The following is a 117,853-nucleotide window of genomic DNA, read 5'->3' on the forward strand; positions in this document are numbered from 1 at the left end:
CTTCAGGGTCAGGAGGGTGGAGAGTTGCCTGCAGGTTGCAGTAATTTACCTGCTGAAAATAATTTGCATGCCACTCACCTACTGGTGCAAAACGTCTTTTGATTTAAATGCTGATTAAACTAATTACATTACATACTTTCACTGATTATTTTCCAAGACCTCATTCAATTTTTGTGTTATAATCCCAAAACATCCCGATAGCTTTGATGTGTAGACCTTGAGTTTGGAACAACATTTTTATGCACTCTGGTGGCCATTGCTTAATATTCAAACTGGAGTATAAAGTTATTTGACCTTAGATCACCCCCATTTTGTCACCCAGAGCTGTTATGGTTGTTCCAAAGTCCTGGGTGGAAACCAAAGTAGGCCAGCTCTTTTCCATTGACCTCTGAACTTCAAACTGTTCCAAACTGTGGACTTAATACTGTTTTGTATCTCAGCTCTTAAACTCCATTGTGAGGTTCAGTTTTCTCCAAACAAATCCATCGGACACAGAGGTGGTGTTGGTTTGTCTGGCAAGAGCTCAAACATGCTCTGTAACTTAAAGGTGTCAAAAACCTGTGGTATTCCAATTAAACAAGGTGATGACTATGACTTAAAAATGTGTTTTTGACTTGCAAATGTGTACATCTGCAGCCACATTCACTGGGAGGATTTAAAACACCTCTCTCAGCAAACATACATTGTTTTTTTTAGTCTTAGCAACTCATCTCTACAGCCTTTATTCTGCCCTGAGGCAATAACAGGAGTCTTGGCACGACTCCACAAGATCTGTCTCCTTATGAAGGAGGAGGGAGCATCTCTGGTTCTTTCACTCTCTTCTCTCAGAGTGTCTGCTGCCGTCGCAGGGCACAGTTGGCCAACAATCTGTGCTGACCCTCTGCTTCATCTCTCAAGTTCGCAATTTGACAGGAAGCAGAAGAACTGGAAAATTGAACACCTTTGAAAGAGTGAGTTGTTGTGCAGATTATTGTTATACTTTTTTCAGGGTGCAATTTGCTGTTTCTTACCAATATGTTTTGATGTACCTGGATTTGTAAAGCTGTTTGGTTTCAGATCAGGTGTCCCTCTCACCTCAGGGGCCAGGATGCTGCCCTATTTCACATCAGTGCTGCTGGTCACATCAATCTCCAGCGTTTGGGCTCAAGGCTTTTCCGAGGACAGAAAAACATACAAGAAATCCAGAGCCAGGCCGATAGCTGCAAGCATCCATGATGGACAGGGTGAGAAATTTGATGAAAATCAGAAAAAGGCTTCAGACAGCTGCTACAGGACAACATCAATATCATTTATCTATGTTGTAGGCCTCAGAAACACCTCAGATTTGACCTTTTATTATTTAGTATTTAAAATGTCCCATCTAAACATTTAGGTCAGTATAATAGTTTCATTTTTCAGATGTTCGAATGTATGTAAAAATCTGAGAAAGTTCCTATTATATGGAAGAAATTGTGCTAATTCAGAAATTCAAAGGACTTTAATAATCTATAATTAGTCATTAACTCTTTGTTGAATAATAATGTGTTACACCTTAAATGTCATGAACCTGTCTGTTTACTTATAGAGATTATTATAGTGGAAAACAATTCAGTCACTTGAAAAAATTTAACTAATCCATTATTTTATATACTCTCTAAGATGACGTATCTCCAGTTTCCACCTGTCTTTGATTAAGCAGCCTCTAATAACAACGTCTCCCATGGAGCTGTAAAGGCTGAAACTAAAGTCCTGCACCACCCAGTCAGACTGGACCATCATTTTCCAGTAGCATCAAATGGTTTTGTTTGCATCATATATTATGTTTATTTATTTTTTACATGAAGTCATTTGACTATTTGATATCCCCTCTATTCACTTGGCAGCCTTCTTGAGAAGGGTTTTTCTTTGTATGCAACTAGACTCTGAATCCACAGCTCAATCTAGAAATCCAAAAAGATCTTAGCTGAAAACCAACAGCTAGTAAGTGGATATTCTAGCCAAAACAAAAGCTGCCATTTCTCAAACTAAAAAAGTTCATGTGCAGTCCAATCAGTCAGTGAGGCAATCCATTGTTGGTCTGGTGTTGAAAGCTATTTCTAAGACCTTGAATTCAACTTTTCATTTTCTTTCTTCTGTCAAATTAGGCCCTAAATTAAGTGTAAAACCACTTCCCTCAGGCTTCTTATAGATCAGCAAACTCTTAATATATGTTAAAATGAATAAACTTTAGTTACTATTTCGAATTAAGTTGTGGTGTATATTGTCTTTTATTTGTGTACATCAGATTGTTTTATGTCTGTCTTTACTTAACTCAGATACATCAACAGCAAATTGTTAATAGAATTTATAAAATGTGAATCTTAACATGTTAAATAGGGTGAAATTTTCTATCTTTTATTGTGCAATAAAATGGCCAAGAAACCATTCTGATGACAGTTTTATTAAAAGATTATCAAACAAATTGGTTTGTTATCCTAAAATATTTTAAAGTCATAATCACCTTAAGGTTTTCCCATACTGGATATTTTGAAACACTATAGTATCTACTCGGCTGTATAACTCTATGTTTATCTAGGCCTCTGCTACATTAAGTGGTGGATTTGCCAGTCATGTTTAGTTAATCTGCAAAAACCTTAAGTTATTACTGCAAATTTGTTTTGTTTTTTTCCTCATAGCCATCCTGGATGAAGACTGCAGCCTGGAGCTTTCCTTCTTGTTGGACAGTTCTGAGAGCGCGAAAGACAATCATGAGCAGGAAAAGCGTTTTGCAATGGACATGGTGGACAGACTCCAAGGAGCACGGCTGCCAAGCGGCCGCAGCTTGAGTTCCAGGGTGGCCTTGCTGCAGTACAGCAGTCATGTTATCATGGAGCAAACCTTTAAAGACTGGAAGGGACCCGAAAACTTCAAGAACCGGATCAGGCCTATAGTTTACATTGGACATGGCACCTACACCACCTATGCAATCACCAATATGACAAAGATGTACCAGGAGGAATCCAGAGTTGGAAGCATCAAAGTGGTGGTGTTGCTCACAGACGGCGTTTCACACCCAAGAAACCCGGATATTTTTTCTGCCATTGCTGATGCCAAGAACCAGGGCATCAAGTTCTTTGCTCTGGGCATCACTGGGACGGCCAAGGAGCCGACCAACATAGCTGAACTCCGCCTGCTGGCCAGCTCCCCAGCCTCGCGCTTCCTCCACAATCTGCAAGACGAAGACATACTGCAAACAATCTTCACTGAAGTAGTGAGTACGAGTTCTTGCCAGTCACCTGACAACACACACAAAGAAAAAAGGTTGTATTGAGTTTAAACCAGCGTCTCTCCAGAATGTACACATGGACAGGCATGTTCAGGTATTTGACAATGCTCAGGAGAAACAAATGAAAGAATGTGCCACCCAGAACAAGATTTATGTTGATCTCGACAGCTACACAAAATCTGTTTGACTTATCTGACCAAACACTTGGGAGACAGATTTCATATGCTCTGCAACTGCTTTGTATGAACAAGTAGAATTTACATCACTTTTTTTCTTTTATGATTGCATGGCTTGTACAAACTTGTGCCTTCAATTTTAAAATTATCTCTGACAAATTCCTCCTTTTGTGACCAACATCATCTAGATGAGTGGAGTAAATATAACTTTCTACCTGAAAACGTTGCATTTTACTTGATTACTTTTTCATTTCAGACTGGCCTTGCTGATGAAGGAGTAAGTACATTCCCAATTTAAATTGAGGAAAAATGTACATTTGATGCAGTGTCGATAGATTTGACTAAAATGTGTTTTGTTTTGTTTTTCCAAGTGTCCCTTGGCTCAGAGATGTGCTTGTGAGAAAGGAGAACGAGGGCCCAGCGGGCCTGCGGTGAGCATTTATCTTTACAAAAGCCACATTTTTCCAAATATTATTTTCTTTATGATCCTAAACCTTGTGTTTTTTATTATGAATGTATGTACTAAAAATGTAGTGCATATTTATCAAATGTGTACTCATAACTCTAAAAAGTGTGTTGTGCTTTTCTCTTCAACTCCTTACAGACAATGGTTTTTAGAAATGACTTTTGCTGCAATTCCAGTCCCAATACTGTTTACAGAAAGTCTGCAAAACAGTCAAGTTCGGTCTGATTAGATGTCACAAATGTCATAAATACCGTTTACATACTAACTAGCTACATTTACTCTGTTACATTTTCTTCAAGAAGTTTAAAAAAAACAAAAACTTTTTGGAATAGCTTTGCTACACTTTGCTAATTATTTTTGTTTGAATTATATTATTATGAAATATTGCTACGCTTACTGAAAATTTCTGGATACTAAACCTACTGTTTGAAACTTCAATGAATAAAGAATAAGCATGTTTTAACTAAAAATGCATTGACACACAAGGTTTATGTTGACGTGAGCAATCTTGTTAACACACAAGCTTTGGTATTGTAACGTTATTTTCTATCTGCTAAGCCTGTTGTGCCATTTGGGGATGATAAAGACACAGTAATCTAATTATTGGGAATGCTTATTTTCACTGTTAACTAGACTCGAATTCAGTCCCATCCCCTCCTTAAATAAACAGCTCAGTTATGGCTAAGCTCTGAGGTTAACTGACAGCTGAGTGTCCAGGTGCCCTCACCTCAGAGAAATTCTTCAGATTCCTCCACCCAGACAATAGAGGCTCTCATAATTGCTCTCGTTAGTTTAATGACCACCAGGAAGCAATGTCTGGTTGATAGAAACAGATGCATTTGTGGGCCAGGTGCAGCTCAGACCAGAAACCGCTCAGTGTTTGGATAAGATAGCTCGTGTCTTGTTACAGTCACAGAGTGCTGTCAACAATACCTGTCTAGAGTGAGTCGAACTTCCACTTTGCAAATCCTCTTCATGACTTAATTTATGGGTCTTAGGATCAAGCCATCAATTGTTAAAGCCATTTGAGCTCTTATCAACAAACGAACAGAATGTCAAACACAGAAAATCGCTGAATTTTGACCCCCGATTTTGTTCCTTTCCTCAGGGTAAGAAAGGTCGCCCCGGTGATGATGGAGCTCCAGGGCAGAAAGGGCAAAAGGTGTGTTGCTTTGAGTTGGGAAATTCCCCAACTGGCAGTGAAAACAAGCTCATATAGAATCTGTCAAAGGCTTGTTAACAAGATGTGATAATTAGAATTATACACCTGAAAGATGTTCCATGGAAGAAAAATTACTATGTATGATGTCAATCAAAAAAATTGTTTTACTTGCCAGTCAAAGGAAGTGTTGGGGTTGATGGATGGATGAACGGATGGATCTTAAATAAACTAAATATAATTTTTTTTATGAGTTTTTGTGAAAAGGTAATTGATAGCAAATGTTTTACTTGTACATATTCCCTGGATTTATATTTTATTTATCATAGATCCAAAATAGTTGGCTTACATTATGCCAACAGGGCCCAATACCACAGCAGACCTCTACTCTCTTTTCTAAACTAAACCTCATGTTGTTGTGGTTTAGCCAATTGCCTTTTAGAATTAGGCCTTTACTAATAAGCCAATCATTATATCCACCCCCAATGGAGGGAGGTGGTGGTGCAACCCACTCCAACTCCTCCAAGTTATCTTATCTCCCATTTGTAGATAAGATAACTGACATCAAAATAAAGCAGTGCAAAAATCAATGTTGCACCTGTTTGAATGCATATTTTATTCTCCATTCATTTAATTTTCTATTTGTACTTGTTACTTTGAGTGGAAACCTGTTCGGTTCTCTTTAAATGTTTCTCTGGAAGATCTTTGTTGGCGCACCAACAAATATTGGTGCGCCAACAACTAATATTTCTTATGTAAATAACTACATGAAAATGACAATGTGGAAAGGCTTTAAGGGTTCAAAAAATTTCAATGATTTAATTATAGGGCTGCTTTTGATAAAATTACCAAAATAAATTCGTAATATTACAAAAATAAAGTAATCATTAAAATAAAGTTGTAATAATATGGGATTAGCTAATATCTTCGAACTACTGGCAGTTTTTGGTTAAACAAATAAAGATCTTTTTGAAGATTCGTTCGTAAGCCTTTAACAAAACTTCACTTACACAACTATCCATTAAAGACACGTACAAAACTCATTTTCAAAACTTGTTTTTTACAAGAGACAGAAAAGTATTTACAAATCTATATTACATCTCATGACTCAGAGATTCCTTCATAACCACTTCAAAAATATGTGAACATTTAAGTTAGTATGACTTAAGTTTCAGCACTTCAAAGTCAAATCAAAAATTACATTTAGAGTTTAAAATTTGAAACTCCTGAAGTCGCCCTCTGTTGGTCATTATAAAGAATGCAGGTTTAAGGTACTTAAAAATTCCCTCGCCAATCTGTTGATGCAATTTAAAGTTAAGTGGATTTTTTTTTTTTGTTTTGTTTTATCATATTTTGATGAACATCTTCTGTTCTGTTTCTATCTATTTTTGGATATGCTCTGTATTATATGTTATGTACATTATCACTCAGAAATTTAAAAAATAAAGGTTGAACATCACAAACGATGCATACTTGAAGGAAAAAGAAAACCTGGATGTTAAATTATGAAATGCAGTGGGAGATGTGCATTTAAAAAAAAAGAAGCAGTTATTACCAAAGGTAATGTCTCTCTTTCATCAGGGAGAAGCAGGATTAAGTGGAATACCTGGGCGAGAAGGAACTGAGGTAAATTCTGTAACTCATGAACAAAATGGATTATTTTCCTGACACTCAACATCCTGTCATTAAAATCAATGATTATTTTTATCTGTAGGGTAAGCCTGGTTACAAAGGAGATAAGGTATTCAGATTAATCAAAAAAAATGTGAGAAAAGTCGTTTCCATATATGCATATACATACATGTTTAATATTTGTAATTTGTGCACAGGGTGAGAGGGGTGAGTGCGGCACTCCAGGAATCAAAGGAGATAGGGTATGAGAGTGTTGTTGATACTTGCTAAATGTACAGTTTGCTGATTGTTTTTCTTCTCTCCTTGCACTTTGATTGAGTTAACTCTTTTGTCTGTATGATGTGCTTCAGGGCCCAGAAGGCTCAATTGGAACAAGAGGGCCAAGAGGTTTGCAGGTGTGCACTTCATACGACACTAATACTTTTTCTATGTCCTTTACTTCTTATATTTGTTGTTGAAAAAATATGATAATAAAATGTATATGGTATAAATGTATCCCTTCGAACTATAAAATGAAATATTATGGACCAAAATAAATTACTCACTGTATTTTTACTTGGTATTAGTAATGGAAAAAAAATTACATGTGAAATGAAAACACTTTGACCGTTCTATAAATTCTTGTTTGATTTTCTGCCCAGGGATTACCAGGACCACAAGGAGACATTGGACCTCAGGGGCCTCAGGGAAAGCAGGTTAGTCTCTTATTTGACTAATTTTACTCTGCTCATCCCACATATATGTTGCAACCTCTGCTCCGCATTTCCTTTTTATGATATGTTTGAACAAGAGTTTTGAAGCTGTAATACTTTGGTATTAACCCCAAAGCAAAACACTTGTAAACCCTCCTTACCCCCATCCTGACTCACTACTACAATCATCACATTGAATGCAGGATCTCTTTTGGCCTGTTCCTGAAACTAAATACAGAGCAAAAAAAAAGTCCCTGCAGCAATGTCAGTCTCTCAAACATGGCTTACTTTTACGGCCTTGGATGGGAAGTCTGTGTGGTCTGTCTGGCCATAAAAATATCTGTATTAGGATTAGGATTAACTGGAGTCTTAGAAGTTTTCTTGTATGATTTTTGTTCCTCCCCATTGAATGAGCTATTGTATGATTGAATATACCTCATAAATACTTATCATTATACTATAAAAGCCTATTGATAATATGCATAATGACATATAATTTTATAGCATAAAAGGTTGAAATCATTACACTACTCACAGTCACATTTACATTTTTAATAAATGGGGAAAATACAGAAAATAAGTTTCTGCTGTATTGAATATCCCCCAATCTCATTTATCTGAGAGTATTTCATAAACTTGTCAATCATAATCACATTTACATGAAGCAGTGATGTACAGAAAAACAGGTAATCATATGCCCAGAAACAGGAGGTCAGAGGTGGCGTGTCATCAATAATCCTCTTGTGTGAAACGCATATTGAGGACAAAGTAAAAGTTAACATGCACAGTACTTCATACCTATTGTGTCTATGTAAATAATCCTCCATTTCTATGTATTTACCGCCTGTAAAACGTGTTGATATTTCAGTCATTCATAAATTAGTGCTTGCATTTTGCGTTTCTAAATTGGTGAACTTCTAAAATGGTGCAAATCTGTTATTAACAGCTCGCTACTGACTGATATGTTTTTTTTCTAAATGAAAACACCCTTACTGTTATCGACTCCAGTCAACAGGTTAACTGCTTATTTTGTGTTACCTATTAATGAATCTAAAGCCAAGCATTTAGACTCAAAGATATTTTTAAAACTTGTTAAACTGTTTCGTTTTTTTAATTCCAGGGAGAACGAGGCCTACTGGGTCCTCCTGGAATCCAAGGAGAAACTGGTATTGGTCTACCTGGTCCAAAAGTAAGTCATCATATGTAGTCTATATGAACATTTTGTGGCAAATATGTGGCAAATATTTGTGATCAGTTATTGTCATTGAGAGTCAATTGATATGTTTTTATTAATCCGTAGGGTGACATGGGGTTCCAGGGCCGACCAGGTCCTCCTGGTCCTCATGGTGTGGGAGAGCCTGGTCCTCCTGTAAGTTACAACGCACAATTTGCAACTCTGCTTGAGACTAATATTGTACATTTTATTGTTACTGTGTGGGTGACATGTACATTTTTACTTTCTTTACAGGGACCCCAAGGACAACAAGGCGTGCAAGGGGAAAAAGGACCCCAAGGAGAAGGACTTCCTGGGCCCAAGGTTATTTTGAAATGCTGCGTATTAGATAGAAAAATAGTAAAACTCGTTGTTTTTAGGGATGACAGAAAAATGCAGTGACTTTCACATGTTGTACTGATAAAAATATGTTTTCAGTTGAGGTTAGCTAACTAAGGCACAAAGAAAAACTGTTGTTATCAACCATTGAAGTAAACTCTAGACTGAACATCATATAGGACATAAAGATATTAAAAAGCTTCAACTGTGAAAGATGGAATTTAATTGAGAGAGAACCATTCTCCAGTCTGTCATGATTAGCCGTTGTTCCAGCTCACTCATTGATTGATTGACTCATTCACAGCTCAAATGCTGAGTCTCTTGGTAATGTTTCTGTTTCTAACTGATCCAAGCAAGCCACAGCATGCTGCCTCCTGAAACACAAAGAAGACAATCCATTCAACATTTAGGACAGAAATGCACACCTGGTAGCAAAGCACTTACTTCAACTTTAAAAGATATATATATATATATATATATATATATATATATATATAAAAAAATTCCCTTCTCACCCACCGCGGGTGGTTCTTATCCTCTGAGCTCGGGTCCTCTACCAGAGGCCTGGGAGCTTGAGGGTTCTGCGCAGTATCTTGGCTGTGCCAAGGACTGCACATTTCTGGACTGAGATGTCTGATGTTGTTCCTGGGATCTGTTGTAGCCACTGCTCCAGTTTGGGGGTTACTGCCCCGAGGGCCCCGATGACCACAGGCACCACTGTGGTCTTCACCTTCCAGGCCCTCTCCAGTTCTTCCCTGAGGCCCTGGTATTTCTCCAGTTTCTCGTGCTCCTTTTTCCTGATGTTGCAATCACTTGGTATTGCTACATCTACCACAACGGCTTTCCTCTGTTGTTTATCCACTACGACAATGTCTGGTTGGTTCGCCATTACCATTTTGTCTGTCTGGATCTGGAAGTCCCACAGGATCTTAGCTCTGGCGTTCTCCACCACCTTTGGGGGTGTTTCCCACTTTGATCTCGGGGTTTCCAGTCCATATTCTGCACAGATGTTTCTGTACACTATGCCTGCCACTTGGTTATGTCGCTCCATGTACGCTTTCCCTGCCAGTATCTTGCACCCTGCTGTGATGTGCTGGACTGTCTCAGGGGCCTCCTTGCACAACCTACACCTTGGGTCTTGTCTGGTGTGGTAGATCTGGGCCTCTATTGCTCTGGTGTTTAGGGCCTGTTCCTGGGCTGCCAGGATGAGGGCCTCTGTGCTGTCCTTGAGTCCAGCTTTTTCCAGCCATTGGTAGGATTTACTGATATCAGCCACTTGGGTTATTTGCTGGTGGTACATCCCATGTAGGGGCTTGTCCTCCCATGATGGTATCTCTGGCACCTCAACCTCTGTTCCCTGTTGTCTGAGACATTCACTGAGCACATTGTCTGTTGAGGCTTTGTCCCTGATGTATTTATGGATCTTAGTTGTTTCGTCCTGGACAGTGGTTCTCACACTCACTAGTCCTCTGCCTCCTTCCTTGCGGCTCGTGTACAGTCTCAGGGTGCTGGATTTGGGATGGAACCCTCCATGCATGGTTAGTAGCTTTCTAGTCTTAATATCTGTGGCTTTTATCTCCTCCTTTGGCCAGCTGATTATTCCAGCAGGGTATCTGATTACTGGCAGGGCATAGCTGTTTATCGCACGGATTTTGTTCTTGCCATTGAGCTGGCTTCTCAGGACTTGCCTTATTCGTTGGAGGTATTTAGCTGTGGCTCCTTTCCTGGTGGCCTCATCGAGGTTGCCATTTGCTTGTAGTATACCTAGGTACTTGTAACTGTCCTCTATGTCTGCTATTGTTCCTTGTGGGAGTGAGACTCCTTCTGTGTGGATCACCTTCCCCCTCTTTGTGATCAGCCGACCACACTTCTCTGGTCCGAATGACATCCCAATGTCAGTGCTGTAGATCCTGGTGGTGTGGATCAGTGAGTCGATGTCTCGCTCACTCTTGGCGTACAGCTTGATGTCATCCATGTAGAGAAGGTGACTGATGTTGGCCCCATTTTTGAGTCGGTATCCATAGCCAGTCTTGTTGATAATTTGGCTGAGGGGGTTCAGGCCTATGCAGAACAGTATTCATGAAAATTTAGCAGGAACTTTCATAAAACTTTTGAAGAACACAACTTATAAGTTCAGCCGAAGATCCATGAAAGTGTCTTTCATAATTGAACCCAGTTCCTGAAGGTACCCAGCAAGTTTCACCAAAGTTTCATGATAACGCCTGGTATGTTCCAGAAACCTGTAAGTTAGGTGAATGTAGCTGCTAGATTTTGTGAAAGGTTCAATAAGGTTCTGTCAAGTTTTCAGAATGTACATTTTAAGTTCTGGAAAACATCTGGTGAGCGTCGTAAAAATTATTTGTCAGTTCCAAGACAGAATCTGATAATTCACTGAAAATTACATTGAAGGTTCCACAAAATACCTGGTAAAGTCATAGAAAGGAACTGAGATGACTTAGAAAGTTTCTACAAATTAGGGGAAGTATTGTGCATTGTTATAAAATAATGCTACCATCTTACTGTTGCGATTTGTGGGTTAATTAACAGTAGTATATGTGTGTGATTGTTGAACATTTTCCATTAAGAAATGTAAAAGTTTTATTTAATTGTAAATAATCAAATGTTCCCACAATGTCTGTGTGTGGATTTCACACAGATTGCCTAGGTTGGATTGGATATTAGTAAATTTAGCTTCAGAACAGGCTAATGATATGAGACCCAGTAGGATTTAGCTTGGTCTCAAAATTGTTTTAAGAAAATCTGTTTTCCATGCTGGTCCCACTTTTTATCCAGACTGTTCTTAAATCAGAAGGATTCAAGAACAGGCAATTAACACGGAGTCATTAAGTTACCCCACCAGGACAAACTTTTAGCTCATTTGCTTCCACATGGCCATATTTATAAATGCTGTGATGTAAATTGATGGGATTCACCTGGTTTATTTTTCTGCAGGGGGATCGAGGGCTCTCAGGACCGAGGGGGCTGAGGGGCCAGCAGGGTGTAAGCATCAAAGGAGACAAGGTGGGTTGTAAATGCTTTTAATGAGTGGAGTTAACTGTAACAGTACACTTTCTGAAAATTAAGGGGAATCCCTAAAGATCCCACAGGCTACAGGATATTCTACTATAACATTAAAGCAAAGCTGGATGGTTGTTTACCACCTTTAACATCTGGTTGCTGTGGGAAAGTTGCAGCAAGTACAACTTGTTGCAAACTGCACTGTAAGACTTAGTAATTTTAAACAACTATAGTAATTCACATAAAAGAACCTTTGTCATTAAAGTTAGTCACATTTTAAATGTGCAATACATTTAAAATATTACAATTGTATTTTTCTGTGCTTGGCAACCTTTCTGACTTATTATTATCCAATAAAGGAAATGGGTCCGTTTATCTGCATGTTTTAGTTTCAAAGTCTTACATGCACTAACATTTTTCTGAGACATGATTCTGAAACCAAGTATAGAATTTGGCTTCTTAACTTTTCAATCTATTAGTACATTCCAGCTGATTGGCTGTTTGATACAGTTTCAGACTATAATATGTTTTATAATAAATCAGAAAGGACACTCCATTTCAACATGAAGTAAAGAGTATCAACAACGAGACTGATGAAAAGGTAAAAAGTCCATGTGAACTTAGGGAAAAGAGTTAAAATGCTAATAGAATCAATTTATGCCACAACTTATCAAAAAAAATAATTCTCAACTTTTATTTTACCATTTTCTTATTCCATTTGGCAGTATAGTTACTATTTTATTGACTATTTAATCAAGGCAAGATTGCACCTCCACTGATGTCACAATTTGAGAATAAAATAGAGTACACTTAAGAGGCTAAACATTTCATTCTGAAATATTTACGATGTTCATTATGTTAAAAAGAGAGTTCTAGCAAAGTTGATTTTTGAGGGTGGAAAAGTGTCTTATTTTAAAATGAAAACTGTCTAGGAGGCATGCTCTGAGTGCCATCGTCCAACCTTTGAATTTCAGCAATGATGGGCCTTTTGTCAGACTTCTTCTTTGAACTGTGGTAATAAGTTCCAGCTGAGAACTGCAGACTGGTCCAAAACCATAAACTTTGGAGAGGAGAACCTTCAGTTTTCCGAGGCAGGACATCCCATGGTGTATGCGCCTTAGGACAGAAATGTACATAAAAACTAGTAAGTCATCCACCGCTGATAAGAATTGTCTTAATCATGGTGCTTTACCTCCAGGGTGAACTGGGACCTCCAGGTTTTCCCGGGCCAGCTGGAGAGACAGGGGTGGGCATTCAGGGAGAAAAGGTAAGCTCAATTCAATTTGATTAAATGTTGCTAAGGCTACCTTATAACTAAAAGAAACACACCCATTTTAGCGAATGATGTTTTGAGAATTAAATCAATGTTATTATGCAGGGAGTCGAGGGACCAAGGGGCCCACCAGGAGTCAGAGGAGTTCCAGGAGAAGGATTATCTGGAGCTAAGGTTTGTTCAAATGTACTTTTTAATGATGTTGGCAGGACAAATGTTTCTTCACACATACATAATTCAATCAGAGTTCTCTTGCCAATTCTCTTCTTCAGGGTGTTGCTTTGTGCAACAAAAAAAGAAAGAGTTGTTAAAAAAAAAAGTTTGAAAAACATTCATATTGTGCTGTCAGTATTTTGTTTGCTTCTGTTATGTAAAGCTAAACAGCAAAAACCTATCACAGATATATATTTATAATGTAAATAAAGAAAATATGGAACACATTGTGAATCTTCCCAGCACTGGCCAATCTAGAAAAATTAGTCAAAGAGTATATCTACAGCAGTTTAGCAAACTGTTCCACAAAATGAGACCGTAATTATTTTTAATTGGCCTACAGCTCGCTGGCAATGCAGCAGAAAACATATTACAGACACAGCAGTTATTATGAGTTGAGTTTAAGCAGGGACATCCCATATCAGCCATTTTATATTGCACTGATTTGGACATTTCTGATTTTGATTCCTGAACTAAATCAACTAATACGTTTTGTTAAAACTAGAAAAATGTTGCCGCCACATGGATAAACTCTACCCCACTCTACACATTGAGCTTTCAAGAGGGTGTCTATTCTACTTAATGGGGGTGCAAACCTCCGATTGATCCCATATCCACTGTGTATTTATAACATTTTCCTTTCAGGGTGACCAAGGCTTACCAGGAGAGCAGGGAGCTCCTGGAGAAAGAGGCATTGGTGAACCTGGTCCAAAGGTATTTAAATCACTACTCGTGACTAAAGTTTTCATCACCATGAAAAGTCTGCTCATATTTCCCAACGTATTTGGAAAATAAAATCTGAAATGTATCTGACTGAAATCGTAGGGAGAACCTGGAGCCCCAGGACCAGGAGGTCTGCCTGGTCTTCCAGGAGAAGATGGAGCTCCAGGACAGAAGGTAAAGCAAGTTGCACAGTGGGTCACTACATTTGTTTTGGCCACTATTAAAAGAGCTCATTGTTCACTCAATTAAGGGGGAACCTGGATTATCTGGTTCAAGAGGTCCCGAGGGAGCTCAAGGCATTGGCATTCAAGGAGAGAAGGTATGTTTCGTTATTAATTCTTGTGTAGGATTAAAAATGATTTCACTTCGATCATGCCTGGTGTTCTCTGTTTTAGGGCGACCAGGGTCTGAGAGGGATTCGGGGACTACATGGTCCTCCTGGGATTCCAGGACCTTCTGGACCAAAAGTGAGAGACATATCGCAAGACTACAAATATATTGTTGTATTTGGATAGAAACATTTGACAACTTTGAATTTCTTTGCTTGTCATCCCTGATAAAATATCATGAATTTGCAGTTGGTGAAGATTTATGCTATACAATCAAGCAGAGCCAAAAATGTAGTTTTTAATGATGTTGGCAGGACAAATGTTTCTTCACACATACATAATTAAATCAGAGTTCTCTTGCCAATTCTCTTCTTTCAGGGTGAACGTGGAATTCCAGGTCCACAGGGCATGTCGGGGCAGCCGGGACGGTCCATATCAGGTCCAAAGGTAGAATAGGGATCTGAACATGGATTTTGGCAGCAAAGAACGAAACTGTCAAATAAAACCCGATGGCAAAGATGGAATGAAAAAGCTAGTTTAAGTAATCAGTTTGGCTTTTGTGTTTCATTGTGTTCAGGGTGAAGTTGGTCCTGCTGGTCCTCCTGGTCCTATTGGGGAAACGGGTCTGGGTCTACCTGGTCCCAAGGTAAATGCCATCACTTAATATATGATATGCTTTTCCACAGAGCTGTCTACAAAATGATGTCAATTTTCATCAGTGTTTTTTTTCTGTTATCAGGGTGATCGAGGTCTTACAGGTGTAATGGGTCCAGTTGGGCCAAAGGGTGAAGGCATCCCAGGCCCTGTGGTATTGTCATTTACCAAAACATAAAACTGTGCAATGTCTGCAAACAGAACTTTTAGAAAAACCCTCATTTTGTGTGTCCAGGGTGCTCCAGGTGTGCCAGGGTTACCAGGTGAGCCTGGACCAGAGGGAGTGGGAATTCCTGGTCCAAAGGTTTGTCACCATGACGTTTTGTGATCTGAACAGTTCCTCCCCTGATTTGTGTTTCTGCCGTCCTCATGGGAATCCTCATCTCTGTTTCAGGGTGATGTTGGCTTTAGAGGCCTACCAGGTTTGCCCGGTCAACCAGGCGAGGGCTTACTGGGACCACCAGTAAGGAACATCTCATTCCTTACAGCTGCATCAACAACTAACTCAAAACTAGCTTCACAAAGTAGAAAATTAACAAAAGGATCTAGTTATCTTTACTTTGACTTTTATTTCAATTCAGACAGTGTCAAATTGAATAAGACGGACGATATAGTTAATCCTATGTGAGATTATAAAACAAATGTATTCTGCCAATGTGGATAAGAATGTTTTATGGAATTTATTGCAAAGTGTAGTAATTTCAAAGTCTTGGTGGGTTGATCGGGTAACATACCATCATTGAAACGTATGATAAGTGATGATTGTGACTCATATCCCATATCAGAATTCATGTCAGAACTGGGTTAGGAGTAGCTATCTAATCCTATAGAAAAGGCTTCTCCAACCTCTGACCTCAACTCTATCTGAAAATCTTTCTTGGCGCCTTAATAACAGGTCAATGCTAGGAAGCCAGTGGATTTAAATGCGTTCTGCCAAAGGAATATTTAAATATTTAGTCAGAATTAGGCCTCAGTCCTTGACACGGACGTCGCGGGTTCGACGGGGCAAAAGTCAATAAGACACAGAACATTTGTTTATATGTCCATTTTCAAACGTGGGGTAGTTTTTAGAATCGACTTACATTTCTGAGTCCTTGTTAATATTTTTATTATAAAACGAATACAGTTCTAGTATACTGTATCTAAATATTTTTCAGGATTCATAAATTTTATATCTTCTTAATATTAGGGTAATATTGGGAGGCCAGGACCAATTGGTCCAGCTGGACCCCCAGGAGAAGGTATTCAAGGTCCAAAGGTAAATTAATTACTTAATGTAACTCAATATGAATGGTATTCCAGAATATCTCCAATTTTATTATATTTATTATGTTCTAAGTTTGGAGGACTGTAGTTAAATTAAGTTAATTTAAAATCTGATCTCAGGGAGAGCCAGGATCTCAAGGCATGACTGGACCCAGAGGGCCCCAAGGAGAAGGATATTCTGGACCTAAAGTAATGGATTACCATTTATATTTTAACAGTTCATCAATATCCAGTTTATTTGCCTATACTGAAAATGTGTTGTTCTTCGGGTCAGGGGGACCGTGGGTCACCGGGAGAGAGGGGAATGAAAGGCACAAAAGGAGACATGGGTGATCCTGGAGTCCCTGGAGAAATGGTAAAATATGGGGAAAAAAGTAATTGTATGAAATGTATGTATACAGACATTCATCCACCTCTAGTTATAGGTGGAAATAAAACTGTTTATTCTAGCAGTGTAAGATTGTTTTTAATCTTATGTTTTCTAATGACAGGGGAGAGCAGGGATCAAAGGTGAACCAGGCCTTACGGTAAGTTAACTAAAGCAGCCAAAAGCTTTTATTTTTAACTAAAACTCTGTTCAGATCTTAAAGTTTGTTTCCTTTTACAGAGAGAAGACATTATTAGGATGATCAAAGAAATATGTGGTAAGAATGTCACTTAAATGTCATTTTTATGTATCCTGTAAATACAGTCATAATGAAAGAAAGTACACCCTCTCATTTCTAAGCTTTTATAATGTAAATGACCTGCCCAAAAACAAGAGTTATAAATACAAAACCACACACCTCAGATTCCACTCGGTATTGATTCCCAATATTGGGACCTAAAACCCAAAGTTTTACTTATTGAGGACCAGTAAACGCAACAGGACACTTCTTGTGTGTGGAGCAAACACACACATCAAGTAAAACCACTGGAAAGGCATAAAAGAAAATATGTTGCAGAAAATTAAAACGAGCACACACAAATACAAATGACAAAATCCAGTCTAGACAGAATGACACAAATTGTTTCTCTGTTGTTGCTGTTTGATTGAGAGGGGATCTGGCTGTTGTTTTGCTTTTGAAAACTTTTGGCTCCTTCAGGTTTGTGCTTAGAGAATTATTTGTTGCAGACAGATAGGTTAATTTAAATCATATTTCCAGTCAGCACAAACAATACAAGCATTCAAGTTTAATTGTGTTTTATTAAAATTTTCTTCTTTCCGCATTTCAGGATGTGGCATCAAGTGCAAAGAAAGACCGATGGAGCTTGTGTTTGTCATCGACAGCTCAGAGAGCGTTGGTCCTGAGAACTTTGAGATCATCAAAGACTTTGTCACTCGGTTGGTGGACAGAACAACTGTTGGACGCAATTCCACCAGGATCGGACTGGTTCTCTACAGTCTGGATGTGCTTTTAGAGTTCAACCTGGCTCGTTATTTGACCAAGGAGGACGTAAAGGAAGCGATCCGAAAAATGCCCTACATGGGTGAGGGCACCTACACAGGGACTGCCATCAGGAAGGTGACTCAGGAGGCTTTCTTGAACGCTCGGTTTGGAGTCCAAAAAGTGGCCATCGTCATCACTGACGGTCAGACAGACAAGCGAGATCCTGTCAAACTTGACTTAGCAGTGCGAGAGGCTCATGCAGCAAACATTGAGATGTATGCTTTGGGAATAGTTAATTCTTCTGATCCCACACAGGCTGAGTTCCTACGAGAACTTAACCTCATAGCCTCTGACCCAGACTCTGAACACATGTACCTGATTGATGACTACAATACTCTACCAGGTGGTGATTTGAGTCAAGTATCAATATTTTTTTTACCTGCAGTTTGTGCAAACAGTCCAAATTGACACATTTCTTGTCTCTTCTCAGCACTGGAATCTAAACTGGTCAGCAAGTTCTGTGAAGATGAAAATGGCGCTCTTATTTACAATCACATACCAAATGGGGCATGGAACAGCAACAACGGAGGGTATGTCTACGGATATAATAGGTTTGACAACAACGGTTATGGAAACAATGGACATGGGAACAGGTATGAAAAGGAAGTTAAAAGTCAAAAAGAAACCAACAACAGAGGTCGTGGTGACACTTTTACGCTGCCCATCAGTGCTGATCACCGTCCTCTACAGGTACCAGTCCTCTGAACTTTTTACTCACTAAATATTTCTACAAGAAACATATTTTATTGTATCATTTGATTTTAGGTAGAGGAAGACGACGATGGGGAAGATTTAGACCTGAGGGCTCGTGTGCAGACTGGTAGCAGGACATCTATAGTCAATGTCGTCAAAGCCACAATGTCATCACCTGTAAGAAAAAGTTCTGCATCCACGGAGGAAGTTTTATCACCAGCAGCAGAACCAGTATCCTCATCACCTTTGTCAACACCAGCGTCTAACGTGTCGTCAGACTTTAAGCAGAAGCTTGTAGTGAGTCCAGACTTACCTAAAGGTGATTTCTGCATTTCTTCTCAAAAATCTCATTCCAAGAAAAGTGTGTCGCTTTATTCGTTGCTATTGTTGTGCATTTTAGTTTCTTTCTGCATGGTGAAGATTTGGAGGATTACCTATCCATAAATAGAGAACCACTCTAATAATTTGAGAGATAGTTGACATCAGGTATCCTCTAAACCATAATGTTAAAACCGTCATATCACTCTTAGAGTTAAAGTCATTATTGATTACGCTAAAGCCTTTACCTCCCATCGAAGATATCACATGTTCCAGCGTCACCTACACATTTGTAGCCTCATTACCTAATCTCCAGCTAAGCCAAGTTACCACAGAATTTTTTGTTTGGGAATTATACTTCTGTGGAATAACCTTAACGACTAAGATATAAAAACTGTGTAAACAGCTATGCTAATATTATAATTCAATTGAATTCAGCAAATCATGTATAGCATAATATTCACACCTTGTCATTTTTTGAAGTGACCCATTTCTTTTTCAGAGGTCCCTGCTCTTGATCATCGCTGCAATCTCATTTTGGACCAAGGAACCTGCAGAAACTACTTAATCCGCTGGTATTATGACAAACAGGCCAACGCCTGTGCACAGTTCTGGTACGGAGGCTGCGGTGGGAATGAAAACCGCTATGAAACTGAAGATGAATGCAAGAACACTTGTGTTCTTTTAAAAACAGGTGAGCTCTGTCAGTGATTTCAAATCAAACAGGCATGTTCTGGCTTTTACTTATTTTGTTCAAAACCAAATATTTGTTTCTGTTTCAGCCGGATAAGAAGACAATTTGGAAAGACGTGATTATTCTGGAGTCTCAACATTTCCAGTTTACTCGCTTGTATTCACCAGTTTTCTTGCACTTTTCAAACATTTCTGTCCTCAGATACACAAGTGTATGTTGTTCAGTATTAAATATATTTCAGAAATTATTAGTTTGAAAATATATCCTCCAACCTGCTCTGACAAAACTAACCAACTTTTTTACCTCAGGACTGAATATGTTGTCATGATATTTTAGAAAACACTTTTTATTTTATTTGTTTTTTTTTAGGGTATAAACGTCATAAATTTAAAGGGACAACCACAGAAAATGCAGAGCCAGACATCTTTCCATGCCAACTGTTTAGTTACATATTTCCAACAAGACAGTCATGTTGAGATATTTGCTGTAATATATTTTTTCTACATATCTGTTTGGGTTTCTTAATTCTTTTCTTAATAATATGTTTTTGGGATTTTTAAAGGCATCTGTGATTATCAAATGCTGCTCTAAATTTTAGGAAAATGAAGCCAGAAGCAGGTTTAAATATATATATATATATATATTTGCTGGATATATATATATATATATATATATATATATATATATATATATATATTTGCTGGATATATATATATATAGTGTGGTATTTCTCAAAACACTTTTGAGATCTGAAAGCACCACCTGAGCTTTAACATAAGATTTCAATATAAAACTGCTTTTACTTTTTTTTTCTAAATTAAACATGCAAACAATATTAAGGACAACATGGAGACAAAAAGTAACTAACTAGTAGTAAATCAATGGTTGACACCATAAGGAGGCTTTTGTACAATCTTTTTATATGCAGACTTAATGCACTTTAGTTTTCTCCACATCCCATAAGGGAAACACATAGACACATCAATGTGTCTATGGGTTTCCCATAGACACATTGAGAATTTCAGACTATATTTCTTTTTTTTTATTGTTTTATAGTCTAGTTAATATTCTCCCCATTATTTTTGTGGCAAAGAGAAACAAACTGGTTACAATAAAAAAGGATTACGATTGTAATGTCTTCACTCATGTCATTTGTGCAGCAATAAAATGTTATGAAAATCCTTTTAACTCAAGGACTCCAGTTCAGCTCGAGTTTTAGTTCCCGTCTCTCCTTTAGTTCCCGCCACGACAGTGTAGCTGACCTTAGTAATAATAAATAAACAAGCCTAAAGTCACTAATAATAATGGGACTTGACAGAAAGAGTTCCTGACTGTCAGCAACAAAATGCGCATCTCTCCTCCCTCCAACAAAGGTCAAGATACAGAACTATATGATATGATAATCATCATGAAATTGCTGGAAAACCCCTAATGTATGTCTTTTTGTTTTATTTTGTTATTTTCCTTCCTCCTTTTTGTCTGTATGGAAGCAGCTGAGATCGGCTTCATCAGGTTTTTCAGATTTTATGTACATTTGAAGCCGATTACATGTTTAATGTATATGTTAATAATAGTAATAAAGAGTTTTAAAAAAAAATCTCTCCTCCCTCCATTGTTCACGACAACTGTTGCTGCTGACAACTGTTGCTGCTGACAACTGTTGCTGCTGACAACTGTTGCTGCTGACAACTGTTGCTGCTGACAACTGTTGCTGCTGACAACTGTTGCCTAGAAACGGCGGTCGCTCCCCAAGACGCATAAAGGAAATAAAATTACATTTTAAAGGAAAATAGCAAAGAACAGTGATTTGGATAAGTAACTTTAATCTGATTACTGCAATTGAGATATCTTTATTACGGTAGCCGGAAACCCCATTGCCCCTTTTCCACCGGATCAGCAGGAAATTTTATTTCTTAAATTGTACATTTTCAGTACGCCATATACGTTCCAATGTTTTATTATTTTCAATCATATTCAATAAATTTGAATGTTACTTAAACAGAGATGCACAGTTCGTTGCACTGTTGTCTTGTAGCAAGAAGGTCCTGGGTTCAATTCTCGGCCCAGGGTCTTTCTGAATGAGTTTTCATGGTGGGTTTTCTCCGGGTACTCCGGGTTCGTTCCAGTCTAAAAAGATGACTGTTTAGCACCAGCACCACTTGTGACCCCTCTATGGACAAACATGTAAGACAATGAAATGCTTAGTGAAAAATGTATTTAATGCATGCTCACAGGTTAGTCACTTTTCTTTAAAATGTCTTTTACAAAATTATTTAGATTTTTTAAACCTGAAATATGGCACTTCGACTTCCGACTTAGCAGAGAGAGAGACGGCAGCCAAAAAACTAAAAATTAAACTCCACCCAAAATTACATTTTTTATTATTAAATAACAAAAAAGTCGTTGTCTTCTTTTATCTGCACGGGGGAAATAAAAGGAATCAGTGACGATGAACATGTAGACGACCCTGCGTTTGCTGTCAGAGCGCAGCGCTCCTCATGCAGCTCCACAACTCAGATTCCTTTTTGAATCAACTTCTTCCATCATTTGTGTCTTCCTTCATCAGCTGCATATTCTGCTGGTAAAGCACTCCCACTTTATGTTGCCCTAGAAATAAAGTTCGTTTGATTGATGATTTTATTTAAAAACGAATATTTACACATCAAATTACTTTTGATGCAACATTTATCATAGTTAGTCATATTATTTATCAACGTTCGCTGCTGTTTCTAGAAATGCGCGTTAAAGGAAGTTTATCCCTCAGGCTTTCCGTCCGTTGCCATGGAGACTGTGACGCTCTGCAGGATTATTCAGATTGGCTTTAGCTAGGTCTTGCTGTTGTTGCAGTTTGGAGGTTAATGTCCACGAAACATTAAGAGTTGTGGCGTAAAGATAATGGCGGCGGCGTTAGACGCTCTCTGGGAAGACAGAGATGTTAGATTTGACATCACTGCGCAGTGAGTTAATAATCATTTGGGAATATCACCCGTAGCATTGCTAGCAAGCTCACTTAGCTCCAGAACGCAGCTAGATGGCTAATCCAAAAAACGAAAAGCTGCCATAATTAACTGTGTTTGGTTGTTAGTTGATTCATTGTCTTTAATGTTAGCTTTATGTCAGCGTTGTCTTTTTTCTGAGTCACAGGGTTTCTGCACTGACCCCTAACATCTGAATAAATAACCTATGATCATCTTCCTGTGCACAGACAGATGAAAACCCGTCCAGGTGAAGTGTTGATCGACTGTCTGGACTCAATTGAAGATACGAAAGGAAATAACGGAGAACGAGGTGGCTTTGCTATTCCCGTGTACCGTTAATGCGTGGTTGGTGTAATTTGAGTCACAGAATGAGAAATGTCTCCCTATTTCAGGACGGCTATTGGTGACTAACCTGAGAATCATTTGGCACTCTTCGGCTCTGCCAAGAGTCAACTTGTGTGAGTAAAACTAAATGTCTGGATGGTAAACAATATTCCTGAATGTTGTGAGGGTTATTAGGATTTGACTCAAGAAGCTTTTCATAAAACATTTTTATCTACAATATTTCTATTTTATACAGGCTGTTAAGAATAAAATGTGATGTTTTCTGTTATTTTTTTTTAGCTGTTGGTTATAACACTATTATTAACATCACAACAAGGACCGCACACTCTGTGAGTAACCTTATCTTTCACTTTCTAAAAGTTTCATGTGAACTTTTCTGAGGATTGTCAGTAATTTCTTGTGGTATTTACATCCAAATTTAATTTGGTTTTCTAGAAACTGAGGGGTCATACTGAAGCACTCTACATCTTAACAAAGTCCAACAACACAAGATTTGAGTTCATTTTTACCAACCTGGTCCTCGGAAGTCCCAGGCTCTTTACCTCTGTCATTGCTGTACACAGGTAAACAAAACTAAGGGAGGATTATATTTTAAATTTATTTTGCGCCTTATTCAGAGTTTGACATTTTGTGTTTCGCAACAGAGCTTATGAGACCTCTAAGATGTACCGAGACCTGAAACTGCGAGCTGCTCTTATTCAAAACAAGCAGCTTCGACTCTTGCCTCAGGAGCAAGTATATGATAAAATCAATGGGGTCTGGAATCTCTCCAGTGATCAGGTACTGCTGTTGTTCAGAAAGAGAGCACAACTACACTATACGTCAAATTTAGATGTATCCAAGATTCTATGTATGCCACCATTTGAAATAAAACATTTTGTATAACATGAATATATTCTTTTGTAGGGTAACCTGGGAACCTTCTTTATCACCAATGTTCGGATTGTGTGGCATGCCAATATGAACGAGAGTTTCAACGTCAGCATTCCTTACCTGCAGATTGTACGTTTAGATTTTGATGTCTTGATTCTGCTTAACCAAGGAGTTCATTTCATGCACAAGAAAAACATATAATTTATAAATGTACTCTACAGTGGACATCTGCACTTCACAAAAAAACTTCTTAGAGGAATAATTGAGTGAGTCTCTGACATAAATATATGACAGGGTGAAAAATCCAGGAATATAAAATCCAGGACTAAGCACTGATAGCTTAGAAGAAGAGATGGGTGAAGTGTGCCGTAGTCTTCTGTGGGTTCGGATTACTATGTATAATGTCAGGTTTTTGTTCCCATGGTTCACCACACCTGAATTTAAATGATTTTATTCATGAACATGTCAGAAATGTAAACAAAATAGTTTTCCTTTTTTCTGTGCAAACCTGACACTTATTCTACAGCAGAAAAATCTCATTTAAAAAGCAAATCCTTTTTCTGAACCTGTCCCCAACTTTGTAAAATGATTGAAACTTAAAAGTGGATCATGGATGAACATAAACACTTTAAAAAGACTGTCAGAAAGAATAACATATCAGGTGAAGTGTATGGTTATCGAGCGACTATGGCAAAAAGATTCTTCGCTGTAAGCTCAGAGCCTATTTAACTAATAATTTTCTGTCCTTTCCAAGTGGTCCATCAGAATAAGAGACTCAAAGTTTGGCCTGGCTTTGGTCATTGAAAGTTCCCGACAGGTGACTTCCTTGGACGTTCTCATAATAAAAGATTTTCCTCTTCTTGCTTTTATGATATAATAATAATAATAATAGCAACCTTGCCGTTTCAGAGTGGAGGATATGTGCTTGGGTTTAAAATTGATCCGGTGGAGAAGCTGCAAGATGCTCTCAAAGAAATCAACTCTTTGCATAAAGTTTACTCTACAAACCCAATTTTTGGAGTGGATTATGAAATGGAGGAAAAGGTAAGCGAACATGTATAGTTTTAGGCATAATTTTTAATGACAACAGCCTTAAACATGTTGCTACGGCAGCAACGACACGGTTTAACTCCAAGCATCTTTATATGTCAGAATGATTCAAAGTCTAGAAATAAAACCCAATGTGGTAAAACTTGAAAACTTAATAAGTGCATTTGCAAAGCTGGTAGAGTTGCAGCTATAGTTGCAGTGAAAGCCTGCCACACTTTTTCACGTTTTATTTGTGAAGCTTTTCAAAATGCGGTTACTTACCAATGAACATCACAATTACTCCCTACTTTGTTTCAGTCTCTAAAATTCTAATAAGATCATTTAAAGTTTGCGGTTCGGATATGTTCAAACGTTTAAATACCTTGCAAAGTATTAAGAGTTTTGCAAGGTATTCTAGAAATATCCTGTGTTTCTCATTGTGCCGTTTTCAGCCCCAGCCGCTGGAAGAACTGACTGTGGAACAGCCTCCTGATGACGTGGAAATTGAGCCCGATGAACAGACCGATGCGTTCACTGTGAGTGAGCCTGATGGCCTTCGCCACACTCGTCACTCCTCTGGGAGTCTAAAGCCTGTCAGACTCTCAGAATAACTACGAGCTAATGCTTCCCAGCGTGACAAACCAACACGAGTTCACGTTGCTTAGTGCTCCTGTCTGTGTTGCTCATCAGCAACAATGATCTACCTTAACAACGAGAATACACTGCTGATTGCAATAACTTTAATAACCTCTCTATGTGTTTTTATTTCAGGCCTACTTTGCTGATGGGCATAAGGTAAATATATTCATGAAATAAACTCAAGTTTTCAGCACATTTTAAAAATTGCAAAAACCCGATATCTTTGTTGTAATGTTACAGCAACAAGACCGTGAAGCAGTTTTTTCCGATGAGCTTGGCCTCGCCATTGAGAAGCTTAAGGAGGGTTTCACGCTTCAGGGGCTGTGGGAAGTCATAGGCTAAAACAACATGAAACATCTGTTCTCTATGTACAGACAAGTGTGCATTTATTTATTGTTTATAGGCCAATATTAAAGTTGCATAGATCATTTGTAGATACTTTGTAGAAAAAAAAAAAGAGTAACTTGAATTGTATGCTTTTTTGTTTGTTTAGCTTATGTTGCAGTTTTTAAATGCTGTGCAGACAGGGTTTCCTCGCCACCCGACAAAGTGTGGAATTTCTTTCTCGTCTATTCCTAACGTCTTTTCTTTCTTCCTCCATTTCTTGTTTTCCTTCCTTTCTTCATTTTTTCCTACCTCTCTACCTACCTTTCCTTCTTCTTTCCTTATAAAAGAAAGGAAGTAAGTTTCTATGTTTTGGCCATCACTCATCTGCTCACGTCTGAAATGTTTGTCATAAAGTTGTATTAACATAAAAATAATGTTTAGCAACCCTATAAAAGCCTCTTAAGAATAAAATTTATTTAAGTAAACAGTGGGGTTGGAAGAGCATTTTTTAACGTCTAATTAAACATCCACAGACTAAATAGGTCTGTGCGTGGCCTGATTGCAAAGTTGTACTAACATTTAAAGAATGGAGGATAAGCTGCCATCTCCTGGTGTGGCTGCAGTTCTCCGACCCGGCTCCTGATTAGAGGACGTCCCTTCAAATGTCTCACCAAATCTCACAAACTGAAGCTGGGCTGTCACTGCTATCAATGAACTCTGAGCCAACATGGGAAAGCTTTCATTGTACCAAAAATACTTGACGGAAGATGTCAGCCACATGATTTGAGATAATATACAACATTGAAATTAAAGCTGATAAGTTTTCCTTTTAAAACCGTCATCATTTCTAAAAGAAAACCACAGATACATTTAAAAAGATTGTGACATTTCTGTGTGGCTGCTCAACAATGTAGAGGTGACGACCTAACAGTTGTTAGGGGTTTTGTGACAGCTGTGTGAGAGCTCCACTTTGGCCAACCTGAATTCTTCATGGATGGGCTGGCGGGCTATATTTAGGAGGGCACGGTTATATTGAAGCGTCTACAGACCTGTGCGCTTGTAGTTTGCTCTCTTCAGCCTTCCTGTCTGAAGAAAATGGACGCCCAAGGGCTGAGAGAGGACCTTCGTCTCTTTCAGAGCACTCTGTTGCAGGACGGACTCAAAGAGCTGCTGAATGAGAATAAGCTGATTGACTGTGTCCTAAAGGTTGGGGACAGAAGCATCCCCAGCCACAGGCTCATCCTGGCAGCATGTAGCCCATATTTCCGGGAGCTTTTCTTCTCTGTGGATGGCAAGAAAGAGGACAGAAAGGAGGTTGTTTTGGAGAACCTTGATCCTAATGTTATGGAGGTAATCGTGAATTACCTGTACTCGGCTGAGATTGACATCAACGACAACAACGTCCAGGACATCTTTGCTGTTGCAAATCGCTTCCAGATCCCCTCAGTGTTCACGGTCTGCGTGAACTATCTGCAGAAGAGTCTCACCAAGAAGAGTTGCCTTGCCATCTACAGGCTGGGACTGATGCTCAACTGTGCCAGGCTGGCCATGGCAGCAAGAGATTACATAGCCGATCGCTTCGAGACCATAGCCAAAGATGAGGATTTCTTAGATCTCGCCCCACCTGAGATCTTTGCCATCATTGGCACTGATGCATTGAATGTTGAAAAAGAAGAAGCTGTGTTTGAGGCTCTCATGAGGTGGATCAGAAAGGATAAAGAAAAGCGAGCAAAATCTTTGGATGAGGCTTTCGAGTACATTCGCTTCCGTCTACTTCCAGAGAAGTACTTCAAGGAAAAAGTGGAGAAAGATGAGCTGATCAAGGCTGACCCAGAACTCCTCAAAAAGATCAAAGTCATAAAGGAAGCATTTGCAGGGAAACTGCCCGAGAAGAAAAAGGGTTCAGGTGATGCTGAGGGAGACGAGGGAACCCTGCCAGGTTACCTGAACAACAATCGCAGGTATGGCATGCACTCAAAAGACGTGATCGTCATGATTAACGACACTGCTGCTGTGGCCTATGACGGCCAAGAGAACGAGTGCTTTCTTGCTGCAATGTCTGAACGAATTCCCCGAAACCATGTCAGCCTCACAACAAAGAAGAACAACCTATACGTGCTTGGAGGACTGTTTGTAGATGAGGAGGATAAAGAGAATCCACTGCAGTGTTACTTCTACCAGGTGGGAAAGTGTTGTTCAATTAAAACAGCAGTGATAAAGTACTCAGTTTTTTAAAATACGTGTATACTTTTCAGCTGGACAGCCTCACTGCTGAATGGCTCGCCCTGCCACCAATGCCGTCCCCCAGGTGTCTCTTCGCAATGGGGGAATTTGAAAACCTAATATTTGCTGTGGCGGGAAAAGACTTGCAGTCCAACGAGTCCCATGACACCGTTTTGTGCTATGATACTGAGTAGGTTTGGCATGTTTTTTACATTTGAATATCATTTTAGTGAGAGCCATAAAGCTTTTCTGTGTCTTCTGTTTTTAGAAAAATGAAGTGGACAGAAACAAAGAAGCTGCCTGTAAAAATCCACGGCCACTGCGTGGTCTCTGAGAATGGCTTGGTGTACTGCCTGGGAGGAAAAACCGATGAAAAGTAAGGTGGCAGAGTTGACATTTTGTTTTCTTCCATTGAATTAAAACTTGACTTTCATTAACCCGAACCTGGACAATGTTTTGTCTTTTTCCCAAAAGTAAAGCAACCAATAAGATGTTTGCATACAACCACAAGAAGTCAGAGTGGAAGGAGGTTGCTTCCATGAAGACTCCTAGATCCATGTTCGGAGCAGTGATCCACAAAGGGAAGCTTATCGTTGCTGGGGGAGTCAATGAAGACGGACTGACGGCAGCATGCGAAGCCTATGACTTTGGGACCAACAAGTAAGTGCTGGGTTTTAATTAAAAATATGTTTATTATTCAAAACATTCAAGTTATTGCACTGTTTTCTACAAGTCTTCCTTCATGTTTCTTGTGATCAAAAAGAGCTACTTTGGATTTTAGCTGTTTTTATAAAATATTCAAGTCAGTAATTCTTAGCTCAGTGTCAGATCACTTATTTAGTTTTAACCATTTAACTCTGATATATGAATCATTCAGAGAAATAAAAGCCTTCTAAAAGGCTTAGGAGATGAACTGAGGTCAGCTATAGTGGACCAGTTAGGAATGGCTTCTAAGGCACTTTTTAAATAGCAGACTGCCACAATTTATGCAGTTAAATATATAAAATTAGCAGACATACGCAATGATTCTCAAACCTCTGACTTGTCATACATCAGAAAACAATTTGAAAGATGATTAATCTCTGAGGTTCTGTCAGATTCTTGTTAGATTTTGTATCCCAAAAAGGCAATTCTATTGTTTATTATTGTATGAAGTGTAGTAAATACATTATGAAAGAATAATATACCATAATTAACAACATGTTAAAAAAAATATCAAAGCAGATAATGTCTGAATGAAAAAGTTGACATGTCTTAGGAAGACCTGCAGTAACTATTCCTCAAAAACAGCTGAAAGGTTCACTAAACTTCAAAATAAAGCAAACATGACTGGATGCAATAACGTAAAAACATGTTTAAATAAAATGAATAATGTTCAAATCAATGAGAAAATCTTTTTTCTTTGTTTTTGATCATCATCTCTTCAGAATATGTACAAAAATATTGTCATGTCTTTTTTGAGCTAGAAATACCAAAACTGATTTTAATAAACTTTCACTTTGAAAGACTTAACCAAATTCTACTTAAAGTATTTATAAGAAAAACAGTCTTCAGTAGCTTAGAGATTGTCATCCACTGACCAAGCAATAGCTGTTCCTACTAATTTGAGGATATTCGATCTGAATTTTCAAAATAATAATCAATAAAATACCAGCGCTCAGCACTGTGTGTTTTGTTGGAGGTGGTCGCCTTTCACAGAGTTTCCCCAGGAGAGGAGTTCAATCAACCTGGTGAGCTGTGGAGGGTTTCTGTACGCCGTGGGAGGCTTTGCCATGGTAGAAAACGAGAACAAGGAGTGTGCACCGACTGAAGTCATTGACATTTGGCAGTAAGTTTGGGTTTCTCTCCTGCCCACCAGTTCTTTCTTTATTTTTAAATACATCATTAAGTTATTTCATTGCCTGCTTCAGGTATGAGGAGGACTCCAAACAGTGGAGCGGCATGATCAGAGAAATGCGTTACGCAGCTGGAGCCTCGTGTGTCTCCATGCGCTTGAATGCAGCCAGAATGCCCAAACTGTAACACGGGACTGTTGTGCTATTATTGTGTGTCGTGATCATTTTATTTGCAAGCTCCCAGCAGAAGGTGGTTTTTATAGTTTTGATGATGAGATAATTTTACTATTCATGCTGACTTTTAGTTTGATTAAAATGTTGAAATATTTTCTCATGGTATACATTTAGGGAACTTGATATTGTTGTGAAAGCTTTTATCAATCTTTTATATAAAAAAAACAGAACTTAGCTTAAATAAACATATTTAAGTCTAACACTTATTGAAATAAAGTTTGTATATTTCAGACAAATCTGAGTTCCTGACTGACTTTAAAATCAAACCTTTCCAGCTGCTTTTCTACATAAAAATTAATGGGTTTTTAAATGTTTTTGTGTGAAAATTATCACTATGTTGAGCGCGCGGCCAATGTATGGAGACCTCCGTTCTTCGGCATGGTCGCCACGGGTTTGAGTCTCGGCCTGTTGACTTTTGCTGCACGTCTCACATCCCTCCTTCTTGTCAAGCTACTATAAAATTAAAGCCACTAAAGTTTTTGCTACGTCATGAGACGTATGAGACAGATAATCTGTGAAAGTTTTTTTTAGCTCTTCCACTTTATGCTCATTTAGTCATTTAGTCAATGACTTGATGCCATCTGAGATAGAAAACTTTTTAAACTATTGTGAATTGGCACCATATAAATAAACTGAACAGATTTGAATTTAGATTAATTATTGTAAAATCTGACAAAAAAAAAACTAACAAATTATTTTTTTAAAGCCAAAAACACCATGAAGATAAATTTGTGTTATAAACCTTTACCCATCCAATAAAACACTGACAATGGGCATCACTTCCCATTCTATTTGTTTCAAGTTATTTAATACAAGAGCACATAATTCACTGTCACTCAACATGAATGTGGTATATTCATGCCAGCCTGACACATTTACTTAAAAACATGGAGCTCTTTCTATAGTAACACTTTTTGTTCAAATAATCTGCTCCGACCTTCACAAAAGCTGCTGTTAAGTGTCATTATCCCATAAAAAAGGCTTCAGGAAGAAATTTATCCCAAGATTTTCTTTTTGAGATACCTCTTCCATGCATGGGGTGTCGAAAGCTCCATGGAGTTCCATTCAAAGTGAGGAATCTGGAAAAGAAAAACCACACATCACACCATTACCTCGGCAGTCTTTTACGTTTGTAGTTTGATTATGTCTATACCGCACTGGCTAATGTTCTTACCTGAACAACACGATATCCCAGAATCTCAAGGTGTCTCTTTCTCATTAAGGTTTCACCTTTCATATGATGAGAGTTTTTGCAGAACGACTTGGAACCCATGAAGTCGATAGCAATGCTATAAAAAAATATAGAATAACAAATGAACCAGTGGCTTCATTTATATATTTTTCAGGCTGTATTCTGTATGTAATCTTTAGAAAATGAAGTAAATGTTCAGTCATTGCAACGCCTAAATACAGAGCCTTTACAAAAGGTACAGCCACTTCAATGTATTTTATCAACACAAAGTAATCCACACTTGTGAAATGGAAGAAAAATGATTTATTGCTTTTAATTTTTTAAACAAATAAAAGTGTGATATGCCTTTGTCTTTAGCCCCCTTTTATTCTGACATCACCAAATAAAATTTAGAGTAAGCATTTGCCTTCAGAGTTCATGTGTGTAATTTGATCAAAGAACAAACCCAGCTGTTCTGTGAAGACCTCAGAAGTTTAGGATCAAATTAGAGAGCATCATGACAGGTTAGGGAGAACGCAGTGGAGACATGTAAAGCAGTTCTATTAATGGAAGCTTCTGCTTCAGACCTTTACTGTCAATATTGTTTCAAATGAAGACCTTGCTATATATTTTTCTTTTATGTGTTATGACAAAGTACAGAAACAAACCAGATGCAGAAAAAGTGTGTATCCTCACCGATGAGCTCCTGCTGGAAGCTCATCTTGGGCGTTTTCCAGCGATTTTGAGTCCCACAGAACCTTTCCTCTCTGTGAGATCTGCAACGTGCTCGGCCCAGAGTAAGACAATGGCTTCAAGTGTTTGTCTAGTTTACATTCGAAATCTGAAATTACAAAAAATTTAATTCACACACCCCTGAATAAAAGCAAACCTCTCACCCCTTAAAGAACCGTTGTCACACAAACAACCTTAAACTTATAAATCAATCTCGCTTTCTATGCTCACAAAGCGATAATACTGGATAATATCCCACTACAGTACTTCAGTTTGTGGTATGAGTTTGAAAAAGTTTGAGGGGTAGAAATATTGTATATGCTGCTTTTCTGTTTATCAGTGAGGGAAATAAAGGGCAATATTGCTGCTATACTCACCTATGGTGTAAAAATATGGTGTGTTGACGGCTACTTGGACAAAGTTAATGCCACCAAGAACCTGGCCCAACATTGTGTGGATCTGCTGCTGCACTGGACTGATAGAGCCATTCACTAAAACACATTTACACAGGAAATATTTAATATAGTTAAAAAGGAAACAGAAAAACAGGCGTAGCTCTGATCGCTCACCTTTTTTTTGCTGATGCTGGCAGTAACGCTCGTGAAACCACGGCACCTGAAACTCTGGACATTCCAGACACACGGCCCGATTGAACTCCATGAGGCGCTGTTTTGTCCTCGTCTTGGTGGAATAAGGCAGGGCTGTAAGAACATAAACACTACACTTCACCCTCCTGAACAAAGACTTTACTTACTTTTCATACTGGACACGCAGAAGCAGGCTTCTGATCATACTTTCCAGCTGGCAGTCCAGTTTTCCAAGAAAATCAATGCTGAAGATTTCTCTGATTAGTTCTTCGGGAAAGCGGTCAACTAGAGCCAAGCAATATGCCAGCAGGACAAGCAGATGAGGCTCAAAGGAGCCTAAAACAACATAAATAAAAGATTATGATCGTAGAGTTACAATCAAAGAGTAGAAATCGGTGCTGAGACATATTACTTACAAATGTGAGGAGTGAAGTGCTTAATACAAGCATCATAAAGCTCTTCTACGTGAGCAGGCTCATAATTCAGGACAGAAAATAGTAGAAGAACAGGGTATATGGCTGAGAAGTGAATCTTATTGAGAATAGAAAAACAAATATTAGGGTTAAAACGATCAGATCAATTAATTATTGGAATCACTATCAACTAATTAAGTAACTGATTAACAGATAGACTCAAAAAAGGCCATTTGCTGAAAGAGCAACATAGTCAGAGCAGTAATTAAGCCAAAACTGTACAACAAAAAAAAACATGCATTATGCATTAAGAAAAAAAAATACATTTTTCTGTATGTTTTACAAATGACCTAATGCGTTTATTTTCTTATTTATAAAAAGAAGTGTAATTATTTCTTTATTTGCAGATTTTAATGCATTTCTTACATTGTATAAAAAGAGGCTTAAATGGTTAAATTAAGAACCTGCAAAATGTCCCAATTTTTTTTTTTATCCGATGAACTGATTGATACCATAATCTATCACTAAAATAATTGTTAGTTCCAGGCCTAATTAATACAGATGCTAGTAATCCAAGATTAAATGTTAGGCAGGTACCTTGTCAGTATGTTCTATGGCCACACTGGCAATTCTGTCCATCAGTGGAGGATGAAGTCGATTGGTTCTGGTCAGGAAGAAGGCCAAGTCAGCAATGTTCTTCGGGTTTATCTGATTGATCATCCTGTTCAGTGCGACGAGCGTCTCTTCCAGCAGCATCTCCTCAAACCACTCTCCCGGGCTGAACTTGATCTCGTCCAGCACCAGGTCCAGCCGGTCGGCCGTCTGCAGCCTCTCGCGTCCGCATTGGCTCAGCCGCTGCAGCAGCCGGACGTACTTGCTGTGGGTGCTGTGTCGGTATGACGGATCAGTCCGTATCCATTTGGCAACAGCAAAGGAGATGGTGATGAGCTCGTTGAGGTTGCACTGCGTTAACACGTCGTCCACGTGCCGGACCACGTCCTCCTCGAGGCGTGGGCTGGGCAGCATGGAGAGCACCCTGGTCAGCATGGTCACCTCATAGGGGTAGAAGCTGCGCTGCAAAAAGCTGCAACACAAAACATGTATCAGCACACTTCTGAAACTGGAATAATTAAAGGAAAGTTAATAAACACTAACTTGACCAAAATGGTTCTGAGGGCAGCAAAGAGTTCTGGGTTCTGATAATGCAACAGGTACAGGGCCTGGGTGATCCGGGCCACCTCCATCGATCTGTAGTCATGGAGGTTCTTCTGGATCACTGACACAATTCTGGGAAATAATACAGAAATTATAAAAAAAAAAAAAAAACTTCCATTGATGAAAAAAAGACAAATTCATTTGTGTGTTTAATTATGAAACAGGTTATTTAAATTGATGGCGAGAGCAGCTTTCATTTTTCATAACTTACCATCTTAAGTTAAATTTTCTTTCTTTTTTTTTTTCTTTTGGTCTCCCACTGCTTATTTTATGTGAACATTAACAACCAGTGTGCATTTTTGGATAAATTACTACTCAAATTGGGGGGGGGAATCCTACCTGATTATTACAGTTATGGAAAAAATAAATACACAGTTAAAATGCTCCAAAAGTTAAAGATTATTTTTTTTATTTTTACTGCAGTTTTGAAGTTGCAACGTTAAATTCTAGCGACTCATAATTTTGCAGATCTAGACTGAGCGGCGGATTTCATCCATGCAGTAGGTTTTTCGCACTGAAATAAAAGAAGGCAGTGGGCTTGAAGTTCATCCAAACAAACACTGCAATGATCACTAATCTGTAATTTATTTAGCCTGGAGGACACAGAAATCTCAATTTGTAACAAGAGAAGAATTTCTATGACTCTTTCAGAGTAAACGGCAAAATACTGACTTTCTCCCTTCTCATTCTGAATATCTTAAATTATATAAGCTATTTATATATATATTACATATTTAAAAATATACTCTTAAGCAATGCAAAATCTATATTTAAAATGTGGAACTATCACAAATATTGTGAACCATCACAATATTTGAGATAGTTCCACATTTCTCTTTGCTGTTGGTGCAAAGTGAAAAAAAACATTCAGCTATTCTGCTGAATATCGGCTCTAAAACCTGCTGCATCTAGAAAAACTTATTTCATCAAAGGATTTTAAACAACATGCTGAGAAGTCACACAAACAATGTAAGGCTACTGATTTTGCTGTTTTTATTTTTCGAGGAAATAAACTCACTTGTTCACTAAACTAAAGTTTCTGCTCTGACTCTCCTCCAGGGCTTCAACGACAGCCAAAGCTTGGTTAGCGCTGAACTCATCTGCCAGCAGCAGGGCGGTGTCCTCCAAGCTGAGAGGAAATACACAAAATAGCGTAGCAAAAACATCAAACTGGATGAATGTGTACAGGGGTGCAATATAAGTAATTTTGTAATTGATTGGGCCCCATTTTTTTTACATTTCTATAGACAAAAAAAAAAAGCAATCCAAGGGCCCCCTGGTAGTCGGGGGCCCCTTGGAATTGTCGTAACATTTTCCCCCTATACACACCCCTGGTCACCTCATAGGTGACCAGGGGTCACCTATGACCCCTGGTCATAGGTGACCTTCTACTTCTACTCAGCAGTACCAACCTTTTTCTGATCTCCATGCTGCTAATTGGTGCCAGAGAGATAAAAAGTTTAGAGAAGGAGTGAGGGTCTGTGCTTGTGTCGATCAGCTCAATCAGCCTTTCTTTAGCTGCCAGTGTGAAGTCACAGCTGTGGAACTGAAGAGACTGATATAGACCCAAGATGTAGCTGATGTCCTCAACATCCAGTCTGGGAATGTTGCGCAAGAAAAATTTATTGCACTTCTCCAACAGGGGTCGGTGAATGTACTTGATGCTGCGTAGGAACTGCACCATCTTTCTTGGAGTGGAGTAATTCAAGGGATCCATTGTGTCCAGTAGACATTCAGCTCTGCTGATGAGAGCGTCCCGAAGCCGCGGGGACACGAGGTTCGACACGCTGACCATCAGAGCCGCCAGGACCCTGGAGAGACAAATGTCACCAAGTGTGCACAACATGAGATTGTTAAAGCAACTGTGTCTCGTAAAAATATCCATACATTTTTCATATTCTGTCGTATTGCAAACACAAATGTCAAATTATTGGATTGGGATTTTAAGTAAGAGACAAACACAAAGTTAATGGATAGTTGTGAAGTGAGGAAAAAAAAGTACATGTAGGTTTAATGACATGACTGACCTGCCATTGTCTATGGATGATAACTTCTGGTCTACAATGTTGGTGATGTGACCCATCAGAGGACTGGTTTTGAGGAACTGATCGATTAAACTCACTGAAAACTTTGACAGAGATGACATAGGAAGACTGCAGAAAAAAACACAATGTGTTACATACAAATGGCAATGTGACCAAGCGTTTAAGGTTTCAGTGACTTTCATTTGATTTACAGTAAATGCTTGTGCTGAATCTAATAACTCTGAATTTGCTCTTTAGGAGAGGAAATTCAAGAGTTTCCTCTAAATCTCCTTTTGGGGAGGGGGTGGGGGGGGCACTAGTTTCACAGTCCACTTGGGAACCATCTGTGTGTTTTATTGACAACTTTATCTTATCAGCTTTATAACTAAAAAGAAACCAATATAAATTTATTTAAAATATACCTGTCTAGTCTTCGCCAAGCTTCTGAAACCATCTGTTGCACAAGACTGTCATGTGGTTCCACACTCAGCCTGCAGAAGAGAGAACAGACAATAACATTGTAATACTGGAATTTAAATAAACAGTCATTAAGCAAAGAGGCTATATACCTGACGAACGAATAAAGCATGTCGACCAGTGCTATGTCATCCATCAGAGAAATTTTATTCTCTGCCAAAACCCGGAGGGTCAGGAACTGCGGGTGGCGCTTGATGAGGTGGACAGTCTTGAGCTGGTCAGGTCTCTCCTTCTGAAAATCCCACAGCTTCCTCACAGCACAGCTCACATGTTCCACAGTCAGCTTGGTTTTGTTCTTCCCCACCACATCAAACAACTGATCTTCAGAGGAGCAAACCTGCAGCCCCTCCAGGACATAGTCTTTACTCCCCACACCCTGATGAAGGAGTCTTCTAAGGCAGGGCCTCACACACTGCAGTCTGAACATGCTTACACACCTGGGTGTGAGCTAGGTGTGCGCCCAGGTCTTCATTGCAGTGCAGCTGAGAGGAGGCAGATTCAGTCGATCACAAAAGGCACGAGTGGTAAGATGATGCTCCTTCAGAGACCTGTCTTGCACAATAAAGCAAAGGAAAAAGGCAGGAAGCACATTGAAAGTTGCACGGTTTATTGTTCATTTTCATGATTTTGGCTAACGGCTAAGTAGAACTCAAAATTCAGTTTCTCAGAGCATTAAAATATTCCGTAACACCAAACTGGAATTTTTAAAAAGCTGGCCGTTTTCATAGTTTTGTATCAATGCATATTAACGGGATGTTGAATGGAAGGGAAAAACCGGGGTAGAAAAATGTGCACAAGCAACAGGAATAACAGCAGCTTCAAGATTGTAAAGTGAATCAATTTAAGGGTTTCTGGGAGTTTTCTAAAACACTGACTGCAGCTGGAGTCCACACTTCAAGAGCTTTACCACAGGCTACAACTGTGACAGACTGTGTTAAGACACTCCTGAACCAGAGACAAAAGTTTAAACACAAGGAGAAAAAAATAACTGGATTGTAATTGTTAACCTTTACGTTCTATTTGAATTTATTGAGCTGTACCTCGAGTGTACCAGCACTGCCCCAAAGCCGTACAATATTTCAGATATAGTGAATTTGTGGGACAATAAAGGAAATGTATATTCTATTCTAGTGAACAATGTAAGCTGTTGCGAGTTGTGGTCCAAAATATGTTTAACTTTGTTTAACAAGTACATAGCAAATGTAGCTTAACTGAGTACGTGTTTAAGGCGAGGTTCAGATCTTATTTTAACAACTAAATTACATTCACAGAATAATCTATTTCAATTTTCAATTGCAACACAGAAACAGTACTAGAACAGTCATTTTCATACGTGCTAAAAATTAATTTACTTTTGCTTCAGGTCAACGACTAATTGCTATATGCAAATACTTACACAGATCAGTCGGACATACTCATCGCATTTGTCAGTAGAGTTGAATAAATAGCTCCTTTAAAGTTATTAAACACAAGTTTGAATTCAGATTACAGAGCGGATTCTCACGTGCACGAAGATCACCTTAAATAACATCCATATTTTCATAAGTGTAATTTATTTTTTGGTTTTCTAGATTTATAGAAGAAAAACGCCATTATCTTTGTGACATAAGTGTCACATAGTCACTAAAATGCCTCAAAGTCAAAATTACCGAGCATGTGTGCTGAGAAGTTTTACTTCCGTGGCAGGTCACGAACAAAGTGGGTTTATTTTCTCCCTGATATTTGGTTTTCAGGCACAAGTGCCTGAGTCTGAGGTAACCATTGTTCAAATGCTTAATTAAATTGCTTTTATATCTTTTGCCTCGTGTTTTTTTCACTTAAAACAGACAGCGTGATGTTTGTAGAAGGTTTATACGCTTTTTTTGAGAGAGAGTGGTTTTGCTTCTTTGGGAATATTTTTCCTGCCAGACTAATTTCAGGGCATGATTTTCTCCCGAGCGTTCACTGGCTCGCCACTCGAGGCAGACACCAGTTGACGTTCCTGCCGCGCCATCTTTAGAAAACAGTGAGCTCAATTCTGAATGAAAATACGCTTTTCGCCGCATGTAAGATCGTTTCGCTGTATGGACTGAAATTCTTGTTTTTTCAGGTTAAGTATTGTAACATTATCTACGTCTACTTATCTGTTTTTCTGAAGTAGTGAAACCGGAAAGCTCCCATGAAGTTGTCAAACCTCTTCTGTGTGCGTGTATGGCTGCTGCAGACATTAGGCGAGTTTTTTTTTTTTTGGCTAATGCTAACAACGGGGCCTGCATGGGAGATTGTGTGTCAGTGTGACTCTGCTATGCACTACGCAGTAGATAAACCAGTAGATAAACAGAAATCAATGGAACATTCAGTCTCTCTATGTCTATCTCTCTATCCACGAAATTGCTCTAACATTTCTAAAGACTCGAAGGGCTATGTTGCTAAAGCTAACTAGCTAGTCGTAAAGAGACGAAGACACGATTTAGTTTCAAATTACTCAAACAATTATGTATTAATCCATATGTTGCTACAGCATAGGCTTTCAGCAGTCCGTAGTTTTTTATTTGCCAATTTTTAAGGAATTGGCGTGCGTTCTCTATGTTTGATATAAAGAGATTAAAGGTAAATTTAAGCTCATCCTGTAATTTCATTTGTTTGGTTGAATCAACTGCAGGTGTTTGGGAGAAACTATGGGGATCAAGGTTCGCCCTCGCTGCTTCTTTGACGTCGGGATCAGTAATGTTCTAGGTGAGAGGAATGTAGAAATTGTTTTTATTTTGAAATCAACAGTAGGTGATGGGATTACAAGACTGTCTTTTTACATGGAAAGATACATATTCAAGCTTTTTCTTCTGGTCTCTCAACCTGCTTGCACACACTTCTTTACCTATTTTACACACTCTGCTGCTCTTGACTGTTGAATTATCAGAAGGCCTTTACTTCTGCTCCCGGTACTTTTACTTTTCCATTTACAGTTTATTGGCCTTTATGTTTAATGAGTCCAAAACATGGTTGTTGTTGTTGGATTGCCTGGGAGAAAAATAAAAAAACAATTTTCAGTATTTAAAACTTCAAATTGTTAAAACTTTACAATTGGTCTAAACTATATTTATTAAATATGTCTCCCAAAAACAATGAAAGCTGGGTATTTAATCCATGACTCACTTCTAACTTATTGATTCCTCTTCACAGTTGGCAGAATTGTGGTGGAGTTATTTTCAGACATCTGCCCAAAAACCTGTGAAAACTTTAGATGCCTCTGCACAGGTGAAGGATTTCTCCACATTAATTTTTTTTCTACGAATTGATCATTTTTATGTTACAGATTAGTTATGACGATGGACTGTTATTTCATTTAGGTGAGAAAGGCATAGGCAAAGGGACTCAGAAGCCCCTGCACTACAAAGGATGCCTTTTCCATCGCATTGTGAAAGACTTTATGATTCAGGGAGGAGACTTCAGCGAAGGTGAGATATAAACGGCTGTGAATGAAATACTTGGTGCAGAATGGTTTGATCTTCATGTATAATGTCAACATACTGATAATTTTTTTCCTATCACTACACTTCTCCAATTGCTCTTAATTTTGTAAACAAACGTCACTCATATGAAACTGTTAATTTTTACATTACCATCTAAAATAGAACAAAGAAAACCAATTCATTATTAACCTGAGTTAATTTGTTGAAACAACTTTGTAAATACAGGTGCTTACAAAGACTGGAATAGTATCAAAATTTATTTACGCAACCTTTTGGTCTGAAAAAGTATGGAAAAATGTCATTGTTCCTGGAAATGTTTTTTCTCTGCTCTCTACAGGACAATGACAACATCTAGGAATGCGACACGTTAGCATCAATTGATTAATTAATTATATAGATTTTAACACTTTTAAAAATTTTAACGCAATCAATCACATTTCTTATTGAACTCACTTGTCTACTTTGTCAATAATTTAGCAGCATGAAGGGTTTTTGAGTAAACATTTTTGCTGATTTCACTGAACATTGATATACATAAATGGTTTGGGAGAAGAAATGTCCAGGGTAAAATAAGTGGTGCATTACCATTCTTTATTTCAGAACACATGAGAAACATATTTTCTAATGAATTGTAGTCAACTAGCATCTGATTGTACTTTACTTTTATTCACTGCAGGAAATGGAAGAGGAGGGGAATCCATCTATGGAGGCTTTTTTGAAGGTAAAGAAGCCACCATCTTAGCTATCAGATGTTATCAAATGCAGTGTTGGCTTCAAGATGGCCGAACAATCCTCTCCCTTCCCTTCTAGATGAAAGCTTTGCTGTTAAACACAACAAAGATTATCTGCTGTCTATGGCCAATCGGGGCAAGGATACAAATGGGTCACAGTTTTTCATGTAAGTGGCTTTTTATTTTTATTTGATAAATAATGTCAGTTTTATTTTTTGGCAGTACTTGTCTAACAAGTTTACACATTCATTGCTGTTTCTCTTCACTGACTCTGACCCTCCAGAACAACAAAACCTGCACCTCATTTGGATGGGTAACAAGCACCTGATTTTATTTGTAAACACAAACTGATTGTGTTATCGGGATAAAATTTGATTTAGCTTGTCTGTTTTTAGTGTCCATGTAGTTTTTGGTCATGTCATTTCTGGCCAAGAAGTTGTTCAAACGATGGAGAACCAGAAAACGGATCCTAACAGCCGGCCGTACGCTGAAGTGAAAATTCTGAACTGCGGAGAGCTCATCCCGAAATCAAAAGGTTTGTTTCAATCTCTGGGTTTTCATAAAAAAAAACTGGTATAAAAGTCCTAAAAGTGATTTTGATGTTTTTTCTTGTTATCTTATGTTGTTTTTTTTTAAAGGAAAGAAAGCAGATAAAAAGAGAGAGAAAGCCTCATCCAGCTCCAGTGGTGGCTCATCTGATTCTGAAAGCTCCTCGGATTCTTCTTCGGGTTCAGAAGAATCCGAAAAAGAATCTAAGAAGCGAAAGAAGGAGAAAAAGTTAAAAAAGAAACAAAAGAAGGAAAAGAAAAAGTAGATCATATTTTTGCATAACTTCTGACTTTAATGTTTATTAAAAAGCAATTTCTAAAACAGATTTTTTGTTTGTTTTATAGGACTGTTGAGGAAACTGCTGAAGAGAAAGAACAAGAAGATGAGGTGACCTCCACTGTACGGCCTGAAGAAATCCCTCCCATCCCAGAGAACCGGTTCCTCATGAGGAGAAGTCCTCCACCAGCCGAGAAGCCAAACAAGGAGGACGATAAGAACCCAAGGAATAAAGACGATAGATCCAGACAGAAGTTAGTGTTTTATGAGCTGTTGCAAGAAAGAAAAACTTGAAGTAATGGTACTGTGTTTGTTTGACCATCATGTTTTTCTTTATTTGCAGCGCTGGGTTATATAATTCTCAGTCACCATATCAGAGGCGATTTCAGGTTACCACTCGGTCAGGAAGGAAGATAAAAGGGAGGGGGCCGAGGGTAAGTGACCAAAAGATGTGAGGAGCTCAGCTAAAACATTTCCGCCTTATTTTGATTTTAAATATAATGCATCATTATTCAGGTTTCCTTGTACCTTTTGTATTATTTCTTTTAGCATGTGAATTGGATATATTTGGCTCATGTGCAGTTCCAGGTAAAAAAAAAAAAAAATCACAATTTTTATTTCTTCCAACAGAGGTACCGAACTCCATCACGTTCTCGTTCAAGATCCAGAGATCGATATCGGCGTAGTGAAACTCCTCCACACTGGCGCCAGGAGATGCAGCGTCAGAGGATGAGGGCAGTCACCAGAGAGCGATGGATTAAGGGGGACAAGTAAGAATATTCACTTTATGAACAGGTGGAGTTTCAGAAAGAGGGCGTGTGCAGGGTGTGGGTGGTGCAGGGTTGCAGGGACAGCTACATGTGCTTTTAACATACCAAATTCCAATTTTAATAAAATATTTTATGAGTAAAAGGTATGCATTTTATGAACTGAAACAAACTAGAGATACGTTTTGTTTATTTAACATGTGTACAATCAACTAAATTTGGCCCTTCATATGTAAAATTAACAATATTGATGAGCTAAGATCATCTTGGGTGTTTAATATTTTAAGGCCATTCAGGAATAGGCAATATAATTCAGAAATCTTTGTAAAACTTGAGATGTAATTTTTAACTGAGAGTAGTTGTCCATTACCTTATTAATTTATTACAGAAGTGACTTGATCGATGCTAAGGATGAAGAAACTAACGCTCCAAAACGAGAGAGAAGGACATCCAACACCAAAGATGAACACACGGCCGAGGGCAAAAAGGAAAAGAAAACTCGGTCTCACAGGTCTAAAAGCAAAGAGGGCGGTACTGCAGAGAAAGATGAGCATCACAGCAAGCACAGCAAAGCAAAGAAAAAAGAAAAGTCTCGCAGTCGCAGTGGAAGTAGAGAAAAGAGTAGAAGGTCAAAAAGCAGAGAGAAGGCCAATAAGCATAAAAGTAGTGACAGAAGAGGGCGCTCAAGGAGCAAAGAAGGACATAAAAAAGAAAAAGACTCAGAAGCAGATCAGAGCAAAGATAAAATTAAAGGCAAGGAATCTGATATGAAGCATAAAGAAGAGGGTAAAGAAAAGGATCAAGAAAAAACAAAGGCAAAATCAGCAAGCAAGGAAAGATCCAGCAGCAGAAACAGAGACAAAGGTAAAGATGAAAAAACAGATAAGGAAAGGGACAGAAAAAGAAGCAGGAGTAAGGAGAGGGAGAAACGGAGAAGAGGAACATCCAGGGAGAAGGACAGGCGGTCCAGAAGTCCAGACAGGAGTAAGACCAGAGACAGAGGCAGGCACTCAAGAAGCAGAAGCCGCAGGAGAGACCGCAGCAGGGACCGCAGCAGAGATCGATCTTCTCAAAGAAATGACAGAAGCAGGGACTCCCCCAACCGGCGGAGGCGACGTAGCAGCAGCAGTAGCAGCAGCAGCAGCTCCGACAGTGATAGAGCAGAAAAAAAGAAGAGCCGAAAAAGTCCCGATTCTACAAAGAGAAAGAGATCCAGAGACAAGAGAAGCCCAGATAGTACAAAAGGCAAAGATAGGAAAGATCGCAAGAAAAGTCGGTCAAGCTCTAGTTCCAGCTCAGACAGCGACTGATCACTTTGCTTTTAATTAACAAGCCAGTTCCATCTGCAGATAAGCATAATTAGTCCTCTGTTCAGGTCTCCACTTTATATAAACTGGAGCAGACATCACAAAAGAGGAAGAAACTAACATAACACCTTCTGAAATGTAACTACAAACTGCTGTTTTGTGCGAACGCTAGCTGGACCTGAAAGCGTTGTTTTAATCATGGAGCTGGTTAGAAGAACTTGTAAGGCTGGCAGAAACACAATGATCTGGAACTGACGTTTAATGTGAACATAAGAAGCAAGTAACCAATAATATTTTAATCTCACATGACCACACAGCTCACATGGTTGTTTGTTTTACAGATTTGATTCATTTTATTTTAGTTTTGCAGAAACCTTGTTTAGTTGAAAATAAAAACATTTTACTGCCACTTTTTTCCATTTTTACTAAGCAAAAGACCTGGAAAAGATTATCTTGCATGCTCATCCCTGTTTGATTTATTTAGATGAGATACTTGTTTCTTTTTTTTTTACTCTGCCAAACCTTTACTGTAATTCTGTCATCTTTATTTAGAATGAAAAACAAATGTACAATTTCTTTCTTGGAAAAAAAATGTGAGGGTGCTGATTAAATTATAAAGCTTGGTTTCTTTGTTTTTATATACTGTAAGAGTCCAAAACATTACTTCAAATCAAAATGACAATAATAAAAACCTAAACTTGAAGATGGCTGAGACTGTATGTTTGTATACTTTGACACATGGAAATGAAACTGCTTATCTGCTCCATGTTGACCTGCTATTTTAGGTTCTTGACGTTTCCTGGTCAACATGCTATATAATCGCTTTGTCCATTTATAAACTATAGTTAAATTCAAGACTAAACATCCCAGAGTTGGACTTTTTACCTCAAATTTTTCAGTTTTCCGTTTGATAACAGCTCAGTTTGAGACCAAACAGTCTTCAGCTATACAATGAAGCAAATATGCACTAAAAGAAGTGAGTCCTGCGGTACTGATATTTGATCTGTGATGGATAATTGCAAATCAACACACTTTATCTGATTCTACAATAACATAGTTGATCACTAAAATAATAGTTGCAGCCCTAGTGACAAAATCTTACAAAATTCACCAGGTGAAGCCCAGTCTCTTCTTTGCCTCGTGAATGTCTCCAGCCTCGTTCAGCTTTCTGATGCTCTCTGTGGTGATGGACACGTATCTGGGCATCTGAGCTCCAGTGCTGTCCTGGACGAGGTAGCTGGGCCGAACCCCGCTGAAAACGGGGCCGTGCCCGCCTCCCACTCCTTCTCTCGTGGCTTTGTAAAGTGGAATCAAATTTCTCCTGGCCTCTGCTGCTGCCTTGATGATGTGCTGTGAATACTGCTGAAACTTGAGTTCTTCTTCGGCGCTGAGCTTTGCGCTCGTCGCTTCAAAATCTCGTTCCTCGTCTTTCATCTGCTGAAGTCTGGCGCTTCTTTCTGCCTGCGTTTGGAAGAGAACCAAGTTTTTCACGGTCAGATATCAATAGTCATAAACGCTGAGGCAGATAGTGGTGGAGTTTTTCAGCTATTACCATCTGTGCAACATTGAAGTCGTGCAATTTTCTTTGTTCTTCCCTCATTTTCTCGGCCTTCAGTTGTTGCTTCTTGGCATATATTTTGTCGGCTTCTCTCTTTGCCTGCAGAGCGTCTCGGGTTTCCTGCTCTGCAATTTTATCCAAGTGCTCCTTTTCCTTTCTCTGATAAAACAATTTGTATTTGGAAAGTTGTTGCAACCATTGTGTCAAGTCTCATGAATGATGCTGCATTACCAAAAGCTCCCTGTGTGCAGCTATCGACTTCAACATCTCAGACTTCTTCCGCTCCTCCTCCAGCTGCAGTTGCGCCTGTCTTGCGTCCCACTCAGCCAGAGCTTTAGCGATCCTCTGCTCCTCGTTTGTGGCCTGCTCCTGCTGCGTGGCTGTCAGCTTGTTCAAAATCCTCTCTCTTCGCTGCTGAACTTCACTGGAGAAAAAAACAAACAAAAAGACTCAAATGAGCAACTCGATCGAGAAATCGTAGCAGACGATAAACTACGAGTGCATCTTTCCACCACACTTTTTCCTTCCACTCAATTAATGTAAACAAAGCCTTGAAATGGATCACTCTCTGCAATGAATATGTGGGATCATCTATTTAAACTGAATAGCAAAAATATTTAAACCTTTCAGTAATAAATAAATCCATCTGTATTTCATGTTTTGCAGGACCTAAATAACTCTTTCTCTCTTTGCTTCCGTAGCTTTGTCATTTGCTCCTTGGCTGAAAGAAAGAGTTTCATCTGCTCCTCTTCAGCCTTCTGCTTTTGCGCCTCTTGCTCTTTTCTTAGTGCCCTACTATTGAGATGATCCTGAGGGACACAAAACGTACAAATAAACAGACCGTAAAGTCTGGACGCAAAGAATGTGCAATCTGGTCTTTTCTGACTGACCAGGTGAGCGTTCATGAGGCTCCTCTTCTGGTTGGCTTGCCGCTCGGACTCCATTCTTTGCTCCCTCTGATGACGCTCCTGAAGTTGCTGGATTTCCTCAGCGTCCCTCTTGATTTCCAGCTTCTGTTGCTCCCGCGCAAACTCGTTGGCCTTTATTCTAAAAAAGATAAATATTTCTGATTTAGATTTTTTTGGGGGGGTGAGGGGGTTTCAGCATTACTAAGAAGTCTGAAACGTGAGGCAAAGTGGTCTCACTGGTTTTTCAAGTCTTCTGCTACTGTCTGTCTCTCAAGCTTCTTTTGCACAGCCTTTTCCTGCTCTTTCCTCAGGGCTTCACTGTTTCTGGTTGTCATTATTTCCAGGAACTTTTTATCCATGCCTTCAGTGGCACTTTTCATCCTTTGCTTGAGCTCTGTTTGAGCCTCCCTCTCTTTCAGCACCTCTGTGTGCAGGAGTGCACGCTGTGGAGGAAGCAACACTGACTTGTCAGATTTCTTTAGATGTAATATCTACATTGCTGAATTGTAATGCTTGTACTGACGTTTAGTCCTTTCACCCGGTCATTTTGATAATACAGCTGAGTTCTGGCTTTCGCCAGGGCCTCTTTTTGCTCTTCTTCCTTGTATTTGGCTTCCTCTGCAGCCATTTCTTTCCTCTTTTCCTCCTCCATCTCCTCTCGGAGCTTCTTAGCCTCCAGCTTTTTTTGCCTTTGACCCTGAAAACAAATGCAGATGCACAGTTAGTTCACGTTTCATGTTTTGATTTCCAAGAAACAGCATCGCCCATGTCAGATTTTATACTCAAACTTACAGCAATAGTGTCAGGCCAGAGCTTAACAATTTCCTTGGACTGCAGGTGCAGGGCCTCCCTGCGTTTGGCTGCCTCTCTAAGACGCTCCTTTTCTTTATCGACCCCGTTCATTTCATCTTGAATCCTGTGCCAGCCGGTTTGCTTTAGTATGGTGATTTGTCTGAGATCTGGAGGCTGGAATACTTTGTCTTTCTTTCCTGGTTGAAAAAGTGCAAATAATGACATAAAAACAAGAAAAACAGACTCAGTTTCTAACATTTTATTGGTAATTTAATTTTTTTGTATTTTGCTGTAAAATTGTTTTAAGTCAGATTATTGATTGACTGTTTGCACTTTGCTATGGTAACTTCTTTGTTTGCGTTTCTAAACCCTCCCTCCAAGGGGCAAATTGACCCAGAATGTGCTAATGTACTAGACAAAGGGCTGCAAATATAAAACACAATGCATCAGGCAGAATGCAGGGCTCTGTTAAAGCCCTTAGAACCTTTTCACATTTTATAACATTGCAACCAAAAACTTTGATGTTTTCTGCTGACTTTGCAATCAATCTTATTAAATTAACTGCAAAGTGTGAAGATAACAAATGCCATTCAAAGCTCACGGAACGCTGCACAGTCACTGAACATATTATTGGATGCATTTCCTATTGATGTTGATCATATGTCTGTCACATTATATATTGTTGATTTATTGTGCAGGGGTTGTTTTAGTGTCATTGTCCTGCTGGAAGGTGAACCTCTGCACCAGTCTCAGGTCTTTTCCCGTCTCTAACAAGGTTTCTTGCAGGGCTTACCTGTAATTTACGGAATAGATTTTTCCATGCACTTTGACCAGTGGACTACTATTGGAAAGCTATGCTGCTTCTCTGATTGCTCACTCTGTCTGTTTAGGTTTCATCATACTCTTTGCATTTTCAGATGAATGGTGACACAGGCTTTAAGTATGGAATATTGCTTTGCTCTTCATGATGAAATGAACATATAATAGTATTCAAAAAAGCCTCTGAAACCATCACAAAACAGCTGTATTTACACTAAGATACAGTACAGTGTGTAAGGGGAATAGAAATACAGAATCTGACTTGTAAAAAGTCTTCAAAACGATAATTCTCAGGTTTTTGTTATTTTTATTTTTGTTTTGTTTTGTTGTCTGCTATATAAAACCCAAATCAAATGCATTGAAATTTGAGATGCAATGTGCAAAAAACAAACAAAAAAAAACCCCTAAAAGGCTGGGATTGTTCAAAGGCACTGTAGAAAATAAATGCAGTGTGTATGACTTCAGCAAAAAATAAATAAACAGTTCTAATGTACTTTCATAAGTTTTATTTCGATGAAAACATTCACAGAATAACAAATCGGGGGTTCATTAAAATTCATTCTCACCGCTTTGACTGAATGCTCTCCGACTCCCGTTGCACGGAGCCGATGACGTCATGTCGAGATGCCGCTGTCGGTTTAAGCTTCCTTGAGACACAAATGCCGAACTGGAAAGTTAAGGATTTGCTTTCGCGTTACAAACAACCAACGTCGATATGAGTTAGATCCTCACTAACAGCGCGAAGATCGACCTCAACAACCAATCAGAACCTGTCACGGTGAAACTCAACGCTCTGGCTTCTGTTGAACTGTGTCCAGGCAACCGAGGAGCCAATCGGTTGCCTAAATACAGTCCGCGGAAGTGTGACGGCTCAAGAGGCCCTGCACTTTATCATTAAACACTGAAGTAATTAAAACGTTCACCTTATTTACTTGTTATTCTTTTTAAATGAAATTGTAAGCGGAAAAAGTGTTGATGATTTCTTGCATAATTTGCTGTGAGCTACATGGTTAACATTGTCAGTTTGTTTACAGCCCAAAAGGGGTCATCTCAGTTCAGTTCACTGGCCATTTCCATTGGCATCAAATCCAAATCAGTTAAACTAGGTTTTGGTTTGAAAGCTTGACACAAACTTTATTAATATTGATAGATGACACTACTAACAATAATCCCTGTGATAAACTTGTATTGTGGCGGATACAATTGTGTATATTTCACACCATTACACAGTGGATGTCTTGGCTGTACTTCAAATAATCAAATTAACACTGATTTACAATTTAGGCAGCATGGTCTTGGTAACAAATGCTGTTATATGTGTCATTCAACAATCTTTTATTAAAAGTATTTGCCTTCTAACTGTTCCAACTTGGATTATTGACGGTTTTTACATCTGACTCTTTTTTGTTAGTTTTTTGTTTTGTTTTGTTTTTGCAGATGTGCAGGCATTAGCTATTCTCAAGCCTTTTATGAGTGTTGTCCCCTGCACTGTGGCTTGAGGCTGTCTTTAAGTTAACAGCCATGCAAACACAATCTTTCAAGAGATTTTACAGTGGTGTCCTTGCAGCGTATTGTGCATTATTTCTGAGTGTGAGCAAGTGCATGAAACATTAAGATATGTCGAAAAATTAAAGTTTTGTCAGTTTTATTGAAAATCGAAAAGCAGTTTTCAACAAAACTGTTTTTTGTACAAACTGTTGAAAATGTTGCCACTATTGCAAAAGCCCCAGTTGACATTACCTGTCAATGTGCAAGTCAGCTCTTCTCTGTTTATTGACCAAGAAAAAGAAGATAGTTCACACCAGATGACTACCATTATCAGAAATACCTTTCAGTTCAAACAGAGACAGATGGGTATAGAACACTAAAAGGATAAGGGAGATGTCATGTGCAGCCTAACGAGTCAGGCGCCAAACATCATCTATTGAATTAAGACTCCTGTGACCTCACTCACAGTCCATTTAGGGTAAAAGGTAAAACAACATGGTTCTCTCGTCATTAAAGGGACAGTGTTGGAGATTTTAATGAGCTGTTCTGGGTGTGCAAATGATCTGGAAAATTAAGGCAAGGTGTATTTTAGGAATTTTTTTCAAGTAAAACTATACCACAAACCACACCAGTAAGTTTTAAATAGTTTTTCTGCAAAACCAATAGAGGTTTTTGAGTGGCCTAGTCAAAGTCTGTGACTTCAAACAAGGTATTCAATTCTTCAACCCTCAAAGATGAAAGAGTGAGTCAAATTACGTGAATTTTGCGAAATGTTGGGCAAAATTCAGATCTGAAATAAATTTTTAGTGACATTTATGCGCAATTGTATTTTTAAAATATTTTTCAAACCGTTTCCTGTTAGAAGATTTACTGTTTGCATGATCCTTATGGCTTCGGTTTTATAAAACCTGAGTCATCTGATGGAAATCTAGTTCAGTTGAATCTGCATGCAGTCTCCTTGCAGTGAAAGCACACTCTTCCGTCAACCACAAATGCGTTAAGTTTCTTAAGGGCCATTTTTCTGAGCTGGTTTTCCAGCGTGCACGTGCGGTTACGTCAGAACAGGAGATGCACGAGAGGCGGGACCAAGTTGAAAAAAGATGGGTTCCTGGGAAATCAGCGAGAGCCATTCAGAGGAACTCCCTCACAGTGTGCACCATTTCACTGCCACATCCACCAGTGGCCCCTCGGCGACCAGCAGGCAGAGAAAGACCCCTCCTCTCCAAAGATGGCTCCGATCTGCATCAAAACTGTGCTGATCAGTGAAAGCGTTGACCCCCGCTGCAGGGCGATCTTGGAGGAAAATGGGATCCGTGTCACTGAAAAGCAGAATATGAAAAAGGAGGATTTAGTCGCAGAGATCAAGGTTGGTGTCGCCGTCGTGTGATTTCTCGAGAAGCGTAAAACCTGCTGCCTGTTTTTGCAGAGGAAAAGTTGCACCGGCGGAAAACGTGCTGCACTTTTCTTGGGAAACGCGCGCGCACACACACACACACGCACAAAACAAACAAAGCGGAGATCATCTGTTTTAGTAATTGACTGGGACGTATCGCTGATTAAGCGCTTTTTAAATGTGCAAAGTGGCTTCAGCTCAGTTCCGCCCATTGTGAAGCTGATGCAACTCTTCCCTGAGTTCCCATCACTCCCACATGCTGCAGAGTGTGGGCACCTCTTATCAGATCCACGTCGAGATCAGCAGGAATGGGCATTTACTCCCAATTATTAAAAGAACATTTAAAGTGGATTAATGAACTTTTCCTCTTTAAATGTGAATGCACTGCAGTGTTCAGGCCCGGACACGTAATCTATTGGATCCTTGGGTCAAGTGTTTGCTATGGACACCATTAAGCCACCCTCTCTGCTGCTATCATTATTAATCAAGTTGATTCGTGTGATTTTTTTATGAATTTTTTTTCAAAGTTTTTATTTTAAAGCTTTCTTTTGGGATTATTTAATTTACAATTTCAATTGAGTTAATTAGTGATTACACTACTGTTCCAAAAGCAGCTTTTTGTTTACAATTTCAGGTTTCAGTGTCAGCAGTTTGTATTGATATAATAAAAATGAACTTGCACAGATTATTTTTAAGTAATATTCACCCTCAATACTTTAGTCTAATGTGAAATATTACTTTAGAATTTTTGGTTTGATAAAACTTGTGTAGCCTAATAATAATTGATTTACCTGAAGAAAGAGGAAAATAAATGTATTAACTAATCTTTTAAAGTACCTATGTAGCAGAGCAGCACCTATTTGCCTAGGTTTTTTCCTCACATATATATATATATATATAAAATTTATTATAAACAACAGTGCTGATATATCATGCATCCTTTTTGAGATTAGTTTGAAACTTCGTGTGCATGATTTAGTCTATTTATATGACTGCCAATCTAAATTCAGCGATAACTCTGTGCTTTGTTTTACACTTTAGGACTACGATGGCCTTGTTGTTAGATCTGCGACCAAGGTGACTGCGGACGTTATAAATGCTGCTGATAATCTCAAAATTATTGGGAGAGCTGGGACCGGTGTGGACAATGTGGATGTTGATGCTGCCACCAAAAAGGGCATCATTGTCATGAAGTCAGTGTGCAGCTTAAGGCAAACATTCTGTACGCTGAGCCACACAATTTAACCCACCGTCCATTTTATTCCATTTCAGCACACCAAGTGGCAACACGATCAGTGCCGCTGAGCTGACCTGTGCCCTGCTGATGAGCCTCTCAAGGCAAGAGGCTTTTGTAAAAATAAACATACAATAGTTGCCTAATATCTATATATTCGTCTGATATAATTTCTATGGTCTCTAGACATGTGCCTCAAGCTGCGATGTCGATGAAACAAGGCAACTGGGATCGCAAAAAGGTACGTGGAAATTTCCATCTGGGACAAGTTTGGATTTGGCATGTACGGCAGTTTAAGTTGCATGGTTGGCTCCATTGTTCATTCAGTTGTCAGTAATCAAATGTGATAGCTGGTTCTTCTCTGTCCATATTTAGGGTCTTTGTTTTCACTTTTACAGTTCATGGGAGCAGAGCTGTATGGCAAAGTGCTCGGGATTGTCGGGCTGGGACGAATAGGAAAGGAGGTTTCCACAAGAATGCAAGCATTTGGCATGAGAGTGAGTCAAGACACTCAAGCATGATGAGACTTGTTGGATTGTAACACTTACATAAATATTACAAGCTCGTTTTCTTTGCTTCCCACTAGACGATCGGCTATGATCCGATCACTCCGCCTGAGGTGTCAGCAAGTTGGGGAGTGGAGCAAATGTCTCTGGAGCAGCTCTGGCCACAGTGTGACTACATCACTGTCCATACTCCTCTGATGCCCTCCACAGTTGGTGAGAATTTCTGTCCTCATAGAATGATGGATACAACAACAATATGCAGACTAATGCCATGTGTTCTATTTTTAAGGTCTGCTCAATGATGAGACATTTGCAAAGTGCAAGAAAGGAGTGAAGGTTGTGAACTGTGCAAGAGGAGGCATCATCGATGAAGAAGCTCTTCTAAGAGCTTTGGAGTCTGGACAGTGTGGAGGAGCTGGACTTGATGTTTTTATTGAGGTGAAATCTAAGTCACTTATATCTCTCCGTAATCGACAGAGTTTCTCTGAAGTTTCTGAAGCAATTTTGTTTTTATTAGAGACGCTTGGAGGAATTAGGTAGTGACTGGATTTTAGTGATTTCCTACTTTAATTCTTCCCAGTCTGTGGGTGGCAGGTCAAAAACTAGTGCTGGGCAATAAAACAATTTCAACAAGTCATAGAGAATGCAAAAATGTCATTTAGACACCAACTTCAAACTTGATAGAAAAAAACAACCTTAAATCAATTTTTATTCGCTGTGTACATTTTTCATGCATGAGGGCCATGATGTGGCATCACCTCAGATCCTAAAATAAAGAATTAATGACTCTCAACTGAAATAATAGAATAAAATTAGTTGTATTCTGTTAATTAAGTGAAAATTAGTATCAGAAAGTCACTCTGATACTACTCTGATCTAGTTCTTATTTTTCTGTGTTTGTTGGCTGCAGGAGCCACCTAAGAACCGTTCTCTGGTGAACCATCCGAATGTCATCAGCTGTCCTCACCTTGGAGCCAGCACCAAGGAGGCTCAGGCCCGCTGTGGCGAGGATATCGCCCTGCAGATTGTGGACATGGTGAACGGCAGGAACCTGGTCGGAACAGTAAGTGCCACTCGAATGTCCTGCATCTTTCATTCAAAATAACTTTTTAAAGCAACTATATTTTTTGCAAAACAAAAAAAAGCTTAAGATTCAAAAACAGGAGTCACTAAAATGTGTTTGCCTACAAAAGCAAGGTGGGCTGCATTGCTTAACTTTAGCTGTCGAGCTCAAAAATATTCATGCATTTGTTGAATTTAGGACAATCGTTTTACCTTTCCAAACAAGCTTCCTCTTTGTTCTGTTGGGTGGGTGAAAGTTCCTGTCTTAATACACTGACACCCCAGAAGTGGAACATTTAACTTCTGACTATCTATTGACACATTTCCCCTTTCCAGACTTGAACCCAGATGCAACTAGTAAACAACCTTCAGGAAGTGCTACTGAATTTGAGATAAATCTTACTCTTACAATGATCCTATATGCAATAGCAGTACATGCAAGTACAAAACAAACAAGAAAAAAAGTTTTCTTTTAAAACTGTTCATTTTTGTCCTTTTTGTGCAGGTAAATGCTCAGGTTTTAGCCGGCACGTTCTCCCAGGAGTCTCAGCAGCTGATCCGACTTGGAGAAGCTGTGGGAGCGGTGCTTCACTCCTGCAATGCCTCCAGGAAACCGTTCAGTCATATTCACATCATCACTCAAGGTCAAATGACTAACTGATCTAACCTGTTTGTCACAATGATCTGAAAAGGAGAACTAGTTCCTGAAAGTGTAAAATTGCAAAAGGCTTTTCTTTTACCTCCCTCTAGTGGTCTAACCATGAAACAAGCCAGTGTTGATGCATAAAGGACATAATTGCCTCATATTTATGTCATATTTAAATATTATATTATGATAAACCTTTCTGCTGTGAAAGGCATTCCTTGCTTTCAAGTTCTTGTAACATTATAAACTGTTATCTGAAAATCAGGGTCAGGGGACTCCATGAAAGCCTGTGGGGGGTATTTGACCTCAGCTGTACTTGTGGGACTTTTGAATCATGGATCTGGACGTAGTGCTAATCTCATCAACGTCCAGAGCCTCGCCAAGGAGAGTGGAATAGTGGTAGGAAATGAACTTATCATAATAAATCCCACATGGCAAATACTTAAATACTTTTTGATTCATGTAACTTGATTTTCAGGTGAATCAGAGCCACTGTGCATCTGAGGAGGCAGGATTGTGTAAGGTGGAGGTGGTGGCAGACGGCCACAGCTACCGAGGGAGCGGATCGGTTCAAGGAGGCGTTCCTGTCCTGCTGGAGCTGAGCGGCAGCGTCTTCAGGCAGCCCGTCTCTCTGACCGGAAATCTGCTGTTTCTCCAAGCTTCTGCGGATCCTCCACTGCTGCCCTCTGTGGCTGGTAAGAAGACAAACGACTGAGTGCGCCTGTCACGATACATTTTGCTGAGCGATTAACTGCCTCAAAACATATTGCGATAAACGATAATGCTGTTTGAAGACCATTTTAATGCAAGAATATATCTTGTATTAATATATATAATAATGCAAGATATATTCTGCCAAAAATAAATACACTTTAATTAAAAAAAAACATTTAACACTGGAACTGGTAAACAGCCAAAAACGAAAGTAAAATGGACTCTCATTCTCCGTTAACAAAAATGCATTTGAATAAATACTAAATACAACATATAACAAATTTTTCATCCAGTGTCATCAATAGAAAGAGAAAAAGGCAGAAATGAATTTTTAAAGCCGATAAATTAAAATGAGGTCGATAACTTTCATTTATTATGCGATTAATTAATTTATTGTTAATCGTGACAGGCCTATATGTGAGAGACATCAATTTATTAGTTGATAAGGTACCCCACCAATTCTGTTTTGTTTATAAGTTTAATTCATTGTTCACTGTAGTTTATTAATTTCTTCTGAACTTGGTTTTGTGTCCGTCTTGTAAATTTATTTTTGGTAGTCATATTTACTTGATGTCAGTGAATGCGTCGCTGTCGCTCAGCACTACACTGTTTTTCCCCGTTCTGCTGGGTAGGGTTAGATGTTGACAGGCGACTTTTGTATGAAGGAAATTAAAACCTTTCTTATAATCAGCAAGGACAACTCCGGATGTCGTACATGCTGGAGCCCAGCAACATATAATGGCGAGCCAGCCAGGAGAGATGTTTTAAAAGGATTTTCGGCGCAAGAACGGAGACGTTTAGAACCGTTGTGCGCCGCTCAAGTAAAACCCTCTCCGACCATCGGACCTAAAATTTAAAAGATTTAAGAACAGTTTTCATCCAAGGGGTATGAGAACATTTTTATGAGTCCCCACAATGGAACTGGAACCTCTGCGAGACGAAGTCACAGCCGCGCTTTGTCAGTTAAGTCGCGATCGGCTGTTGGAAGTCAGTTATCAACTGAAATGCTTTGCTACAGAGGAGGAGCCCACGAAAGAAAGTACCAGACGCCAGCTGATGAGGGCTGTAGAATATAAGCTGGATGAAGTTGAACACAGCTACACGCTAAATGACGCTGTGCAGTTTGTAAAGGAACTTTTATGGGCTCTGGGCAGACCGGAAGTTAAAGAGGAGCGTCGTGGAATTCTCCACTCGTTCGATACAAGTAGCAAATATGACGAGCTGGAAGGGGAGGTCAAAGCCATAGCTGAAAAACTCAGACTAACGGAAGCCGCTGCCGGCTTCGGGTTGAGCTCATCAGCCAAAGTACCGGAGGTGACTATTCGCCGTGAGTTTCGCATCTGTGGCCAAATAGGAGGGAGCGATCAGCGTGATCGGCTCTCCTACACCAGCCTGCTGCGCCAGATAGAAAATGGACCGGAAGGGTCACAGTGAGCCCGAAGTTATTGAAGCAGTGATAAGAGCAATCAGCCCTGGTCTTAAGCTGCGTGATATGCTGGAAATAAAGACCGATTTGACGCTCCCACAGTTAAAGACGATATTAAAAGGACATTACAGAGAAGATGACACATCTGACTTGTACCAAAAACTGGTTAATCTTTCCCAGGACCCAAAAGAGTCAGCTCAAGATTTTTTATTCAGGGCCATAGAGCTTAAGACAGGCTTTTATATGCATCCAGGAATGAAGAAGCAGAGACTACAGCGTGGACCTGGTGAGAAGAAAGTTTTTAAGATCAGTGGGTACAGGACTGCAAAATGATAACATCAAATTTCAGATCAAGACATTTCTTGACGACCCTGATGTGACCGATGAAATACTGATTGAGAAACTTAATGAAGCTTCAAATCTTGAGACAGAGCGGCTAAATAAATTAAGAGAAACGGCTCAAAAACCACAAGGATCAACCAGCTGCTCACTGAAGATGAACCACGTAGCAGATCTCAAACCAAGGACGAAAAGACGACAGCTCCTGCTCCACCTGAAATGCACACCTTGGTGAGCGAACTTAGAAACGAGGTTGCAGAGGTAAAGCAGATGTTCATCGCTTCCCTGAACACCAGTAAGTGGCATGCTGCAAAGAGGACATCGGACGCCAGGGGTACCCAGAGAAGGAGGGGCTGCAGAGCCTGCCAGAGCAATGGAAAAGGAGACGACTGCACCCATTGCTTCAAATGTGGCCAGCCGGGTCACATCTCCAGAGGATGCAGAGCTCCACGTCAGCAGCAGGAAAACATCGGAGGGCCACTGCCATGGACCAGCAGTGACCCAGCCACCACATGTAGAGTCCCGCTGCTGCCTTTTTTGCCACCGGGAAGAAACAGTTGATGCTCCACTCCAGAGGTGTTCAGGTTGCTCAGCTACCATGTATTGTTCCAAAGCATGTCAGACAAACACTGGCACAGACATAAGCACACATGTAAAGCTGTGAGACTAGCAGAACAATATCTGGGTGAAAAAAATGAAAAGAGTTGTTTTCCACTTGTAGAAAATTTTGACATTTCCTCAGATAAAAAGGGGAAGAAACTAGTAAAGCTAATTGGTAGGCGTAAAATGGTGAGCTGCACTTTTGACAATTCACCAGTTGTAGCACTGTGGGACACAGGTGCACAGGCTACAGTGATAAATGACAACTGGAGAGCAGAGCATTTGCCTCACACCACTATAAGGGAGATAGATGAGCTTCTGGGACCAGAACCATTAAATGGGCTTGCTGCTAATCAAACGGAAATACCATTTATGGGGTGGATTCCCATAGATTTTAAACTTACTGGGATTAAAACATCCAGCTCTAGCCTATTAGTGCCCGTGCTCGTCTCCAGCGACCCAAATGTGGCTCAAGACCCTATAATAGGGTACAATGTGATAGAGGAAGTCATCAAAGAGCAATTGGAGCAACAAGGTAATAAAAATGATATTGCTAACATAGTGAGCAGTGCTTTTGACATTGATGTTGATTCTGCAAAGACTATCATCCAGTTAATACAGACATCCCAGAATCCTGGAAAGGAGATTCAAGTAAAAACAGGATGGCGTAAAGTTATCCTTGGCTCTGATGAAACTCGAACCATTCGTTGTCGAACCCACATACAGGCTGACGAGGACACTGTAATGTTATTTTGTCCTACTCTGAATACCAGCAATCCAGAAGGACTTCATATGCAAGAGGTGCTGTTTAAAGTGAAGAGGGGCACCTCAGTCTTGGTCCCGGTGTCTGTCACCAACACCACAGGTTATAATGTAACTTTAAAACCACGCCTTATTCTAGGCCACATCGAGGCTGTAAAAGCAATATACCCAGCTGCTTTGCAACCAGTAGAGAACCAACAAACTAACAACATGACAAGTGATGCAGATGTTAAAGCCTCATCCCCTGCCAGCAGTGACATGAGTAACGTTTGGGATCCTCCTGTACAGTTAGATCATTTAACTGGTGAGCAGCAGCTTGCAGTGAAAACAATGCTCAGAGAGGAGTGTAAAGCTTTTGCCAAAGACGAAAGTGATGTTGGTTGTATTCCCAGTCTTCGCATGCACATTACCCTCAAAGATCAGACACCAGTTCAAAAGACCTACATTAGTGTGCCTAAACCCCTGCACCAGGAAGTAAAAACCTACCTGCAGGATCTGATAAACAGAGGCTGGGTTACAAAATCAAAGTCATCCTATTCTTCGCCGATAGTCTGCGTGAGAAAAAAATCAGGCGAGCTCAGACTTTGTGTAGATTATAGAGAACTTAATCGCAAATCAGTACCTGATAGACATCCTATTCCCAGAATACAAGACATGCTGGACAGCCTGACCGGTAGCTCCTGGTTTACAGTATTGGACCAGGGAAAGGCTTATCATCAGGGTTTTTTAGATGAGGACAGCCAGCCACTCACTGCATTTATTACTCCATGGGGTTTATATCAATGGACTAGAATCCCATTTGGACTCAGTTCAGCACCAGCAGAATTTCAGAGAAGCATGGAGGAGTGTTTGTGGGGTTTGCGTGATGATGTCTGCCTACCTTATCTTGATGACAATTTGGTTCACAGTAAATCATTTGAGGACCATGTTGAACATGTAAGAGCAGTCTTACAAAGATACCAGAAACATGGGGTTAAACTTACTGCTAAGAAGTGTGAACTTTTTAAGCCAAGAGTTAGGTTCTTGGGTAGGATGGTGTCAAAAGAGGGTCATAGCATGGATCCAGCAGAGATTGCCCCCGTTCTGGCACTCAGAGAAAAACAACCCAGCACAGTGGGAGAGGTGAGACAGATTTTGGGCTTTCTGTCTTATTACAGATCTTATATTCAAGACTTTCATGCATCGCAAAACCAATATATGAACTGATTGCAACCCCAGCAGACGCTAAAAACCCCATCCAAGGCTCAAAAAACCAGAAAAGTAGAAAACAGAGGAAAAACAAACTGAACAGGGGACAGCTGCCCTCATCATTCCCTGTTAAATGGACAGAAACTCATCATCAAATTCTGTGCTGCCTAGTTGACAAATTGACAAACCCTCCTATTATAGGATACCCAGATCTAAACCAACCATTTGTGCTGCATACTGATGCTTCTCAAGCAGGATTAGGGGCAGTTCTCTATCAACGCAGAGACGGCAAGCTACGAGTTATAGCTTATGGATCTAGAACTCTAACCCCACCAGAGAAAAATTATCATATGCATGCAGGTAAACTGGAGTTTTTAGCTTTAAAATGGTCTATCTGCGAGCGCTTCAGGGATTATTTGTTTCATGCCCCATCTTTCGTGGTTTACACTGACAATAATCCACTCACTTATGTTCTGACCACAGCAAAATTAAACGCGTCAGGTCAGCGATGGGTTGCGGAGTTGGCAGACTTCAATTTTACCATAAAATACAGGCCTGGGAAAACAAATGCAGATGCAGATGGGTTATCTCGAATGCCCCTTGATTTTGAAGACTATATGAAAAGCTGCACACAAACAATTAGCCAAGACGCTGTAGTAGCCACACAGCAGGGTATCTTAGTGCAGCAAGCAGAACCAGCACCAATGTTGAATGCAGTCTCTTTTGGTGTCCTGCAGCAACAATCAGGAGCAGAGAGACTTTTGGACAATTCAACCAATACCAAGACAGGAAATCTGTGCAGCACAACAGCAAGACCCTGTAATAGGTAAAATGTACGAGTATAAGCTGCAAAACAAAAGACCTGCTGCACATGAACTCCAAACTGAGAGTCCTGAGTTTAAAGCATTGGCTAGAGAGTGGAGCAAACTAAAAATCACAGAGGATGGAACAATGTTTAGAACAACCAAAACCAAAAAACAACTAATTCTTCCTTCAGTGTACCATCCGTTGGTGCTCGATGAATTACATAAACAAATGGGTCACTTGGGCTCAGAGCGGACACTCAATCTGATTAGGGATCGTTTCTTTTGGCCAAAAATGCAAAGGGACATTGAACATTTTGTCACCAATGTTTGTGAATGTCTAAAAAAAAGAAAACCTAATAGACAGGCACGTGCCCCTATGTTGAGCATAGAGACCACTCACCCATTTCAGCTAGTGTCAGTTGACTTTTTGCATTTGGAACAATGCAGAGGTGGTTTTGAGTACATTCTGGTAGTTATGGACCACTACACCCGCTTTGCTCAGGCTTACGCAACTACAAATAAATCAGCAAAAACGGTGGCAGATAAACTGTTTAATGACTTTTGTCTCAGATTTGGCTTTCCAGAAAAATTGCATCATGATTTAGGACGAGAATTTGAAAACAGGTTGATACATCACCTGAAAGAACTGTCTGGTGTTAAGGGCTCACACACCACCCCCTATCACCCACAGGGGAACGGACAAACAGAAAGATTTAACAGGACTCTTCTGTCGATGTTAAGAACGCTAACGGAGGAACAGAAAACAGACTGGAAAAATCACCTCCACAAAGTCGTACATGCATATAATTGCACTGTTAATGATGCCACTGGTTACTCTCCCTTCTTCTTGCTGTTTGGGAGGTCGCCACGGTTACCAGCTGATCTTCTTTTTGGCCTTGAGCGAGAGCAAGGTTCGGGTTCCTACCAGGACTATGTGGACAGATGGGGACAAAGGATGGCTGAAGCATACAGCATTGCCTCCAGGAATGCAGCCAAGTCTTCTGACCGAGGGAAAATACAGTACAACAAGAGAATACACGGTCCAGGACTGCGAGTCGGGAGCCGTGTACTTGTCAGAAATGTGGCTGAAAAGGGAGGGCCAGGCAAAATCCACTCCTATTGGGAAGATAACATCTATGTGGTTAAGCGTCAAATGGGGGAGGAAAGTCCTGTGTTTGAACTGGAGGCAGAAAATGGGAAAGGCAGGACAAGAGTTCTGCACCGAAATATGTTGTTGCCCTGTGATTTCCTCCCTCTGTGTTCAGATGAGAACACGAATGCAACCTGTACGAATACAAAGAAGAGACATGACAACAAACAGAGGCAAACACGTTTGGAACTGACACAACAGACAGGAAATGAGGAGGAGATTCCAGATGAGGATTTCTCTGATGTGGTTTTCACATGGCCTCTTCCAGAGCCGAACAGGTCACCTGAACTGGACCCCCTGGCTACAGAATTTGTGCCACAAATGGACAGTTGTGCCAACAAATCTCTGCACAGAACAGAAGTTGGTCAGGGTGATTCTACAGAAACTAATGAGGAAAATATCAACATTGCTGAACCAGAGGATGTGGACATCATGGTCTCAGGGGATGTGGAAAGTGGTTCTGACATTGAACAGGCTGTAGAGGCAAGACAGCCCAGTACACGCCCCAGGAGAGAGCGAAGGAGACCACAGACTTTGACATATTTTGCACTTGGAGAACCAAGTTCCACAGACGGAACAGTAGCTACTAAATGTGTAAATGTACAAGGTTACTGGCGGCCTTGGTAAAAAAAAAAAAAAAAAAAAAAAGAATGAAGCTAAACTGTACTGTAACCTGTACACTTGAATGTCGAGACGACATTTTTAAAGTGGGGGAGAGTGTGAGAGACATCAAATTTATTAGTTGATAAGGTACCCCACCAATTCTGTTTTGTTTATAAGTTAATTCATTGTTCACTGTAGTTTATTAATTTCTTCTGAACTTGGTTTTGTGTCCGTCTTGTAAATTTATTTTTGGTAGTCATATTTACTTGATGTCAGTGAATGCGTCGCTGTCGCTCAGCACTACACTGTTTTTCCCCGTTCTGCTGGGTAGGGTTAGATGTTGACAGGCGACTTTTGTATGAAGGAAAATAAAACCTTTCTTATAATCAGCAAGGACAACTCCGGATGTCGTACATGCTGGAGCCCAGCAACATATAACTGAGTCAAAATTCACCAGGTGAGGCAGAAAATGCTGCACTTTAAAAGCGGCATGGTTACCTATGCAGTTGTGTGATGGAAGAGAGGTTGCTTTGTAGATCACTCTTACTATCGAATGTGCAGTAAAAACATAAATCTGCGTGGTTACACAGTGACAACCGTCTAAAATTAGTTTAAATGTAACCAAACAAGTTTCAGTTCAGTGAAAATGTATTGGTCTCTGTCCTACTTTTATTGCATTGTCTGTTGAACAATCTAAAAAAGTAAACTATTATTTTTGGCTCTTCAGTGAAAAAATTATTTCTACAAATTCTCAAGTAAACAAAAATATTTCACCTAAACTAAGTGATTGGATAAATATTCATGTGGATGCACCAATGGCTGCAATCACAGCATTAGTCAGTGTGGATTGCACTTCTTTACTACAAAATGAGAGAAGTTTTGGAATAAATGTCGTCAAAGTCAGTATGAAACTCCAAACTGTTTTCTCTCCCTCTGTTTTGATCCCATTTAATTAGGATGGAAGATTGCAATTATGATTTCTAAATTGCAGTGTTCTTTGTTCCTTAAATTCACACCCGCGTTTTCTTTCCAATTGTTCTGTTTAGGAGTGTTGGCCTCGGAGGGAGTGCAGATTGAGTCTTTCAGCGCTCCTGTGGACCACACCGGGGATGTGTGGTATTGCTTCGGGGTGTCCTCCCTCCTGCAAGATCTCGGCGTCTTGAAACCCTTGGTTAAGAATGCAGCACAGCTCAGGATTTAAACAAAAACCGTCCCAGAATAACATTTAGTCTGTGAAGAACCCTGGCCTCCTCAAGAGGGCTGAATATAAATAAGCTTTCTTTGTTTGCCTTTACAGCTAACAGTTTGTTTAGTAGTTGCACGCATTAACATCTAAAATTATTTTTAGAGCATTCCAGTGTTTGTGTCCATTTAATTTGTTGGCGTAAAACCTAAATAAAATGTCTCTCATGAAGTGTTGACTCTGATGATTTACTCATTAAAATGGGGTTCATTGCAAACCAGGACGAAAAGTTAAATCATTATATTAAAAAAAAACTTTGCAGAAAAGAAATAGCGTTTACAATCTATTATGACAAACAACAACTGATTTTCTAGTCCAGTTAATATTGTTAAATATTATACAAGAGTCGGTTTGATGCAATTGCAGAATATATAGTTAGTCTATCTAAGAGATAAAACGGGTAAAAAAAAAATCTTCCCACACTTTCAGCACTTGCGTCAGAGCCTGTAATGCTTGTTTTAAAGCATATTGGGTCATAATTGACTGAAGTCCAAAGGATAAATAAATATATATATATTTTCTAATCCTGTGTGAAAATATGTCCTGCAGGGAATACAGAGCATTATTGTCCCGCTAATCCACGTCAGGATTACGTTAAAGCCTCCGTCGCACTGGAATACCGCATTCAGATTACCATGGCAACGGGGAGACTTGGTGGGGTAAAAAACATGAATGGGCCCCGCAGATCACTCTGCTCCTTCCTCTGGTGTCGTTTTGAAAGGCGCTGCTCGTTTGTGTCTGATTTGTATTCTGTGCGCGCGGATCTCCCTCTGCGTGGTTGCGGCTAATGCGCAGACGGTGAGCGCGTCACGAGACCGCGGGTCGGGGTTATATTTAGGCTCTGAGAGGAGAATAACGGCTCAGGGTGATTCCTCTGAGTGCCGGACTGGCTTTGTCAAGGACCTGGTCACTGGAGCGCAGAAAGGAGGAGGAGGGGGCGGCTCCCGCTACTGCTGCTGCACACAAATACCAAAATAGGATCGAGCTGCCTGCGACAGTCCGGAGCTAAATTGAGGTTCATGTGTTTTGGAGAGGAGCGCTTCGAGGAGCGTCGGTGGGGAACAAACATCCATGGCCAGATATTGGGTACGCACGCGGTCCCTGTATTTTAAACATAAAAAAATGTTGCATTAAATTGCTTGCCACGTTTTTCTTTCTTTTTTTTTTGTCTCTAGATATAATGTCTAATAAAAACGAGATCTACACATATGACTTCTGTGACGGGGAGCATCCCGCGGAGCTCCTGGAGGCTCTCAGGCATTTCTACGCCCGCGGACTGTTCACCGACGTGGCCCTGCAGTGTGGCGAGTCCGGTCAGGTGTTCCACTGCCACAGAGCGCTGCTGGCGGCCCGCAGCTCTTATTTCAAAGTCATGTTCACGGCCGACATGAGGGAGAGGTCCGACAGCGTCATCAAGCTGAGCGGCGTGGACTGCGCGGTGCTGGGCTCCCTGCTGGACTACGTCTACACGGCCCGGGTGCGCGTCACCGAGAGCAACGTGCAGAGCCTGCTGGAGGCTGCGGACCTCCTGCAGTTCAGCAGGGTCAAGCAGGCCTGCGAGGAGTTCCTCATCCGTCTCCTGGAGGTGGACAACTGCCTGGGCATGCACACCTTTGCTGAGCTCCATCAGTGCCCCAGGCTGCAGCGGGAGGCTCGCAGAGTGATGCTGAGCAGGTTTCCGGAGCTCATGGAGCAAGAGGAGTTCCTGGAGTTGGACCGTGAGAAGATCAGGTCTGTTCTGGCGGATCAGAGCCTCACTGTGCAGGGAGATGAGGCGCTGATAGATGGTGTGGTCAGGTGGGTGTCCCATGACTTGGATAGTCGGGTTCACAACGTGTCAGACCTGCTCCACTCTCTCCACCTCAGTCTGGATGACATTTACTTCAACGCTTCCTTGGAGGTGCACAGGCAATATCTAACAAAAAACGATGGGAAGTTAAAATCCATGATTGTTCAGGCGATGAGGTCAAATGGCAAGGAGATCCCTCCGAGCAGAAAAGTTTCCCCCAGTATGTACATCATTGGAGGATACTACTGGCATCCTCTGTGTGAAGTGCACATCTGGGATCCTGTCAGCAATACGTGGGTGCAGGGGAAAGACATGCCCGACCCTGGAAGAGAGAGCTACAGCATCAGCCTGCTTGGTGCAAACATCTATGTGACTGGTGGATACAGGACTAACACAGTCGAAGCCCTGGACACTGTTTCAGTTTATAACTGTGACTATGATGAATGGACAGAGAGTTGTCCCATGATTACTGCCAGGTACTACCACTGCTCAGTGGCTCTACATGGCTGTGTTTACACCATCGGAGGCTACAGAGGAGGAGCTCCAGAGCAAGAGACTGAATTTTATGATCCTTTGAAAAAGAGATGGTTTCCAGTGGCCAAAATGATCCAAGGTACAACAATTTCATGGGAAGAAAACTGAAATGCATTACATTTAATTTGGTTTACTGTCTGTTAAAGATTTTTTTAAAAATACTGCTCCCTCTTGCATGCAAATGTTGGACATTTGTATGCAATATCAAATATAACATGACATATTATATGCACTTTAAAACACAAGTTACTTGACACCTGAAAATATTTCCAGTTTAACCCTGAAGGCATGAAGGGGCACTATGGTCAAAAAAGGACAATCAACCCCAATCTCGTAATTGTTAAGTATTGCAACATATTCTCAATTACATTTATGTCTGGACCCATGTACTGTTGGTTCTGCATTGTCTTCTTGCTGGAAGGTAAACCTGTCACATCTTCTATGTGCAGCTTCCAACTATTCCCATGTGTCACACTAGTTATAGTTGATTTGCAGTGTTAGTTTTCTGCCACACATTGTGCTTTGAATGATGACCAAAACACATGATCTTCATGACTGAAGGTGTTCATCCACATGTCTGATCTACCCCCTACATAGATTATGGCAAAACTGTAAACTGAACATTCAATCCTTGCCCAGCCTTTCAGTTTAGGTAAAATATAAGTTTCTTTGCAGCTGTGTGACTTACATTCTAAGATTTTAAAACGGTTGCAATATTGTTTAGCCCTGCTTTAAACTTCCTAAATTTATTCCTTGGATGTTCCGTCATCTTTGTGATGCTCTCTGTTGATTACTGTTCTCCAACAAACTGTCCCAGAACAAATGCAGTTTTACTAAAATGGAATTACACACAGGTGAAATCTATTATCCCATTTGGTTGACATCCTAAAGCAGTACTTTCCCCTGGAATTTATTTTGGGGTGTCAGAGTAAGGGCCTGTCTTCAAACCACATAAAACCTTTCTGATTTTTATCGATGAAAACTTTGAAAATAACGTTTCATTTTCCTTCCACTTTGCAGTTAAGTGATGTTTTGTGTTGGTCTATTTCATAAAATCCCCATAACAAACAAGTTTATGGTTGCAATGTGACGTGATAAATTTCAAGGGGTGTAAATGTGGCTATGACAAAGTAAACTTACTGCTGGACATCTAACACCCACAAAGCCTCACGTTTACGTCAGAATCTTTCAGAGAAAAAACAACCGTGATCCATCCAGAAAAATCAATGAACACAAACATCAGTGAACAACATTTTAAGCAGACATAAGATCAGGTGATCAGTATCATCCCTGTTTTCCTTTCAAGGTGTAGGAAATGCCACTGCATGCGTAATGGGAGAAAAAATCTATGTGATTGGAGGCCATTATGGGTACAGAGGAAGCTGCACCTATGAGAAAGTCCAAGTCTACAGACCAGATGTCAACGAATGGAGCATCGTAACACTAAGTCCACATCCAGGTAAGGGTAATCAGAGGGGTCAGAAAAGGAGCATTGATTTGTTTCGAGCTGATTACTTGTGTTTGAACCTTGTGTTTCCAGAGTATGGCCTTTGTTCTGTGTCTCTCCACAACAAGCTGTACTTGGTCGGCGGACAGACGACCACTGCAGATTGCTACGACACAGAGAGCGACGAATGGCAGCCCATATCAGTGATGAAGGAGAGGAGGATGGAGTGTGGGGCTGTGGTGATAAGTGGGTGTATTTATGTAACAGGGGGGTACTCCTACTCAAAGGGAACGTACTTACAGAGCATTGAGAAATATGACCCTGAGCTGGACTCTTGGGAGATAGTAGGGACCCTGCCCAGTCCCGCCAGGTCACATGGTTGTGTATGTGTTCATAGCGTTCATTGACGTTTTTCACGTTTTCATGTAATTTTTTTACAAAATAGATGGAATTGTCTATTCACAGCTTTCACTAGAGTTTGAAATAGTCTGTGGATGACGAAATTATCTGGTAAGCTGTTCAGGGTACATTTGCCAACGTGAAATCTCAGGGGTCTCTCTCTTTTAATAATTGTTGAAAGGTTTTTATTAATTTTTAAGTGTTTTAAAAGTTTAGACAGAAATCCATTTTTAATAGTAGGACTGCTCTTCCATTGCAATTTAACTAAATAAATCACCTCACTCTCTTGAACTGCTAAACTGATTTAATGGGTGATTTCCATAAACATTCAGTGCATTTCTCCTTAACACAACACTCTCCATGCACAAGACGACACCTTCTTTTGTTAATTTTTTTGTTTTTAATTTTCAGTTGTTTCATGATAGGTTTAGTAATTTTTTGGGGATCTCTTTCAATCAGGCTTAAGGTATTTAAAAATAAGCATCAATAAATGGAAAAGAAAGAATCTTGGTGACAGAAAATAAAGAAATTTCACACCCACTTCCTCCTTTCCATGGACCATTTACAGTGTCAAAATAGATCAAAAGACCTATTTGCAAATATATCATTATCCAAAATAATTTATGTTATTTTCATATTAATAATCGCATTTCTGGTAATTTTAGAGAAAAAGAAACAAAGAAGGGGACCAGAACCATTTTGGTGTTGGGATGGAATGATCATCAATAGATATTTTTACCATTTGTTTCATAATAATGATTTTAAAAAAAACAATACAACAACACATTTTTGTAGCATGTATTTTTCACAGCACAGAGGCCATATTATTGGTTTGGAGATGCACTCCATGGCTCCGTTTTACATTCAGAGATGATTGCATATTGTAAACTACTTCTAACAGAATTGCAATATTTAGCAGTATTTTTCTAATTTATCTTTTTTATTTGATTTCTGAATTTATTTCAAACTGTTTAAAAAAACAACAAAACAAACATCCAGAAAAAAAAAGTTCATTCACAACTGAGAACATTATAATAAGCTTACCACTATTTGTTGGAAACGGATTAGGTAAAAGTGAAAATTGATTCAATCTTATCATTTATTTCAATTTAAGGAAATACATATTATCTACTAACTCAGTAATGAGCACAAATGTGCAATTGAGAGAATATTAAGTAGAACTGATTTGTTTTCCAAGTCATCAATTTCATGCCCGAAACAGGGGAAATGCTGCAATGTCAACAAATCTATGCAAATGATTGGACTTCCTCGAATACATTTCTACCACTGGTCTTAAAAATAACTTACTTTGACTGTTCGTGTGCTATTAGATTTGAATCTAACTACATGACTATATTGTTCTGGACTAAACTGGATTGCTTTTAAATATATTTAGATTAAATTGGATTCAATAGAAATAGATATGAATTAGACCTGTTTGCCTTGTGAATTATCTTGACATAACATTTGTTGTCACTGTGAGTTGATAAATTTCATTGAACTGAATTATTATCTTGCCTTACTTGTTATATTTTTGTGTAATTATCAATATCAATAAAACCAACCATTAATTTGTGCATTGAAACTAAAACGCTGGTGAACCTCACCAGCGTCTCACTCTGCCGTGCAGACAGTACTACACCACCACCTGCTGGTTTTATACTGAATTGCAACATTTTGACCTGGAAAGAAACTGCGATGGTAACGCTTTTTGACCCTTGGCACTTGCCGTAACACGCAGTTGAACAACGTGCGCGCAGTGTAGTGAAGACTTTTGGTGTTTTAGAGCTTAAAGTGCAATTTACTTACACTCAACATAACGTAAGTACCTAATTCAATCATACTGAGAATGCTCTAATGTGCTGCTCGTATTGTCGTTTGCTAGCTTATGGATTTTAGAGGGACTGAGGGGAATTTTATAATGTGCGTCGGTGAATTGTATGCTGCTTATGGAAGCTTGCAGGAAGCTGTGCTAACTTTACGGACTAAAGTGTCGTTTAACTAAAATGAGCCTCACTATAATGTAAAAATATTCTACTAACTTAGTTGGCTGTGCATTAATGCCTGAAATAAATATTTGAATATCCAAAGCTGCTGAATAAAAGCTAAGCTAACAGGATGGTTAGCCCCTTTAAGCTATCTGACTCCCTCTGTGAGCTGTTCTCATATAACATCAGACTAACCAGGGTGACTGAGTTGCCTAAGAAATATTAATCTCCTCCAGTTGTTTTATGATCCTTTGAGTCAAATAATGTAAACAAAAACGTATGTGCCCAATTCCTAATAAGTTTGGCCTTGTACTATGACGTGAGCAATTATTTTCATCTGTACACACCAGCATAACGGATTTAATGCGTTCAATTTACAGTTTTGGCGAAACTCAACCGGATCAAAGCTCTAGATAAACACACAAAATTCTGAAAACAGGTTCAGATTTGAATAGTTTAAAGAATACATTAAAGTACATTTTATAGAAATGCATCATATGGAATTTGTATTAAATTTTTTAATTTAAAAAGGATATTAAAATGTATAATTCTGATCAGTTTATTCATATAGCTCCACTTTACAAAAAGTCATTTCAGTTCAGTCACACATGCCTTCCAATTGATCCTACTTATCAAACAGTTCAGCTGTTTGATAATCAACTAATCAGTTCAACTGATTAGTTAGTTAAACCAATCACATTATTTTAAGATGTTTCCCTTCAAGGAAACTAAAGATTAGCCAACAGGGAGTTTTAGAAGACAGAGCAGATACACAAACATGAACTATTAATACATTTTCAGTTTGATTATATACATATTTTTTTAAACAATTGTGACAGTTCCAACCTGTGCAGTTCTCCAAGTTTTATCATTCAAACGTGGTTGAAACAATATAGAAAACTATGAGAGATACAAAGTATGTCACCAAAGAATGTGAATTTTATACAGTGTGTCCTGTTCTTCAGTCATAAAATACAATGATACTTAAAGTATTAAAGCAGTGGTCTGAATTGATCTGTCCTTTGTCCTACACACTTGAATTACATGCTGAAACTGCCTGCAGACAAGCGCTGCAGAGCTCTGCAAATGAGATACCATTGAAGCCAGGTGTGGTGAAGCAGTAAAAGCTTCAGGAAGCTGGCCCTGGAGGACTAAAAAACTCTTACCCCCCAAAAAACTAGATTTTCCTATTAAAGTGGTTCTCCTTTTCTCAGATTTAAGGATGGTGAATTTTAAACAAGAGAAATTAATATTTTATTAATCCCAGTCTGGAGTGAAATTTTGTCAGAATTGCACAGAACAGGACCATGGCATAAGATCACTACAGATTATGGAACATAACATGTTTTTGTTAAAGCTGGAGGAAAGCTTTATTGTATTAAAATATTGCCTAGCAAGAAGGCAAGTAACAAGGGCGACATCACTTGAACATTTGCTTGTCCTGAAAAAATTGATAAGCTATGTGAGACAACAGATTTAACAGCATAGTGTGCCATAAAACAGCTGATTGACTGTATTACTGGTTTTTGCAGAGAAGGATGGCTGAAAACCAAGGGGAGATGTCTGCCATTGAGATGAAAGTGGCTCGTCAAATAGAGGTAATACAGACAGAAAATGTCATCATATTATTTTATATATATATACATATTCAGGTGTAAACATGTTTTATTTTCATCTAGTATTACTTTGGGGATCACAACCTTCCAAGAGACAAGTTTCTGAAAGAGCAGCTGCAGCTTGATGATGGCTGGGTGATGCTGGAAACCATGCTTCGATTCAACAGGTTTGTTTGATTTCCCTTTAGAAACTCTAACTTCATATAGATATCAACTAATCCTTTTGTAATCAAATAACATTTGTGTGAGTTGAGGATTGTTAGAAAAACATAAGTTACATCCAGTAGTTTATAAATTCAACCCCAGCAAATCAATAAATATCGCAGTGAGGGAATGATATGAGGGTCATGGTGTTTTGGCGTTGCATTGGGTTTCATATTACTGTATTCTTCACATTCTTTTCAAATATTGAACAAATACGTCACTGAGCCTCAGATGCATGGTACTGGATTGAAATACTGACATTTGAAGAGATTTTTTAAAAAAAACTCAAGGAGTGTCCACCAAAATCTACAAAATATTTTTTGGTGTCTTTCATACTTGGCTCATTATAAAAATCTCTGTTCAGACCTAGTATTTCCATTCATCTGAAGTGTCCTCATCATGACTGGGTGGCCATAAATACAGAATAGAATAGAAATATCCTTTAATGTTGCAAAGTGTTGAAAGCCAGATGTACCAGGAGTAAGTCGGGTAAATCGGAGAATGCAAATTTGTAGCAAGGTGCCCTGTGAGACTGTTTCAGAACTAAATTTGCTCTAAAGTTGCTCTAAACTAAAGTTGCATTGTTGCGCTGTGCAACTTTTACCCATCTGAACAATTTAAACACCATCTCTTCACCTCGTCCTCTTTCAGACTGAAAGCTTTAACTACAGATATCAGCGTCGTCATTTCAGCACTCCAGAAATCAAAGTCTGGCCTCTTGGAGATCAGTGAGGACAAGACAAAAATAAGGAGGTCTCCAGATAAACCCTTACCAGAACAGAATGATGAATACAAAGACGCAGTGAAACACAGATCTGTGTACATTGTAAGTTTCATACACATTTGTTTATTATATTCAAGATACTGGTGCGATCTGCTTCCAATAAACCATTTTTTCCACTCATATCTACAAAAACAACCATTTTACTTTACATTTGTCAATGTTGTAAATCCAGAAGGTTCCTGCCCTTTGTAATTGTTCCTGTATTTCTGCAGATTTGAAGCCTACCATGTCTTAAATTTGCAATAAGAACTGAGAGCTTATAAAAAAATCTGGAAAGTTTAGAAAATATCCAGGAACCCTGATTGCTATGAGGCAACAACTTTTGAATTTGATTCAGGTTATGTCATCCATGGCTCTTTATGTGAAGTTGTTTGTCTTTTCCTTGAGCAATTTATTTAAAAAAAAAAGGTAATTTTAGAATATTCTAAAATTACCATATTAGAATTTTCTAATATGGTAATTTCTTTCCTTTATTTTTGGTATTATTGTTAATGGTGCTTTTTCGTTTACAGAAAGGTTTTCCTCTTGAAACAACTCTTGATGAGGTTCAGGAATGGCTGAATGAGAAAGGCAGCATAGAAAGCATTCAGATGAGAAAAACCATCCATCGGCAGTTCAAGGTAGAAGAAAAGCATTACTCACTAGTTTTAGTCGTTAAAAGGTTTGAAATGAATATTTATTTCATTCGTGTCTTTTGCAGGGATCCGTGTTCATCTGTTTTGAAACAGAGGAATCAGCGAAGCAGTTCCTGGAACGGACGGATGTAAAAACATTTAAAGACAACGAGATGCTTGTCTTGTCCAGGTGAGCTCGGTTGCTTCTCGTGAACAGACTGGTGCCAAAATAAACTATAATAACAAATTAAAATTATTTTCTCGCTTTGAACAGAAGTAACAGAGACTCTAATTTCACCAGAATTTCTCTTTTTGCAATTTTGATTATCCTATAGAAACAGTAAGTCTTTTCCATGCTTCACTTATTTCCTTGTTTTGACATGACAAATGCTAAAAGTAAAATTCATACTTTCCAAGATTTAGGAAGCTGGATAAAAAGTGTTTAACACCACATGATGTCCCACTTATAATTATGCGTGGATTGTTCTTCACTTCTTTCAGGGAAGCCTACCATGCAAAGAAGGCAGAAGAGAGGAAAAACAACAAAGCAGAGACAAAAGCGAAAGCAAAGCAGTGAGTTGACAGGACATGGCCTTTCTATTAGAAACTTTGTGCAAAATATCTGATCCACCTTCTTATCTAAACATTTTACAGAGAGAAACAGCAGCAGCAGAAAAATGCTGAGGAAAAAGAAATGGTAAGGTTTCTTAACCATGTGCTCATAAAGCTTCATTTCTGCTTTTGGATCATTTTTATTGAGATAGTTATTATGATTTGCAGGGTTTGCTTCTGGATGAACAGACTGGATGTTTGTTGAAGTTTTCTGGAGAGCTCGAAAATGTTTCTAGAGAGGACTTCCATGCCACGTTCTCTGGGCACGGAAAGATAAAGTGGGTTGACTTCACAAGAGGAGCCAACGAGGTTTGTTGTCTGCAAGGATTCCTATACAATCTGCAAAAGTACAGAGGTGTATTTCCCCATTATTCATGTCTGGAACATTATGGAAAAAGCAAAGAACATGAAAAAAATTTACTTTCAGACTTTATTCTCTTCCTTTAATTTCTTCTTTTTGTCTGTCCCTTCTTTCCTTCCTTATGTCTGTCATTTCTTCATTTCGTCCTCCTTGTCTGTAATCCTTATTTTCTGACCTTGGTCCATCATTCCTTTATCTACCTTCCCTGTTTTCTTCTTTCCTTATGTCTGTGTCCTTATCTGGCCTCCTTTTCTCTTATTTCCTAAATTTTCTTATTTCCAACTGCTGTTAAACATTTTGCCATAGAAGACTATGAAGTCTGAAAAGTGAATTTTTACAAAAAAAAATGGGAACAGGAGAGCATTGGAAGACTTTTTAAAAATGTTATTGTTCACATGAAGGGTACGCTTCTGTTTGATGGGAACGCAAAAGAAGCCTTTGAGAAAGCCAAAGAGGCAAACGAAGGGGAGCTGAAAATGAAGGGCAGCAGCGTTACCTGGCAGGTACTGGAGGGAGATGAAGAGAAAGAGATGCTGAAGAAGATCATCGAAGCCCAACAGGAATCATACAATCGATCAAAAGGCAGAGGTACGTTTTTGTCTCCAGGCATTACATTCTTGTGCAATAGTAGCAAAGATACTCTTAAGTGCTGATAGGTTGGGTCTGGTTAAAACAGGCGGGAGAGGAAGATCTGGCGGCAGAGGAAGAGGAGGCCGAAGGGGAAGAGGTGGCAGAGATCAAGGCAGGACTCAGTTCCAGGGGAAGAAAACGAAATTTGACAGTGATAATGAGGATGACGACGAGGGTGAGGAAGGTAAGTGTAAATATTGAGATGACATACAGGAGTCCAAAATGTCGTCATATTCTCTGCGACACTTTAAAACAATGTTGTGAAGTGGAAAGAAAATGTCCCATCAAACAAATTTGTTTAGTGTGTTACTCATTTACACACTGTGCGATTATCTTCCTTATTGGAGAATCAAGAAAAAATAATCCCCGGTTTAATTGATGGTTCATAATAGTTGGTGTGAACAAACACCTACTGCTCTATTCAGACTAAAGAGGATCTAACCAGGTAAAAAGGTTCCTCGCCGTGAGCGCTCTCACTGCTCTTTATCCACTTTCATGCTGCTGTTTATTCAGATGAAAATCCCTGGGATTTCCACAGCATAACTGGACTCAATTTACTAAATGCGAGTCTACTAAAAGCAATGAATTTTATTTTGAGTCAAGTTTCTGTATAGTATTGGAGTATGTGCATTTTTCTTTCCAATTAACAATTGTTCTACATTGACTTGATCTATCACATAAAATCCCAATAAAATATACAAAAATACAAAATGTAATAGATTATAATTACTTCGCATTGTTTTACATATTCTCAGCAGCAGCATCCTCATTCTCAAACATTTAAAGATGATTTGATGTGTCCCGTTTTTCTTGCAGCACCTGCAGCCCCAAAGAGAGAGCTTGAAGACGCAGACGGTCCTCCAGCGAAAGTTTTCAAAACTGAAAACGGCTCGTAATGTGGAGACGACGTCCAGAGTTTTTTCTTTAGCAAACACATTTATTACAAACGGTGAAAAATGCAGAGGCAACTTAAAGCCCATTCCAGTAAAAAACATTCAGGCTTTGGAGAATCGGAGAAAGTCCACCTGGATGTCAACCTGAAGAAACATTTGGAAAACTTGGAGTCAGTTTTCAGCTTTTTAAGCCCTTTATTTTTTGCCTCTTATTTGTATGTTTTCTTTTCTCAACAAAAAATGTTTTAATTTTAGCACAATCAACGTAAACCTGACGGTCTAATTTCATCTGAGTGATAGCTAGAATTAGTGTGCCATTGGTTGTTTGTTTTCATTTTGTAGATTTACTACATTGAGTGATGCGAATGTGTCATGAATTTCGTTTAAAGTTTGCATATTCCAGTAGCAAATTAAATGTTTATAAAAAATAAAGTTTTGTTTTGGATCTGAAGTGCATGATATTGCATATTGTTAATGAACTTACAGACTTCTTCTTGTGGAAGCGGTAGGAAGCTGGCAAATCATATCTCAGTTCTATGAACAAAGAATACAATTAGGGTTTAATGTTTCTTTGATTAGAAAGGATTGAATTGTCTCACTAACCTGCAATGACTTCCATCTTCACTCCCCAGTCATTAGCCTTCTTTTGTATGTGCTGTAATCACATCAGATGAGTTAAAATATTCCAATTCAAACTTAAATGGATCTCTAATCTGATTTAGTGAGCTCTATCTTAAATGCCACCATTTAACATGGGATTTATGAACAATTGGGATAGAAATACCAAAATTATTATTTTTTTTAAAACTAAAAACAGTATTAATTTCACATGTAATTTTGTATGATTTGTGTAATTGTTGTACCCTTCCTTGGGTATGAATTATTTTGAACTTTTCCATTTGTTGCAGTCTGTTGGCTTGTCTAAACAAGGATCAGAATCACAATAAAAAAAATGTGAGATGTAATGAGAGCTGGAGCTTACCTCTCGTGTTGATGTTTTATGAAGCGAATAAACAGCCGACTTTGACATGGTCAAAGCAGCGCGGAGGAACTTCATGTCCATCCCTTGAGTAAACAGTAAAAACTGTAAATACTTATAACATGAATTCACTTGTAGCAGATTTGTATAAGACATTGAGCCAAAACTACAGTATTTAAAAAATCCTTATTGAACTTGTGTGATACAAGCAAATTATTATTGATTAGTCAATGTTGTTGCTATCAAAGTTTGCCTTCCTGAATGCTCAAAGTTGCTTTAAGGGGTTCAGTAATCCTTTCCAGACTGATAAATTGTAGTTACAGTTCATGATGTAAGGATGAAGGTGATTAGTTTTTGCATATATAACCAGGGGTGTTAATTTTTTTTTCTTCCCACATTGGATTTGATCATTAGTAGAAAACATGGTTTTGTATTTACTTCAGTTATCTTTGTGTGATATTAACATGTCTTTGATCATCTGTGGTGTGCAAAAAAAAATGCAAATGAAAAGGAACTCAAGTACTTTTCCCAGCATCACCCCGTTACAATCAATTTCTAACTAATAAAACGAAATTACCAGAAAGTTCTGTGTCGAGTTAAACTCACCCTGGTTGTGTTTTGTACCAAACGGTGGATTCATTATAACAGTGTCAAACTTTTGGCCATAAGCCTCTGCTTGCAGGTGGCATAAATCACACTGGAGCAGATCCACGTTAGAGAGCTCAAATTCTTCTGCGTTCCTTCTGAATATCTCGAGTGCGTCCTCATCGATTTCAAAACCGACGCACAACCTGCTTAGAACGAAAACATCAGAAAGCTGCTGAGCAAGCAGGACTGTCACAGGGGGAGATCTTTGTCTCACCCTGCGTCCAGCATGGCAGCCCCGATGCTGAGGACTCCGCAACCACAGCCGAAATCTGCCACCAGTTTACCCTCAATGTCGTCAAACGTGTTGTGAATCGTGTAAAGCATGCATGCTGTGGGGACAAAGGGAAACAATATCATTGTTTAGTTTTGAATATTCAGTCTGCGAAGAGCTGTTCCGATGCTCACCAACTCACCTGCAATGTGAGGGCTGGTTGGATACTGCTCCAGGAGGATTTTTGGCTCCTCAAATGTGTCTACCTGCTGCAGGCAGCTTTCCAACTCCTTCAGCTTCATTTCGCGATATTTTTCCACAGCAATGTAGCAACACCGAGAGAAAACATTAAGTCAAGCGGTTCTGAATTGCAGACAGCAAAAATAAGCTTTTAAGGTAACCCGCATGTTCCTCCTCACACGGGCGCTCGTCAACCAAAACAAACCCGAAAGTGTCTCTTCTTCTTCTTCTAGTTCATCCAGTTTTGATACGACATTGAGTTCTGCCGCCCTCTAACGGTGGAAAATACAACTACAAGCTGATTTTTCTGCTTTTTCTTAGTTTTCTTCTGATATTTTCTAGACAGTATTGCCGGTCAACTACAAGATGCCTCAGCGCCACCTATTGCACTGGAGCGTGGAGGGGAAATTATAAAAAAAATTACAAACTGGATGTTGATGACCAACTAAATGACATAACTTGACCTTTTATTGTAAGAATTTGTTATACAAAATGTCCTGTTGTGTCATTCAACTTTATCTGGTTTGATGCTTCTTAAAGTCTGGAAGTCTCTTTCATATACATGTTGATTTCATAAAAGTCTGCTAATAAATTCTTGCACATACAATGATCACTCAAACCTGCTGAATGTTTATCCATTTCGGTTCTTCCATCAGACGATGAAAAAGCATGCAACACCTCTGTGACACATTCTAAATCATGTAACAAGGTTTTCTTTCCCAATGTTTTTCTATGCCTTTCTGGTACTTCCTTATAATTTATAAATGCTGTATGACAAATTTGCATACAACCTCAACTGTATTCTGTTTTAAAAAGCGATAATTGTTTATTATGGCTCTACATTTTTATTTTCTTCTATCCCCACATGAAGGAGCCAAAATAACCTCACTTGCAACATTTTACGGTGGAGTTTATTTATTTTTTTTTTCGCAGAATATGATGAATCATTCAGGTGTTATTTTCTTGTTTCCTTAACTGGTAAAGCTAGATATAACTGATGTCCTTTCTGAAGCTATTATCATTCAGTTCTTCCATTCACTGCAAGAGTATTATCAAATTTACTTTAAAGACTGAGGAATTGTTTTTGTTTTGTTCTTATGTTCAGAACTAAACTGTGATTTGGAATGTAAACTATAGTTCTTCTGCGAAAGAAAGGTAATAGATTTTTTTCTTAGAAAAATACTTGTGAAAGTATTTTTGTGCAGCACACCAATCTGAAAAACGTACTTCTGATCAAGTCATGCTTATCGTTGAATGTTTTAGTGAATGTTTAATTATCTAGTGGAGCTGTTCTGCTAGATGGATACCAAGTTCTGTCTTGCTGCAGCATAGATTGGAATGTATGTTTTTACATGTCTCGACTTTATCCATGAGTTCATGGTTTTTAACAAGAACAACTTGCCATTGACGGTCTTTCTGCATTAACTTTGGATGCTCTCTCCATGCATACATTGATGTTTTTTTCCTTAGATAATCCAAACACATGACTGATAGGACAGTTACTTTCTCTATCATCTGCTAAATTATTTGTGTCTCTGTTTTGCCTTTAGATGAACTGACCTGTTGTACCCCAGCTTCTCACCTAATGAAGATGAAGATGACCACTGGCCTCCCATGACCCTACAAGGATCAAATGGTTGGATGTCAAAAAGTTTGATAATACACTGACAAAAATATTTTTTTCTTTTTATGTATTTTTTTTACCTTTGGCAGAGTCCTCTATAATCTGCAAAGAAAACAGAGTATAAAAGATGGATGGATTAAAAGAAATAATCTTTTCAACTACACCTCGAATTCTGCTATTGCACATTATGTAAGGGGACTTTAAATATGAAAATTATTTACTGTATAATCCAGAAAATCCTCTCACATCTAATGCTGAACCCAACCCAGTTAAGAGAGGGTGTGCACTGTTATTAATGGTCACCTTTTGTTGATAATTATATAATCAAAATGCATTCTCACCATGGTAAATCGTGAAATGGCAAGACTTTGAGCGGGGTGGGACGGTCCCAAACTCTCAGTTGCCTAGAAACGCTCAAACAAAACATGACTTAGATGACTGTGCATAAACTGAATTAGTTACACAAATAATATGTGCCAGGATTATCTATTTAAAAATACGCAAACAGCGGTGTCTACAGTGTTGTTGCAGTAGCAAAATGTACAAGAAAATCGCTTGCTTGAAACAGCGAGTGGAGTCTGTTTAGCTTCCGGTATCGCGAGAAAGCCCGAGAATATGGAAACAAGATAACAAAAATACATTTGTGGACAACAAGCTAGAGTGCATGATGGCGGCGTCGCTGCTACGCCGGGACAAGAGAGCTGCTGCCGCCCACTTGAAAGCAGACTTAACCCGGACTGACAACAGCTCGGGACTCCGACAACTTCAGGACCTGCTCGACGCCGTGCTGAATCCCGAGAAACCAGCTGCGGACACAGAAGCCCTGGACTGGTGTAAATGTCTGATCGCGGGAGGCGAAGGTTTCGAGGAGTTCTGTAAAACCGTCCGCTCCTATGACAACGCGACTCTGTGCGGACTGGTTTGGACGGCTAATTTCGTGGCATACCGATGTCGGACCTGCGGCATCTCTCCGTGCATGTCACTGTGTGCTGAGTGTTTTAATAATGGAGACCATACGGGCCATGATTTCAACATGTTCAGGAGCCAGGCTGGTGGGGCCTGTGACTGTGGAGACAGTAATGTCATGCGAGACAGTGGGTAAGTCTTAGCTGCTCATGCTAATGGGCTAGCAGGAATCGTTCTGACAGGTGTTGCCGTGAAGTGAGCCTACGTAGCTGATAAAATGTTTCTGTCAGGGCTTTCCGTGTCACTGTTTTGTGCTCTTATGTCGGAGATTTTATGAATTATTACCAGTCTGTAGTGTCGAAGCTCCCTAGACTAGGCAGGTAACTTTTACTGCCTAAACATGACTAATATTATTTAGCAGCAGCTCGTCTGTTTATCTCTTTTTAACCAAATAGTTACTGCTTAGATATAACATAAACGGGTGACTAAACTAGATTATTTCTTATGCTTTTAAGTATATGTCGTAAATCAGTGATAGTGGTCAGTGTAAATGCTCAATGATAAAACTAATTGTCATTGTTAATTGGACCTTAGATATATCGTATAAAAGAAAATGGTTTGCCATAAAAGAAGAAAAAATGATCCCTATATTAAAATGACAGGTGTTACTATAATTTTAATAAAAAATACTTAAAATGCACACAGATCATTTAGAAAAAATACCATTGTTTCTTTAATGCATCTCAAAACCTTAAAACATGTGGTTAAGATAAATATTTTTAACAGATTTTTACGTGGAAAAAAATCTGTAAACAAAAAGTTTTATTCTTTACAATAAGTTTGTGCATTTATTGCAATTCTCAAAATGAAATGTAGACACTTTAAAATAATTAAATATAAATTCAATATACTCTTGTTGTGTATTTACAGTTAATAAAGCATGTGCATTAAAAATATGAAATACATGAAAGAGACTGAGCTAAAACAAAAACTGGCTTAATCATTATTGTGACCATAGTAATTGTCACAAAAAAGGCACCTTGTTTCAATTTAACACTTTACTTAAAAAAGTGTTTATTGAAACTGAAACATTGCCATCTAACTTACAAGTGACTTGTATTTATTACTGTTATGTTTAAGTATAAGTCTATCTGTCTTTAATTTTCATTCATTTAGACATTAACTATATGATAAATGTTATTAAAATAGAACATAGTAAAAATGACTTGGCTGGCAACACAAAGTTGGCGCAAGACATACACAAGACAGAATTAGAAGAAATTGTTAGAAGAAAAGTGTTGTAGGTTTCTTTAAGCCACTGTCAGTGCATAGCAACATGTTGAGAAAGGGGCTTGCTGTGCTACTGTGTGCTTCAACCATCTCAAGCTCAGGTCACTCTGGCACTTTCTTTGAATTTTTAATAAAATGGCAGAACTCCAGCAATATGATTTAAAAATGTAGTGCCTTTGGATACTTTTGAAAACATTGAGATACCTTGATACCAGTAACTGTCTTTGAGACTATATTTACTGCCCAGATAAATTTGTAGTGATGCCTAAAAATTTAGCAGATGTATATTTCTGCTCGGAAAAATATAACATTCTTCTTGTGTTGGGTGTAAATGATTAAGCGGTTATCTTCCTTGAAATACATTTTCTGGTGAGCGACTTGCTTATGTCATTACAGTCTTAAGCAACTTAAGGAAGGTATGTCCTCATCTTTGTTTACATGGGTCAAATTGTACAGGGCAAGAAATACAAAAAACAAATCAGTTTTTTTGTAGAGTACAAACTTTAAGCAAACTTATTTTACATTTTGTAGGATTTTTCAAAAATCAATCTAATTTTTGGGTGAATGTTAGTACATATACACCTAAAATTTTTTATGATTAATCAGAATTAATCATTTCAGAATTCTTAAAACTAAGAATTCCAACATGTTTTATCTTATAAAAGCATCAACTATAAATTTTTACTTTGATGCAATTTTTTTAGGGTTAATGAAAATAAGATTAGGATTTATTTTAAACTTCATGTATTTTTTTAAGTACAAATGATGATAATTTTGTAATTCTTATATATATATATATATATATATATATATATATATATATATATATATATATATATTACTCATCTATATATATATATATATATATATATATATATATATATATATATATATATATATATATATATATATATAAATATATAAATTACCTTCTCACCTACCGCGGGTGGTTCTTATCCTCTGAGCTCGGGTCCTCTACCAGAGGCCTGGGAGCTTGAGGGTTCTGCACAGTATCTTGGCTGTGCCAAGGACTGCACATTTCTGGACTGAGATGTCTGATGTTGTTCCTGGGATCTGTTGTAGCCACTGCTCCAGTTTGGGGGTTACTGCCCCGAGGGCCCCGATGACCACAGGCACCACTGTGGTCTTCACCTTCCAGGCCCTCTCCAGTTCTTCCCTGAGGCCCTGGTATTTCTCCAGTTTCTCGTGCTCCTTTTTCCTGATGTTGCAATCACTTGGTATTGCTACATCTACCACAACGGCTTTCCTCTGTTGTTTATCCACTACGACAATGTCTGGTTGGTTCGCCATTACCATTTTGTCTATCTGGATCTGGAAGTCCCACAGGATCTTAGCTCTGGTGTTCTCTACCACCTTTGGGGGTGTTTCCCACTTTGATCTCGGGGTTTCCAGTCCATATTCTGCACAGATGTTTCTGTACACTATGCCTGCCACTTGGTTATGTCGCTCCATGTATGCTTTCCCTGCCAGTATCTTGCACCCTGCTGTGATGTGCTGGACTGTCTCAGGGGCCTCCTTGCACAACCTACACCTTGGGTCTTGTCTTTTATATTTATATATATATATATATATATATATATATATATATATATATATATATATATATATATATATATATATTTCTAGGGAAATTTCTAGGGAAACCAGAATCTGCAAGTTGGGCCTCAAAGAAGAACACAATTTGGTATCAGGAGGGAAAACAGAAAGATTGGAGCATCTTTAGATATTCCTAGAGCAAAACAATACCTAATGCTTACAAGACAGCAGCATATTGAGCTAATACGAATGAGACAGGATGAGATTTTAATATTTCTTTAAATAAAAGAATATTCTATCAATGAAGTGGAATGTATTATTTCACAAAGCTTTAGGAATGGCGCTGGGCGAAGTATATTTTATTTTAAATATGGAGGGGCGGTGATGTCCAAATGAATACTTTTCAAATGTGAGTGGATTATGTCCCCTTCACATATAATCATGGTGATGTCTCATTCATCTTTTTTGTCTTTCTTTTCCAGTCAAAATCTTATAGAAGTAATAGCAGGGGCTTAGAAACTCTAATATGTAATAATCCCAATTTTAGGTTGAGAAGTCTTTAATACATACAGACATTCCATGTTGGCTCTTAAATTTGTGGATTTTTCTTTATTCGTGTATCTTTATTCAATTACTCATCTATAAGAAGCCAGGATTAAATTTAGTCTTTTACAGCGTAAAAATACATTTAAGTTTAACATTCCCAGTTTAGGGAATTAAAATCAAGGCATTTATGTTTCAGTATTCAGTACCAGCCACTTTGTCAGAAAAGTCTATATTTTATTTTAAGCTTTTGTTTGAAAAAATATTGAACTCATATTTAGTGAATATTAACAGTTGTTGAATAAGTTATGCATACGCGAAGTGATTATATTTTTGTTAATATGTAAGCATGCATTTATGTAAGGTCTTAAATGTAAGACCTTACATTTAAGGTTTTAAATGTAAGTTATTAATACTTAGTAAAACTAATGGCTATTGTGGCAATGGACTTCATAGTTAAAATAAAATATATGCAACTATGAATGAATTTCATCCATGAATTGCAGATAAGTTAGCAACATAAGTGTCAGAAAACATTTAATTGGTAAATAGTTTATTCAGCAGTTTTTGGACAAAAGGAACCATTTTAATAATCGTACAAAGTTATGTGGTTGGGTAATAACTACAAATCCATTAACACTGATGGCATATTTGCTCAGAATCATTTTAATTACAGTGGCTTTCAATAGTCAAGAGATTAAAAACAGATGTGCAAACATGAAAGGGTGGCTGTGAAAAATGCTTCTTTTGTGCCAATGTTTTTTTTTTTCTAGTTTATCATTTATTTATCTTTGTATTTTTCTTCACTGACAGGTTTTGCAGACGGCATAGGTTAAGAACCGGGGAAAATGTGCCCTCCATACCCCGAGATCTTCTCTTGATGTCCGAGATGGTTCTGCCTCGCTTCATCTTGTGCATCATTCAGTATCTGAGAGATGGATACATTGAACCAGGTGAAAACAGTTTTACCTTGAGCAAACTATTGGCATATGGGAAACATTTCTTAGCTTTCAGATTTAACACACTTGAAGTAATTAATTCATTCACAATAATTTGATCTAATATTGTAATTTTAATTGACTCTTAATATCAGACGATTGTTGAAATTGTCTCCCTTCTATCTGGCTCTGCTGCTGTCTAGCTGTAACTGTTGTAAATTAGATTTTTGAGTTTTTATCCTGGTTAAAAAAGTCTTCCACTTTATAAAAGCTGTGTTTCTCCAGTTGAAAAATAATTACAAAACAGCGTTCATTATGCATACATAATCTGTGGATTACACAATCGTTGTTTGCAATCGTCTACAAGTGGTTCAGAAAACACTGGATCTTGTTACATATGCTGCTTATCTCTGTATGCCAGACACATCAGCGGAGAGAGATCTGCAGAAGGTTCTTCAACAGCTGGAGCCTCAGATCACGTTTTTGGAGGAGCTTACAAAGATGGGAGGAGCAATGAGGACAGTATTGACAAAGATCTTGACCAATCAACAAACGTACAAGGAGCTCAGCATGGGTAACTAATTTGGCTTTAAGCATAGTGGATCTTTGGATCCCATGAACCTTCATTTAACTTTATTTGTTCGTTTCTCAAGCAAGTAATTCGTTTGAACATATGTGATTCAGTGATGTTTAATGGTAAAGCTCCTGAAACTTTCAGCTGACTGATTTTGTTTCTCTGAAACTCCTCTACCTCGACGGAAATATACATGATTAAAATGCCTGCCATTTAATATAGATGTTGTTTTTTTATTCGTCGACTACATTAACAGTTACTGTTTTTATTTGCTGTTTCAGGCAAAGAAGACAATTTGTATGCTAAAAAGAACTATGACAAATATTTGTCAGCACTGAAGAATTCAGGTCTGGTGTCTGTGGAGGAGAAAAACCAAAGTGCTGCTGCTGACATTGCTGTTGGTGCTGAAGGAGGTGCCGGGGCGATGGTCCTGCTGGGTACGGTTATATTTATGTATCTTAACCACGTAGAAATAATTTAGAGGTTTATAATGTAATGGAGTGATTTTTGATTTATGTGAAGAGGGGTGAGAGGAGTGTTGGGAAAAACAGCTGGGGTATCATAGTGTCTTGGGCATCTGCGCTCATTTGTTGAATCTATGCTAAAATCCTGCTGCCTGGGGCGTGCTGTGGTGGCGCAGGGGTTAGCGCGCCCCACGTTTGGAGGCCTCAGCCTGCGATGCTGATGTCGCGGATTCGACTCCCGGTCCCGGTGACCTTTGCTGCATGTCTTCCCCTGACTGTCTGCCAACTGTCAAAAATAATGTTTTTTTTTTTTAAATTAAATGAATTAAATCCTACTGCCTTTGTTTATATTTTCATATGATTTCACATAAAAATTACTTAAAAAATTAGATTTGTAACTCAAAAGATGGTAACATAACCATGGAGAAAATGTTTTTGCTGGCCATCACTGAGCAGCAAGTAACCTTTGCAGAACCTGAGGAGACCCTTCGGTGGTCTAGACCCTTCGGTGGTCTAGACCCTTCGGTGGTCTGAAGATTTTTAGGACCCACTGGGGTCCTAAAAATCCCCAGAGGGGGATTACATTCATTTTGTTCTTTGCATGCTCTAAACTCTTCATAAAATAAAACCCTCACCATGCCTTTCCATTATTACCTAGATGCCGTGCATGTCCAAAAAATCTTTAGGGTCCTAAAGACTTTTAGGACTCTCTGTGGTCCTAAAAATCTTCAGTTCAAGCATTTAAATTTTAGGCCTTTAAAAAGTCTTAAGAATTTAGATTTTTTTTGTCATGTGTCTTAAATTTAATTTAATTACATCAGATTTTTTTAAATCTGCTATTTCTTTCAATAATAAATTTTTTGAAATGTTTTTAATTCATTTATTACGCTGGAGAAATGTGTTACGAATAAAAATGACGTAACAAAGCCCCTTTGGCCCATGGCGGATGGCAACTAACAACCCTGTTGAGAGCAGAATAAGATGTTTCCACTATTAAAACTAAGTTTAGAATTAGCACTATTTACTATCTCAGCTCTAATTTCTAAAGGTTGTTTTTTTCCATTCTTCCCCTCGGTTTTCTGGTAAAGTTTCATTTTCTTGTTACTGTTTTGTGGCTACGAATTTTACTTTGTTTTCTTAGGAACCACTGCACCAGGAAGCCCAGATGAGTCTACTAAAGAGGTTTGTATCAGCATGCCTCAGTAACTCTTCCCCACTGACTGTCATCAAGAAAATGAATTATGTTTCTTTACTCCACAAAGAACTTAGTTTGTTTTGGTCTATTATTCTTTGTGGCTATTCAGTGTGATCATGTTAGTATTCTGAACCAAACTAATCTAATTAAACTCCTAATCGGCTTTAAATATTTTATATTGCTTAACTGTTAGTTCATATTGTTTTTGTTTTCTTTTTTCAGGAGGATCAAGATGGAGGCCAATCTGTTGGCCAGAGGAAGAGGGTTAAACTTAGCAGCAGTACCAAAGGTAAATATCTGGGTATAAAATACAATTTCACAATACAGAAACTAAATTGAATTATTTTTTTGTGTTTCTGCCCTCAGATCCATACATTATTGATTCTCTAAAGCACAAATGCTTTCTGGAAGAGTTGCTATTTTGGACAATAAAATTTGAATTTCCACAGAAAATGGTCACGTTCTTGTTGAACATGTTGCCAGATCAAGATTACAAGGTATTCAGTTTCCTGCTTTCACTTTTTCAAGGTTTTATCTTCTTTGCTTTTAACTTCACTTCATGATTGTGTCTTTCCATGTAACAAAATAAACTTTACTTGCCCTGCTGTCATTTAACATAGCTGCAGAAAAGCAGGCACTGTCAAGACTACAGATTGTAAGTGTGATTTACTTTTCTTTGCCAGATCACATTCACAAAGACATTCGTTCAGCATTACGCCTTCATCATGAAAACCCTGATGAAGAGCCACGAGTCAGACACAATGTCCAACCGCATCGTGCACATTAGTGTGCAGCTGTTCAGCAACGAGGAGCTGGCCCGACACATGACGGAGGAGTGCCAGCTGCTGGACATTATGGTCACGGTGCTCCTCTACATGATGGAAAGTTGCCTTATCAAAAGTGAACTTCAAGGTAGGTTAACCAAAACTTACTGTTATGTTGTTTTAAAAGTTTTGACAGTAGAAAGATTGGCACAGGTACTCAGCTTTGATGACAATTGTTTGTGACATGACTAATAATTTTTAATTGCACAGTACTTTATTAATACCAAACGAAATCATATTGTTGGAGTATTGTTGTATCAGATAAATAAAAACTGTTTGAACTTTTGAAATGTAGAAAAAACAAAGAGGCTGAAGTGTCTTAGTAGAAATACTTGTGTCACAAGATTTACACTGAAATTGAAGACTAACATATGCCACATAATGTAAATGATTTTGTTTAAAACAAAATCCAACAATTATTTGTGGTGTTTGAATAAATAAATATTTTTAAAGGAGTCCAAAGTATTTGTAGGTTTTAGTTGCGGTCTCTACACCCCACAAATACTGGGGGTCCAATAGACCTTTGTGATGTGAATGTTGGACACACCGATACTATAACAATGATTATATCTACAACATATTGGGAAGCTCTAGTTTCTTGGCCTTTAAGCTTTTCTTGCTTGTTCCTCACTTGTATTCTCTGGATCTAGGTTTTTATAACAGACATTACTTGAATTTTGGAGCATTTCTGGTGTAGGCAGCTGCATTTCTCATTTTCTACATGCATCACAACAGATTTGATGTTGTGATGCACAAAATGCCTTAGAAATTTGTGATCTTAATGGAGAAAAAATTGAGCGAGGCACAAAGGACTAACAACTGGAGCTATTACAACAGCTAACAAAGCTCCTTCATTTACATTCTACTGAAAGAAACTGTCTAATTAAAATGGTTTTTTTTTTCCCTTTAGATGAAGAGAACAATCGCCATGTTGTGGTAAACTGCAGTGAAGCACTATTAAAGAACAACACTTACTGGCCCCTGGTTAGTGACTTTATCAACATCCTCTCACACCAAAGTGTAGCGAAAAAGTTCCTGGAAGACCATTCCTTGTTGATGCTCTGGATGAGCTTTGTTTCATTTTTTCAAGGTACGTTGTATTTATTTATTGAGTTTTAATGGCATCTCTCATTTCTATGACCTGAATGTAATCGATCATCTGTCTATGTCATTATCTTAAGCTTGTTTCACTTCACACCGCACGTCTTTTCTTTTTACTTAAAAACTGGACCTAACCCGACACTTGACTTTAATGAACGCTGTGGGATTTTCAGGTTATAGTCAGATTTTCATTTACTTTAGTCATTCTGGTGTCCAATAAAATGATTGAGTTTTGTAAAAATAATTTGTAAGAGGAATTTCAGTCTGTGCTCCCCACTTTGCCATATGTAGTCTGGTAGGACCCTAAAAATAACATTCACCTTTGCACAGTGGACCTAAGTATCCCATTGCTGACAGCTTGAACACAGTGTCACTATTGGGTTTTACCCATGCTCTGCTCTCACTACAAACATTTTTAGTAAAGATTTGCAGCATAGATATTTCTGCTGAACGAATACCTGCAAATATGTTTTAATGACCAAGAGCAGTGAAAAATAAAAATGCAGAACAAGACTATGCATTTTGGAGCATTGATTTAAATGTTGCCATGTTTCCTTCTAAGGTATGAACCTGAATAAGCGGGAACTGAACGAGCACGTGGAATTTGAGTCTCAGACATACTATGCAGCATTTGCAGCAGAACTCGAGGCCTGTGCACAGCCAATGTGGGGTCTCCTGACACACTGCAAAGTCAAAGTAAGTTCACAAAGCTTACATTGCTGCTTTTTTGCTTTGCTTCATGCTTTCACTTTTGAAGGCCTGTTGGAACTTTGGACATTCTATGCCTACATCTCTTATTAATTGTATTAGAACGTATTTTGGTAATAAAAGAATGATGGTGAGCATCCAGAATGCCAGAGATAAAGCACATTTATGGGTGATTGACATAGTAGAAAGCCAAAGAAACAGAGAGCAAGTGCTCAGTGTATCTATTTTCACTGTTTAATTTGAGCAGCCTGGAGGCTCCTTGGTAAAATTTGTTGTCAGAACTATCAAGCATACAAATATGCAAGCCAGGAATAAAAACCAGCCTGACCAGTCAGGAGGAGAACAAGAAATCAGCCAAAAAGGAAATATCTGTGTGTAGATGAACAAGTTGGAATGCAACCAGTAAAAGCAAAACCCACCTAACATTCATTTAAAGAAAACACAAAAAAATATTAATTCATCATAGAATCCATCAAGAAAGAGAAAGGCCTGCATGTGATAAAGCAACAGAAAGCAGCACGTAATTGTGATGTAGAAGTAAAAGGTGCATAATATTGAACATTTTCTTTCAGTTCCCTGAAATAATACATTAATACTGGAGAGCACTTCATTCACTTGAGCCTTATCAGCCTTTCTTCCAGGATTGTGGTATTTAGATTGACTTCTGAAGGCATGTGCTGGGATTAGATTTTATTCCACTGCTTTAAGAGTAAGGTTGACTGAGAATGAATGCATTCCATACTTTTTTTTTGTGGAAGATATTTAAAAAGATATATTATTTCCTTCATTTTCACGATTAGATGCTATGTTGTATTGGGTAACTCACTCTCAATATAATTTATTGAAAATTGTGGTGGAAGCATGACTAAGGTGTTCAATCCATAATGCATGATTCAGAATGGATTTTAATTTGTTATATTTGGTAAACAGGAGACCCAGGAATATACAAAAACCGTTGTTCGCTATTGTTTGGAAACACTGCAGATCTGGTTTGATGCCATTGGCTTCATTGATGAGGTGAGTTTCACTCGCATTTTTCCTGTTGCAGACAAGTTTCCTTCTACGTTTTTTTTCTTTATTCTTCACTGCATGTCTTTCCCAGCCTGCTCCAAATCAAGTGACGTTTCACCTGCCACTCCATCGCTACTACGCCATGTTCCTCAGCAGGGTATGTCGAGGCTTTTTCCCTTCTAACAGCGAGTCTGTGATTTAATTCTGTCCTTCGGCGCTAACTATTTGGTTGCAAATCCGCAGGCTGTGAAATGTCAAGGGTTGGATTTGGATAGCCTCCTGCCTGATCAGGAAATGCTGATGAAGATTATGGTGCATCCACTCCAAATTCAGGTATGATAATGGAAAACCACAAATACACTTATTTTTTTCCCTCTACATTCAAAGTTTAAAAGCACTAGTGTGTTGCTCAAAACATTTTTTATTTATTCAAGGCTTGCCTGTCAGAAATTCACAGCAATATGTGGGTCAGGAATGGCCTGCAAATTAAAGGACAAGCTATGACATATGTGCAGTCACACTTCTGCAACTCCATGATCGACCCAGACATCTATCTCCTTCAGGTTGGAAGTGAAGCTTCACTTTAACTATATATATATTTTTCCTTCTTATTTTTTGTAGTAAATTATTTGTTGTGTGTTTATTATAGGTTTGTGCATCAAGACTGGATCCTGACTACTTCATTTCAAGTGTTTTTGAGAGGTGAATTGTTTTTTGTTTTCCTATTTCTATAGTGCAAATAGTATTTTCATTAGTTTTTAAACTTTCTGGAACGTGGAATCACCTCATCTTCTCTGGTACAGATTTAAAGTGGTCGACCTCCTGACGATGGCTTCTCAGCACCAAAATGCCGTGTTAGATTCTGAGCAGGAGAGGCCGATGCTTGAAGGAGCGTTGACGTTTCTGGTCATACTGACAAGCCTTCGCATTCATCTGGGTAAGTAGTGGAAAACAAGATTCCTCCTTTCTACTAGTAGCATGAGAGTGACAATGAGTTACACTGTGCTTAAATTAGATTTTGAATCTAAATATATGCTTTAATTAGCTATTTTAAAGGGCAGGATTCCACATTTTTTTTTACACTTTCTTTATATTTGTTATTTCATCGCACAAACTAAAAAAAGGCAGTATTACCTTATTTTTGACTGTCATGAATGATATGATCTTGTAAAATTAAATTTTTTTTTGTCATGCTTCGTGTAACTTTAATCACCTTCTCTCCTGCTGATGTTTTCTAACAGGAATGACGGATGATGAGATTCTTCGGTCTGAGATGGTCTCCCAGTTGTGCATGAACGACCGAACCCACAGTGCACTGTTAGATCTTGTATCCTTCAGTACTTCACAAATATGCTAAAGACCATCATATTATCCATAAGTATTTTTTCCCTTAAGACTTTTCTTCTAGATTCCAGAAAATCCCAACCCAAAGAGTGGCATTGTTCCGGGTAGCTGCAGTTTTGAGGACGTTCTCTCTGCTGTGGCTGATTTCAAAGCGCCTGTGTTTGAGCCCGGAGGCTCCATGCAGCAGGGCATGTATACACCTAAAGGTAAGAGGGTTGAGTTGATGAAAATGTGCAAAAGAGAAACAGACAATGGTATGAGGTGCTGTGTATGTGTATATATTGCACAAAGGTTTTTGGAATAATAAATTATAAAGTTGCACAAATCAGAAAAATTGTAGCCAGTAAAAATAATTTAGGGGGAAATGTTGAACTGTTGTTGCTGTTATTATTGATATTATTATTTTAGATATTGAGTTCTCAGCAATGACGTAATAGAATTAGGTCTCTATCAAAATGCTACAGACCTGGTTTTGGTTTCTTTTTGCTTCCCTTACAAAAAGTTGAGCAGATCTGAGTAACATACATATATGATGAGATGTAGACATAAGAAGCACCTTTGATAAAAATATTAAGACCTGGAAAAGTTACAGATATTTACCTTTTGGTACTGCTGAATTGTGACCTGGTTTAAAACTCAAAATGCAAAAACAAAGCCATGGCAACAAGAGAAAATAGGTAGGTTATTAAAACATATAGCATACATTCGATTTTCTGCATTTTGAAGTTTTATAAATTCAGTTTTCTTTGCAAAACCTCTTGCCAGAAACTTTATAGATGCTTTCTAAAATAACTCCCTAGACATCTATAACGGCACCCAGTCCATGGATTTTATAGGCTGAAAATCTCTATTACACGATAAGATTTTGAATGCTTTACAGTGATGGATTGTTGTTTTGTTTTTGGAATCAATACAAAGGTACTCTTCTGTTGTCTAAACAGGTTATCTTTAGAAGAGGCTGTTAAACAAATGGAGAGATTTAGGAAGCAAGGACTTCCACCTAGCAGAAAAAAAATCCTGCAAGTTGTTGCATTAATGAGTCAATCATTACATTTTATAAACAAAACTCAATCTAAAATTGAAATGTGTATTAAAGATTAAAAAAATACTTTTACGCTAGGCATTATGTTTGTTATCTATTAGACTAAATAATTTATTGATTTACTTGCAGTTCTTCAGTAATGATAAATATTATTGGAGATGATTAGAGAACGGTCTTAAGTCTTAAACTTTAGGGTTTTGTGTGACAAGAATTACCACTTGGGGGCAGATTTTCACCATTTTTAAAGGACAGATAAAAACTGGGAGCAAAGGATTCAATGTCACTTTGTAGCAAAGCTTTTCCTTCTCCGTCTTCTTTTGTTTCCTCTAAATAGCTGAGGTGTGGGAGAAGGAGTTTGACACCATCATGGTCGTCCTCAGAACAGTCTATCGCCGTGATGTTCAGTCAGCAATGGACAGATACTCAGCATTGTAAGTCAACATTTCCACTATTTATCCCTAATAATTCATTTATTGTCCACATTAGACTGGGATTAGATTCACCTCTGTCACCTGTATCACGAAAGAGCATGATGAGAAAAGTTCAGGATTGGTGACCGCTACACCTGCCGGAATGGGTTCCAATTAAATGACCAACCTCAATAATCCCTTTTCTCTCTGAAATTGCATTTCAGAGAGAAAATTCATCTTGTGAAAATTCATCTTGTTGACTGCAGTTCAGATGCAGGGTAACATTGTTGGGAAATGGAAGAATTACCTAAAGGATAATTTTCTCCAAGGTTTTCAGAATGTGTGAAAAGGTAGCAAGGTGGCTAATAGGATTTTGAGGAGAGAGGAATAAGCTTTTGAATGTGTTTGGGGCAATTTCCTTTCTTTATGTCATTTTTATGCAAATAAATCATGTGTTGATATCAGTTCCTCTTCATACAGCAAGAAAGAACTCTGGTCACTTTGGCACATTCTCTAGCATTTTCTTAAAATTCTAAATCCTCTTTCTAAAGATTGTGGTTTTGGTAAACTCTTGAGCTTTTAGACCTTAAGTGCCTTTTGAGCTGATCCGGGCCGGTCCGGCTTAAAAGCAGGGCTGATTATTTTTCCATTAGCACTTCCAGCAATGTGTTACATCAAAGTCTGTGACCCGTCATTTTCTGTGCCTGCAGAGGGCAATAGAGCGCAATTATGTCTTGAAGATCAGCGAAAAAAGGGTATTTAAGTAAATTGTGTAAATATTAATTCAGCTGGGATTGTAAATTTCACGGCTCCTTTACCATCGCTTTGAAGGAGAAAATATAATGGAGTACTTTGTATTTGACTCTAAACTGTTTGACTGACCATCCCACTGAATGCCTATGTGCGGTCATTAAAATATGTAAACCAACTGTTGCTGTTTAATAAATCGTTAAACAATTCAGAAATTATTCTAAGTGCTGTGGTAGTTTTTAACATGACTTTTAATGTTTCTGCCACCATTACAGTCATATCACACTTATAACAATATTTATCTCTCAAGTAGCCAAATTGACACTGGTCACAGATTTTGATGGCTATAATAATCAGTGACCTTACTGTACAGGCCTGTAAATTATGTCAGAGTGTAAAACAACTATTTCTCAGAGTTCTACCACCTCTTCAACAGATTGATATTCTAATTGAAGCACAGCACTCCACAGCTGTTGGTTTTTAATAGTTTTTAATGTGTTTATAATATGCTTAAGCTAAAACTTTCAAGAAAATTGATAGGTATATAAATATAAACTGATCAGGGGTTTTTTCAAGGTTGACCTGCTGTTTGATCTTTTGTTTTGTATTTTAAATGATGGTTGTACTCATTTGAAATAAAAATGTATCTTTTCTGTTGTTCTGTGTTTTAGTGAAAACAATAGTGTGATGTATTTCTCCTCGCAACATCTGAAACTGTTATTTCCACCTTCAGTGTGATAGCAGCCTCCCGTTGCTCATTTACTCTTACTGTGATGGATTACACGTCACACTGACCCACTTCTTGTTAAAATGATGCAGTCATCACTAAAAGCGTGCTCTTGCATAGACTGAAACCATTTTGTAAATCAATTAGTAGCTATGAAGGATTTGTTTGAAGCTGTTTTTTTTGTTGTTGTCAAATTTTCACTCTCTCCTTCTCCTCTTTTGTGATGGCATTATATAGTTTGAAACAGTATGGCATCCATACCGGAAACCCATGGCCACCTTACAAAGAGAGGACTCCTTTGCATCCTTGTTACAAAGGTTTAATCCGACTGTTGCATTGCAAGACCCTGCACATTGTGATATTCACTCTACTCTACAAGGTGAGCCTGTTTTTCTTTTCAGTTTACTCTTTGATTTTTCAATTTATTGGCACTGATTTGTTATAAGAAAAGATGAAGTACAGGACCTATAAAACTGCTCCACAAAAGAATGGTTGTTGAAATGTATGTATTGATAGTCAGTCTTAGTAACAAATACTTTCCATACTTTTCCAGTAGAAAAACTTTTAAACCTGAATATTGTTTTATTGTTGTATCTGTGTAACTATATCATTTTATGTTTTAGATATGGATGGATCACCAGAACATGTCTGAACATGTACTGTGCATGGTCCTCTACCTGATTGAGCTTGGCTTGGACAACCAGGTTCAAGACAACAAAGAGGATGAGGTGAGTACAAGTGCAATCTGTACAGCATCAAAACATTATCCTTCAATTGTCTTATTTCTCATTCCTGTGATCAAAGTTTTGTCCACAAATTCTTCATGCTTTGTCTTCTTTTGCCTTCCCTTTACAGGAGCCTTGCATTGAAGAGCACTGCCATGATAGCTGGTTCCCAGGCACCAATCTGCTTTCCAATCTGCACCACGTCATCAACTTTGTAAGGGTCCGGGTTCCTGAAACAGCGCCGGAAGTAAAGAGGGAGACCCCTCCCAGCACGAGCGCTGAAGCTTCTTCTTATGGCCAGGCAAGTGTTGCTGGACACTTAGACCACATTTATTGCCATACATCGACAATGTCACAAACATGTAGCTGTATGATTTTACAATAAAATTAATGATAATTAAAAAACCATTAAGCTCTACATCTCTATTCTACATAAATTTACAATACAACATATCTGAAATGCCAGTAAAACCAGCACCAATTCCCTCTGCTCGAATTTGCAGCGTATCCATCTTTATAATGAAGCCGTGACCTTTAACATGTAGATTACTTAACCCAGACATGTTTTAAAACTCGTCTAGTGTTTCGTTCAGTTAAGGAGCCAGCATTAAGCTGGGCACCAGACATGAGAGGAACAATGTCTAAACATTTATTTGTGATCTACCCAGGGGAAAGAAAATACAGTTCATGAATAAGGAAGCCTTCCTTAAGCTACTCCAGTTATACTTATATCTGTATTTCCAGGACTGCTGTTGCTCGTCAGGTAGCTTCCTCTTTAAACTTATTTTGCTGTGCTCTTGCAGAACTCCAGGCGTCTCTCAGGAAATTGGAGAGAGGTAGCTGTCTGCACCCATTACCATAAAACAGTCTAATTACTTTAATGGCATTAGCACCAGCTGCTGCATTTGTCTATCTTATCTCTGGTATGGAAGCATTTCTTTGCATGTGTTTGGTGGTTTGTGTTTTCCAAAGGAGCCCTGCCTCGGTGTGTTGAGGCGTGAATATAATGATGTGCTCCAGCAGTTTCCCTCCCTGTTGACTGCTGAAACTAATTACGTGTGCAATGCAGGTTTTGGTGTAAACGATTTTTAACCGCATGCCAGTATGATTGATGGTAGCTTGACTGGGCTTTATGATGTATGTTTATTTAAGAGAGCAGCTCGGGTCCTTTTCTGTCAGCCTAGGTCATGCCAATCCTTCACAGGGCTTGTGTGTTTTACATGAGGGCGATAAGAATTTTTTTCTGCTAATATTGTTGTCACGAACGCCTTCAGACAAGGCGTAATGTCAGCTGAAATTTTATAATGGTCATTTGTTTTGGGTTGCTTTGGTTCTGTCAGGTTATGGTAATAAGACTCCAAGCTAATCCATCAAAATCCAAGTGAGCAATAACAAGGCTGTGTTAGGAAAGCTTGTCTGTACCAAAATAGTTCTACAGTGCACATAAAATTTTATGCTTTCTCTTGCTTTGTTATGAAGATCTTTGATATATTTCAAGCTCTTAAATATATCAAGTTCAGTATAATGATCTTTTAATGGAAAAGGTAGAATTTACTTGGGGGTGGTCATCAGGCATTGGCGGTGTAACAAAACCTCACGGGAAGACGATCGCTACATCAAGACCAAAGTATTTCATAATAGAATGTTTTGAAATGTGTAACTTCATAAAAAAGCAACCATGATTTTCATTGGTTTCTTCAGAACTTACGAGAAGCTCAGGTGTTCAGCCTGGTGGCGGAGCGCAGGAGAAAGTTCCAGGAAATAATCAACAGAAGCAACACAGAAGCAGCTCAGGTCGTCAGGCCCAAGAGCTCCTCGACCCGTTGGGTTTCATCAGGCACACCCCCCCAGCTGGTGACCGAGATCCTTGAGATCCGAGAGAGCATGCTTTCCCTCCTCGTCAAGCTGCATCAGAAGATGTCATCCAAGCAGAACTCCCTGTCAGCCTCCTGGCTGGAGGACCCGGACACAAGCCACCACGCGCACGGAGACGGCATTACAGCCATCGAGCGGATCCTCACCAAGGCAGCCGCACGCAGCTGCCAAATCAAGCGTAGCATCCAGGACATTTGTGGAAAGGTGTGTCCTCCAGTGCCACCAAAGAAGAACAGTCCGTGCGACAAGAAAGCTTTGGACAAAGAGGAAAGGTGAAGTCACTGCATTTAATTGTGCTAAATAAGAAATTCAAATCTATGGGTTAATATTTCACATCAACTCCATCTGATTTAAATATTGCTCATCATCTCTTTGATGGGGGTTATTGATGAAAGATGTTCTGGTGAGAGATTTTGCCAATAGTTTCCAATTAATAATCACGTAAAGCTTTTACCTCCACTACTTCTCTTAATTATCTTAAAAAGCTTTTTTTTTCTTTCTGGCTTATTGTTATTAAAAAATAATTTCAAGGGTATAGAGGTTACTTTCTCTGCATCACTGAAGTTTTCAAATAAAATACTGCAGGTTATGTAAAATACAGATATTTTTTCATTCCATCATTTTTCTAGGACCCTAACATAGAACATAACAAGGCCTTTAAAGGTTGTCTATAAGGTATACTCAAAACAAACAGCTTTGTTCAGTTTCAAATTGCAACCATACAGAAACTTCACAAAATCTAACGGTCTCTGTGGATCATAATATTGGTGTCTGAAATATCAGAAAGGTCTATTTGGTTAACTTCAAGTCTCCAACATTTTCCTTCTGCATATCAATAATATATTCGGCCAGTTGAATGGACTCTGTCATACCTGAGTTCCTGTAGGTTGAAGGAAGTAGGTTATTTTTAGCATAAGGGTTTCTAAAATTGTGACGTAGTCCTGAGCACATTGTGTACTGATAATAAAAGAAAAAAAATGTCATTTTGGTTTTCAGGAATAAGACTATTCTATATTTTCTTATCATTGTGCATACCTAGTACCAGACATGTGTGAGAAAGGAGTCTTCAGTAAATATTTTAAGCTCAACATATTAACATGAAGTCAGCATGTTGATGTGCTTAATGTCATAAGCATTACAAAATCTATTGTCTTGGTATGATGTGTTCACCAATTGGATATGCAATTAAATTTTAAACTTAATTCTAAAACATACAATAAAATTGGGACATTGATGCATCCTGAAGTACATGGTGAAGTTTGTCACCATGTACTGGTTTAAAAAGAAACTTTTCAGAATCAGACAAAATATTAAAAGTTGAAAAATGGCTTGCATACATGTACAATGATCAGCTAGAAGTTTGACATGGAGACTTTTTTAGGTACAGATAAGTGGAAGTTATCTGTTCACAATCCTGCTTTGATGATCTCTATTGTGCAGATTTCATGTGCTCAACGCAGTCTATCCTGCATCATCATTTATGTTGCTATTAATTGTTTTAATGGCAGCCATAAAAATACGTTCTCCTGGCTCTTCTGAAAACCAAAATGTTGAATGTTGTAATTTATTCCCCTTGAAAGCAGCCTCTCGTCTGTGCGTCTTGTTGTTAATGATGATAGAAGCGGCTTTAACAATCTTGTAACAACCGCCCTTTGGCGCTCGTTTCATCATCACACAGAGAAAATGAGAGGTAGATTTTCTCTCTTTTAAACACATTAGATCTGTTTCCAAGCCAACCGTGAGAGAGCAACGTGGTCACTGGCGCTGACTATTTAATCTGATTGTTTGCACCCTTTTAGTCACCCGTAGGGAATAATTGAGCTACTACACTTCTATCAACATTTGATTCTGTCTTCTTTTTGGAGTTCATTCACAAACTCTCCTTACCTCCTTCAGCTTTAGAGGATTAGCACACCTTATTTATTGCAGAGCCATCTTCAACGTTGAAAACGTTACCAAATAATTGGTAATCCTTTACAGTATTTCCAACTAGATAGAAATAATTGTCACTGGTGTTGTTGATGAATGGAGTAATATTTCCTTCACATTTGTGATGTAACAAACCCTCAGGAGTTAAGTAATTGATGGTTGGTACGAAACTGTATCAATGAGTTTGTTTTTGATGTCATATATTTTATTCAAAACCAAGCTTATGCTCAGTGAATGAATTATTGTAAATTTACCTTTAAAATGCATACTAATTAATAATACAAATACAGTGGTAAAATTGGTTTTAAATTCATCATGTATTTTCTCTGTTTCAGGCGTCAGCGGGCCCGAGAGAGACAGCAGAAACTTTTAGCTGAGTTTGCTTCAAGGCAGAAGAGTTTCATGGAGACGGCCATGGATGTTGGTGAGTCGGTTTATCTGTTTTTAGAGTTAGTGCTTCAAAATGACTGTCCTATGAGGATATTTAAGTATGTTAAATGTGTGTCCTCATTATTAAGACATTATTGGAATAATCTTGCACAAATTGAATGAACACATTCTTGTGTTAAAGATACAGAGAATAACGTTTCTTTTGCTGAGTCTCTCTGTCTGGATTCCTGCATCTCTTCCTGGAGTCAAAGTGATTATTGTCCAAAGGCCTAAAAATAAAGAAATGTGCTGCTGTAGCTTTGACTTAGGTAGCAATATTGCAACAAGCGTTGAGTAGACTGCACTAGGTGCTGAAATATTTGCTAACAAAGAATGCAAAATCACCAAAATCTTTATATAAACAGGAATCAGGAACGACTAGGATGCACACCTAACATTTTGATAAGTTTAGTAAAAGGTTTTTGTCCAAAAAAAAAAAGGCCGCCTCCTCTATGGACAGGTTTTCTTCCTCTTGTTTTGGCTCATCTGGACCGATGCACTTATATATCCAGTTAACAAGATTAAGATTAGCTTTTTAAATTTTTTGCTCTTTTCTGGCTTTCCACCAGGTTGTCAATTTAAATAGTTATAAAAACTGAATAAAATGTAACAGGTTTTCTCCAGAGGTTTTAGCCTCCATTATGTTGCAAGTCATCATCAAGACCAGCAGCCTTTTTTTATAGGTGGATACCTGAAAGGAGCAAACATTTCAATGTCAATTTTTATTAGAATTTGTATAAAATACATTTTTAAATAAGAATGAATCAGTTAACTAACATTCATTATCAACAATATTCTTTAATACTGCATCTATTGAAGCCTTTATCACAGTCTTATTGGGTGGGTGGGACACTAGCACTTCTTGTTCAGAGAACATGTTTCTACCTTGAAGTAAAGTGCCTTTGGTAAAAATAAAACTATCATTGTTCAGATTTTATTTTCCCCGTTGCAAGGTGAGAGGGAGTTTAGTCTGTGCATATGGTCTCTGTGGTCTATTTAGCAGAAATAGACGTGGCAAAAGAGTATTTGTGCCTGTTGGCAGTAAGGGCATAAGATCAAAGCCCTAATAGTGGACTGGACTCCAGGGACCACCCTGACACAGCATGGTTAGCAGCTGAATAATGGCTGCTGTAGTCAGTAGGTCCACTCTTGCAGAACTGTGCTCTGACGTTTATCTGCACTTTTACTACAGAGCTGTAACTTTAGTACTTTAGTTGTTCTATTTTCAGATGTCACTTGTACAGAAACAATGGTTGAACTTAGAGGAGAAGTAATATGATGACTTTACCTGCAAATAAAGTTGGCATTGATGTTTAGTTTGACAGTGCTTCTGCATAATATGAAAAAGACTGGAGACTTTGTCTCCTAATAATACAGAATAAAGTCAAGGGTACAATAAGTAGTTGTTTCATTTTAAAGAGCACTTTGTTGCAGACCAAATGTATTTCTTGAAAACTTGGTGTTGTCCAAAAACACCTCATCTTAACAATATTGAAGTAGTTAAAGCCAAATGAAAGTGTGTAAGGAGGCAAATACTTTTCTACAACACTGTAGTTACAGCTGTCACTGACTTCATAATTGGTTTGGAAAACCAGCATTACTTAAGATCAGCTAACATTTACAGATTAGCTTTCATAGGCTTTCTCAGTTTATGCTTCCCTTGGTTAATCTTGCTGCTGTGCCCATTTTGCAGTTGCTTGTGTGTGTCTGTGGGTGCATGTACGGTCATAGGTGGCTCAGTGTGTTTGGATGGCCTGAGGCTATAGCTGCAGCCTTGACATCCAGTTGAAACTGTTTTCATTTCCCCAGGAACACAGTGACCTCCTCTGAGAACATATTCCTCCAAAAAGCAATAAATCAATTTCTACAGAACGTGACATTTATGCTCAGTGTTTACTGCTCATTTTGAACAGAGTCCTTACCATTTTAAACTGATTTAATGTTTGTAATTAATTTCAACATCAAGCAAGTCGATAGAGATTTTCATGTCTGTCATCTGTTTACAGGGAGGCTCAAAAACTGTTTAAATATTATGAGCAACACAGTTTAAATTAAAATTAACCTCATTTTGATGTGCATAATTCAGCATTGTACCTTTGCTCACTTTGGTTAAATGACAGTAAACATTAACTGCATCGACTTATCATATTTATACAATGGCCAATTTTAAAATCTTCATTTCATTCTACCTTTATGCAACCACAAGAACAAGATGCAGCATCTGAGGGTTAAATGAAGGTCAAGGATTTTGGTTGTTCGCCACTTAAAGGGAAGGTTCAGAAGTTTTGAAATCGGTTCCTGTTTAAAGATTATAAGATGGCAACTTCTTGCCTCCAGTAAATAATTCAGGAGGCTTATTAAATATATCAAATTTACTCCATCACTTATACTATACACCCTAATATAGCAACAATAAATGTTAATTATGTTGCATAGTTTTGTTTTAACTTAATATTGATCCAGGGGGAAAATTAGTTATTCTCAATCTCATTTTTCTTCTCTCAATCTTGTTTTTGGACAGAATCTCCTGAAACTGAGGCAGCGATGGATTTGGGGTCATCGGATGTGATGGAGTCTGAGGTTCTGTACGACTGTGTGATCTGTGGACAGAGTGGGCCGTCCACCGAGGACCGGCCAACTGGATTAGTGGTTCTACTACAGGCATCCTCAGGTGTTAAATTTGGCCAGATTGTCCCTTTGTAGACTCAACATTTAAGGGAAGGAAATCTAGATTTCTGACTGGCATCACTGCATTTTGCCTAATTTTTTATTTCTCTGCTCCAGTTCTTGGGCACCGACGCAAAAGCAAACAACCGAAGCAGCTACCAACGAGCGACGAGGAGCACATATATCTTGCAGACACATGCGGTGTGGCTCATGATGTCAGGCTCACGCTGATGCAACAGTTCTTCAAAGATGTATGTGACTCAGAAACATATATTTGGTTAAAGTTAGGTAAAGATCCGACTTCCAAAAGAGCTTTTATGTGTTGCACACTTTCTGGCAAAATTCACGTCAAAAGATTTTTTCCAAATGACTTTCGACAGACTGATTTCTCAATTTAGGATATAGCAAAATGCATCAACTCATTTCTGATTCTTTTCCACAAACTGATTTGTCAGAAACCATCCATGCACATCTCTTAATTAAAATATATAGCATTTTAAATGTTTGAACAAAGTAAATCTACTGGTATTTAAAATGGATAAATCAACTAACATTTGTCTGAGATTTTTCCCTTAATACTGAGGATTTCAGATCGCCTCTGAGTTGCAGGATAGTTGCATAGCTCTGTACATAGACTGATGTGGTTTCTCTTTTGTAAATTCTGCAGAGTTCTTGTTTGCAGTCTGTGTCAATAGGCTGGGATGGAGGAGTCTATGTCCAGACTTGTGGACACACTTTGCATATAGATTGCCATAAGTCCTACATGGAGTCTCTGAGGGTAAGAAAGACTTGACCTTATGAAATTAATGCTGTGCTGACAGAAGCTGGATGGCTGTTTAGGATTGAGATTAATAGCTCATCAACCAAACACCTATGAAACATTTACTTTTTGTTTAATATAATGTGTGTCTTTTATCCTTTTAATTTGAAAGAATGAACTGTTCTGTTCCTTTTTAGCTTTATGTTTAGGGCTATATCTGCGGAATCATTTTAAATCTTGTGATTTTTTTCTTCAGAATGACCAGGTCCTTCAGGGTTTCTCTGTTGATAAGGGTGAATTTACCTGCCCACTGTGCCGGCAGTTTGCCAATAGTGTCCTCCCGTGCCGCCCCGGGTGTGGCACAGAATCAAGTGGATGGCACACACCCACGAACAAAGCGACATGTGTTCTTGTGAAGGAGGTGGAGGACCTACAAGAAAAACTCGGCCTTTTTCCAGTGAGTTTTACATTAAGTTTATGGATACAATATATATCGGCTTTACAATCACTGTAAGCAGATGTTGATGCCATTTTTTGACATATTGGCATTGGTCCGAGTAAAATAGACTTTTAAAAACTAATCTTTATTTCCATCTTGTTGCCATATGTGTATGTGTTTATGTTTGCGCATGTGAATAGAATAGAAATATAATTTGTTGTCACCCATTATTGAGGCGTAATAGCAGAAAAGTGAATGTGCATGTCAATTCACACAAAGATAAAAAGTATCAAAATATATCAAAACAAACAAAATTTAAATAACTTATAGTGCTGTATTATTTAGACGGTTGTTATATACATAGAAATGTCTATTTGAAGTCACTAGTATTTAGTGCTGCACCATTTAGCTTTATAAACTTTAATTGTTAGACATTTTGACTGTAACAGTTTGAATCCATAGTTTTGAATTAAAGTGAAACCTTGACCTTTTTTGGTCTCCACACATTTTCTTTTCATCAATAAAATTACCCAGATAAATATTTGTGTTGTCTTTTACTACATTTGTAATCTTTTGATGATTTAAACTAATTCAAACAATTTTTTTCTCTTAGACGGAGTCCAACTTGAGTAAAGAAATGGAATTAGTAATCAAAGACATCAAGAACACCACCCAGAAAAAATACATGGACTATGGCAAAAATCCTGGCTCCCCAGATAATGATTTCCTCTTTATGTACTCAGTGGCAAGGTAAGATCATAGCCCTATAATTGTTTAAAATAGTCAATATTATTCACAAATGATTCTCTTTTTCTTGTGTTAACTGGACTTACAGACATTTGATTCAATTGTACATGAAAGAAGAGCTTGTTTTGGTCTTTGAACTTGGGAAAAGTGCACACTTGGGTAGTTTAATGTGACACATTCAGGATCTCTTTCATACCTTTAAGGATTTTGGAGAATATTCATGTGGATCAAACAAAAACAGACGCAGACTAAACAGACCCAAAGGGAAATATTCTCATTTTTTTCTGAGCACTTTTATCTTCTACAAAACTGGTCACAGGTAAGAGAGATGACTGACTTCCTTTGTAACCTTGGGATCCCCTCAACCACACCACCTCCCGCTTCTAAAAAAATCTCAAAAGAAGCCATTTGTGTAGCGTAGCTACTTGGACCTCTTGCCAACCCACCACTGGTACCCTCAGCCTTCTACCCTAAACAGAATGATCCCCTAAGTGTGTCTGGAAGCCTGTTGGAGCTATGAAGTTCAATGAACGGAGCCAATTGCCCGAGGAGTGGAAAATTCTTCAGTCACACGGGTGCTCTTATCAGTAAGAGGCAGATGGCGCTTTACTGTGGTTGCATTATCTATGTGAAATTGGTTTTTTTCTCCTAGGAAACCCAAGCATTTGCTCCTCCTCCATGGTCTTTAGGAAGAAACGGCCAGAGGTTTGGTGAAACGAGCCCATATCAGTCCCATTTTTAGCAACACCTAAGAACATATCTGCTTTCACCATCTATGTTCTTAGATGTCTTGTTTTTTTTTTTTTTATATTTCTAAAACAAAATCCCAATGTGAGGATGACTGCTTGCACATTTAATATTCATGGTAATAAAACTGAATAGAATAATTTACATAAACTGTTTTTGGAAAGGCTTTATGCTAATAGTACATCTCGTGGAAAATCTATTATACAATGTGATGGAGTTGTGCTGACAAAGTGCATTAAGTGGCAGAGGGTTTGACTAGGCGATGTTTTTCATGTTCATAAGCAAGCTTTTTAATAAGAGAATGAAAATCAAAGTCTACAGTAATGCACAACTAGTTATGCAAATATATGCATACTCCCTAATTTACATTCGCTCTGTTAATGTGTACAGATCACTGGATCAAATCTGGGAATAATTTTATTTAGGATGAACTTAAGTTTGTGGTCATATTTGTATTTCTGTTTTGCAAGGTATTAAATGGACAATTTTCACTAATCTAAAAAAGATATTAAAATTGTAGCGTCGACCACAAAGTTGCATAATCCCCAATCTGTGTGTGTCTAATTATCAGAGAGGCATGTAAACATGCTATACATATTATTACACTAAAGTAATAATATGCTGGAGATGGTTATTAATGCATCATTTAAAGCATGATGCAGTTTTTAGACGACTTTGCATAATCCCTGCAAAACGTCTGCCATTTTCCCCTAGACATGTTTCACCTTCAGAGTAAGCTAGGGATTTTCAGAAATCCACAAACAGCAATACAGGGTGGAGAATGTTGCTAATTGAGTGTCTTCACAGATAAACTGTTGTTAATTCCCCACAAAGTCTAGTGGAAAACTGTTGATGTGAATTGTGCTGCTAATTGAATTTGTATTGATTTTGACTTGTACAAAGCTCATTTATTATCAAACGTTTCATTGGGAATAGTTTAAAAGGAATCACTGAAGTTATTTCACAAGGCTTATGACTTTATTAAAAGTTGTGATAGTGCAGTCATGTGTGTATTCTGGTGATCACTTTTGCACCAGTGCCTACTAATCGGTTGATTTGCTTAAGGTCGCTTATGCTTCTGACCCTCAGGACAAACCTGGAGCTGGAGCTTGTGCATCGGGGAGGAAACCTGTGCTCTGGAGGAGCCAGCGCTGCTGCCAAGCGCTCATGTCTAAGTGAGTGGTTGCTGGTTCAATTTCTTCTATTTTATTGGTGAACAATCGCTGCATGCCAAGAGAAGATACTGGCTTGATTTATAATAACAAAGTAACTTAACTCGACATTCAAGTAGGAAATAACCACCTCAGGTTTCTCTAAATCACGTTTTAAAGAGCAAATGAGTTTTTAACAATCTTTAGCTTGTTTTTTATTTTGTAAAAGCTTATATCTTTTAAAATGTGTTACTTGCAGTTCAACACTTTGTTCAGTACTACAGCTCAACTGTTGAGGGAAAAAGACAAGTCAATGTTAAAAAGAATTGTGAATTCTGACCTGGGTGAACTATTTGGAAAAATAAAGTATAACTTTACTTATAGTGTTTTTTTTTTTACAGTTTACAAGGTCATTTAACTAAAATATGATGGGAACAGAATTGGAAATGAAAACCTGAATATTTGTATTCTCAACTACAAAACGTAGATAAAAATTGCCACTCAAAGAAGTTAAATTTCATTTGTGAATAGAGTGAGAAATCCTGGAAAGATGGATGTGATTTTGTTGGGTTTCACTTCCCGTTTTCTAGTTATTTAATTGTTCTGTCAGAGTTGCAGCTGCTCCAGTGAAACGCCCCGTCATCCCTGAGTGCCTGAAGAGATTTCTCCCCTTAAGGCTTCCCATGTTTGAGCTACATTAACCGTGTAGCCACTCTGACAGCCAAATTTACTCATTTGCAGTACATTAGTGTTCATTCTTCTTAGGGAAATGGATTTAAAGGAAAAAGGCAGACGTTCGCTAACTGTGAGAGCCCATGGGGCTCTTAAGCCTGCTTCCCTATAGGTCTCTCATATGTTCAGTTGATGAGGTTACAATTGACTATAGAAACAAGCTGCCTTTTCAATTCCCAGGGCACCAACTAAATCAAATGTAGAGTGTCTAGCTTTTAAGCAGCTTTGCTCTTTTAGCTGAAAAAATTTTACTTTGCTACTTTAAAGGCTTTTTAAAGGATAAGGATGCTGACCTTCCCTGTTCCAGCCCAATGCTGCTTTCAATCCAATATGCAGAACTGGAAGTGGCATTAGTGTTATTAGTGGTTTGTGGGTTTTTTTTTTTGTCTGTAAGCCAGTATTTAATTACTTGACCGGAGACAACTAAAGCATCATCTTAGAAAAACATAATTGTGCACCAAACCACAATTGGATCTATTGATGCTAGGAAAAAATCAGTAAATATCTGCATTCATTTCAGAGACGTTGACTGGTGTGTAAGTGATTGTAATTTCAAAGGACTAATAAGACCCCAGTGTTTCCCAATGTGTTTCATGCCGTGAGCATGTAGTAGTGTCTTTCTTGTCTCACCTAAGTTGCTGTTTCTGTGGTTCACAACACTCACCCTAACCTTTGCTCCAAAATGTATTGACCCATAATGTACTGGTCACACTAACCATGTGGAAACATGCTGTGTGGCAGAAAACAAGCGATTCACACAGATTTTTACCAGAAAAAAAACTGACATTGCATGATTTTCTTCCGCTTTACTATAATTGGGCTGTCCTGTGAAGTAAAAATCTAAATGAGAGACATTGAACTGCTTGTAAAGGGATAAAATATGGAAGATTTCAGGAGATATGAATACTTGAACAAGGTTCTGCTGTAACAGTAGTTGTGCCAAGTTATCTAATCACTGATGATGTTTAGCTTAACTTGTTGCAATCGAAAAGCGTTTGTTTTGTTTAGGAACAGATGTAAAGCATGGTGATAAAAAAGTTTATTTAAATTTGTTCTCATTTTCCTATGTGTTTCAAAGGAAAAGACTTTGAGTTAAGTAAATTTTTGGTAGTCCAGAAAAACAAAAATGGTTTTACTTGACTGCTTCCTCTTGACAAAAAGATGGAAAAATTGGAGCCATAAAACGTGGAACAAACAGATACTAAATGCATATATTTTGAGGAGCCTATTTAATTACAGCCAGAATTTTTTTCTCTCTCCTGTTTTTAAGATCTTCCCCCCTTCCTATAGCTGCCTCTCTCTGGTTTGTTGCTGCTAGAGGAGAGGAATGGCAGAGAGGGGAAACAATCTGCAGTGAAGACAAATGGGATGCCGTCAGAATTTGACACCTTGATTTCTGTCTCTTTGTACCTGCGGAGGGCAGTGTTGCTCCAACAATTGATAACCGGCTCACAGCAAAATTACAGTGTTGATTATTTGAAGCCATTTTGCTGCATTACTACCTCAGAAATTATTGTAAAGCCAAATAAACGAGAGAATGCTTTTTGTTGCCATTCTCGTCCTGAATGTAGCCACATTTAGAAATCAGCAATCTCTATCGTTAGCAGATTTGAATAAATTTAGATTTTTCACCTTGCATTGTAAACATGCTATACATATTATTACATTAAAGTAATAATATGCTGGAGATGGTTATTAATGACTGGTTTTGAGGTGTGATTTTGGTAGGGAAAGTAGTGACTAAACGTGGGTTTGTGGGTGCACCAATGGCCTGTCTTTACATTCCTTTAGTTTCATTAAGAACAGGTATGAAAGAGACGCTTTAGGCTATCGGACCTGGCCATGAGTACATCTGGGCTGGCCCCGTTGTATCTAAGCCAAACATTAGCCTGCCGCCTCTTATAAGTCTCTCATAAGTCCATCAGCATTGCTAGCTGCTGTGATAAAACAAGCTGTGATCAACACGAGTGTATTCTCATGCAAGCGATTTGTGAGAAAACAAGATGTTTTGTCTTTTCCTCTTTCAGATCAGCTGTTCCACGTGTTGGCCATGCACATGAGACTCTACAGCATCGATTCAGCGTACAACCCGTGGACGAAGCTGACGCAGATTGCACAACACAAGGATGCAGAGTGAGCGACGTTCTTCCTCAAATACTCTTTCTAAAAGGATGTGCGCCATTCTGTTAATACATTGCAACTTTTCATCCTCTGGTGTCTTTCTCACTATTTCCTCTTACATAAAAACAGAAAAGCAGAAAAAAGAGGTGGGGGGGACTGTGGCTGGTTACCATAGATACTAGTAATTGCTGCATCTGGCAAATTACCGGGCACTCCACGCAGAGCCAAACGACCTCGTCAAATTGAGTGTACAGGGAGCAGCGGTGAAACACCAGCACCCAGCTGTCTCCTACCCTTTAAAGGGGATTAGTATTTATTTAGCAAAATACAAAAAGGTACAAATACACAGGTTGAATTATTTTACGTCTGGTAAAACAACGATTTGTCAGGAAATGAAAAAAACATCAGTTTTGATTCCATAATTGATGATTTGAAAGAATTGGAGCTGCAGGTTGTTAGAAAAACATTCAACTTAATATTGCAGAAACAATGTCACATGGTTCAGCTAACTCCCTGTGAGCTTAAGAATCTCAGTCAGTAATGTTGGCTTTTGAACCTAAAAATACAACATTTAAATATAGCAGTCCATCAAATATTGCATCCCAGCAGTGCCTTACATTGCAAAAATTGGTATTGTGATTCAGCATATTGTTTAGTTCTGGAAAACATGGTTTACTGCACCTGAAAAAGAAGCTCTGATACCCTCTCTTCTCTGAAGACATGCTTTCACACCTGTTACCATCAAAGCGCTTGCAGCCTCAGTATTCTCTTTGGACCTATTTGCTGTTTAAAAATACTCTGTAAGGGAACAGTGTCATTCACACCCTGAGGCTGTCGACCTAATGTAGTCTAGTTATATAGGACGGAGAGACGTTTCCACGTCGATGCCAAACATCGCTCTTGCCATTTTCTTTACGAGAGAGTCTTAAAAAGAAAATGCCTGAGTGTGCGGGTGCAGATAATGGTTGAAAGCTCTGTCCTTTAAGGTTTCCTTCCAGTGCACTGAAGAATTAAGTGTTGAGTGGTTTGAAAATGGAAGGTTTTATTCTTTAAGTGCAGTTCCTCTTGTTCTAAACCCCCGAAGTAGCCTTTCAAGGGTAGAGTGGAGACCGGGACATGCACTGAACAAAAGAGATGTAAATTGAAATGGCACTAAATAAGAATATGTTACCCAGAATGCATTAAGGATTTCAATCAGGGGATGCAAGAGAAGGGGTCTTTTGAAGCTACGTCTTTGTTGAACAAATTAAAAATGGAAAACCACAGCAGAAGCTTTTCTCTCACATGGTCTAAAGCCTCTTTTAGATGTGCTTTATGCAGCATTGCAGTGTTCACCTTTATGTCGAACTTGCTTATCACCATTAGATACACAGCAGTTGATATTTGTAATGGTGAAGAAAAACATAAAATTGGATGAAATTCAGCACAATTGACTTAATTTGTTGCTGCTGTTTCACTTCAGCTACTTGCTTTGCTTTTGTACCAGATTCACAAGTCAGATTGCACTAAATAAGTGCAGGAGCAAACAAGACAGACGGGTCTTGTTTGTCACAGTTTTTCAGTCACAAACACCGCAGATGCAGTCAAGTGAGCAAAGAGATGGAGAAACTGTTTTGGTTTTTTACATTAATTAGGAGAGAACCGAGTTTCCTCTGACTCATTCTCAGTAGCACAACTGAGATAGAGATTCCTTCTTACGTTACAATCAGATTTTCTTCGGAGTGAATTTATTCGAGCTCTGTTTGTTGAACTCTACATGCAAAACATTTGTTAGAACTTTCAAAAATCTCAAGATTTCAACAAGATGATTTGTACCTTTTTAGACTATTGAGCTAAAAAGAAACAAAAGTGGAAATAGAATGATTGTACAATTCATTTACCTTTTTTCTTTTATTGTGATGTATGCCACTGACTTTACTTTGTTTTTCTTGTTTTTTTAATTGATCATTATTAGTGATTTTGCCAAAGATGTGAAACAAATAAGCTGAGAATAAATTCAGCCTCTCATATGCACTAGCATTATTAGTTAAGTTTTTTTGTTTGTTTGTTTTTTACATTTTGGGCTGTTATTCTTCACTGACTGGTCTCTTCACTTTCATGTGCTAAATAGTTTTGCATTTGTTTTTCAGGGTTTCACGTTACCGCAATTTTGTAACATTTCACTGAGTACATGCAGGACTGTTTGAGAAATGAAAAGCTTCTTGGTGTGTCTTTTGCAGTGGCTTTGATGAGGAGAGACCTGAGGTCCCCATGCTATTTCGAGATGTCCCATCCCTCCTCATCATCTTTGTGCTAACTATGCCACAGCCTCTGCGTAAAGGTAAGACTTCTCTCCAAGCATCACAAAATCGCAGGGGAACAGACCGTCTTATAGCTACAACGCAAGGGCACCCTGCATTATTATTTGAGGCTGAATGTTTGAAAAAAGCATTTTACATTTTTTGTCAGTACTCATGTTGCTGTTTTGGCTGTGAGGATCATGAAGAACTCACCCTGATGATGATAAGTTCTCTTTATCGCTCCCTCATTCTTTACTTTATTCAATCCCTGTGAAAATGAATTAAACTCTTTAAAGAACTGATTGGAAGATACATTTGTTGGTGAACTATAGAACGTGCTCTATATTTATTGTAAAAACAAGTATAGATTCTTTATCTGTAAAACTTTTAAACAAAGATCTTATTTTTTTCAGTTTACATGCCATAGCTTTTTTTTTAATTCTTTGCCAACTAAAGTACCCGTCTGGCTCACTTTTCTGCTAATTATTGAGTGTGTTGTCCACTGCAGCTTTCCGTGTCAGATGTGATGTCCCTACAATCCCTCAACTTGCACTTCCAAACCCAGACACCTTATAAAGTGGCTCATCCTATTCGTGTCTCTTTCTGTACTCTTTTAGAGCACTTTACCTGCGTGATCAAGATGCTGTACAACCTGCAGTTCACTCAGGCTTTAGCTGCACTGTCAACCAAACTGAGCGCCGAAGAAAGGCAAGCCTGGGTCAAATCAGGAGCACTGAAGAAGGTAAATGTTAAACCACATGACCTTGATCTGAGAGGCTACAGGCTCGTTTTAGGTTGTTTTATTTTCCAGTAGATATGTGATGTTTCATTTCATATATTGATAAAAAATTTTTAGAGAAAAAATAAAGTAATTTATTTATCTTGCTGAGATGTATTAGTTTTATTCCTCTTAAACTGCAACTGGACAGAAATAGTGAGAATGCGTCAGTCACAGGCAGTGATGTCTCTCATTCAGAACAGAATGATGTGGCTTGAGCTTGCCCAAGGGTCATAAAATACACCACTTATTTATTTTAAATTCTTGATATGAGACAACATTCATTGCTGCAACAATATCCACTTAAAGAACAGAGTTGAAGGTCTTAACAAGTATATCATAAAGTATAATAATTGCATCTGTTTCTGTTTTTTTTGTGAAGTGTCTTTTGTTTGTTGCGAATTGGGACAATATAAATGAATTTACTTAATATCTATGCAAAACAGTGTGCAACAATATCACTGGAATTGTTCAGTGATTAAGCTAATTGGCTGAAAAACTTTTCATTTGAGAGATCTCTGTTTAAACATAAAAATGTTCCTTTGTACTTTAATCGTCATTAGTGCTCACTGTTGATACGGCTTTGAAATGGTATAAAATATCCATATAGAGTTGAGTGTGACTACTATGGAAGTGAGTGGAAAGCACTGTGAAGACAGATCAGAGGCTCGAAAAAACAAAGGAAAGCTTTAGACTTGAAAATCCTCTCCTATAAATCTGCAACGAACGACAGCAGACGAGATAACACTGCTGTTTTATATTCTACCACCTTCAGCGTGATGAATGTGTTCAGCTTTTCCTCTGTATAAAATAGCAGCCAGATCAGCAGAACACACATTCAAATCAGAAGAACACACATTCAGAAATGTCTTTTCCCGCTAATCAGATATTGCGCTGCATTCGTCAGTATATTCTGTAGGGCCAGCACGTCTTATATTGGAGACAACACTGAATACTAAAGTAAATTGTTGTGTTTAGATAATATATTATGTTGAGAAAAGGCGTAAATAAGTTTTTCAAAATATATTCGTAAAGACTGTCCATCCAGGAAGTTAAATTGTGTTTGAGAAGTGAAATCCATCGCTTCTGTGAGTTTGCTCATACATTCGTTCCAGGCATTTAATGTTAATATTTAGGGTTTGAATGATTAAACTCATAATTATGCTTTATTTCTTTTACCAGGGTTTGTTTTCATGCCAGTTTGTTAAAAGGAGTCTGCTACATGCTGGCCTAGCTTTATTTGCAAGATGTGGGAACAAACGTCGAAACTTTTCATTTTAAAAAAAACCCAAATGGGACTTTTGTTCAATATGCCAACACAAAGTGTTGCTTAGTCATGGAGTTACAGAACATATTAGGTAGTTTCGATAATTTTTATATGTAACATTTTTAATCATGTAGCATGCATTTGTTTTCAGCCCCCTTTTAATCTGAAACCCCTAAATAAAAACCCATTGACTCCACAAGTAAGTTACTTGTGGAGGTAACTTCACAAGTAAGTGAGTATGTACTTACTCTGTAGGTATGTATATATCTACATAAATCAATTTACACAGTAGATTTTGCTTTTTATTGCTTGCTTTTACTGTAATAGATTCATTTAGTTTTTGCTCTTATTCCCATTTGTGATCTAAAAGTTTCTGCTTGAATTCTCTACCTGGGAAATGGTTCACACATAATTTACACATGTGAAATTTAAAAAAATATATATTTAGAGGATCAGAATCAAGTTTCTTTGTGCTTCTCTAGACTGGAGGCTTGTTGTGTTAAATTATTCATACTCTAGTTCTCAGATTTTTCTGTATTTCATCATCATGTTCAGCTCAACAAACATTGTTCATTATTTCTTAAATGTGCACGAGACTTTACCTTTTCTCTGTTTCTAAGCATAGGGAGCAGATGGTCTGTGGCGACCTGAAATGTAGTTTATAGGAATCATTTAAAGTTTTTTTTTTTTTTTTAGTCTCTAGCTTTTGTCTGTATAATTATTTTAGGGTAGAGTTTACTTAAATATTTAATCTTTTCTGTGTTTGTTTGCTGTCAACATCATGATAGTAAAATCCTCCATTTCTGCCACAGAATGCTCAGAATTCAGAGAAGTCATTCGAAGCTCTGCTCAACCACGTCATCACTGAACTTTCAAAGGACAAGAGTGTTTACAAAGTGAACAGCGAAGAAACTACTGTGGTGAGCCTTCATTTAAGCGCTACTACCATGAAGATCACACACTGTCCCTTTTTCATTCCTTCTTTTACTATTACTCGACCATTACCCTCATAAACAGTGATCTAATATCTCTACTGATCTCCAGGAGTTGTTTTATATCACATTGTTATCAGCAAGCTGTTGCCTGGGTATTGATCAGCTGTTTCTGTTCCCCCACCTCCAGCTGAGCTCCAGTGTGTGGTCGCCACAGTCTATTGAGTTCAGCCTCCAGCAGTTCTGTCTGCCCTTCCTTCGCCTCTCCTGCCTTCTGCAGCACCACCTTTATGGAGACAACCTGACTGGTTGCACGGTACGTTTTCCTGCTCGCTGAGATAAAAACATGATGCAATTTTCTGTCTTCTTTTTTTTTTTGCCTTTTTACAGCTTTTTTTTCTCACTTGTCGTTTTCCTGTTTGCCTCAGGAGGAAGAGGAGTTCTCGTCTTTGGCTGTGTGTTTAGGGCTGCTGTCGTCAGCTCCTCAGCCTTCCAACGCCATACACAGTGCCTCATGTCTGGAGTGGCCCTATAGCGCCTTCGATTTGGTGACACAGTGGTGTGATGAGGTCACAGGGCGATCGCTGATGCATCCTGAGCAATCACTAGTATGTCAATTTCAGTCAACGTACCAACTTTGGTAAAAATCTGAAAAATTCTGACATCAGTCTCAGAAAAGAGATTTTAAATGAGCTAAAGCAAACCCTTGTGACTTGTCAGGGATTACATTCAAGGGCTAAACACTTTCTGCAGGTTTTTTTGGCACTAGTGCCCCTTTATTCATTAGTAACTTGGAAGAAAGAAGGGCAGTAAGACCTTTGCTGTCATCCTTCTCCTGTGCAGAGCTTGCTGGTCAAAGAGCCTCAGTGGGCAGCACCTCGCCTTCTTCAGCTACCAGACAACTACAACATCATCTTCCAGTACTATCACAGAAAGGCCTGCAGTGTCTGCAAAAAGGTGCCAAAAGACCCTGCGCTCTGCCTCGTTTGCGGCTCTTTCGTCTGTCTCAAAGGCGTCTGCTGTAAACAGCAGGGTACCTGTGAATGTGTTTTGGTAAGTTTATGACAATAGTTTTTTTTTTGTTTTTTTTTTTACCGGAGACTTAAAAATAATGTTTTAGTATTCCAAATAAATGGAATTTTATTTGAAATGTAGAAAAAAACAATCCTTTTTTAAGTCATTAATGCTGACTGTATCATTGTAGCACTCCCAACATTGTGGCGCAGCTACCGGCATCTTTCTGCTGATAAACGCCTCAGTCATCATCATCATCCGTGGACATCGCTTCTGTCTGTGGGGCTCCGTTTACCTTGACGCTCACGGGGAAGAAGATCGAGATTTACGGTATGCTGAATATTTAAACGCTTCAAAACTCCATCTGAAAGATTTTCCTGCTGTTAGTGGCTCATTTGGATTAGTTTATGTACTTTGTTGTGAACAAATAAAAGGATAACACATTTTAGAAAATTCTAAATGAACTAATATTAAGTTTTGTGGTTAAACTAAATAAACAAGGTCATTATAACATTATTAACAGTATAAAAAAATGTTAAATTTAAAAAAATGTATATTACTCATTTATTTTTGTCAGTCTGACACTGTCAGTCTGATGGCAATGATGAAGAAAATACTTATTAAAGAATGAACAATATTAACACTGCTTTGAATGAATTGCTCAGCATATGTAAACATTTCTTGGCTTCCTGTGTTTGTTTCCTTTAGCCGTGGCAAGCCTCTGTTCTTGTGTGAAGAGAGGTATCGAGTGCTGGAGCAACAGTGGGTTTCCCACACCTTCGATCACATCAATAAACGCTGGGGGCCACACTATAATGGACTCTAAGATCTTCCAAAGTCCTCTTACAAACACATACAAACCCAAGATAGAAATGTTTTTTTATTATTATTATTATTATAATTATTATTATCATTGTTATTATGATTTCCTGGCTTGTGTCTGCCTTGATTAAAATATTTGGAAAATCCTTAATATGATAAAAACAAACATCCAGTAAGGTTATTGCTGCCACAGCTTTCAGTTTGTGTGAAGTTTGGTGTACAGTCATGCCTAAAAGATTAACAGGTGTGTGTATGTGTGTGGGTGGGTGTGTGTGTGTGTGCTTGAGTGATCTATTTTGTGGTTTTCAACAGGAAAAAAGTCTGAATTGGGTGCGCTCAAAATAGAGGGAATGAGTTTACCCAGATGTTCAGGTTATCTGGAGCAGGCTTTAAAAGTCTGTGCTGTTTGGGTTTGAAATATCACAGATCAGGCAGATGTGGATTGAGAAAACATAATTGCTGAAAGTCCCTAACGGAGTGGATATGTTTTTGCACCATTTTTGATGAAGAAAACACATATCCCTTATATTTTCACAGCGCTCGCTGCTGTTCAGCCATGGATTCTGAGCTCCTGATGAGTGAAACAATGTTTTTGCAGGTTGCACTTGTCGTTTGCTCTCATGTGATGGTAGGCAAGACCAAGTCCACTCATCAATACACAAGAGTTTTCTTTTGCGAACAAGAAAGGACTCTTTCTGGGTCCTAGTTGCAATCCATCCTCAGGAATTATTATGTTTCCTTTTTTGTTGTATTTGCTGTTTGAAATACGTTTTAGATATTTAAATAAATGCTGCTGCTCATTGTTCAATTAATGTTAACTTTTGTGAAGATTTTTTTTTTGTAAGGTTGTGCTTTGAGTTTACAGTTGGTGGCTGGGAATGTGGATTCAAACTCACTTTAAAGTTTAGGAAGGTATGCAGTTGCCACATTGCACCCACTCTAGGTGACATTAACCTGCCTTTTTAGAGTTTTTCTTGTCTTTCTTTTGTTTGGATGTAATGGAGGAAAAAAGCTCAAATGAGTCCAGCTTCATAAATATCACTGCACAGGCACCGAGTCCTGCTGCGTCATGTCTGAACAAAAATATCAAACTTTGTAGGAGTTTCCTCTCAACCTCGTAAATCTCGGCTAAGCAGAAGTTGCTTGCGAGAAGCCAGAACTCCTGGTTGATTTTTCTGTGCTGTGTGAAAGGATTTTTCCCTTTATGCATTTTAATCAAGTTCATATCTTCAGTACAGAGCAATTCATTATGACTATGTCTGACTTGTGCATCATCTAGCTGTGATTTGTAATTGCATTTTGACATTGGGCGATTGTCGGAGTTGGTATCCATTAGAACACTGTGCATGGCATCCTTTAAGCAACCATTGTTTGTCTAAGCTTCCCAGTTTTCTGATTATCACCTTGCTTTCTAGAAGGGTGGAAATTTGTCTCAGTCACGCCTGCAAAGCTTCAGTTTACGGCTGTCTAGGATGCTGGGCCACGTTGTGCTGTGATGTGGGACAAAAAAAAGGAGCACACATGGAAACTTCCTTCTGAATCTCTGCATGCTGATTTTTCTCCCCTTCCTTACTCCCAGGTTTCATCCTTTTCTTTCCTTTATTTTTGCTGTACCCACTTTGTAAATGACCGCAACCAAATAGCCAATGAGTAATGGGTGTAGAGTTGTAACTGAAAGCTTCTGTGTGTTTTCCTGTGTGAATGAAGAGGAATACAGTACATTACTGTAGGTGCTGACTCAAACTTTCTGAGTTTGACCAGGAAGTATGACTTGGGACATTTAATGCAAAATGTAACATATGTGAATAAAATATAAGCACACATTGACTTGGTTTCCTTTGTTGTTTTTTGATTATTGTCATTGTCAAACAAAGCAGCAAAATTAAGAAACACAAATATTTCACCTAGGTATTTTTATACCAATTTAATCAAAGTAATATTATAAAGTCGTCAGTACTGAGAAGAAACTCCATTAAACTTAAATTAGCATAAAGATGGATGTTTTTGATTTTGGGTTTTCAATGCTTTGAGTTTTTATTTGAGTGCATTTACTTTACAAAACATAACTATTTTTTAAATCGGGTCTCAATTTATTAGACTTTCTCTATTGGTTCAAAATCAACACACTGGCCTGAAAAATGATTATCTATTGAGTATTAAAACATTTTCAAACTTTTTCCATGTAGAAATCTAAAAATTGTGGTTGTTTGTATTCAGCCCCATTGCCTTGATACGCTTAAATAAAATGAATTTGAAAAGAAAGCCATTGTTGAAAGCAGGCCATAAAATTGCTTGCTTGCAGTTTACCACAAGCTGTTCAGAGGACACCGCAAACATGCCAGAAGGTTCTCTGGTCAGATGAGACTTGAATCAAACTTTTGTAAAGCGTGCAGAAAGCTGTGTGTGGATCATGCTGTGGTAATGCTTCTCTCCAGCAGGAACAGGGAAGCTGGTTAGAGTTGATGGAGAGATGAACGGAGCTCAATGCAGGACAAGTGGAAGAAAGTCTTTTGGAAGATGCCAAACAGATTA

At 38.5% G+C, this 117,853-nt stretch overlaps 11 protein-coding genes across 19 annotated transcripts; 8 read left to right on the plus strand and 3 right to left on the minus strand.

Annotated features, from left to right (window-relative positions):
- Positions 1-837: 837 nt before the first annotated feature.
- Positions 838-20,141, plus strand: col28a2a (collagen, type XXVIII, alpha 2a). Its single transcript, XM_055032417.1, has 36 exons — positions 838-950; positions 1,043-1,223; positions 2,655-3,229; positions 3,677-3,697; positions 3,792-3,851; positions 4,995-5,048; positions 6,627-6,671; positions 6,760-6,786; positions 6,875-6,919; positions 7,028-7,072; positions 7,319-7,372; positions 8,490-8,558; positions 8,670-8,738; positions 8,838-8,906; positions 11,874-11,942; positions 13,138-13,206; positions 13,318-13,386; positions 14,071-14,139; positions 14,251-14,322; positions 14,399-14,467; positions 14,544-14,615; positions 14,856-14,924; positions 15,055-15,123; positions 15,217-15,285; positions 15,367-15,435; positions 15,526-15,594; positions 16,321-16,389; positions 16,518-16,586; positions 16,672-16,752; positions 16,889-16,924; positions 17,005-17,041; positions 17,613-18,170; positions 18,258-18,517; positions 18,593-18,839; positions 19,341-19,532; positions 19,621-20,141. Exons 2-36 carry the CDS (start codon positions 1,088-1,090, stop codon positions 19,626-19,628), a joined length of 3,660 nt encoding a protein of 1,219 aa, XP_054888392.1. The 5' UTR covers positions 838-950; positions 1,043-1,087; the 3' UTR covers positions 19,629-20,141.
- Positions 20,142-22,321: 2,180 nt separating this feature from the next.
- On the plus strand, positions 22,322-26,210 carry bbs5 (Bardet-Biedl syndrome 5). Its single transcript, XM_055031634.1, has 12 exons — positions 22,322-22,489; positions 22,738-22,820; positions 22,903-22,968; positions 23,135-23,184; positions 23,291-23,418; positions 23,500-23,635; positions 23,762-23,857; positions 24,483-24,545; positions 24,638-24,772; positions 25,210-25,293; positions 25,529-25,552; positions 25,637-26,210. The coding sequence occupies exons 1-12, from the start codon at positions 22,428-22,430 to the stop codon at positions 25,736-25,738; spliced, it is 1,029 nt and encodes a 342-aa protein (XP_054887609.1). The 5' UTR covers positions 22,322-22,427; the 3' UTR covers positions 25,739-26,210.
- Positions 26,211-26,770: 560 nt separating this feature from the next.
- On the plus strand, positions 26,771-30,458 carry klhl41a (kelch-like family member 41a). Its single transcript, XM_055031631.1, has 6 exons — positions 26,771-27,904; positions 27,979-28,136; positions 28,215-28,322; positions 28,421-28,606; positions 29,628-29,774; positions 29,857-30,458. The coding sequence occupies exons 1-6, from the start codon at positions 26,819-26,821 to the stop codon at positions 29,966-29,968; spliced, it is 1,797 nt and encodes a 598-aa protein (XP_054887606.1). The 5' UTR covers positions 26,771-26,818; the 3' UTR covers positions 29,969-30,458.
- Positions 30,459-30,738: 280 nt separating this feature from the next.
- fastkd1 (FAST kinase domains 1) lies at positions 30,739-38,618 on the minus strand. Of its 2 annotated transcripts, XM_055031626.1 has the most exons (15): positions 38,031-38,618; positions 36,727-37,182; positions 36,580-36,648; positions 36,161-36,286; positions 35,546-35,944; positions 35,152-35,262; positions 34,074-34,205; positions 33,516-34,002; positions 32,922-33,036; positions 32,713-32,841; positions 32,488-32,619; positions 32,296-32,409; positions 31,883-32,027; positions 31,190-31,304; positions 30,739-31,094 (listed from the first exon to the last, which is right to left on the minus strand). In XM_055031626.1, exons 2-15 carry the CDS (start codon positions 37,059-37,061, stop codon positions 31,011-31,013), a joined length of 2,493 nt encoding a protein of 830 aa, XP_054887601.1. In that variant the 5' UTR covers positions 37,062-37,182; positions 38,031-38,618; the 3' UTR covers positions 30,739-31,010. The 2 variants fall into 2 exon arrangements, with proteins under 2 accessions (XP_054887601.1, XP_054887602.1); XM_055031627.1 differs by lacking the exons at positions 30,739-31,094; positions 31,190-31,304; positions 31,883-32,027 and having other exon boundaries at positions 32,300-32,409; positions 32,488-32,599; positions 32,673-32,841.
- Positions 38,612-44,393, plus strand: ppig (peptidylprolyl isomerase G (cyclophilin G)). Of its 2 annotated transcripts, XM_055031628.1 has the most exons (14): positions 38,616-38,679; positions 38,772-38,844; positions 39,276-39,349; positions 39,794-39,868; positions 39,961-40,068; positions 40,760-40,804; positions 40,894-40,981; positions 41,098-41,127; positions 41,210-41,349; positions 41,453-41,624; positions 41,708-41,893; positions 41,983-42,073; positions 42,270-42,409; positions 42,795-44,393. In XM_055031628.1, the coding sequence occupies exons 2-14, from the start codon at positions 38,825-38,827 to the stop codon at positions 43,714-43,716; spliced, it is 2,091 nt and encodes a 696-aa protein (XP_054887603.1). In that variant the 5' UTR covers positions 38,616-38,679; positions 38,772-38,824; the 3' UTR covers positions 43,717-44,393. The 2 variants fall into 2 exon arrangements, with proteins under 2 accessions (XP_054887605.1, XP_054887603.1); XM_055031630.1 differs by lacking the exon at positions 38,772-38,844 and having other exon boundaries at positions 38,612-38,723.
- cfap210 (cilia and flagella associated protein 210) lies at positions 44,207-48,583 on the minus strand. 2 transcript variants are annotated; one of them, XM_055031633.1, is made up of 9 exons: positions 48,357-48,583; positions 46,972-47,168; positions 46,703-46,876; positions 46,417-46,622; positions 46,162-46,318; positions 45,941-46,080; positions 45,503-45,695; positions 45,266-45,430; positions 44,207-45,174 (listed from the first exon to the last, which is right to left on the minus strand). In XM_055031633.1, exons 1-9 carry the CDS (start codon positions 48,406-48,408, stop codon positions 44,821-44,823), a joined length of 1,638 nt encoding a protein of 545 aa, XP_054887608.1. In that variant the 5' UTR covers positions 48,409-48,583; the 3' UTR covers positions 44,207-44,820. The 2 variants fall into 2 exon arrangements, with proteins under 2 accessions (XP_054887608.1, XP_054887607.1); XM_055031632.1 differs by having other exon boundaries at positions 45,941-46,318.
- A 1,797-nt stretch (positions 48,584-50,380) lies between these two features.
- On the plus strand, positions 50,381-63,121 carry phgdh (phosphoglycerate dehydrogenase). The gene is made up of 12 exons (XM_055032302.1): positions 50,381-50,644; positions 51,713-51,864; positions 51,944-52,009; positions 52,092-52,146; positions 52,304-52,402; positions 52,492-52,624; positions 52,701-52,849; positions 53,322-53,474; positions 53,979-54,117; positions 54,385-54,518; positions 54,598-54,814; positions 62,754-63,121. The coding sequence occupies exons 1-12, from the start codon at positions 50,507-50,509 to the stop codon at positions 62,906-62,908; spliced, it is 1,590 nt and encodes a 529-aa protein (XP_054888277.1). The 5' UTR covers positions 50,381-50,506; the 3' UTR covers positions 62,909-63,121.
- A 475-nt stretch (positions 63,122-63,596) lies between these two features.
- Positions 63,597-67,410, plus strand: klhl23 (kelch-like family member 23). 2 transcript variants are annotated; one of them, XM_055032306.1, is made up of 4 exons: positions 63,597-64,036; positions 64,126-65,352; positions 66,580-66,732; positions 66,814-67,410. In XM_055032306.1, the coding sequence occupies exons 1-4, from the start codon at positions 63,970-63,972 to the stop codon at positions 67,125-67,127; spliced, it is 1,761 nt and encodes a 586-aa protein (XP_054888281.1). In that variant the 5' UTR covers positions 63,597-63,969; the 3' UTR covers positions 67,128-67,410. The 2 variants fall into 2 exon arrangements, with proteins under 2 accessions (XP_054888281.1, XP_054888280.1); XM_055032305.1 differs by having other exon boundaries at positions 66,580-67,410.
- A 1,413-nt stretch (positions 67,411-68,823) lies between these two features.
- ssb (small RNA binding exonuclease protection factor La) lies at positions 68,824-75,791 on the plus strand. Its single transcript, XM_055032308.1, has 12 exons — positions 68,824-68,940; positions 70,640-70,705; positions 70,787-70,890; positions 71,579-71,753; positions 72,224-72,331; positions 72,412-72,515; positions 72,827-72,898; positions 72,980-73,022; positions 73,106-73,246; positions 73,700-73,886; positions 73,975-74,112; positions 74,745-75,791. Exons 2-12 carry the CDS (start codon positions 70,646-70,648, stop codon positions 74,822-74,824), a joined length of 1,212 nt encoding a protein of 403 aa, XP_054888283.1. The 5' UTR covers positions 68,824-68,940; positions 70,640-70,645; the 3' UTR covers positions 74,825-75,791.
- On the minus strand, positions 74,502-79,352 carry mettl5 (methyltransferase 5, N6-adenosine). Of its 4 annotated transcripts, XM_055032311.1 has the most exons (11): positions 79,266-79,352; positions 78,865-78,927; positions 78,604-78,625; positions 78,460-78,519; positions 76,862-76,955; positions 76,663-76,777; positions 76,407-76,591; positions 75,804-75,886; positions 75,425-75,476; positions 75,306-75,355; positions 74,502-74,965 (listed from the first exon to the last, which is right to left on the minus strand). In XM_055032311.1, the coding sequence occupies exons 6-11, from the start codon at positions 76,770-76,772 to the stop codon at positions 74,924-74,926; spliced, it is 522 nt and encodes a 173-aa protein (XP_054888286.1). In that variant the 5' UTR covers positions 76,773-76,777; positions 76,862-76,955; positions 78,460-78,519; positions 78,604-78,625; positions 78,865-78,927; positions 79,266-79,352; the 3' UTR covers positions 74,502-74,923. The 4 variants fall into 4 exon arrangements, with proteins under 4 accessions (XP_054888286.1, XP_054888287.1, XP_054888285.1 ...); XM_055032312.1 differs by lacking the exon at positions 79,266-79,352 and having other exon boundaries at positions 78,482-78,519; positions 78,865-79,000; XM_055032310.1 differs by lacking the exon at positions 79,266-79,352 and having other exon boundaries at positions 78,865-79,000.
- Positions 79,098-117,148, plus strand: ubr3 (ubiquitin protein ligase E3 component n-recognin 3). 2 transcript variants are annotated; one of them, XM_055032303.1, is made up of 40 exons: positions 79,098-79,621; positions 83,633-83,772; positions 84,179-84,331; positions 84,613-84,768; positions 85,937-85,977; positions 86,213-86,279; positions 86,357-86,487; positions 86,674-86,902; positions 87,725-87,904; positions 88,478-88,611; positions 89,554-89,640; positions 89,726-89,791; positions 89,878-89,967; positions 90,069-90,197; positions 90,284-90,336; positions 90,438-90,571; positions 90,876-90,961; positions 91,043-91,184; positions 92,355-92,451; positions 94,145-94,286; positions 94,531-94,635; positions 94,763-94,933; positions 95,436-95,468; positions 96,334-96,779; positions 98,772-98,860; positions 101,387-101,536; positions 101,650-101,783; positions 102,200-102,310; positions 102,549-102,749; positions 103,345-103,481; positions 105,315-105,400; positions 108,136-108,241; positions 110,449-110,549; positions 111,126-111,250; positions 113,366-113,473; positions 113,676-113,801; positions 113,914-114,093; positions 114,329-114,538; positions 114,690-114,829; positions 115,208-117,148. In XM_055032303.1, exons 1-40 carry the CDS (start codon positions 79,188-79,190, stop codon positions 115,323-115,325), a joined length of 5,568 nt encoding a protein of 1,855 aa, XP_054888278.1. In that variant the 5' UTR covers positions 79,098-79,187; the 3' UTR covers positions 115,326-117,148. The 2 variants fall into 2 exon arrangements, with proteins under 2 accessions (XP_054888278.1, XP_054888279.1); XM_055032304.1 differs by lacking the exon at positions 95,436-95,468.
- Positions 117,149-117,853: the final 705 nt, after the last annotated feature.

This window comes from Poeciliopsis prolifica, unplaced genomic scaffold, assembly GCF_027474105.1.
Source record: "Poeciliopsis prolifica strain line A6 unplaced genomic scaffold, Auburn_PproV2 SCAFFOLD007, whole genome shotgun sequence".
NCBI lineage: Eukaryota > Metazoa > Chordata > Actinopteri > Cyprinodontiformes > Poeciliidae > Poeciliopsis > Poeciliopsis prolifica.

Bases quoted from the DNA above. Each gene is read 5' to 3' on its own strand.
- klhl41a (XM_055031631.1), top strand. From the start codon at position 26,819: ATGGACGCCCAAGGGCTGAGAGAGGACCTTCGTCTCTTTCAGAGCACT. The intron at 28,607-29,627 runs GTAAGTGCTGGG...GTTTTGTTGGAG, and splicing joins TATGACTTTGGGACCAACAA to GTGGTCGCCTTTCACAGAGT. The intron at 29,775-29,856 runs GTAAGTTTGGGT...TGCCTGCTTCAG, and splicing joins GAAGTCATTGACATTTGGCA to GTATGAGGAGGACTCCAAAC.
- ubr3 (XM_055032303.1), top strand. From the start codon at position 79,188: ATGATGGCGGCGTCGCTGCTACGCCGGGACAAGAGAGCTGCTGCCGCC. The intron at 90,962-91,042 runs GTATCCTTCAGT...CTTTTCTTCTAG, and splicing joins ACAGTGCACTGTTAGATCTT to ATTCCAGAAAATCCCAACCC. The intron at 102,311-102,548 runs GTAAGAAAGACT...TTTTTTCTTCAG, and splicing joins CCTACATGGAGTCTCTGAGG to AATGACCAGGTCCTTCAGGG.
- ssb (XM_055032308.1), top strand. From the start codon at position 70,646: ATGGCTGAAAACCAAGGGGAGATGTCTGCCATTGAGATGAAAGTGGCT. The intron at 73,023-73,105 runs GTAAGGTTTCTT...TATGATTTGCAG, and splicing joins ATGCTGAGGAAAAAGAAATG to GGTTTGCTTCTGGATGAACA. The intron at 73,887-73,974 runs GTACGTTTTTGT...TGGTTAAAACAG, and splicing joins CAATCGATCAAAAGGCAGAG to GCGGGAGAGGAAGATCTGGC.
- mettl5 (XM_055032309.1), bottom strand. From the start codon at position 76,961: ATGAAGCTGAAGGAGTTGGAAAGCTGCCTGCAGCAGGTAGACACATTT. The intron at 76,778-76,861 runs GTGAGTTGGTGA...TTGTCCCCACAG, and splicing joins AACCAGCCCTCACATTGCAG to CATGCATGCTTTACACGATT. The intron at 75,477-75,803 runs GTAAGCTCCAGC...ATGTGATTACAG, and splicing joins ATAAAACATCAACACGAGAG to CACATACAAAAGAAGGCTAA.
- fastkd1 (XM_055031626.1), bottom strand. From the start codon at position 37,061: ATGTTCAGACTGCAGTGTGTGAGGCCCTGCCTTAGAAGACTCCTTCAT. The intron at 33,037-33,515 runs GTACCTGCCTAA...ATTCTCAATAAG, and splicing joins CCATAGAACATACTGACAAG to ATTCACTTCTCAGCCATATA. The intron at 32,028-32,295 runs GTGAGTATAGCA...TTGTAATTTCAG, and splicing joins ACCATATTTTTACACCATAG to ATTTCGAATGTAAACTAGAC.
- cfap210 (XM_055031632.1), bottom strand. From the start codon at position 48,408: ATGACGTCATCGGCTCCGTGCAACGGGAGTCGGAGAGCATTCAGTCAA. The intron at 47,169-48,356 runs GTGAGAATGAAT...TTTTTCAACCAG, and splicing joins GAGAGCATTCAGTCAAAGCG to GAAAGAAAGACAAAGTATTC. The intron at 45,175-45,265 runs GTAATAGCTGAA...TTCCAAACGCAG, and splicing joins ACTTCAATGTTGCACAGATG to GCAGAAAGAAGCGCCAGACT.
- bbs5 (XM_055031634.1), top strand. From the start codon at position 22,428: ATGGCGGCGGCGTTAGACGCTCTCTGGGAAGACAGAGATGTTAGATTT. The intron at 23,636-23,761 runs GTACTGCTGTTG...ATTCTTTTGTAG, and splicing joins GGAATCTCTCCAGTGATCAG to GGTAACCTGGGAACCTTCTT. The intron at 25,294-25,528 runs GTGAGTGAGCCT...TTTTTATTTCAG, and splicing joins AACAGACCGATGCGTTCACT to GCCTACTTTGCTGATGGGCA.
- klhl23 (XM_055032305.1), top strand. From the start codon at position 63,970: ATGTGTTTTGGAGAGGAGCGCTTCGAGGAGCGTCGGTGGGGAACAAAC. The intron at 64,037-64,125 runs GTACGCACGCGG...TTTTGTCTCTAG, and splicing joins CATCCATGGCCAGATATTGG to ATATAATGTCTAATAAAAAC. The intron at 65,353-66,579 runs GTACAACAATTT...TTTCCTTTCAAG, and splicing joins AGTGGCCAAAATGATCCAAG to GTGTAGGAAATGCCACTGCA.
- phgdh (XM_055032302.1), top strand. From the start codon at position 50,507: ATGGCTCCGATCTGCATCAAAACTGTGCTGATCAGTGAAAGCGTTGAC. The intron at 52,403-52,491 runs GTGAGTCAAGAC...GCTTCCCACTAG, and splicing joins TGCAAGCATTTGGCATGAGA to ACGATCGGCTATGATCCGAT. The intron at 54,519-54,597 runs GTAGGAAATGAA...CTTGATTTTCAG, and splicing joins CCAAGGAGAGTGGAATAGTG to GTGAATCAGAGCCACTGTGC.
- col28a2a (XM_055032417.1), top strand. From the start codon at position 1,088: ATGCTGCCCTATTTCACATCAGTGCTGCTGGTCACATCAATCTCCAGC. The intron at 3,852-4,994 runs GTGAGCATTTAT...TCCTTTCCTCAG, and splicing joins GAGGGCCCAGCGGGCCTGCG to GGTAAGAAAGGTCGCCCCGG. The intron at 15,436-15,525 runs GTTTGTCACCAT...TCTCTGTTTCAG, and splicing joins TGGGAATTCCTGGTCCAAAG to GGTGATGTTGGCTTTAGAGG.
- ppig (XM_055031628.1), top strand. From the start codon at position 38,825: ATGGCTGCTGCAGACATTAG. The intron at 38,845-39,275 runs GCGAGTTTTTTT...AATCAACTGCAG, and splicing joins ATGGCTGCTGCAGACATTAG to GTGTTTGGGAGAAACTATGG. The intron at 40,805-40,893 runs GTAAAGAAGCCA...CTTCCCTTCTAG, and splicing joins CTATGGAGGCTTTTTTGAAG to ATGAAAGCTTTGCTGTTAAA.